Source organism: Mesoplodon bidens, assembly GCF_964165515.1.
Source record: "Mesoplodon bidens genome assembly, chromosome: 16".
Lineage (NCBI taxonomy): Eukaryota > Metazoa > Chordata > Mammalia > Artiodactyla > Ziphiidae > Mesoplodon > Mesoplodon bidens.
The window spans coordinates 37602170-37746348 of NC_138173.1; the positions used below are offsets into that span (position 1 = coordinate 37602170).

At 40.6% G+C, this 144179-nt stretch overlaps 1 protein-coding gene and 1 pseudogene across 2 annotated transcripts; one reads left to right on the forward strand and one right to left on the reverse strand.

Moving 5' to 3' along the window:
• Positions 1–26080: 26080 nt before the first annotated feature.
• CDH17 (cadherin 17) lies at positions 26081–120865 on the reverse strand (the record flags this gene model as incomplete). The annotated part of the gene is made up of 18 exons (XM_081258667.1): positions 120840–120865; positions 108851–108921; positions 103169–103267; positions 87110–87244; positions 86032–86170; positions 83708–83866; positions 83401–83600; positions 79247–79378; positions 78781–78931; positions 73608–73823; positions 69926–70002; positions 67337–67528; positions 42754–42998; positions 39565–39695; positions 37180–37419; positions 31525–31641; positions 31277–31390; positions 26081–26181 (listed from the first exon to the last, which is right to left on the reverse strand). The coding sequence occupies exons 2-18, from the start codon at positions 108899–108901 to the stop codon at positions 26081–26083; spliced, it is 2499 nt and encodes an 832-aa protein (XP_081114793.1). The 5' UTR covers positions 108902–108921; positions 120840–120865.
• LOC308604763 (formimidoyltransferase-cyclodeaminase-like) lies at positions 88233–96035 on the forward strand (annotated as a pseudogene). The gene is made up of 2 exons: positions 88233–88236; positions 95157–96035. The product of its transcript is annotated as a formimidoyltransferase-cyclodeaminase-like (transcript).
• Positions 120866–144179: the final 23314 nt, after the last annotated feature.

Below are 144179 nucleotides of genomic sequence, written 5' to 3' on the forward strand. Positions count from 1 at the left end.
GCTAACTAAATAGCTCAAAAGTTGGAGAACAGAGTTCAAAACAGGGTTTCTCTGACTCTGATGCCAAGGTCTAACCTGCTAACTAGTCTGAGAAGGGGCCATTCATGGAGGGGAGGGGAGCCAAGGAAACAATGATCCAGACCCTCGTGGGGGATGCAACATCATAAGGGAGGGAGTGTAATTCTTCTTTGAATATTCCTCATCAGATGGGGGAGGGATAAGAGGCCAGAGTGGCATAACACCCTAGCCTTTTAATGGGGGTGGGGTGGGGTGGGGGGTTGTGTAGAAGAGGACCCCGGAGGTCCCTTTAAAAGCATGAAATTCGTCCCTTGACCAATTTCACAGCATTAGAAATAATGTTTTCAGTGTACAAAGTGCTTTTCTGATACATGATTTTAGTTGATTTGATTCTTTTAAGGATACTATTGAGGCAATACATTCACCTCCAGAGGAAACTGAGGCTTTGTGAAGTTACAGGACTTGCCCAAATTCTTTCAGCCAAGCGGTGGAGCTGGGGCTTGAACCAAAGTCCATCTGATTCTAAATCCATGCTCTTTCATGTCACTGTGTTTGTCAGTATGACTCTTGTTCCTGAAGGTGACACACTCAAGACCATTTACTTTAAAAAAAATGTGGCAGCACTTTGGGAATGGTAGCTTGCATGGTTTTTGCAATGACTGTGTGATTTAGAGGGAGGTCTATACTCTCACCCTTCTAGAGAGCACAAAAGGAGCCAACTGCCTTGAGAGTTCACAAGAAAAATTCAGCCCTGGAGCCAAGAATCCTTATCGTCTGGAAACTGGAGAAGCACTTTAGGGCAGGTCTCATAGACAAACCTCCCACAGGATTAGAATTCTGCAGTGCTCAACCTTTAGATGAAAAGTTCTTTGCCTTCCACTAGTACCCTTCCGTCATGAGAGAAGACATTCCCAGTATCTCTCTTGGTACCTGGCAAAAGAGTCATGCTGAGAAAAGCTATATCATAAATCAGTGGAGAAATTCAAGCTATTGGCCTCCTAATGTTACTTGCTGAGGATTTTCTTTGGTTGTTTATAAAGATGATTATAAATTGGGTTTCCTCAAGCAAGCACACACCTACCCAGAACTATTCTGTTTTCCTTACCAGCAGCTGTGTGAACTGGGGGATTCTGTGTGGGCCCCCTCCCTGATGTTGCTATGAAACCACAGAAATGCAGCTCAGGGGCTTCAAGGAGCTCCAGTTCTTTATGTCTCAGTGCAGAAAGAATTCAGCAAGAAGCAAAGTGATAGAAAAGGAGTGATTTATTAGAATAGGACACTTGTGAGGTTTACAAGCAGGTGGGCAAGAGGGTGCCACCCCAAGGACTTAGTGGGCTACAGTTTTATAATCAGAGGAAAAGTGGGGGCAGGGGAGAAGACCACCTTCTTCCTCATTCTTGTGTAGACAAGCTTCCATTATCAGTTCCTCCTCCACATTGGGTGGGGGAGTTTTCTTGTCCCTACATGGTCAAACTGGGATTGTCATGGTGCAACTGACATGAGCAAAAAGGCAAGTAACATATACTAAAATATGGTAAACTATCTCAGGCTTCACTATAATGTCACCTTTTCCTTATATTTTTGTTTTTAGTGTGCATAGAGGAGTATGTCCTAGGAATCATTAACTTACTGACCTCATTGGGCACAATGTGCATCTCATTACACCATTGTTTAAATGTTTCAGGACATGTCTCATGCTTCTGTTGCATGGTTTTATTGCTAAGCAAGCCTGCTTGGTTTTGTTGTTAAGCAAGCCTGCTTTCTTGAGTGATCATTAACTTACAGGGGTCTCCCATACTTTTTTTTTTTTTACTTACTATCCCTTAGTGGGATTAACTATTTAATCACCTACTTTGTCCCTTTACTCTGTCCCTATCAGCTATGGGATAATCTACTTGTGATTCTAGTTTCTTAAAACATTTATTGAGCACTGACCTAGTACCAAACACTAAGCATACCTTTAATCCTAACAACACTGTGACAGCAGGTATTATTATTCCCACTGAATAGATGAAGAGACTCGGTTCCATGCTGACTTGTTCAAAGACCCCCAGCTAGAAAGTAGTAGAGAAGACACTGATTCTGTGATGATCAGCTTCCATTGCAGGTGCATGCACTAACTCCATGACTAGCCCATAGTGACCAGGATGGCAAGAGCAGATTTCATGGCAGTTCTTGTTTATGAACCAACTATGCATACATATTATGCTAGTACTTAGTGGAATAAGTGTTGCCAAAGACCCGCTCTTCCATGAGCTTTCAGTGTATTGGAAACAGCTGCTGTAAAACAGACTTCCAGATGAAATCCAAAATTCATTCTCCCCTTCTCCTAGGAAAGAGAATGTGTATGTGGGTGCATTATAACCAAGCTAAACACTGTATTTCCCAGCCTCCCTTGTAGCTAGGAATGGCACTATAACAAAGTTCTGGTCAATGGGATATAAGAAGAAGTGGTCTTCACAGTTTCTTAGTTGTGCCTTTAAAAAGAAGCGATGATGGCAAAGTAGAAAAACCCTGAGCTCACCTCCTCTCACAGGTACACGAAACTCACAACTATTTGCAGAGCAAGCATTGGTGTAAAAGGCCATAACCTACCAGAAAAATATCTCCTACAACTGAAGATAACTAAAGGAACCACAAGAGATGAGTAGGAGGGCGGAATCACTATGTAGTCAAGTCCCATACCCTTGGGTAGGCAACCCACAAATGGGAAAATAATTACAATTGCAGAGATTCTCTCCAAGGACTGAGAGGTCCAAGACCCATGTCAGGCTCTACAGCCTGGGGAGTCCTGTGCCAGGAAGATGAGCCCCCATAGCGTTTGGCTTTGAAGGCCAGTTGGGCTTGCTTTCAGAAGTCCCAGAGCTGGGGGAAATAGTGACGTCACTCTTAAAGGGCACATACTAAACCTCACACCCTCTGGGACACAGGACAGAAGCAGTAGTTTGTTAGGAGCCTGGGTCAGACCGATCTGCTGATCTTGGAGAGTCTTCTGGACATGCAGGAGGCAACTGCAGCTCATCCTGGGGACATAGACCCTGGAAGCTGTCATTCTGGGGAGCTCCTCTACCATGTGGACAATGGTGTTGGCAAATGTCATTTTGGAATCCTCCCTCTAGCTCATTAGTCCCAGGACCCAGCCCTGCCCTGGCCCAAAGGTCTGCAGGTGCCAGTGTTGGGATGCCTCAGACCAAGCAACTAATTGGGCATGGACACAACCCCACCCACCAGCAGACAGGCTGCCTGAAGACCTTCTGAGCCCACAGCTTCCTCTGGACATGACCCTGACCACCAAAGGGCTCAGGACCTGGCCACATGCACCAGTGCACAGGCGCCAGACATGAGACCAACCCCCCCACACCAGGGCCCTCCAGCCAGAGACCCCAGGATGGAGCTCTACCCACCAGTGGGCAGTCCTCAGCCCTAGATCCCCTGGGCCCTGGCCCCACCCTCCAGGGAACCTGCTCTAGCCTTGGGACAAGACTTATCAAGGGGCAGACACCAGCCACAAGAAAACTGCAGCCCTGCAGTCTATGGATCTGGCCCACTGACCAACAGGCCAGATCCTGCCCTGGGACCAGCTGGTCCCCAGCCCTACCCACTAGTGAACCTCTTCTAGCCTCAGGCCCAGGTTTACCCACCAGTGGACAGACACTACCTTTAAGAAACCCAACATCCCACAGCATGCTGACCCAGCCCACCCACTAGCAGGCCAGATCCTGCCCTGGGACCAACTGGGCCCTGGCCCAGCCCAGTAGCAGGGCAAAACAATCAACTTCAAAGAAACCCCTGCAAAAACACAAACACATGGAGTCTAAAAAGTATGCTACTAAATAACCAATGGATCACTGAAGAAATCAAAGAGAAAATTTAAAAATACCAGGAGACAAATGAAAACACAATGATCCAAAATCTATGGAATGCAAAAATGCAAAAGCATTTCTAAGAGGGAAGTGTATAGTGATATAGGCTTACCTCAGGAACTAAGAAAAATATCAAATAAACAATGTAACCTTACACCTAAAGGAGCTAGAAGAAGAAGAAACAAAACCCCAAATTAATAGAAGGAAAGATATCATGAAAAGCAGAACAGAAATAATAGAGACTAAAAAGCAATAAAAAAGATTAATGAAACTAAGGGCTGGTTCTTTGAAAAGATAAACAAAATTGATAAACCTTTAGCCAGAATCATCAAGAAAAAAAGAGACAGGACCTAAATCAATAAAATCAGAAATGAAAAAGTGGTTACAACCAACACCACAGAAATTCAAAGGATCATAAGAGACTACTACAAACAACTATTTGCCAATAAAATGGACAAACTAAAAGAAATTAACAAAGTCCTAGAAATGTACAGTCTCCCAAAACACAACCAGGAAGAAATACACAATATGACCAGACCAATTACCAGTACTGAAATTGAATCAGTAATAAAAAACCTCCCAACAACAGAAGTCCAGTACCAGATGGCTTCACAGGTTAATTCTACCAAACATTTAGAGAAGAGTTAACACCAATCTTTCTCAAACTATTCCAAAAAATTGCAGAAGAAGGAACACTTCCAAATGTTCATTCTACAAGGCCAGCATCACCCTGTTACCAAAACTGGACAAAAATATCACTAAAAAAAGAAAACTATGGGCCAATATCACTGATGAACATAGATGCAAAAATTCTCAACAAAATACTGGCAAACCAAATCCAATAATACAGCGATCCCCAACCTTTTTGGCCCCAGGGACCAGTTTCATGGAAGACAATTTTTCCACAGCCTGGGTTGGGGGGTGGTTTAGGCAGTAATGCTAGTGATGGGGAATACCAGATGAAGCTTCACACACTCACCCACAGCTCACCACCTGCTGTGTGGCCCAGTTCCTAACAGGCTGTGGACTGATAGCGGTCTGCAGCTCAGGGGTGGGGAAACCCCTGCAATAATATATGAAAAGGATCATACACCATGAATATGTGAATTTACTCCAGGGATGCAAGGATGTTTCAATATCTGCAAACTCAATCACTGTGATATAACCACATGAATAGATTGAAGAATAAAAACCGTATGATCATCTCAAATGATTCAGAAAAAGATTTTGATTAAAAACTTGCCAAAAAAATGGGCACAGAGGGGATGTACCTCAACATAATAAAAGCCATATACAACAAATCCACAACAAACATCATTCTCAATGGTGAAAAACTGAAAGCATTTCCTCTAAGATCAGGAACAAGACAAGGATGTCCATTCTCACCACTATTATTCAACAGTTTTGGAAGCCCTAGCCACAGCAATCAGAGAAGACAAAGAAATAAAAGTAATCCAAATTGGAAAGGAAGGAGTAAAATTGTTACTGTTTACAAATGACATGATACTATACATAGAATATCCTAAAGACACCATCAAAAAACTACTAGAGCTCATCAGTGAATTCAGTAAAGTTGCAGGATACAAAATTAACACACAGAAATCTGTTGCATTGCTATACATTAACAAAGAACTGTCAGAAAGAGAAATTAAGGAAAAAATCCCACTTACCATTGCATGGAAAAGAATAAAATACTTAGGAATAAACCTGGCTAACGAGGTAAAAGATGTGTACTCAGAAAACTATAAGAGGCTCATGAAAGAAATTGAAGAAAACATAAACAGATGGAAAGATATACCATGTTCATGGATTGGAAGAATTAATATTATAAAAATGCCCATAATCCCCAAGGCAATCTACAGATTCAATGCAGTCCCTATCAAAATACCAGTGGCATTTTTCACAGAACTAGAACAAATAGTTTTAAAATTTGTATGGAAACACAAAAGACATTGAATAGCCAAAGCCATCTTGAGAAAGAAGAACAGAGGTAGAGGTATCATGCTCCCTGACTTCAGACTATACTACAAAGCTATAGTGATCAAAACAGTATGGTACTGGCACAAAAACAGACACATAGATTAATGGAATAGAATAGAGAGCCCAGAAACAAACCCAGGCACTTATGGCCAATTAATCTATGACAAAGGAGGAAAGAAAATACAATGGAGAAGACAGTCTCTTCAATAAGTGGTTCTGAGAAAACTGAACAGCTACATGTAAAAGAATGAAATTAGAACATTTTCTCACACCATCTACAAAAATAAACCCAAAATGGATTAAAGACCAAAATGTTAGACCAAAACCATAAAACTCCTAGAGGGAAATATAGGCAGAACACTCTTTGATGTAACTCAAAGCAACCTTTTTTTGGATCTGTCTACTAAGGCAAAGGAAACAAAAGCAAAAATAAACAAATGATACTGAATCAAACTTCAAAGCTTTTACACAGAAAACACAAAACAAAAACACAACCTACTGAATGGGAAAAAATATTTAGTTGCAAATGATAAGACTGATAAGAGTTAATATCCAACATATATAAACAGTTCACACAACTCAACATCATAAAAACAAACAAACCAATTTTAAAATGGGCAGAAGACCTGAATAGACATTTTGCCAAAGAAGACATAGAGATGGTCAGCAGGCACATGAAGAGGTGCTCAACATTGTTAATCATCAGAGAAATGCAAATTAAAACCACAAAGAAATATCACCTCACAGCGTCAGAATGACTATCATCAAAAAGAATACAAATAACAAATGTTGGTGAGGATGTGGAGTGTACAACAACACTTGTACACTGTTGTTGATGGGAATGTAAATTGGTGCACGCACTGTGGAAAACAGTTTGGAGGTTTTTCAAAAAACTAAAAAGAGAACTACCATAAGATCCAGCAATTCCACTCTTGGGTGTATATCTGGAAAAAATAAAAACACTAACTCAAAAAGTGCACATGCAGTGATTAACATAAATAGCATTACAGGAATAATAAGAGCTACTGTTTACTGAGCACTTATGGTGGGTCAGGCACATCAAATGAGACACGCTTTAAATCAACATATGTCATTCAATCCTCACAGCAACTTTTGTGAGGCAGGTACTATTATTCATTTTTCACAGACAAGAAAACCGAGGGTAAGAGAGGCAAGTAGACTTGCCTACACCTACAACCACTCACTAGCAGCCTGGCTCCAGAGCTCACTCTAAACCATTATCTTATTGTTTCTCAAAATGTGTTCTGCATAAACCACCTGCATTAGAATCACTTCAGGTGCTTATAACAAACCGTTGCACCCCATGCTATCTTAGCTGAATCAGAATCTCTGGGAATTCAAGACATGGTCTCTGCCCTATAACACTTACAATTAAGAAGACTAAAGCACTTGAAAAAACTAGAGGACATTTAAACATGTTAAACTGTGGGATGCTGACTTTAAGAGTGAGTAGTAAATAGGAATCTTGAGACAAGTGACAGAACCAGGAAAGGTTTAACACCTTGTTTGGAGGGCTTCACTGTGACCAAGGACTGCTAATAGTAACATAAATGTAGTACTACAACTGCAGGCACACCTAGCGTTATTGCACTTAGCTTTATTGTGCTTCAAAGATATTGCTTTTTTTTTTTTTTTTTTTTTTTTTTACAAATTGAAGGTTTTTAGCAACCCTGTGTTGAGCAAGTCTGTCAGCACAAGTTTTCCAACAGCATTTGCTCATTTCATATCTCTGTGTCACATTTTGGTAATTCTTGCAATATTTTAAACATTTTCATTATTATTATTATACTTATTACGGTGATCTGTGATCTTTGATGTTACTATTGTAATTGTTTTGGAATTTTTAGCAATAAAATATTTTAAAATTAAAATAAAAAGACACATGCACCCCAATGTTCATAGCAGCATTGTTTATAATTGTCAGGATATGGAAGCAACCTAAGTGTCCATCAACAGATAAATGGCTAAAAAGAGATGATATGTATACACAATGGAATACTACTCAGCCATAAAAAAAGAAATTTTGCCATTTGCAACAGCATGGATATATCGTACAACACAGGAAATATAGCCAATATTGTATAACTATAAATGGAATATAACCTTTAAAAATTGTGAGTAACTGTGTGGTACACCTGAAACTTACCTAATATTGTACATCAACTATACCTCAATAAAATCAATAAATATAAAAAATAAATTTAAAAAAAGAAAAAGAAGCAATGTCCCCATTCTTTCCCCCTCCTTTTCCTTCCTGCTGCTTGGAATGCAGACATGATGGCAGGAGCAGGAGGTGCCATCTAGAATCATGATGTGGAAGCCACATATTCAAGATGGCAGAGCAGCAACATAGAAGGAGTTAGGACCGTGATGATTCTGTAGCTGCCATACCAGCCTTGGACTATCATCTCCCTGTACTTTTACCTGAGAGAGAAGTCAACTTATTATCATTTAAGTCACTGTTATTTAGGTCTCTTTGTTAAAGACACCAATTGATAGAAATGTGAACACAAATACCTGTAAATCAGTGCCCAATAACTGGGTAAGCCCCGTTTGCGTAATGGTGTCCCCACTTACTCCTGGGAGCCCCAGAAGGTGCTTTACAAGTGGCCCACAACTAGTTTGTTAATGTGCACACTTCTTCTATCCTTCCTTTTCTGCTCTCTGTCACCCACATTGCCTTCAGCCTGGCCTGCCTTGCCATAGTCACAGCCCATCACAAGATGGCCACTACCCAGGCCAAGAGACTATTTCCCCCACTTCCAACCTCTCCAGCCTTCTGGGTGAAAAGCGGTGCCAAAGTTCTTTACAAAAGTAAGTAGGGACTCTTTTGCAAATCTGGCCACCTTGAGTCTCCTGGGGCATCTGGGCAGCTCTACCCAGAACCCCTCCAGACACTGGTGTCAGCTTCAGGCTCTCCCCCTTCACCATGAGGCACACTCATTCCATAGGGCCAGACCTTGGGGAAGAGACCAAATCATCCTTTCTAATGTCCTCCTCCTCCTCTTCTCCCTGCCCCCACCAAGGCTCCTCCTCCTCTACCGCTCACCAACCAAAAGCTCAGACACATATGAACAAAGGGGAATAGACCCCAAGATGCAATCATGGTGTAGGCAGTCAAACTTAAACCATATATATAGCCAAAGCTGACTGAAGTGTGTGTGTGTGTGTGTGTGTGTGTTGAGTTTGAGGGTCCTGTATTAGCAGGGACAACCATGGAAGACTTCATGGAGGAAGCATTAGCTCCAGATCCTGGCCAGTTACAGGAAGCTCAGAGAGACTTACCATTTGCCATTCACTCCAAATTCTTAATAGATAGCCAGAGGACAGAGCTGATAGGAAAACTGATGGAGAAATTGAAGAGTCTATCTCTCCTTGATCCAATTGTTTTGGTTCATTTATCAAAAGTTCATAAAACAAAAGTACCTAGAGGGTCCACGAAGGAAATGTCAATGAGTGAAGTGGAAAACTGAGGACATGTGTCCTCCCCATGGTGACAGTGGATGCTCAGATCCTCTAAGTGTTGCCATATAGGAATAGGGACCCAGATCAGATTAAATCAGATTTGTCCAAAAAATGACCAAAACATATGAATATTGGATGCGAAATATCCCAATTTTAAAAAGCTGATTATTAAATCTTTTAAAGTAACTAAGTGGGAAAACTTAAATTAATCTTTGGGCCACATTCACACTTTGGGCCAGTATCCTGACATTTTGAGGCCATGTTTCTATCTGTGCTCATTGTTGCTAAATACTAGCTTTGAGCAGGGCACTGTATTAGTTCTAGGTTGTATGTGTATATATGTATGTGGAGAAAGAGATAAAAACAAAGGCACTGCACTCAAGGAATTAATAATCTAGAACAGATACGACATAGACACATGCAATTGCAGGAAGGAGGAAGTCACATCTCATTTGGGGAAATCAGGGATAGACAGCTACCCCAAGGAAGCACCTCTGTCAGGAAGAGGAGCCAGAAGAAGGAAGAGAATTTCAGGAAGGGTGTGGTGAGTAAACAGCACCAAATAGTACTGAGTGCCTAAGGAGGACAAAAACCAGGGAAAGGTTGTTGACGTTGACAAGTAGGAGGTCATGGGTCATCAAGGAGAGGGTATTTTTAAAGGGAGATAAGACTGAGGCAGTGGCAAAGCTGAAACTACAAGTGATGCCACTTGTTGGAGAGAACTGACCACTGTGGGAAGGAAGTAAGCAGACAGCAGAGGGGGCTAGTGTGTTAAAGGGACAATGAGACGGTGGGAAGTGGGGACACAGGAGAGGGAGCGATGGATGATGGTGGAAGAGAAGAGTAAGAGTGGACTCAAAGGGGAAGAAGGAGAGGAAAGAGCCAAGGGTGTGCACAGGAGGTTAACCTTGGTCAGAGGGCAAGACCTCTGGGAAAGGAAGGAGTCATCTCTCTGAGAATATTGCAAATCACAGGATAGTTCCCAAAGGTCCCATTTCTAAAATATATCAGAACAGAAAGCTGTGTTGGAGAGTTGTGAAAAAGAAAGAAGAAAAAAACCTTATTTCCATGAAGTTCATTAAGGAATAAATCTTTTTGATTGCAGAAAAAATCTTTGAGAAAATAGCTCAGTGAAGAGTTCTAAACTGGGTTGGAGGCGATACAAGTAAAGATGCATAAAATTCAGCTTGGCTAAAGATGAAATCAAGAGTGGATTAGCATTAAGAATATCTTGGGGAATGGAAAAAATGTTCTAAGAGTCCATATTAATAGAAGGGGTTGTCTGGGGAGCAGAAAGATAGCCAGTGACTCTTTAATTATGAAATAGAAAAACAAAAGGATTAGATCACTGTAGATTCTTTTGGAAAGAAGTGGGAATGTGTCTGTTGCAGGGTTACCCACTTTACATTCTCTTATAGCTCCCCTGCCATTGTGAGAATTCAGCATTTGTTTCTCTCCTAAGCTTGACTTTAGTTCTCCATTGACAATGGCTCTGTATCTGGTTTGTGCTGGCTGCTTCTCCCGAAAGGCGTCCAAGAAAACTATTACAACTACCTTACCCAGCATGTTCCTATCCCACTAACTTGGTTTTCAATGAAAAGATTCAGTGCTTTTATTTGTGGTACTTTCCCTACTCATGGCCTCCAATAGATTCCTATAATTGTTTCTAAGGTGACATCGTGGGCAAAAGGTGACCTAGAAATAACAACTAGCATTTATCATGGCACATACCTACTACGTGCCAGGCAGGGCTTTACATACATACATTATTGCATTCAGTCCTGACAGTCACCCTCTATCTAATCTCTGCCACTTACCAGCTATGTGACCTCAGGAAGGTTCTTACCCTTTCTTGAATTTTTTTCAACATAAAATACAATAATGATAATAGAGTCTACGTCATAGAGTTGTGAAGATTACAGGAGTTTAACATACTTAATGTGCTTAAAATAGTGTTCCTTATGAAGGAAACACTCAATAAATTTAATATTATTGTTATTATTATTGAGGGGCTATTATTATCCTTATTTTACATATGACAAAACTGAGACACAGGGCTTCCCTGGTGACTCAGTGGTTGGGAGTCTGCCTGCCAATGCCAGGGACGCGGGTTCGTGGCCCGGTCCGGGGAGATCCCACATGTCACGGAGTGGCTGGGCCCGTGAGCCATGGCCGCTGAGCCTGCGCGTCTGGAGTCTGTGCTCCACAATGGGAGAGGCCACAACACTGAGAGGCCCGTGTACCGCAAAAAAGAACAAAACAAAACAAAACTGAGACACAACTTGTTTATTTCCCCAGTATCAACACAGCCGGCTGGTAAGTGGTGGAGCTGGGTGATGTCAGAGCCCCTCTTTTTATACAAGAAACCAATTAGACTAGCAAGCTAACAGAGCTCCATGCTTCGAGAAAGAAAGGTAAGGCACCATGGTTGTGTGTATTCCAATCTTATTACCTTTCCTTTTCAACTGGAAGTGGCGCATGACTGCGGCTTGCTCTGTTTGCTTACATGCCCAGTTGGTTTGCATGGATTTCCCTGGGCAGTGGCAGTCTTCTGAAATTCCACGAGCCCTCCTTTCCTCCAGCTGGATAGAGCACAAGCCATTTATAGGCAAAAATCTTCTCTGAACCTTGACCACAAACATCTGCTAAACAAGGAGTTATTCTGGGGGAACCCTGGTGGCTTGTCATGTGAAAAGAAACACGGGTCATGGGATTTGCGGTGAATCACAGAGGCAAAGATTCCTTCATACGAAATATTGTCACAGGCTTCTGTTGGGGAAACACTGAATGTACTTAATTTACTTTTCCTGTTCTTCTTAGGAGTTGACTCCTTCTTAGTGTCAGTGCCTCCAAAAAATTTCAAGACTCTTCATATTCATACTAAAACCGATGCCTAGTGAAGTTTTATTATGCCACATGGAGAATCAGCCTAGATTTAGCAATTCTGATGTGTAAAAAATTCCTGTATTGACATACTGTCTTTCTTTCCAGTGGCCAAAAGGGATTCTGAAGCCTCTTATTTGTTCCCTCTCTCAGGACTGCTTTGACTAGATAGCTATTATTGTTGTTGTTATTATTTTTATTAATCTATTGGTGTCAAAACTCAGGTTCATTGATGCTAAGTAATGGTTCTAAGATTTTGTAGCCAGTCAAGGGAAGAGCTGAATGGTGGCTCCCTTTTGGCCTTAGTTGTTTCCTTCGTTATGGAGGTATATAAATGTGCCCTAGTCTTCTTTGGTTAAGACTGTGTTTAGTTGCAAGTAAATGAAAGCTCAACATCAACTGTTTAAATAAATATTTTTCTCACGTAACAACAAGAAAAAATCAATAAGAAGGCCATTATTTCCATTACTGATTCAACAGCTAAAAGATGTGAGGACGACTGTCTCTGCAATTTTCTCATTTGCAAGATGGCTGCTGAACTTTGTTTCCTTTTATCAAGGTGTTTCCCCCACCCTCTAGCAGACATCTGCATATAACTCTTGCCAGATTGGTGCATATGGCCACCTTTATTTAGCTGCAAGGGAGGCTTAGAAAATAAGCAAGGGGGAAGGGGAAAGACTGTTGAGTAAGCCAACCCACAGTGCCTTCACCTCTAAATCTTGAAGGTTAGGTTTATAAAACTCCTAAATAACTGACTCAAGTTGTTCAGCAACTCAGTGAAAAATATTTGATTTGTTTGGTGGTGCAGCCATCAATTGCACTGTATATTTTATTATTTAATGGGTTATTTGGCTTTATTTGGACACCCTAATCTTGTTCAAATCGTCTGTAATTTTGGTCCACTGATATATTTAGATAAAATCTGATCAAAACTAGTCATTTTCAAGAGCATTCAGTGAATCGGTGCTAGGTTGAGTCCATAAGTATCATCTACTTATTCCTGAGTCAGTTTTGGTAATTTGAGTCTTTCAAGAATTTGTCCATTTTGTCTAAATTTTTTAATTTGTTGGTATAAAGTTGCCCATAATATTACCTTATTATCATTTTAATGTCTATAAGATCTATAGTGATGTTCCTTCTTTCATTTCTGATATTGGTAATTTGTGTCTTTCTCTCTCTCTCTCTCTCTCTCTCTGATCAGTCCAGCTAAATGTTCATCAATTTCATTGATCTTTCAAAGAATCAGCTTTTACATAAATTGATTTTTGCTATTTCTTTCTATTTTCTAATTTATTATTTTCTGCTCTTTATTATTTTCTTCCTTCTGGTTACTTTAGGTTTAACTTACCCTTCTTTTTCTTGTTTTTTAAGGTGAAATTTTAGGTCATTGATTTTGGCCCTCCTCTTTTATAATATAAGCTTGTAGAGTTATAAAATTCCCTCTTAGGAACTGCTTTAGCTGAATCCTACACATTTTATATGTTGTGTTTTAATTTTCATTTAAATCTAAATGTTTTCTAAATTTTTTGTAGTGGTGTCTCATTGTTTTTTTAATTTGCAATTCCCTAATGACATATGATGTTGACTATATTTTCATGTACATTTTTTTCTGTATATCTTCTTTAGTGTGGTTTCTGTTTAGGTCTTTTGCCCATTTTTAAATCAGGTTCATTTTCTTATTGTTGAGTTTTATGGGTTATTCATGTATTTTGGATAACAATCCCTTTTCATATATGTCTTTTGCAAATATTTTTTCACAGTCTGTGACTTGTCTTTTCATTCTACTGAGTTGCTAATTTTTTACAGTCTTTTTTCTTTCTGCTTCGGTTTGTATAGATTCTATTGTTATGTCTTCAAATTCACTAATCTTTTCTTTGTAGTGGCTCATTGGCTATTAATATCATCCAGTGAACTTTTTAAAATTTCAGATATTGTGGTTTTTATCTCTAGAATTTCCATTTGAGTTCTTATTTATAGCTCTACTGATCTCAATATTTTGTCTTTAAATACTCAAACACAGCTGTTTTACCATCCTTGTCTGCTAGTTCCTTGTAATGTAAAATTTTACATTTTAAATATCATTCTGCAATACTGTGAAGTTGTCGTCCTTACCCAATCCCCAAGTTTCATCCCATCATCAACTTGTACCTGGAAATTAAGATCAACGTGACCTAGGATGGGGGAGGATCAGAGTAGAAATATTCACTAATTTATTGGGTATATCAGTTGATAATTAAAAAAAATAAACAGTAAGTTTTCATTCTGATGAAGCAACAGAATACTGTGATCAAAACAGTTATATCAGGCTTCCCTGGTGGCGCAGTGGTTGGGAGTCCGCCTGCCAATGCAGGGGGCACAGGTTCGTGCCCTGGTCTGGGAAGATCCCACATGCCGCGGAGCGGCTGGGCCCGTGAGCCATGGCCGCTGAGCCTGCCCGTACAGAGCCTGTGCTCCACAACGGGAGAGGCCACAACAGTGAGAGGCCTGCGTACCGCAAAACAAACAAACAAACAAAAAAACAAAAAAAACACCCCAGTTATATCAAAATACTGCCTATATCAAAATAACCACAACCAAATGGCTGTGTTAATCAATCTGTTAAAATGTTTTTCTTCAGGTATTTTTTTTCAAAAGAGAAAGTGACTTTAAAACACATCCCATTTTAAAATATCACAATTTCTGAAGTATTTTGTTTTGGCTCTTAGTTATCTATTTTGTCTATTTAGTCAAAACAGTTTGGAATTTTCTAAATGGACATTGAAGCAATAGGTGAAACCATGATTTGGGAGACTAAAGAGTAAATTGAATGTGAGAAGACATACATCTCCTTAGCTCAGTCATTTAGGAGGGATGTCTTCCATAGTTATCCTTAAACCCATAGGGCCACCACTCTTTGCTGTTAGGTGAGAGAATGGCTACCCTGTGATCTTCAGCAATAGCATAGCAGTACTTCTTGAGACCATTGAAAATAATCCATGTCTATTAATACATATTCCTAACAGAGTAAGTGACTGCAGAAATGTGCTTGGGTACATATGGCTGCTGGCAGGCCTCAGGTTCACCCTGGCTACTTGCCAGAAACATTAGGGGTTTTGTCATGTAACTCTCTCCTTAGGACAGCTCACAACGTGGCAGCTGGCTTCCCCAGAAAAAGCAAATCAGAGAGTGAGAATGAGAGGGCAGCCCAAGAGAGAAGCCACAGTCTTTCTGCTACCTAACACCAGAAGAGACATCCATAACTTCTGCCAGATTCTATTCACTAGGATTCTGTCACTAAATCCAGCCCACACTCCTGGTAGGGGATTATACAAGGGTGTGAATGCAGGAAGTTGGAGGTAGTGGTAAAGGCTGCCTACTTAATTTGGTTTTATATGCAAATTGCAACAATCATCACCCAGATTACCACTTTGTTATTAAATCCACTTGACACTTACCAGTCCAAGGCATCTCACTACATTTGATCTTCTCAACCACTTACTCCTTTTTATAATTTTCTTCTCTGATTTTTGTCAATGCTTTAGTCTGCAAGTTTTTGTCTTACTTTTTTGACCTCTGTTTTTATCCTCTTTCATAGGGCTATCTTACTCTGCCAAACTTTAGGAGTTTTCACCTTATTCTCTTCATCAGATGTTATTTATCCATGTGTTTATGTATCAGTGAAATGAACATTACTGAACATCTACCACGTATGAAGTGTCCTGACATTAACCCCTCTAATTGGCAGAACCATTTAAAGATTAAACTCCCTGGAATCAGTGGTCCAAGCTTATTCACATTATTGGGGCTGAGGGCAGACATACTGGGGATTTCTTTGTATTAAATCTGAAATCACCTGCATAAGCCAGTGGGGGAACAGACCTTTCTGCTTTATTGTTTTCCATCTTACTTTTGGAACATATGATGTAGTTTAAAAGCTTGGTAATGTTTGCTCTGAATTGGCTCATCTGAAAGTGATTTCAGTTGAGTAATTTAATAATTGGAACATTTCAGAGCTTTTTCCAAGGCACCAAAACTTTTAACATGGTTTATGAATTCTGCATCACTCTCTGGCTGACTGTTCCCAGCTGCTGGGCAGAATTTACCAAGTCTCTCTGTAATTCCATAGTTCTGCCCTCACAAAGGGATTTTACCTTGTATTTCCTTAAAATGTTTCCCAGTTGATCTTAGGATCAGGCTCTGATTGTGGTGAAATACCAGAGATAAGAACAGTCCAAAGTGGGTAAATATACTGCAAACATTTACTTAATAATCACTTGGTGGAAGAGTCCTTGAACCTGGAGTCTGGGAACATCCACAGTTCCTTATGAAGTCTTGACAGGGTTCTGTTGAATGAGAAGATTAATGGAGAGGAAACTGCATGAACAAAAGTTATAGGGGTTGTTACCACTGCTTCTGCCTGCTTCGTAGGAATAAAAAAGTAATAAATAGTCATTTGTGGATTAAGTGAATAATGCATGAATCTGAAGAAGATAATCCTTAGCTAAATTCAGAGTGTCCTAATTCAGGGAGCAAATGTCATGTCAATCATTGGGATGACTCTGGATAAGGCTCTCATTGACAGAGCAGTCTCATCATGCACTCTCAGGGTAAATGCTCACTCATCCTCAACAACTGCTTTTTTCCTCACTTTTCTCTCCTTTCCCTCACTCTGAGAATTTTTCCACGCTTCCTTTATATTCTAAACATGATTTTTATAAACAAACTATGAGCATTACTAATGTTAAGCTGTATTAAAGAGCTGGACATATGTCAAGAAGAAAACTATTCAGGGCACAGTTCCAGAAAACACATACCAAAATGACTTCATTCCTAGCTCCATTGCATGGTGTTGTCCTTGGCTGATAAGTGGCGATTAATATTCTCTACAAATTCTGAAATAACTAGATGCTTTTTAAAGGGTTGATGGCAAAGAGTTTTGCTTAAATTTTTAAATTGTTGTTCCATTATAGCAGAAAGTTATTTTAGTTCATTCTCTGTATTCTTGTTCAATAATGTTGAATCTTGGATAAGGCAAGGCTTCCCAAATTAAGTCACAGATCAATTAAAGCTAAAATGAGATTTTTGCTCTTTAATAGTCTTTGACAAGGAGGATGCGAATTTGGTTTATATGGTTAACAGGCAACAACCTTGGGCTCAGGTGAATTGAGGCAACTTTCTCCGCTAAAAAGAGAACTGAACTTCTGGAAGGTCTTGGAACTCTTCAATTTAATTCAAATTTACCAAGAAACTTTTGTTAAAGATGCTTTGCTGGCAGCAGAGTTACAATGATAATAAGACATGGTCTCCTGCCCTCAGGAGGTGGGGTGAGGAGAGGTAAACACATGAATAAATAATAAAAATAAGACTTAATACTCTATAGACAGACATCCTTCTAGACATGTAAGATAAATAAGGCAAAACATGTATAAAATGGTAACAAATCTTGACCTTCAAAATTTATGGTGTGGAAATCCATGAAATTCAAAGTTGTACAAGTACAACTATTAAGAGAGTGAATCAAATGATGTGCTCTATAGATTTGTGTGAGTGGGTGGAAGGGGGACAGGAATAGCTGACTGAAGACACTGTAATTGTTGAGCTATGTCTCTGCTTCTAAAATCCTTGAAAGGATTCTAAAATATGCCCATCTGAGGTCCTTTCTGGACATTGGGAATCACTTTGTTCATGATGCTCGAAGTGAGAACAGCATCCATAATGGTTTCCCCCAAACATTCTCATTCCTAGGCTGAGGAGCCATATGAGAGTTCAGTCTCAATGTTGTGTTTGGTCCCTGAAGGGAGTCCACCAAAGCACTCTGGGGAAAGAAGGCTGGACAACTGGCCGCCATGGCTTTCACCCATGTTACAGTAAGTTGAAGGAGAGCTCAGGAAGTAAGGAAAGTTAGGGTGATTCCAGATACTGAAAATAAAGGTGCTTCAAACCTGCAGGAAAGAGAAAACTATTTTTTGTCCTCCCACAGACTGCATTATCTCCCCCAGCTGGTTTTTCTCCAAGGCCATCCCTAAGTCTCTGAATTCTGTCCACCCTGTTCAATGATTGCATCTCCTTGACAGTTTCCACCCACATCAATCTCTCCATTCCTTTAGAAGTTCAGCAGCTATTTTCTGTATCATAGATGTACCTCTTGCCTCCATGATTAGATTCTAAGCTAAGCCATTCATCCATTCAAATAGGGAGTGTCTACTATATGCCAGCACCATGCTCAGTGCTGGGACACAACAGTGAACAAAATTTCTGCCCCCAAAGATGCAAACTAATAAAGGACATATTATACACTCTGAAAAGTGCTAGGAAGAAAATTAACAGGTAGGAAATAACTGGCAGGAGAGCTCGGAGGAGACCAACTTTACAGAGACCTAAAGCAAGAGAAAAGGCAAGCCATACAAAAGAGGCTGGAGCTGGGAGAATGTTCCAGGCAGGGCACGCATAAAGGAACGAAATGGAAAGCATTCAGCCTCCTCAAGGAAGTGCCGGATGGTCAGTGTGGCTAAAGCATGGTGAGCAAGAGGAAGGAGGCAGAAGACCAGGTCAGAGTGCCACACCAGGCAGGCCTGCGAAGGGATTCAATGCTATACTTCTTTCATTCAGCATTGGCTCTCAGGCCACGACTTCCTTCAGTAGTCCCCTTAATGCCCGGCACAGAACTTTGCTCAGGATGAGATTTCAGCAGATACTTGAGAGTTGAAATGACTGAGGTCCCAGTCTTGAGCAACACTTCCAGAACCTCCCACCCATCAGTCATTCTCTGCCCAACTTCAGAGTCAGGTCTCCCAGAGGTCTCTCTTCAATCCTTGTGTTTGACAATGTCCAGCCCTCACTCGTGCTTATCCCAGGAAATGGAGAGCTCAGTGAATGAGAATGACTTTGGTGAGCATGTCTCATCACTAACTCTCTTCTTTTTCTTTTTCTTTTTTTCAGTTTTATTGAGATGTATAGTAATTGACAAATAAAATTTGGTTGGCCAAAAAGTTCGTTCGAGTTTTTCTGTAAGATGTTACAAATGAACTTTTTGGCCAATCCAGTATTCAAAAGTGTACATGGTGATGATTTGAGTTACGTACACATTATGAAAGGATTCCTCCCATTGAACTATTTAAATTAACACAATCATCACCTCACATATTTACCTTTTGTGTGTGTGTGTGAGAACATTGAAGCTCTACTGTCTTCCAAATTTCAGTTATACAGTACAGTGTTATCAGACTAATTTACTTCTGAGAGGTGGTCCAGCAGTGTGGTTAAAGTCTGAAACTTGGGAGTCAGGCTTCCGGAGATCCTTATCCTGGTATATTTCCCTCTAGCTGTGCCCTGCGGGATGAATTGGTTCACCTCCTTAGCCTCAGGTTTCTTCCTGACAAGAGTGCTTTCTCATAGAGTTTCTGTGGGGATTAAATGGGATGATGCATAGAAAGCCCTTAGGCAGTGCCTGGCACACAGTGAGTGCTTAATGATTAGCTACTGTTAGCTATTGCTATCTTATCAGCATTAGCATTATCAACCATGGCCCTTAAAATGCCCCAGATATCCCATTTCATCCTCCCCTTCTGTATTTGGAGAAACGCTAAGGCACAGCTGGGTGTCACTTCTGTGATGGGTTCCCAGACCCTCAGGCAAAAGTGAAGGTCTCTCTTCTCTCATCACCGCAGCAATCTGTGTGCTCCACCTTGGTGATATCTGATGCTCACCTCATTGCATGATGACTGTTTAGGTTGTCTCTCCTGCGCAATTGTGCAGCCCATAAGAACAGAGACAGTGCCTCTGTGTAACAACTGTCAATTCAAGAATCACATTTTCTCACATTTTAACATCTCTGAAGTTGAGGATGCAATCATATAATGGTACGGCAAAGTTAACTGATAGTGCTCTTTTCTTTCTTAGTGTCACATAAAATAACAACACATCTTACAATATACGGTTCCATAGATTAGATGAAATACGGTAACTTTGGGCATGACCTTCAGAGTAAGACTTCTGGGATCCTTTATTTGTGACCTTGAGCAAGTTACATGCTTAAGCTTTCTCTATCACAGTTTCTGATCTGTACAATAGACATGATAATTGTATCTCATTCATACAGTTGTTGTAAGGATTCAATGACAATATTTTGTAAGGCATTTAGAATAGTTCAGGGCACATTATGAATGTTGTAGAATTATTAGCTACTGCTGTTTGTGTTCCTAGTGACCAACTCAGTATCTGGCCATGATGGGGGTTTGATAAATATCTGACAAATAAGCAAAAGAGTAAAACAGCAAACTAACTATGACAGCCATGGGAGGGCAGGCTCAGACCTTCCCTCAAGAGGCCCCCACTGCAGGAGCTGGCTGATTGCCATCTTCACCTTCAGGATCACACCCCTAGTCAGCGACCTGGCAGAGTAGGGGTCCTAAGATCAGTGGTTTCTGCCGAACATGGGCTCTCCTCCATCAGTTTTTGCTTCGGGGCTTGGCTCCTGCCCGGCCCAGGCTCTCTCAGAGCTGTATAATGGGCCTGAGCCTCTTCCCATCAACACCCCCCCTCCTTCTCTTCTTTAACACCCGTCAACCTTCCATCACGGCTCAAGGTCAAAATCCCTGTGCTAGGATTTCTGCGAGCATACACCAAGCCACGTTTGCTTACTCAGGGGAATCCCTCCCCCTCGTAGGCCCCAGGAAGGCTGTCTGAGACCCCACCACAAAAGGCAAAACTCAGCAGGGAAACTCAGCTGGGGCCTCTCCCCTCCTGCCCCACAGTGGACCTTTCCCTTGTTCTTTGTGTCCACCGCCAACCAAGGCCATGGCTGACTCTGGTTGTCCCAGAGCAGAGCCCCCGGAAACTCTGCCTCCGGGATCTCTTCTTGGCCAGGAGCCAAAGAGGCTCAGTTTAACTTCTGTTACTAAAAATATATTCTGTTTCCTCCCTGTCCTGTGCTTAATTCAAGAGACTAACTGAAATGCTGGGTACACACCGGGGCTATTTTTATTCCCACCTCCTTCTGCATACCCTCCTCCCCTTCCAAATGCAGCCCTCCAAATCCTGGACTTATCCTCAGCCCAAGTGCTGCAGTGGAAAAAATGAGAACTCTTTCTTTCAATCAGATGAACACTTGTTTCCATAACCGGCCATTCATCACACCCCTTCCTGTCCCACTGTGCACTCAGTCGGCCCTTCCAGGATAAGGATCACATGAAAAAAGGGTGTTTTGATTTCCATCCAAAGAAACCAATGACTGTTCGAGGCAAGTAACTTGTGGAGGCCTAAAGTGGGACTTGTGCTTTAACCATCGACATTGTTAGCCCAGGATTCCAGGGCAGCCCCTTATCCTTTAGAATTATCTACCATCTCAGGAGGCCGTCCTCCTTGTCTTAAGGGCCCAGATGGCTGACACACGACTAACACATAGCATATAGTTACTTTGAAATGTTGAATGGAGCCTGAACTATGCTAGGAGGTAAAAGTGGAAAACCAGTAAAATGGGAAATAATTGTGTTATAAAAAATGTTATTTATTTTTGTTAACACTGTCAGGAATTTCCCTTTAAATAGCCAGTTGTCCAAGCACAAGCACAAGAAGATCACTTTACAGAAATGTGTGTTTTCACAGTCATTTTTGCTCTGGTCTACAAAGGGGCTACTCTCCTGCAGGTGAAACCAGCTTCTTTCTTCTCAGCTTCATGGCTGGAGTTCATAGGCTCTGATGTGCTGGCAAGAGTGACCTGGGTCTGGACCCACCAGGCTTCTCTTTGCTGAAGGATCTCTACGGACCAAGGGATGGCTCTCTTGACAGCAGCCCCTCCTACCTTCCCTGAACTCTGGGGCATGGCCCATGTTTGCATCTGAGAAAGGGTCTAAGCAGGCCTGGTTAGGATTAAAGGTGCCCAGAAAGTTGAGAGGATTGGGAAGGTGACGTTCTGAAGAAAGACGCTGATTCAGACCCTACAAAAGATCATATTCCACACCAGACTCGTACTAACCCCTCTGGGGATTGTCTGGAATAAGGGATCTCAGCTGTGGTTGCACATTAGACTCACATGGGGATATTTTTTCAGAATATTAAAGCTAGGGCGCCCTGCCCAGAGATGCTGACTCCGTTGGGGATAGGGCTCTGGAATGAGTATTTTTGAAAAACTCCCCCAGGTGTTTCTAACCTGCATCCATTGAGCACTCCTGTGGTAGAGAGCTGGGCATCCAACACTTGACCACAGTCTTGGGACTCAGTCAGAATGAGAAAGGCTTTGGTGAGAAGAAATTTAGGAGCAATGAGTGGTGTTTGGAGAGCACACCTGCATTGTGTCTATGTTGTATGGATATCTTCACAGGTGTGTAAAATGTATATTTAAGTATATACAGTGTGTGACATATTTGAATGCAACAAAATCAAAAATAGCATTAGTCTTGAGACAGTCTCCTCATAAGATAACTTTTAGGTTTGAATGCTATTTTTTTCTCTCTTACTCTTTTAAAACCTGTTTTAAAACATTGATATTATGAACAAATATTGTATGATTCCATTTATACCTTGCACACTCAAATTCATGGAGACAGAAAGTTAGAATAGTGGTTACCAGGGACTGGAGGTAGGAAGGAATGTGGAGTTCTTATTTAATGAGTGGAGTTTCATTTAGGAAGATGAAAAGGTTCTGGAGGTGGATGATGGTGGTGATTGCCCAACAACGTGAAGGGACTTAATGCAACTGTATGTTTCAAAACAGTTTGAGTGAGTTTTTAAAACCAAATTGTAAGATATTGTATCTTTTCAGGTAACTTTTAAGGTTCCAAGTTTAACAGGTTCCCATGATGCATCCCATGATGCATATGGCATTATACAGAATCTTGGAAACAAATTATTTCCTTCTTGCCTTAGATACTTCAGAGGTAATCTCAGCTTCCTTCCTGTGAGTTATTTAGACCATAGACCAGCACCCTGAGATCTCTACTCTTAATTTACTGCTCTCCAGAAACCCCTGAGGCTTTCTATGTAGCTGCTCACAGGAGTTGCCCCTATACTTCCCACCCCCACCCTGAGACCCTGTCACTCTCCCTGCTACTTCTTAACCATCCAGAAATTCTTGAGGGCTTTGTCACTCACAGCCTCATTCACCACTGCATGCAGCTCTGAGGATGTTTGAACAGAGCATCAGAGTTTGTATGTAGGGAAACGGAGTGTAGTGAAGTGGGAGTTTAAGGCCTCTCTGAGGATGCTGTAACTAAAAACAGAGAGTGGATTAGTTTCAATTTTGTCAAGTGGGTGGCTCTAAGATGACAACAGCATAAGTGGCCTACATGAATCAGCTATTTCATGTATTCATTCTTCAAAAACGTATAGAGGAGCCACTATGAGCCAAGACTTGTCATAGAGACATTGAAAGGATTCCAAGAAGTCCCAGACTAGTTGGGGAGATCAAATGGGCTCTAACTGTAGAACATAAGGTCCATAAGCAAGGCACAAATATGCACTCTTGGTTGCAAGGGCAGAAATATATTGAGCTTTAGTAATAAGGAATGTACTGGCTCACAGAATAGGAAAGTCCAGGGCAAGTTTGCCTTCAGACACAGCTGGATCCAGGCACTCAACATCTTCAGAATCTTCTCTCAACTCTCTGTGGTCCTTGTTCTGGGGTAGGCTTACCTTTTGTGGTAACTAGAATGCTCTGAGTTTATTTTCTACTAGTTTAGCAAATTCCACTTAAAGAGAGCTATTTTCTAAGAGTTTCAACAAAATTCTAGAAGTGAGAGATGGGGAGATGGGGGAAAACAGGAAGTTGACTCTACTCGAACTATACAGACTAGGTGTGGAAGAGCCAGGTGAAGGGGAGGGGAAGATGTTTTCTGGTGGAAATGGAACCATCTTTACCAGAAGAGGGAATAGATTCTAGAATTTTCCTCACCACAGTATAGAAGTTTAGATGAGGTAGTAGCCTGGTCCCCTGTAGTTTCCTAAGAGAAGGCTTCCCAAAGGGACCAGTATATAAATTGGTCTTTAAGCCTTTAGGAATGGGTGGGATCTGGTCATGGAAGGAAGAGAAGGTTTAGAGGGAAGGCCCACCCAGAGGAAGAACAGTACAAGAAATGTGAATACTAATCAGTGATTTTAGACGAGAAGGTTATGTGTGATCAGTCTATTATTAGGTGAGACAAGTTGGTCCAGAGAGAACAACCCTGAACTGAGGCAGGAGGCATCCCTAAGCCCTCTGAGCAGACCTGCCTTGGGACTGCCTCAGTCTTTCGGGAATGATAAAGGGATTTCTGGAAAATAAGCAGGGCTAGCAATGATGCAATTTTAAGTGAACTAAATGTCATATCACAGTCACTCTTGGTCAAAAACACACAAGAAAATACCTATAGAAGTTGCTGAGAATGCTAAACCATTCCTTAGGTTGGGATATAATTTGCTGTTGGTGCTCTTAGATTTTTGTTTTCTTGTTTTATCTTTCAGCGTATGGTGAGACAAGAGAGAACCTCGCCCATTATGAGATTTCCGATGAGCCTTGTGTGGGAATAAAACAGGTAAAAGAGCTCAATATTATCCTGAAGCACAGGATAACATTATATCAATACAAGAAAGTAATACTGAGGTCTTAGAAATAGAGTTTGGATATTTTATTTTGTTTTACTTTTTTGCCTTTAAAAAATATAATAAAAGCCCACAAAGAGGATTATTTATGAAAAACAGAACTCCATGGCCTGCTTCAGCCGTCATTGTAGGAGCACCTTTTCAGATACAAGTTGTTTTCCCCAAAATTCTTGAAAATTCTGGGAGGCTGTGTAATGTTGAATGCTTTCAAGCCTCAAATTAGGAGCCAGAAAACAGCTCCAGGGCCTCAAAATGTTTCCAAATCTCTAAGGTTTTCTTATTTAAAATTTTAAAATTCCTAGTGTATCTGCCTTGAACACCCCAATCCACAGTCATGAGCACAGGGAATTTTTATTTCATTGTGGACCCCCTCTTTATGGGTTAATTCTACATGGGAGGCAATTTTGATAAATGATAGATAACCAGTTATCTAGTCCTTCCTTCAGCAAATGCAGAGAACCAGGAAGCAGAGACAAAGAGATCCAAGAAACAAAACCAAAGCCAATGTTTATTCTTGATTTTTGTCACTACATCTTTTGTGCTTCCTTATCTTCCTCAACTGTTAAATATATAATAACCGAACTTTATTAATATACACATAAAGAAAACATGTGCAGCATGTGAGCATGGTAGGTAGTGAGTAAACACGGTTAGTGGCTGGTGTTTGCACCACGGTTTATGAAGCAGGCCTCTGCATGGTCTGCAGTGGGCTCATGCTGTTCCCAAGTGCAAAATCCTCCAACAAAGAGCAACATAAGCCACGTGGGGCTAAAGGAGGCTAATAACAACAAAGAGTTTCTGTTCAAACTAAGGGACAGGTCTGCGCTTTAATTTTTTTCCTGAGACTTAGCTTTGTTCTTTCCTCCAACAAATGTTTTAAAATTAGTGAAATATCAAAGGAGATATGGAGGAAGGAGACATGGGATGGAATTAGAAAAAGCATAAATGGAATCCAGGATGTGCTGTGATGGATGACTGATAGATCTCTTGATGAAGAAAAAATGAACAGAGTATTTCATCAGCGCCTCTTTCCCTAAGTGGGAAAAGCACATACATTTTTGTGTTTGGATAAATAGCTAAGGCTTTTGCAGAGTGGAAAAGTGTCATGAGAAAATGGAAAATATCTCTAATGTCTACAGCACATGAAATATCTAAGAGTAATAAAATAGTAAAGGGCAAGAGGGTATATCGTAAAAAATTATAGTGTACATGTTGGATGAAAAGCAAAATTATGGGATTAAATGGTTGTGTTACTGAAATAGCACTTGGTACATAGACTCAAATATTCCTTTTCACATTCAGTTTCTCAGAGGCTTGACTTCAGATGCCTGAGCACTTTCAGCATTATTTTGGCCTTTATTCTTCTTTATCTGGAAAAACACAACTGCTAAAATTATACCTAAAAGAGAAAATTCAGAGTCAAATAGATAGAGTCTTAAAATGTACTGTCACATTCATTTATAAAGCAGCACGTGCATAGGAAAAAATGACTCATATAATTTCATTTTTGTTTGTGGTTCAACAAAGTTTCATTGTCCTGGTAATTAAGAGATTCTAGGCATGGGCTTTCTTGGATAAGTAAGCTTACCACTTATCTTGTTGTCAGTAAGTATGTAACAAGTCCCAAGTCATATCGAAGCTGGTGGCTATCACTGGGTCTCTATCAAGGAATATAGGACCTAATGCCTGCACTACCCTGAAGACTAAGTGTGTGAGCATCAGACAGAATTCCTGAGCTTCAGACACAGTCAATAAATGTTTTTTTTTTAATTTTTTAATTAGTTTCTGCTTTATAAAAAAGTGAATCAGTCATACATATACATCTGTTCCCACATCCCTTCCCTCATGCATCTCCCTCCCTCCCACCCTCCCCATCCCACCCCTCCAGGCGGTCACAAAGCACCAAGCTGATCTCCCTGTGCTCTGTGGCTGCTTCCCACTATCTATCTACCTTACGTTTGGTAGTGTATATATGTCCATGCCTCTCTTTCGCTTTGTCACAGCTTACCCTTCCCCCTCCCCATATCCTCAAGTCCATTCTCAAGTAGGTCTGTGTCTTTATTCCCGTTTTGCCCCTAGGTCCTTCATGACTTTTTTTTTTTTTTTTAAATTCCGTATATATGTGTTAGCATACGGTATTTGTCTTTCTCTTTCTGACTTACTTCACTCTGTATGACAGACTCTAGGTCTATCCACCTCATTACAAATAGCTCAGTTTCGTTTCTTTTTATGGCTGAGTAATATTCCATTGTATATATGTGCCACATCTTCTTTATCCATTCATCCGATGATGGACACTTAGGTTGTTTCCAGCTCCGGGCTATTGTGAATAGAGCTGCAATGAACATTTTGGTACATGTCTCTTTTGGAATTATGGTTTTCTCAGGGTATATGCCTAGTAGTGGGATTGCTGGGTCATATGGTAGTTCTATTTGTAGTTTTTTAAGGAACCTCCATAATGTTCTCCATAGTGGCTGTACCAATTCACATTCCCACCAGCAGTGCAAGAGTGTTCCCTTTTCTCCACACCCTCTCCAGCATTTATTGTTTCTAGATTTCTTGATGATGGCCATTCTGACTGGTGTGAGATGATATCTCATTGTAGTTTTGATTTGCATTTCTCTAATGATTAATGATGTTGAGCATTCTTTCATGTGTTTGTTGGCAGTCTGTATATCTTCTTTGGAGAAATGCCTATTTAAGTCTTCTGCCCATTTTTGGATTGGGTTGTTTGTTTTTTTGCTATTGAGCTGCATGAGCTGTTTATAAATTTTGGAGATTAATCCTTTGTCAGTTGCTTCATTAGCAAATATTTTCTCCCATTCTGAGGGTTGTCTTTTGGTCTTCTTTATGGTTTCCTTTGCTGTGCAAAAGCTTTGAAGTTTCATTAGGTCCCATTTGTTTATCTTTGTTTTTATTTCCATTTCTCTAGGAGGTGGGTCCAAAAGGATCTTGCTGTGATTTATGTCATAGAGTGTTCTACCTATGTTTTCCTCTAAGAGTTTGATAGTTTCTGGCCTTACATTTAAGTCTTTAATCCATTTTGAGCTTATTTTTGTGTATGGTGTTGGGGAATGATCTAATCTCAAACTTTTACATGTCCCTGTCCAGTTTTCCCAGCACCACTTATTGAAGAGGCTGTCCTTTCTCCACTGTACATTCCTGCCTCCTTTATCAAAGAGAAGTTGGCCATATGTGCGTGGGTTTATCTCTGGGCTTTCTATCCTGATCCACTGATCTATCTTTCTGTTTTTATGCCAGTACCACACTGTCTTGATTACTGTAGCTTTGTAGTATAGTCTGAAGTCAGGGAGCCTGATTCCTCCAGCTCCATTTTTCGTTCTCAAGATTGCTTTGGCTATTCGGGGTCTTTTGTTTTTCCAAACAAATTTTGAAATTTTTTGTTCTAGTTCTGTGAAAAATGCCAGTGGTAGTTTGATAGGGATTGCATTGAATCTGTAGATTGCTTTGGGTAGTAGAGTCATTTTCACAATATTGATTCTTCCAATCCAGGAGCATGGTATATCTCTCCATCTGTTTGTATCATCTTTAATTTCTTTCATCAGTGTCTTATAATTTTCTGCATACAGGTCTTTTGTCTCCTTAGGTAGGTTTATTCCTAGATATTTTATTCTTTTTGTTGCAATGGTAAATGGGAGTGTTTTCTTGATTTCATTTTCAGATTTTTCATCATTGGTGTACAGGAATGCCAGAGATTTCTGTACATTAATTTTGTATCCTGCTACTTTACCAAATTCATTGATTAGTTCTAGTAGTTTTTTGGTAGCATCTTTAGGATTCTCTATGTATAGTATCATGTCATCTGCAAAGAGTGAGTAAATGTTGATTCCAGTTCTTCTTCCTCTTCCCTAGAGGAAGTAGTCCAATCAGAAAAGCCAGAAAGCTGTTCTTAGACCAATTCACCTACCTAAAGCCTACTTTCACCACTTCCACATCAAGTATTACATTTTCTTTGCCGTGTTCCTCATCGCTCCAGCTTGAGTAGACTACCTAACCTCTCCGGTTTTCCCCATCTCTGACCTACTACAAAATTACATTGTACATTTTAGCACTAAATGTATACTATAAATCAGAGACTCACCTGGAAAAGTAAATTGTTTTTAAGAAATTAACCTGGCAGTAAGTTTACAAGAGGAAACATGGCAAAAAAGACTGGATGCTCAGAAGCCTGTTAAGAATCTTGCAATAATCCCAACCGTCCTATTTTGAAAAAAGTAAGGATATGAAACTACAAGATCCTATTACTTCTATCTTTAGATCACCAAACTCATCCAATCTTTAACCTGTGGTAAAATTATGAGAGTAAATGGTCATGTTAGAAAACCATGGCATAAAAACTCAAAAATCCTTTCAAAATGAGAGGACAAATAGAATAAGAAAAGGCATAGAGGTAGAGGGGAGTTTGATAAGTGAGTAAACCTCAAAAGCCAGCTCAATTAGTATAAAAGGGGTGCACCAAACTGTGGTTCTCAAAGAGAAATGATGGTCACCATGCAATATTAGGATGCATAATGGTCATGTCACAAAGGCCCTTCTATATCATAATAATGAGGAATTCGAATGGAAGGGTATAAGGAAATGAGATCCCTTTTAGAGCTGTGAATCAGAGTCCAATGTGGTAGACTGGATGGTGGCAGAAAAGGCCAGATGCCAAGAGAGCAATTAAGAAGACTTAGGATAATCCCAGCTCTTCCTTTAAAAGAGAAAGGATGTGGAACTGTATAAACTCCTTTACACAGGTGAATTGATGAAGTATCTACTTTTTTATTTTTAATACATCTTTTTTGGAGTATAATTGTTTCCCAATGCTGTGTTAGTTTCTGTTGTACAACAAAATGAATCAGCCATATGCATACATATATCCCCATATCCCCTCCCTCTTGAGCCTCCCTCCCACCCTCCCTATCCCATCCCTCTAGGTTGTCACAAAGCACCGAGCTGATCTCCCTGTGCTATGCTGCTGCTTCCCACTAGCTATCTATTTTACATTTGGTAGTGTACATATGTCGATGTTACTCTCACTTCACCCCAGCTTCCCCTTTCCCACCCTGTGTCCTCAAGCCCATCCTCTGTGTCTACGTCTTTATTCCTGCCCTGCCACTAGGTTCATAAGTACCATTTTCTTTTTTTTAGATTCCATATATATATACGTTAGCATACAGTGTTTGTTTTTCTCTTTCTGACTTACTTCACTCTGTACAACAGACTCTAGGTCCATCTACCTCACTACAAATAACTCAGTTTCGTTTCTTTTCATGGCTGAGTAATATTTCATTCTATATATGTGCCACATCTTCTTTATCCATTCATCTGTTGATGGATACTTAGGTTGATTCCATGTCCTGGCTATTGTAAATAGTGCTGCAATGAACATTGTGGTACATGTCTATTTTTGAATTATTGTTTTCTCAGGGTATATGCCCAGTAGTGGGATTGCTGGGTCATATGGTAGTTCTATTTTTAGTTTTTTAAGGAACCTCCATACTGTTCTCCATAGTGGTTGTATCAATTTACATTTCCACCAACAGTGCAGGAGGGTTCTCTTTTCACCACACCCTTTCCAGCATTTAATGTTTGTAGATTTTTTGATGATGGCCATTCTGACCCGTGTGAGGTGATACCTCATTGTAGCTTTGATTTGCATTTCTCTAATAATTAGTGATTTTGAGCATGTTTTCATGTGCCTCCTGGCCACCTATATGTCTTCTTTGGTGAAATACAAGTAGCTCATGGAGCTCAACAGCAAAAAACCAAACAACTCAATTAAAAAATGGGCAGAAGAAGTATCTACTTCTAATACTTAACTTGTGGTAAGGACACCAGTTGAAAGAGGGTAAGGACTACAGTAGGCACTGAGCTGTTTACAAAAAAGAAGACAGGGAACTCTGCTGTCTAGCCAGGCCAGGGGCCATGGCAGAGTGAGGCCTGTGATGCAGTGGAATTATTCTGAGATAATAAAGAATCAAGGCCCACAGTCACGAAACATAGAAAGGGGAGTTCTGCAACATTTCAGGTATGCCAGCATCTCCACTGGAAGGTTAGCTTCTACCTATTCCATCAATGGCAGACTAGACCATAAACTCTGTGAGTGAAGGATCTGTGTATGTCTGTCACTGTGTTCCCCACCAAGCACAGTGCCTGACACATAGCAGAGGCACAGCTACTGCATTTCTTTCTCCTTCATCATGAAACCTTGGTAACTAGGCATAAAATACAATAATGTATTCTTTAAAGCCTCTTATGTTGTATTTCCCAAACTAACCAGCAAGGCAGTGATAGGTAGAGGGTGGTACTAAAGCAGTAGCTCCCAATCAGGAAAGTTGGATATGGTTTACTGGTGATCTATATTCTTGGTTATTGCCTAGATTGCCATTTCAGCAGCCCCAGACCAGTCCATGAAGTCAGACCCTGATGTGAGCTAATGTTTCCAAGGCCCAGAACAGAAATCCTTGAATCTGAGAAATTATACTCACCAATGACCAAAAGTGTGGTAAGGAGTATACCAACTGTCATGCCCACAGTGGGTATCCCAGGCATGTGAGCTGCTGGCTGGAAACACCTATCTTCCACACACTTGCAGAAAGTAACTGAAAAAGAGAACAATATTTTGTAGATAAATTTTAGAGCGAACAATTGCAGAATCCTATCTCAAAGACAAGAATTCCTACCAACTACCATATTGACAGACATTATCCCAAGTTGCCTGCAGCAAAATATCTACCTGGTAAAGAGACAGTCCCTTCCAAGGGTGGCCAACCACCATCATTGATGCGGACTGGGATGTGGTAAACTCTCTCCTCAAAGTCCGTGTGCTTGGTGGAGAGGCTGGCATGAGTTCCTGTCAGAATAGGGAAAAAATGACTGACATGGAAACACAACTGCAGGTCCCTGGATGAGCAGGAATAAAGCTCATCTCTGTATCATATAATACTAAAGTTGACTAGGAAATGGTTAGATATAAGTATGAGTTAAACTACCAAAAGTATTACCACTCCGCAGGTACCCTTCATAATGTCAAAAAGGATGCTAAAGCATCCTTCAAGTTCTCAATTCATGACTTCTCTGTAGAAATGAATACTAAATATAGTAGGTTGTCATTACTCGTGGTAGTTATGTCCCATATAGTGGCCGCAAACACTGAATTAGAAAGAGAAAACATATTTGAAGAAATAACTGCTAACTTTTTTCCAAATTTGATGTAAAGTCTAAATCCTCAGATCCAAGAAGACAGACAAATCTTAGGAAAAAGAAAAATGAACAAAACTACACCAAGGCACATAATACTCAAATTACTTAAAACTAGTGAAAAAGAAAATCTTAAAGACATCCAGAGAAAAGAGACACATGACATTCAAAGGAATGAAGAAGAAACAATACAATCCAGAACACAATGGAGAAATATCTTTAAAGTACTGAAAGAAAAAAGTCTCAATAAGTTTAAAAGTATTCCAGTCAAATGTTCTCTGGTCACTACAGAATTAAATTAGAAATCAGTAACCAGGAATATGTGGGAAATCCCCACATATATGAGAACTAAATAGCCCACTTCTAAATAACCCATGTGTCACAGGAGAAATCTAAAGGGAAATTAGAACGTATTTTGAACTGAATGAAAATGAAAACATATCATACTTTATAGAATACAGCTAACATGACACTAAGAGATAAATTTATAGCACCAAATGCCTATGTTAACAAAGAAAAAGTTCTCAATTGCATCAGCTTCCATCTAAATAAAAACAGAACAAGAAGAACAAGCTAAATACAACATAAGAAGAATAAAGGAAATAACAAAGATCTGAACAATGAGATACAAAACAAAAAAATAGAGCAAAATCAATGAAACCAAAAGCTGGTTCACTGAGAATATATCAACAAAATTAATAACCTCTAGCCAGCTTGATCAGGACAAAATAGAGGCAAAAATTTCCAATATCAGAATGAGGTGATATCACTACATATCCTGCAGATATTAAAAGAATAATAAAATAACATTATGAATAACTTTGTGCCAATAAATTAGACAAATCAAATGAAATAGAGAAATTATTTGAAAGATACAAAATAACAAGCTCAACCAAAAATAAATCTATAACTTGAGTAGCCCTATATCTATTAAAGAAATTGAATTTGTAGTTAACGTTTGGTAAGGACACCAGTTGAAAGAGGGTAAGGACTACAGTAGGCACTGAGTCCTACTGTAGAAAATTTTGGGCCAGAAGCCTTCACTGATGAATTCTGTCAAACATTAAGGAAGAAATAAAAAACAATTTTACACAAACTTCCAGGTAATTGAAGAGATAGAACCCTTCCTAACTCATTCTATGAAGCCAGCACTACTCTGATACCAAAATCAGACAAAGACACTGCAAGAAGAGAAAAATACAGACCAATATCCCTTATGAATATAGATAGAAATATCCTTAAAATTTTAGCAGATCAAATCCAACCGCACATAAAAATGCTAATATTTCACCACCAAGTAAGCTTTATCCCAGGAAGAGAAGACTGAATTAACATCCAAAAGTTGATTGATATACTTCTCCAATTAACAGACAAAAACAACAGCAACCAGGGCTTCCCTGGTGGCTCAGTGGTTGAGAGTCCGCCTGCCGATGCAGGGGGCACAGGTTCGTGCCCTGGTCTGGGAAGATCCCACATGCCGCGGAGCGGCTAGGCCGGTGAGCCATGGCCGCTGAGCCTGCGCAGCTGGAGCCTGTGCTCCGCAATGGGAGAGGCCGCAACAGTGAGAGGCCTGTATACCTCTACCAAAAAAAACAAAAACAAAAAAACCCAAAAAAACCAAACAAAACCCCAAATCAACCATACAATCATCTCAATAGATGCAGAAAAAAACACCTGAAATTTTTAGCACCCATTCCTAATTTAAAAAACCCAAAAAACACCTCTCAGCAAGTTAAGAATAGAAGATAAAGTCCTTAGTCTGATAAAGGGCATCTACAAAAAACCTATAGCTAACTTTATACTTAATGGTGAAAGACTATGAATGCCTTCTCCCTAAAATTAGGAACAAGCCAAGTTGTTTCTGCTCTCACTACCTTCATTCAACATTGTCCTGAAGATTTTAGCTGCTAAGAAAGCAAGCTAAAGATATAAAAGCCATCCAGACTGGAAAGGAAATAAAACCTATAATTCACAGACAACATGACTGTCTATGTAGAAAATCTACGAAAACGTAAGAAAGAGAGGGAGAGAGAACTTACAAGTGAGGTCAGCAATGTTATAGGCTACAAGATCAATACACAAACATCATCAATTGTATTTCCACATCCTGGAATTACTTTAAAATTAAAAAGTTTTAAATATTTAAAATAACACAAACATATGAAATGCTTAGGGGAAATTCTATAAGAACTACACTTGAAAATTAAAACACATTGCTCAGAGAAAGTAACGAAGACCTAAATAAGTGGAGACATAATCATATTCATGGATTGAAAATTTCAGTTTTGTTAAAATGTAAATTCTCCCTCAAATTCAGCTATAGATTCACACAATCTCAATCACAATCTGCATAGGTTTTTGGGGTAGAAATAGACAAGTTCAATTCTAAAATTTATATAGAAATGCAAAATAAATGTTTTGAAAAATAACAAAGTGACGACATTTACACTACCTGATTTCAGGTCTTATTATTGAGCTGCAGTAATCAAAACATTAGAGTATTGCTATAAAGACAAAGAGATCAATGAAACAGAAAAGAAAGTCCAGAAATAGACTCATATATATGTGGTCACTTGATTTTTGACAAAGCTGCCAAGACAATTCAATGTGAAAATGATATTTTCAATAAATAGTGTTTATAGCTGTGACTGTAAAAGCTAAAACTATAAGACCTCTGGGAGAAAAAAAAATTAGAAAAATTTAGTGACCTTGGCAAAAATTTCTTAAACAATACACAAAATAGTCACAAATTATAGAAGAAAAAAATCAGTAAACCAGATGTCATCAAAAAAATTTACTTTGCTCTTCAAAAGGCACTGCTACAACATAAAAATGTAAGCCATGGCCTGGGAAAAAGTATTTATAAACATATATCTGACAAAGAACTTGAATCTAGACTATATAAAGAATGTTTATGACTCAACAACAGAAGCCAAACTGCTAAATATTTTAAGCAGGCACAATATTTGACCAGACACTACACCAGTGAAGATATATGGCTGGCAAATAAGCATATGAAAAGATGTTAAACACCATTAGTCATTAAGAAAATATAAATTAAAACCATAATGACCCAGCAATCCCACTCCTGGGCATATACCCTGAGAAAACCATACTTCAGAAAGCGTCATGTACCACAATGTTCATTGCAGCTCTATTTACAATAGCCAGGACATGGAAGCTACCTAAGTGTCCATTGACAGATGAATGCGTAAAGAAGATGTGCACATATATACAATGGAATATTACTCAGCCATAAAAAGAAACGAAACTGAGTTATTTGTAGTGAGGTGGATGGATCTAGAGTCTGTCATACAGAGTGAAGTAAGTCAGAAAGAGAAAAACAAATACCGTATGCTAACACATATATATGGAACCTAAGGGAAAAAAAGGTCATGAAGAACCTAGGGGCAAAATGGGAATAAAGACACAGGCCTACTAGAGAATGGACTTGAAGATATGGGGAGGGGGAAGGGTAAGCTGTGACAAAGTGAGAGAGTGGCATACAACCAAACGTAAAATAGATAGCTAGTGGGAAGCAGCCACATAGCACAGGGAGATCAGCTCGGTGCTTTGTGACCACCTAGAGGGGTGGGATAGGGAGGGTGGGAGAGAGGGAGACCCAAGAGGGAAGAGATATGGGAACATATGTATATGTATAACTGATTCACTTTGTTATAAAGCAGAAAATAACACATTGTAAAGCAGTTATACTCCAATAAAGATGTTTAAAAAAGAAAACCAAGTTAATAAATATGTTAACAACTCATATAACCATATTAAAAAAATAATGAAATACTACACTCCCACTACAATGGCTAAAATTAAAAAGACTGAGCATAGCAAGCATTGGGAAGAATACTAAGCAACTAGAATTCTCATTCACTGGTGGAAATGTAAAATGTTACAGACTATTCGGGAAGCAATTTGATATTCTCTTAAAAATTTGACTGTATGGCTACCATATGATGACTTGTAGGTATTTACCCAAGAAAAATGAAAGCATAGCTCCTACAAAGCACTTGTTCACAAATGTTCATAGCAGCTTTATTTGAAATAGCAAAAATTGGAAGCAATTTAAGTAATAATCAATATGTTAATGAATAATGAATCATGATATAGTCATACAATGGAATACTATTCTACAATATAAAGGAGTGAAGTGTTGATATATGCAACAACATGGTGAAATCCCCAAATATGTATACTAAGTGATATTCACCAAACAAAAAAAGAGTACATGTTGTTATTTTATTTAGATAAAATTCTTGAAAATGCAAACAAATCTATAGTGACAGGAAGCAGATCAGTGATTACCTGGGGGTGAGGGATAGGCAGTGTGGGGTGGAAAATAGGGACTGCAGCAGAGCATGAATAAAACTTTGGGGGTGGTGGAACTGTTCTTATCTGATTGTGCTGATGGCTTCAATGGTATATACATATATTGATTTTTATAAAATTGTATGCTTTAAATATGTGCTGTTAATTGTAAGTCAATTATAGTTCAATAAAGCTCTTTTTAAAAATCATGATGAGCGGGTTTCCCTACTGCGCAGTGGTTAAGAATCCACCTGCCAATTCAGGGGACACGGGTTCAAGCCCTGGTCCGGGAAGATCCCACATGCCGTGGAGCAACTAAGCCCATGCACCACACTACTGAGTTTGCACTCTAGAGCCCGTGCGCCACAACTACTGAGCCCGTGCGCCACAACTACTGAAGCCCTCATGCCTAGAACCCATGCTCAGCAACAAGAGAAGCCACCTCAATGAGAAGCCCGCGCACCGCACCCAAGAGCAGCCCCCCCTCGCCGCAACTAGGGAAAGCCCGCGCAGCAAGGAAGACCCAACACAGCCAAAAATAAAAATAAATAAAATAAATAAATTTATTTTTTAAAAAGTTATGATGAAACCTGTTTCTCAGCTGCCATTGGAAATTTTGCAATGTTGCTCTGATTGTCCAACTATTCATGTACCCTAAGAGAGATGTTGTGTATTAATAATCTTTCTTTCCTCCAAACCCCGGGGGCTTTCAACCCTCTGGAGAGCTTGCCTGTGCAAGTTTCCACAGCATGAACTTCCTTCCTGGAGCGTGGAAGAAAGCTCTGTGTCGAGTGCTGCATGCATACCAAGGCAAAGAAAAACTCATTCCATCGCCCATCAGTGTTTTTCTCGATGTTTTTTGACAACTCACCATTGATTTTGGAAACTTCCCAGTCTTTTTGTAAGCTTTCACTGCCAAGGGAAAATGTAAAGTGTCGACCCCGAAATGACTGCTGATCATCATCAGTGGCCTCGAAAATGAGGCTTCCGGGTGCTTTAGGGGGATAGCAGAAGAACAAGCCTGTGTATTCCTTGACCAGCCGTGGCGGGTTGTCGTTCACATCCATGAGGGTCAGGTGGAATTGCGCCGTGGAGCTCAAGGAGGATCCACCTAAGGAATTGAATCATTGAAATATGATATCTGCTTTCTCATTCTCCTCTCAATAAGAAAGGATATTTCCTTTTCTTTAAAAAAAAATTTACAATTCAGACCTAGTTTCATTTTCTGCTTAGAAAGTCTTGATAATAATAAGAAGTATGTGCTAATATTTTATATTCATTACTTCAGAACAACACTGGTGTACATTTACAGATGAGAAGACTGAGCTTCAGAGAAGTTGTGTGACTTGCCCAAGGTCACATAGCGGTAGAGAGACTTCCAACCCAGGGGATCTGACTCTAGAGCCCACACCTTTAATTGCTCAACACTGACTTAGGCATGTTCGTTAAGTTTTCTAAGGCTCATTTCTTCAGCTGTAAAACGTGACTTTATGAGGATCTGACATGTATTCTTAGAAAATTGTACAGAGCTGTACAAATGTTATTTGCTGTGTTATCGTGGAGAAAATTTTGACCTCTGTAGTGTGAACAATTGGTAACTGTGTGATCATGGGCAAGTTACTTCTCAGTACCTTGGTTTCTTCATACATCAAATACAGTCAATAATAGTACCTACCCCATAGTGTTGTATGAGGGGTAAGTGCTTAGAACAGGACGGTCAGTACAACGTAGACACTTACTGTTCTCATTCTCCCTGATGTTTCTACAATTTCTGACTCTGACCTGCTTCAATTCCAGCAAACCCTATTTGCCTGCTTTTCTTGTCGGCTGTCTCCTTAACCAAAGGAGGAAGTCATTTCATCAATGTGTATCATTTCAGGGCCAACAACTGCAAATAGAGCAGGGTTTTGAACCCTGGTTTTGATTCATGCAACTTCTAAAATGTGAGAGGCCTTTAGGACACATCCAAAGCAAAGTGCTGACCCCACATTACATTTTGGCGGAAGGCACAGCACAAAGGCTTAGCCAGAAACTTCCTGCTGATTGAATCAGGAACTTTTAAATTGAGAGTTAAATTTATGGAGTGTGATAGTGGTATGTGCTAGAAGCACATCAACTAGAAGTAAGAGAGAGAGCCAGTCCCCGACCTGCCTCAGCGAGGCCCGTCCACTCACACACCACCATTCCAAGTTCGACACACGCTTCTGCATGTTTACCCTCATTGGTTTAACATGACTGCAGTACTTTTGTTTTTCTTCATCTGTTCACAGACAGGGACCATTTTCATGATTCCCACCTATTGGAATGTTCCACATTCCAGCTCCCAACCCTGGGCTTCACATTTTGAAAGTTTCCTTCTTTGTTATAAAACTATATTTATTTAGTCATAATTTGTTCAATTCTAATTTTTTGGTAAGCCAGGCAGATATATTTATTGTCTAATTAGAGGCTCTGACCAGCATAAGATCAACAGAATCCCGACTCCAAGTTGGAAAATTCCATTTAAACATAAAGAAACTCAGTGTTTTAATCACGAGCCTTATCACTGGTAGGCATAATATTCCTGTGAGTTTATTTTTATAGCTATATAAGATTCAAACATCCTTGGCTTATCTTTATAATAAATCTTTCCTTTCAAAAGTTCACCTGGTTTCATCAAAACAGATATCCAGGGCCACCCAAATCTACCAAATCAGAATCTGCAAGGTGAATTCCTATCTGTATTGAACAAGCTCCCGGGTGATTCTGGCATATATAAAGTTGAGAACATTGAACAAAACATTTTATGTTTCAAAAGGATGAGACCTCGGTCACTGCAATTTAAGCCTGAAGGAGCAAGTAATAGTCTAGGTAGGCAGGTCAGTGGTTTGACCCTGCTCCCTGGGGAAACCCACAACCACTTTGGAGGAAGGGAGGTAGCTCAGTGGGGACACAGGAACCTTCCGAGAAGCTGTGGTCCCTTCAGGACACCACAGAGTGAGCAGCAGCCCTGAAGCCCAGCCAGCCTCCAGGTGCATCCCTGCCTGAAAGAGCCCTGCTACCGGGCACGGGGGTTCTCATCTTGAACAAAACCGAGAAGGTGTGAACACTTCTCTCCACTTTTGTACCCTTCTCATTTTTCCACTGTAAGATATTCTGACAATTTGACCCAGTTTCCCACCCACCTCACCCTCCTTCCCATTTCTACTGATGTAGCCCCTAATCATTTGTGTTACCTTTTATTTATTATTTTTTAAATTTATTTATTTAGGCTCACCTACTTCTGTTGCCACCACTTGTACCTGATACAGACTTTCAGCTTCCCTGTCCAGCGGAGCCACACTAAAGATCTCGCCGGTGACGGGGTCAATTTTTAGCCAACCTCTCTTGTCACCTCTTAATGAATAACTTTAGTAAGAGAAAAAAGCAAAAGGAAGCCCACATTACTCTGCATGAAAATGTAAAGATAGTTTATACATCACTATGCTATTATATCAGCACTATGCCTTGCATATTACTGACAACATATTTAAAGAAGCATGATCTAATATTATTACTGCTTTATTTGCATACCATCTGCCTTCAAAGGGAGGATTTGTTCATCCTTACAAAGTGGTTTTTGTACTTGTTTTAAAAGAAAAGGTATAGTCACAAACTCTAGCAGAAAAAAAGTTAAACTTTTCTGGCAATCAAAGAATTTCAATTAAAACAACCTGGAATTATCTTTTAAAATTGATTAGCAAACCGCCCCCTCTCAGAAAATTTGAACACTCATTGGTGGAAATGTGTGAATGGGTGGATACTCAGAGGCTACCGGTGGGTGGCGCAGTGAATTCCTCATTCAGCAGACATCTATTGAGGGCTTAGCAAATATCAGGCTGTGGACCAAGAGAGGAGATTACAAAAAGAGGTTCTAGGCCAGTGGAGGAGATAGACACTGAGACAGATAATTCCAGTAAAATGTGGTGAATACGAAGAGGCCATGTGGAATCCTAAATAAGTTAATGGGAATCAGAGAAGTCTTTCTGAAAGAGTAGATGTTAACTAAAGCAAGAAAAAGAAGGATGCTTTAAGCAGAAGGAATTGTATGAACTAAGGCTGAGAGGCCAAGGAGTAGCTTAGGGTGTGGAGGCATCAGACATTCCAGCAGTGGTGGGATAAAATATCAACAGGACGCAGTGGATGGCAAAAGATGAAGCCAGAGGTGTTGGAAAGAGCTGGATCATGAGAAGCAGTGGGCAGCCAGGGAATGGTGGTAAGCAGGACAGTGACCTAGTCATGTTTGTGTCTTCAATGGAACTCATTGGTAGGTGTATGAAAGGTGAATTTGAGAGAGACAAGCCTAGAACCACAGGAAAACCCATTTCTATAGCCTTTTGGGAACAACACATCAGAGCCATAGGATGTCTATATCTTTAGGTCAAAGAATCCCACCTCTGGAAATGTTCTCCAAGTAAAAAACAATTGAACAGAAGTTAAGAAAAAGAATTAGATACATACATTCAAAACTTTTCTAGAATTAAAAAAATATATACTGGAAGCAACCTACATGTCCAGTCGTAGGAGAATGATTAAGAAGTTATAATGTGTTAGTTCAAATTAATTTTTCCCCAGTGTTAGAATATTCTATATGCCAAGCACTGTGTTAGGTTATGTGTATGGTTGGTGAATTAAAAATTCCTATGTAGTCGGGATTTCTGAGTGAGATAGACACCCTTTGGAGGGTTTTCAGAGGAGTCACATGATCTGATTTACTTTTTTAAAGACCCACACTCTGATTGCAGTGAATGGACTCAGGGACGGGTGGAGGAGATGATTATGGTGACCTGGACCATTGCAGAAGTGGTGAGAAGCAGGTGGATTCTGGATATGTTTCAATGAAAGAATCTCTAATATTTACTGATACATTGGATTAGGAGCCATTGGGTGTTAATGGATTCTAAGTCTGTGGACCTGAAAGAAAGAAAAGAATTAAATTGCTCAGGCTTTGGCAGCTTTGGAGTCATCCTTAATTCTTAACTGACTCATTACTAGCATTTGAACTATTGATTATTCCTCATTCATGAAGTACTTTTTTCATTTGTCTCTTACAGGACACTACCTTTCTCAGTCCCCTTTCTCATCTCCTGATTTTAACTTAATAGTACATATGTTATATCTTTTCCTGGATCCATCTGAGGAATGATCTTAAATGCCTTTGTTCTCTCCACTCATAAACTCAAATTTTTACTCACTTGTCTCTGACTAATAACTTTCATAGCATTCTCATAAGGGAGATAGAATCATTTGTTAAACAACAAATGGTTGTTAAATTAGGAACATTTTGTGTCCCATCATAATTAGTGACATGTATGGAGCAGTATCTACACTATCCATACAGTACAACCCGTCTTCTTTCCTTTCTCATATTTGTCTTTATGAAAGTTGACAAGTGCTTGCAGAGCAAAACAGTAGGTGGGATCTTTACTCTGACAGACAATAAGAAAAAGGTCTTGGAACTGATTCCAATTGCCTAAATGATCACTCAATGGGAGGCAAAACTCCCCTTAAATGTTTAGAGGCACTTAAGGAATTGTCATTCATAACCACATGCATGGGTTTTAAGTCACGCTAAAATATTTGTCATGCCATGGACAGTAGGACTGATGTTATACAATAGAAGCAAAAGATCCGGGTTCAAGTCCTATCTGTGTGCTTATTAACTAGATGATCTTAAAAAGGTTATAGATATTGATACAGATATGGATACATACACATACATGTGTTAGCTTAGAAAAATTAATTATCATTGTACATATTTAAGGCAAATCTGTGTGGGTTCTATTGCACTGAAAAAAAAAAAGATTGAGAATTGCTAAGATAGAAAGAGTTATACATCTTGTTTAACCTTCTTAGCCCATGTACTCATCTCTCCAGGGCTGAGTTCTGGAATGAGTCTTGTTGCCCCAGACCTGCTCTCTGCAAAGCTGAGGATCCTATACAACCCCCTTTGAGAAGATTCCCTTCACCCTGTCAGGTGGCTGAGTCTGCCCAGTCAGGTTTTTGCTTTATTCTTCTGTTTAGAACCCCAGTTCACCTTAGGGGCTGGAACTCTTCCCCAGATCCTGGTCCCATGACTGGTCCAGACAGAGGGCCTAGCTGTGGGCAGCCCAGTCTCTAGACCCCACTTCCTGAACTCACCAGCTGTCAGCTGGGACCTGCAGTAGGCAGGTTGGGGTGGAATCTGACCCGCTTCCCGCTTGCCCGAGCCTGGATTCTCACTGATGCCCCCCAGGGTACTGGCACCTGCCAGAACCAAGGGCAGATTCACCAAGTGCACTGGGACATGGCCTCAAATTGCTGGCTGCTCCCTTAGGGGAGAGTCCTGGAGTCAGGCCAGCTTCTCTGCCCTTCCCAGCCCTTCCTCCTCCCCACCATCTGTGGTCACAGCGCACGGCTAGGCCTGCCCAGCACTGCTCTCCTCTACCTTATGTCCAGACCTTCCGGATCCTTGGCAGTCACGTTGCCCACTTTAGTGCCTTTAGCCACATCCTCTCTGACTTTTGCTTGGTATACTTGTTGGGAAAATTGCGGTGCTTCATTCACATCTGTCACAATAAGTCTGAATGTAGCAGAAGAGCTGGCATTGTACTGTACACCAGGCACCAGAGGCTCAGGATTTTCTGCTTGGAACACAATATTGTAAACGGCTACTGCTTCAAAATCAAGAGGCTGTGTAGGGAAAAAAAAAGAAGGAAAATTAATTGGGGGATAATTAGCTCTCTTAAGATTCATTCCCTATGTTCCTTGAAAAACGCTTACAGAGCAGCAGTTCTTAATTTAGTGTCAGCAAAAACTTACTTTTCAGGATACTAGAGCCGTGGAAAAGTTTTTGCTGCAGGACTTCTCGGGACTTTTAATATGCTAATGTGTGTTCCAACTCTCCTAGAAGAGGAAATCAGTGCAGCACTCCTCAAATTTATTAACCCTTGAGTAATTCATTCATTCAGCAGAAACTTATTGATTCTCTGAAGATGGTTCTCAGAAGTCATTGGGAAATGCTTATGCAGAGATTTTCACATTGGTGGAGGATGATTTCCCAGAAACCTGAGGACTTAAACCTCAAAATAAAAGACTTTAAACTCATGGAGGGTGGGAGAGTTTAGCAGACACAATCAAGAGATCGATGGTCTGCTCTGGTTCAAGCCATGTCGGACAGGACCAGGAATGAAAATCAAGAAACTAATTTTGGTTTAGTTTGAGGAAGAATTTAACAGTTAGGGCTACCCAAGACAGAAAGAGTTGCTTCAAAAAGCAAGTTCCTAACTCTGGAAGCTTTCAAGAATAAGCTTAAACAATACATGTCAGGCTAGCATAAAAGGACTTAAGTATCATTTAAGCAATTGGTTTTTTTAAAAATATCACCACCCAAACGATTGGTTTACATTCTTTTAAGGTTCCTCTCAAGGCAGAATCCATAATTCTATGGGGAAAAAGTCCTAATCCTAGAGACCTGCTGAGGAGTGAGACAACCCTAAAGTAGGGCTTCTAAAGGGGGAAGAAAGGGTTTCCTGGGATCCATGAACTTCTACAAACCAAAATCTAAATATTGTATTGTTAAAAAGAAACAGGAGGCCCCAAATGGGGTCACTTGTGCTAAACCCCATGTCAACAAACCAAAACTTAATACCTAACCTAATTACAGTCTCAACCCCTGCCCAGAAATGCAACCTTTAACCAATCAACCTGGAATTACTCCATCAGAACTAGTGAGGTAATCTGCCCAATAGGTCCTTTTGTTCCCTTTAGGAGGGCAACCTTGCCTGAAACAATGCATTCTTTGCTAATAATTTCCTTTTTCTGCCTCCTTTCTGCCTTTAATAACCTCTCCTTTTCTACAGCTTGGCGGAGGTTCTTTCTATTTGCTAGATTGCTAATGTCCAATCCATTAATTGTTTACTAAAGCCAACTGGATCCTTAAATTTCCTCAGTTGAATTTTTGTTAACAAATTTGGTGGCAGTGGTGGGATTGAAGGAGATTTACAACAGCTTTGAGGACAATGAGAAACACAGGTGTGGTACCCCTCAAAAACTCTAAGTTCACTGTCTTTTTTGCCATTTCCAAGAGCTGGGGGTAAACCCCTCTGAGCTCCACTGTCTTTGTGGTTAGCTTCTGATCCAGTTGGCTTTCCAGTCCAGGGCTCAGTGGGTCAACTTGAGCTGGCAGATGGTTCCATGCAGTATCTGAGTCCCTAGCCCTTGGTTCTGTCTGAAGTTCCCCTCGGTTGTATAGAATCCTTTTCCCTAGTTCCAGTCCACAGTCCCCACTTACTGGAGTCTGTTGACTTAATCCATGCTGGGAATTGCTGATGGTGTGCACAACCTTCTCGTGGTCAGTCTGCAGTAACATCTTTTGGTTACCTCTGGTGTGTTAAGGTGTACATGTTTGTTTGTCTTATTTTGTGTAGATAAGGGCTGTTGCTAGCAGAGATCTCAGAAGCCAAAAAAAAAAAAGCTGCAAAATTTGGTGGGTACAGATGGAGCATTTAAGGGCTGTTAGAGTGCTCACCACCTAACTCAGACTCCTGTATTAGGATAAGTTGGTCATAGCACAGGTTAGATTGATACAGACCACCTGCCAACCTAAAGAAAATTTCTGTGCAACAAGGTACAATACATGGTAAGACAACACACAATTCCCAAGTCAGTGGCACAGCCCTTTTAGGTATTAGTTCAGCATAGCTAATGGAATCCATAAACTCTAAATTTAGAGTTAAGTGCACCACCTTCCAGCATACCTGCTATTTTATGTCTAAAAACTATGTCTCAGGAGCTATAAATACCTACAAAAAAATGGCCAAAATTTTACTAAAGACAACCTAGAATTTTGTGCATAAGAACTTGGCTTGGTAACCATCAGACTGAGGTCCCAAATATGGCTGAACAGAAAGTAATGGAAGTTGAACTCCATTTGCTGCTAAGCGTCCTAGCAAACGTTCCAATTAGATAAAAGCATTTAAGAGCTGCACTTAGGGCTTCCCTGGTGGCACAGTGGTTGAGAGTCCGCCTGCCGATGCAGGGGACACGGGTTCGTGTCCCAGTCCGGGAAGATCCCACATGCTGCGGAGCGGCTGGGCCCGTGAGCCATGGTCGCTGAGCCTGCGCGTCCGGAGCCTGTGCTGTGCAACGGGAGAGGCCATAACAGTGAGAGGCTCGTGTACCGCAAAAAAAAAAAAAAAGAATTGCGCTTAAAATCAAGGAATACCTATTTTAATTGGCATGCAGAAGCCTCAAAAGACTTAAAAATTCCAAAATAGTGTCATTGAAAATTTCATTGCAAAAGGCTAATAAAAATTGAAAGCTATAAAAGGTACCCCAAAAAGACTATAGGACTGACATAATTCCTACTGCTCCCCTCCATCCTCCTTTATTTGAATATTCATTCTGGTAATCTTCTGTCTGAATTGCCTCTCCACTCTGAAGAAACTATTAATTAGTTACCTTTTATTAATAAAACAAGAGCTTGGCTTGGCTTTCTGCCTACCTAGGGCAAGCAGGCTGTCAGTTTTTTCCTTTTGCTATCTTTGGGAGTAACTCTGGATCCTAGAAAGGTAGTAACCTTTGCACCCTCTTTGAGGATACCTCTTGGGTCATGGAGTTCTTTAATACTGCCAGAAACATTTACCATTTAAATAGGCTGAAAACTGACAAGCTATTTATGATGTCATTTAGGTTTCAACCCAATTCCGTGAGGAATCAAGAGCAATTCTTTTCATCTTACAAATCTTTGCAAAACTAGATATGCAGCTCTAGGCAATTCAAAGTTCACCTATTCCTTTTACCAATCTCCAAACTGCCCCTATTTTATCTTAAAAGGCTTATAACTTGCATTCCTTCCCTGTGCCTCTGAGATGTAAATGTTAAAGTACAAACTTCAGGGAGGTAAGTTTTATCAGAAGAAAAACAAAAAGGGGAAAGGTCATTTGAAATTTAGGACCAAAAAAAGCAACTTAAATTCAACTCTTTTAATAACTAGTAAAACAGATGTGATAAGATCTCTGCATCCGTCTGTATGTTCATGTGTGTCTACATATACGTGTGTTGCAGATGTATGGTATTGCTAAAATTCATTTACAAAAGAGTTCTATTTAGCTGGCTTAAACAAACAAACATTTATATAAATTTAGTCTTCATAGAAAGTCTCAAAGATATAATAGAGGCTAATCCAAATGTTTTTCAGTTTTATATATTCTGGGAAAATATTTTATATCAAAGTTAATTTAGAGTTGCTGGTTTGATTAAAATAGAATGTGTCTAGAATTACACTGAATATAATACAGGCACACAAACTTTATTCTATATGGGTTTATTAGTCAAATAAGTCCACGTTATCTCTGTTACAAAATTTGTCAGCAAAAAATTTTAAAAAACAAAAAAAGCTTGGGGTGATGGCTGATTTGTCTAATGTCTCATGAAGTTTTCATGGGTAATCTAAACATAATAGTTGGGAGCATGTGATTTAGATAGATGTAAGTGGGATAAGAGTTTTTAGGTAAACTTTTTTCTGCAATAATTATATTTTACATTTTGCTAAATTAAATGATAGAAGTTCATTGAATATCTAGATCACTTCTAAATAATATAAAATACTAAAACATTAATTACTGAACATAGATTTTTACCTACTTTTGGTTTCCTTTTGCAGAGGAACTAAAGATATTTGGCTCTATTAGTATATATGGTTTGTACCACATTAAAAATTTTACTATGAAGAAGCATGTATTTCTAAAAATTATGAAATGTATTCACAAATTTGTTAATTTAAAGAATGCTAGTGTAATAGTCCACAACTGCTTACTAAATTTTCACTATAAATTAAGGTTTCTAAGGGTTAAGAATTCTAATATATGCAATTTGAAATAATAAGAAACAACTCTGTATGCAAGGAAAATTGGATATGTTTTTTGTTTTGGAGTTGGTTTTTTTTTTTTTGGGTTAAAAGAGTATGAAGTATGGAGATACATTTTGTTGAGGGAAATAAAAGTGATTTTGCTCTAAAGTAAAACTAGTTATTTCAAAATGGGAAGAAAAAAAAAGGACAAACTATGGACATAGGAAGTTAAGAAGAATGAAAGAAACAGAAAAAGAGAGGAAAAAAGGAAATCTTGTGTGGTCAAGTTGGCTAAAAATTAAATTGTTATTATAAGGGTTTTAAAATAAGCTTTAATACCAGTAATATACTTATGTAAAACTAAAGCTTAATTTTCTTTCCTCTGTTAAAAGGACAGTTTTATTAGATTTACTAATAAATGAGATATACTCTTAATAAGAAATTTAAACAAAGTTTTTTCTTTATCTTTAAAATAACCTGCCTGGAAAGCAAAGATTTTGTGTTTTATCAAAATAACTTTTTGTGTTTTATATCTTTATTATCAGGTCTTTGATTACTTAAGTAAATTGAGTCTTCCCAATATTAAAAGAGCAAAGTTTGGCTCAATTGTGTAACTTATTGCATTTGCTCTTGAAATCTTTTATTGTCACTTTGGATAATTAAGTGGATTATTAAGTATTGTTTCATAATGATCTGTGATCCTTTTTAGCCAAATGTCCAAAACCTTTTGAATTTTTTGGCAAACTTCCCCAAATCAAATTCTAAGTGAAGTCTTTTTGACCTGGAAATAACTTTGGGATTTTCCAGAGGGCCTTTGGAAACATCAGAAAAGATTTCTTCTTTCTCCTTATAAAAAGAGAGATGTTACACTAATTAGGCTTATTTGATATGTTAAATTACATGGGAAAAATCATCAAACAAGTAATACCGAGCCTTCTTTATGTTATATTTGTATAGGTACATGTTATAAGTGTTACAGAAATGGGATAAAATTCCTGGAAATCTATTATTTCCTGGTATGATGTTATCAGTCATAATTGTAATTATTATCTTAAATATTACATATTACAAAAATAACCAAATTTCCTTGTCAATTCCATTATAATGAATTCTCCTCAGATCTTTAATAATGGGCATTTTAAGGATTTTGTCATTTACAGATAGTTAATTTTTTTATTCTAATGCTTTTGCAAAAATGTTCCTACAAAATTGCTTCATCTTCAGAGAAATCCGTAAAAAGGACTCTGACAGGTATTCTAGAATACAGGTTTCTGGTCATTTTAAGATCATAAAAACTAAACTGAGTAAGAATTTCCAGAACTAGTGGAAAAACTAGATTCAAATAGAGCAAGTATTAATTACATTGGATTAAATAAACTGAGGAGGATGATTGATTATAATTTGTATGACTTTTAAAACACTGCTGTTTCCTTAATGCTTTGGTTTTCCAGATTTAAAGAAATCTTGTCTCTTAAGCAATCTATGACTTACAGCAACTGATACACTATACCTTTGTAAACAAAAATGACATTTTTTTCTACATGATCTCTCCAGAATTCAGAAACTCTTAATGTATTCTTTTCATGGCAACATAGGTAGTCATTCACATAAGTTCAATAAGAATCTGTTCTCCTGTAATGGAACACAACTGGAAACATTGACCATATTACCAAGGCTTGGACTGAATTGTCACATTTGAGAGAGATGTACATAGACTCAGAGAGTACCTTGCTTCCAAGGTTCCAGCAAAGCAACCTTAAAAAGAGCTTATATAGTCAATCACTATTCTTGCTGCACTTATGTAAATAATCAAGGCAAATTTAATGCAAACAAATTAAGTTTTAGTGGGATTATCCTTAAAAAGATTTTTTTTTAAAAAAACAGGAATAACTGCTTAAATTTATTAACTGCTTAATAAATTATGTTTGTACCTTTATCTATATTAGATTCTAATCCTGCTAATTGTCTTTAAGGATTTGTTATATACCTGTAAACTGGACTGGATCCTGAATTCTTCTACTTTCCTCAAACATCTGGCTACAACTTTCCAAACTAATGTTTCCAATTTTCTCCCACCCTTCTGAATTGGAATCACTAAGAACAAAGACTGCCCTTGAATCTCCTTGGAAGGGACTATACCAGGTCCTCCTCACTACCCAGATGGCAGCCAAACTTCAGGGTCTTAAACCTTGGATACACATCTCACAGCTGAAGAAGACTCCACCTGACATCTGGTCCTATACAAATGCTGGAAATCTCCAAATCAAATTGACTGGGAAGAGAAGTAGCTGACACTGAGGTAGATGCTTCCTTCCAAGACACCACATCAAGACTTCACACTTCAACTGAACAAGAAACTTTTTTTTTCTTTCCCTTTCTTTTACTCTGGCATTGGCCTGGAAAGGTAACACCACCATCTGTATCTTCCAGGCCATTGCTAAGGGAGGTAACCTCTGAAATTTAAAACAATTACTATTTCAGGCTAGGAGAAAACCTAACTGACATCTAGCTTGAACAGGCAAATGCAACTATCCCTGCAAGTGAATCTATTAACAGTGCCACCTTGGTGGAAGTGATTTGTGTCCCGACAGGATTTATCTTTGTCTGTGGTGGTTGTCATTCTTCTTATGTACCTAGACGGCTGGTACATATCAGGCAATGTCTCTTAGGTTACCTGACTGTTCCCCTAACTGTTCACAAACTGAGACACCTCATTGGTTGACTCCCCTGGATTTACATCATTGAGTTAGAAAGGAATTATCAAGAGGTATTCATGATTCAGGATTCACTTCCTTTAACAGGGCCATACTTCCCCGGTTAAGAGTATATGTAAATGAGAGAGAGAAAAAAAGAGTATATGTAAATGAGACTAGATCAGGAACCTTTCCTTAACTCTTGAAAATATTGAAACATATTGAAAAATTCTCTGTTAGAGCAATAGCTGTCCAACAAAAAAAATCTTTAGACTTTCTGGCCAAAGTTGTTCTTGATAATAATATAGCCCTTGATTCTCTTTTAGCTGAGCAAGGAGGTGTCTGCACTGTGGCCAACACCACCTGCTGCATCTGGAGTAACACTTCTGGGGAAGCTGAAATTCAGTTCCATAAGATCACTGAGCAAGCCACTCCTCTTAGCTTAAAAGGGTGACTCCTGCAATGGACTCTTTCTTTTACTTATTTGATTTGATTGGTTTGGGTCTTGGGGACCATGGCTCCAAAGTGCACTCCAAACATTGGGAATTATCCTGCTTGTTAGAATCAGAGTACTCTCCCTCATGTGCTGTATTCTCTCAAAAGCATTAAATGCAGGGTTTCCCTGGTGGCACAGTGGTTGAGAGTCCTCCTGCCAATGCAGGGGACACGGGTTTGTGCCCCGGTCCGGGAAGATCCCACATGCCGCGGAGCGGCCAGGCCCGTGAGCCACGGCCACTGAGCCTGCGCGTCCGGAGCCTGTGCTCCGCAACGGGAGAGGTCACAACAGTGAGAGACCCGCATACCGCAAAAAAAAAAAAAAAAAAAAAAAAGCATTAAGTGCATGCTCACAACTGCTAACTACAAAGTCTCCCTAAGACTAGAACATCAGAAGAGAGACAAAGAGAATGACCAACTTAAAAATTGTGAACCTGAAGCTGATGCCTGTGACTATCACAGAGATTAAGCAAAAAACAAAAACATTATGACTTGTGAGTACCACACAGAGGATCAACAGAAGCTGAGAGAACTACAGAGAGGTATGTGGTAGTGGCATTTAATGCCTTAAATTTTGATCACATCTCTCAGATAAGCTGAGAGTCTGATCAAAAGGGGAAAATTGTTAAAAAGAAACAGCAGGTCCAAAATGGAGTCACTTGTGCTAAAACCCATGTAAGCAAATCAAAACTTAATAACTAACCTATTGCAGTTTCAATCCCTGCTCCAGGAATGCAACCTTTAACCAGTCAGTCTTGAATTATCTGGTCAGCACTAGTGAGGTAATCCACCCCATAGGCCCTTTTGTTCCCCTTAGGGGGGGCAAGCTTGTCTGGAACAATACATTCTTTGCTAATAATTTCCTTTGTCTGCCCCCTTTCTACATTTAAGAAATATTTTCTTTTCTTCAGCTTTGTGGAGCTTCTTTCTATTTGCTAAATGGGATGACACTTGACTTATGAAGTAGTTAATAAAGCCAATTTGACCCTTAAATTTACTCCATTGAATTTTTGTTGTTTAACAATACATATGTTCATAGGTGAATCTTTTGGCAGGGAGAGGATATGTAGCTTTTGTCAGAGTCTCAAAGGCACCCATGACCTCAGAAAGATGAAGGAAGGCACCTTATAGATTATGGGAACTGCACTGTTTTATTCACTCTTCCTAGGCCTGGAGGACCCAGGATCTCCTGGTGAGCTGTCAGCTCTTTAACTTGAGTTTGTATCAGTTTCTCATCAGTGAAACAAAAATGGTAGTATCCTCTCATGAAGAGAAAAACTGACACACGGTTGCATTAGCTTGGCCTTCCCTTCCCCAACATCTGAAACAATTCTCCCCCTCAGTCAAACATTGGCTCAATGCTGTCCTCTCCATATTGGTTTCCCTGGACCTTCCTCTCTATCCCCACATGAGTGAGCTCCATGTCCTCTGTAATCTCATCATACTTCACTCAGGATTCTAATTGTTTGGTTATGTATTCTAGATCCTTATTGACCATGAGCTCTCTGAGAAGAGGAATTGTGTTATATTCTTCTTTGCTTCTCATCACTTCCCTGACATGCAGTGCCCATAGTATATCCATTAGGATAGATAAAAATGATAAGGGCTTGGTCCTTCTCAAGCCCTTGCAGACTCCAGTGGGAAAGAGATTCTGGAGAAAATCCCCACTCTCTAGAAACCCTCTCCTCCATGTACACACAAACACACACGACATCACAACTCAATTTCTAGTTCAAAAGAAAGTATAATAGAAAGTTTGCCCATATGGAAGAGAAAGAATTATGTATGAAGACTCAAGGTCACTTGAGATGGACAATAAGAATCAATGGACCTTTGTTAAAATACAGGATATAAAATTTTGTAAGCTAACTAAGATGTAAAAAAAGAGGTTTTTCATAGAGATAAGCACCCACTGCCTGCAGGGCACAACCCCATGATGACCTCTTGATCACTACCACACGGTCTGAAAGGGTCGCTCACCTGGGGGGTTGTGAGGAGGTGTGTGCAAGCTGGAGTGTCTGACTCCCAGGGACCCATTCATCATCTCAGGGGATAAGGGCAGGGGTGTCAAACTGAGAAGGTCTGGTTGATGGAGCAGGAAGGCAGCGGCCCCCAGAGCAAGCCTGCCGTGTAGATAAAGAACACAGCACTCTGTTCCTTGTGGGTCCAGCCACACCCAAGCTCAGACAGGCAGCATAGCATTCTACATGCTCAGGCAGAGGATGCACACCCCCCCATTCTTACCATCAGGTCCTAAGTCCCCTCCCTGGCTTTTCCATCCCTTCATGCGGTCACCAGAGGTGACGGGGTAAAGAAATGAGATGGTATATCTGCAGATGAGGAGCAGCCTGTGTTACCAGAACAGACCATGTGAAGCTGAGAGAAGAGAGAGATGACAGAGAAGATGCACATCAAGCTAAGAAGTTGGGACTTTATCTATGATGAGCAGAGAGAGGTGCTGAGCACAAGACTGACAAGGGGGGGGGGTGGATTTGTGTTGTAGAAAGTTAACTCTGGGAGCAGCCATGGGAGGGATGGATTTGAATTCATGTGACCTGGGCAGGGAGACCAGTGTCAGTCTCTTGGGAGTCACCCTCCTAGGAGAGGGTGTCAGTGCTCCTGAAACACTTACTGAATGGAAGAATCAGCCTGTCATCAATCAGTCTGCTTAACTTTCACACCAGGAAAAACACTGAACCAAATTTTCCAGGGATAAAATTAGAAATGGAAGATGCTAAATTTGCAAATGATAATCAAGGACAAGACTTGTCAAACCACGTATACTGTCTTTCATGACATGGCAGGCCTGCAAAGCCAAGTCAAGAGACCCTCACGGCCTCTTGGGATTACCTCGGGCCCATCTGGGCAACTTACTCATCAGGTAAGCTGAAAACACATGCTCATGCCACAATCGCTCTTCTGCATACAACTGCTCAAAAGGTCAAACCCCATGATTTAGATTCAACCTGGAAGCAGAGATAAAGTGCTGAAGGAAAGGAATTGAGACTGGGGATATTTAACATTTTCACCAGTCATCAGTGATGAGAAAAAAGTGCACATTTGTTTTCCAGATGATACTCTGGCTGGTTAAAAATAAGTCACGTACTAAGAATTAAAAAGGATCAGCCATAATGAAGTAGTGACAAAATTTGTATAAAAAAACCCATTAAAGCCAAAACAAACTCCTGAATTTCAAGAAAGGGGGTGCCAGGAGAGTTATTGATGAGCCAGGAAGGGTTCAAAGACATAGCCTTCCTGGCTCCTGACACCTGCTTGGTCCCAAGAGTATGATGATCTACCACACAACAGGCGAGAGCTTGGGGCAGCAAGCAGAGAGAGGACAGCACGTCTAAAACTTGCTTAATCCTAAGCATCACTAGGGGCAAGTGAAACGGTAAAAAATGTATATATTGGTCTCTGCCCCTGGTTCCTGACACTGAGCTCCTAAATCCCTTGGAATTTCCTGGATGATAGGAGTGCATTTTATCCTAATGAGGTGACTCTTGGTGGCTCCTTGGATGGTTTCAGGATGGGGGCTGGTTACCAGAAAGACCAAGCCATGATTAGAAGCTTGGAACTTTCAGCCCCCCACCCCCCCATCCCCGGAAGGTGAGAGGGGCTGGAGATTGAGTTCATGATCAATCATGTCTACATGATGAAGCCTCAGTAAAAATCCCCAAAGTCAGGCCTTCAGAGAGCTTGGGGGTTAGTGAACACATCCATGTGCTGGGAAAGTGATACACACCCTAACTCCATGGGACAGAAGCTCCTACCCTTGGGGCCCTCCCAGACCTCACCCTATGTATCTCCTCATCTGGCTGCTCATCTATATCCCTTATCATATCCTTTATTAAATAAGAATTAATAACTATGTTTCCCTGAGCTCTGTGAGCTGTTCTAGCAAATGATCCAACCCAAGGAGAGAGTCATGGGAACCTCTGATTTCTAGCCAGTCAGTCAGAAGTACAGGTGACAACCTAGGACTTGCAATTGACTTTTGAGGTGGGGTGGGGGAGTCTTGTGGGACTGAGCCCTCAACCTGTGGGGTCTGATGCTATCTCCAGGTAGACAGTGTCAGAACTGAGTTAAATTATAGGACATCAGGCTGGTGTTGGATAATGGCTTGATGTGTGGAAAACCCACAAACCTGGTGTCAAAAGTGAAGTGTGGTAGTAATGCAAGAGTAAAGGAGAAACACTTTGCAGGGCACTAAAATGACTGATTTCTAGGTCCTCCCACAGAGAGGCTGAGTCAGCAGTCCCCAGTGGGCACCATTTGGCTCTTGGATTAGACAAGTTTGCTCCCCTTGGCAAGAAGCGAAAACACATCTATCCACAGGCAGAATCCTGGCTTCTGCCCTCACTCTAATTAATTAGAATTAAGATAATGCTGGACATTTATTAAATTGACTGCTACCTGCTGGGGGCTGTGTTAAGAGCTCTACATGTATTTCCACACTGAATCCTCCAATGTCCTTATCAAGAAGGTGCTGCCATTTCACCAATGTTTCAGATCAGAAAAATGAGGTCTGAGGTTACAACATTTGGTCAAGGTCGCAGAGCTAGTAAATGGCAATGCCAGGCCCCAACAGGAATCATTTCCTGAAGGGAGTCAGAAGCCTGGGGTCAAGTTCCCAACTCTGCCATCCCTGGGGGACTGACTGTATCTTGCTGAACCTCATCTGTACAGCGGGGCTATTTCTGCCTCCCTCAGAGTCGGCGTGAGAAGAAAAGGAGCGTGTGCAGAAGTGCTTCATGAAGCACAAGGGGCTTCAGTTGTGGAGTGTGCACTCCTCAGTGAATTTCACCTGCTGTTAGCACATTTGTAATTCAGATGAACAGGTGCTGATAGAATTGTGATTAAGAAAATATCAGGGAGAGGGCCTTCAAGATGGCAGAGGAGTAAGCGAGGAGATCACCTTCCTCCCCACAGATACATCAGAAATTCATCTACACGTGGAACAACTCCTACAGAACACCTACTGAACGCTGGCAGAAGACCTCAGACCTCCCAAGAGGCAAGAAACTCCCCACGTACCTGGGTAGGGCAAAAGAAAAAAGAAAAAACAGAGACAAAAGAATAGGGACGGGACCTGCACCAGTGGGAGGGAGCCGTGAAGGAGGAAAGGTTTCCACACACTAGGAAGCCCCTTCACTGGTGGAGACGGAGGGTGGCGGAGGGCGGAAGCTTCGGAGCCACAGAGGAGAGCTCAGCAACAGAGGTGCGGAGGGCAAAGCAGAGAGATTCCCGCACAGAGGATCGGTGCTGACCGGCACTCAGCACCCCGAGAGGCTTGTCTGCTCACCCGCCGGGACGGGCGGGGGCTGGGAGCTGAGGCTCGGGCTTCGGTCGGAGCGCAGGGCGAGGACTGGGGTTGGCGGCGTGAACACAGCCTGAAGGGGTTAGTGCACCACGGCTAGCCTGGAGGGAGTCCGGGAAAAAGTCTGGACCTGCCTAAGAGGCAAGAGACCATTGTTTCGGGGTGCGCGAGGAGAGGGGATTCACAGCACCGTCTAAACAAGCTTCAGAGAAGGGCGCGAGCCGCGGCTATCAGCGCGGACCCCAGAGACGGGCATGAGACGCTAAGACTGCTGCTGCCACCACCAAGAAGCCTGTGTGCGAGCACAGGTCACTATCCACACCTCCCCTACCAGGACCCTATGCAGCCCGCCACTGCCAGGGTCCTGTGATCCAGGGACAACTTCCCCGGTAGAACGTACAGTGCACCTTGGGCTGTTGCTACGTCACACTGGCCTCTGCCACCGCAGGCTCTCCCTGCATTCCACACCTCTCCTTCCCCCTGGCCTGAGTGAGCCACAGCCCCCTATTCAGCAGCTCCTTTAACCCCCTCCTGTCTGGGCGAAGAACAGACACCAGAGGATGATCTACATGCAGAGGCGGGTCCAAATCCAAAGCTGAGCCCCAGGAGCTGTGCAAACAAAGAAGAGAAAGGGAAATTTTTCTGTGCAGCCTCAGGAGCAGCAGATTAAATCTCCATAATCAACTTGATGTACCCTGCATCTGTGGAATACCTGAATACACAATGAATCATCCCAAAATTGATTTGGGAGCAACTGTAGACTTCAGGTTTGTTGTATGCGACTGACTCATTTCTGATTTATATGGTTATCTTAGTTCAGTTTTTAGCATTGTTGTCATGGGTGGATTTGTTTATTGGTTTGGCTGCTCTCTTCTTTTTAAAATTTTTTTTATTTTAATAATTAAAAAACATTTTTAGTTTAATAATTTTAATAATTTTATTTATTTTTCTTTCTTTCTATTTTTTCTCCCTTTTCTTCTGAGCTGTGTGGCTGACAGGGTCTTGGTGCTCTGGCCAGGTGTTAGGCCTGAGCCTCTGAGGTGGGAGAGCTGAGTTCAGGACATTGGGCCACCAGAGACCTCCTGGCCCCACATAGTATCAATCAGCAAGAGCTCTCCCAGAGATCTCCATCTCAACGCTAATATCCAGCTCCACTCAATGACCAGCAAGCCCCAGTGCTGGATACCCCCTGCAGAACAACTAGCAAGACCGGAATACAACTCCACCCATTAGCAGAGAGTTTGCCTAAAATCATAATAAGTTCACAGACACCCCCAAATACACCACTGGACGTCCTGCCCAACAGAAAGACAAGATCCAGCCTCATCCACCACAACACAGGCACCAGTCCCCTCCACCAGGAAGCTTACACAACCCACTGAACTAATCTTACCCACTGGGGGCAGACACTAAAAACAACAGGAACTACAAACCTGCGGCCTGTGAAAAGGAGACCCCAAACACAGTAAGTTAAGCAAAATGAGAAGACAGAGAAATATGCAGCAAATGAAGGAGCAAGGTAAGAACCCACCAGACCAAACAAATGAAGAGGAAATAATAGGCAGTCTACCTGAAAAAGAATTCAGAGTAATGATAGCAAAGATGATCCAAAACCATGGAAACAGAATGCAGAAAATAAAGAAACCTTTAACAAGGACCTAGAAGAACTAAAGAGCAAACAATGATAAACACCACAATAAATGAAGTTAGAAATTCTCTAGAAGGAAACAATAGCAGAATAACTGAGGCAGAAGAATGGATAAGTGACCTGGAAGATAAAATAGTGGAAATAACTACTGCAGAGCAGAATAAAGAAAAAAGAATGAAAAGATTCGAGGACAGCCTCAGAGACCTCTGGGACAACATTAAATGCACCAACATTCAAATTATAGGGGATCCAGAAGAAGAAGAGAAAAAGAAAGGGAGTGAGAAAATATTTAAAGAGATTATAGTTGAAAAGTTCCCTAATATGGGAAAGGAAATAGTCAATCAAGTCCAGGAAGCGCAGAGAGTCCCATACAGGATAAATCCAAGGAGAAACATGACAAGACACATATTAATCAAACTATCAACAATTAAATACAAAGAAAAAGTATTAAAAGCAACAAATAACGTACAAGGGAATCCCCATAAGGTTAACAGTTGATATTTCAGCAGAAGCTCTGCAGCTAGCAGGGAGTGGCAGGACATATATAAAGTGATGAAAAGAAAAAACCTACAACCAAGATTACACTATCCAGCAAGAATCTCATTCAGATTCACTGAGAAATTAAAACACTTGCAGACAAGCAAAAGCTAAGAGAATTCAGCACCACCAAATCAGCCTTACAACAAATGCTAAAGAAACTTCTGTAGGCAGGAAACAAAAGAGAAGGAAAAGACCTACAATAACAAACCCAAAACAATTAAGAAAATGGTAATAGGAACATACATATCAATAATTACCTTAAACGTAATGGATTAAAAGCTCCAACCAAAAGACATAGACTGCTGAGTGGATATAAAAACAAGACCCATATATATGCTGTCTACAAGAGATTCACTTCAGACCTAGGGACACATACAGACTGAAAGTGAGGGGATGGAAAAAGATATTCCATGCAAATGGAAATGAGAAGAAAGCTGGAGTAGCAATTCTCATATCAGACAAAACAGACTTTAAAATAAAGACTATTACAAGAGACAAAGAAGGACACTACATAATGATCAAGGGATCAATCCAAGAAGATATAACAATTGTAAATATTTATGCACCCAACATAGGAGCACCTCAATACATAAAGAAAATGCTAACAGCCGTAAAAGGGGAAAGTGACAGTAACACAATACAAGTAGGAGAATTTAACATCTCACTTTCACCAATGGACAGATCATCCAAAATGAAAATAAATAAGGAAACACAAGCTTTAAATGATACATTAAACAAGATGGACTTAATTGATATTTATAGGATATTCCATCAAAAACAACAGAATACACTTTCGTCTCAAGTGGTCATGGAACATTCTCCAGGATAGATCACATCTTGGGTCACAAATCAAGCCTTGGTAAATTTAAGAAAATTGATATCATATCAACTATCTTTTCTGACCACAATGCTATGAGACTAGATATCAATTACAGGAAAAAAACTGTAAAAAATACAAACACATGGAAGCTAAACAACACACTACTAAATAACCAAGAGATCACTCAAGAAATCAAAGAGGAAATCAAAAAATACCTAGAAATAAATGACAATGAATACTCGATGGCCCAAAACCTATGGATGCAGCAAAAGCAGTTCTAAGAGGGAAGTTTATAGCACTACAATCCTACCTCAAGAAACAAGAAAAATCTCAAAGAAACAATGTAACCTTACATCTAAAGCAATTAGAGAAAGAAGAACAAAAAAACCCCTAAGTTAGCAGAAGGAAAGAAATCATAAAGTTCAGATCAGAAATACAGGAAAAAGAAATGAAGGAAATGATAGCAAAGACCAATAAAACTAAAAGCTGGTTCTTTGAGAAGATAAACAAAATTGATAAACCATTAGCCAGACTCATCAAGAAGAAAAGGAGAAGACTCAAATCAACAGACTTAGAAATGAAAAAGGAGAAGTAACAACTGACACTGCAGAAATACAAAGGATCATGAGAGGTTACTACAAGCAACTATATGCCAATAAAATGGACAAATTCTTAGAAAAGCACAACCTTCTGAGACTGAGACAGGAAGAAATTGAAAATATGAACAGACACATCACAAGCACTGAAATAGAAACTCTGATTAAACATCATCAAACAAAATCCCGGGACCAGATTGATTCACAGGCGAATTCTATCAAACATTTAGAGAAGAGCTAACACCTATCCTTCTCAAACTCTTCCAAAATATAGCAGAGGGAGAAATACTCCCAAACTCATTCTATGAGGCCACCATCATCCTGATACCAAAACAAGACAAAGATGTCACAAAGAAAGAAAACTACAGGCCAATATCACTGATGAACATAGATGAAAAAATCCTCAACAAAATACTAGCCAACAGAATCCAACAGCACATTAAAAGGATATACACCATGACCAAGTGAGATTTATCCCAGGAATTCAAGGATTCTTCAATATATGCAAATCAATCAGTGTGATACACCATCTTAACACATTGAAGGATGAAAACCATATGATCATCTCAATAGATGCAGAAAAAGCTTTCGACAAAATTCAACACCCATTTATGATAAAAACCCTCCAGAAAGTAGGCATAGAGGGAACTTACCTCCACATAATAAAGGCCATATATGACAAACCCACAGCCAACATCGTTTCAATGGTGAAAAAACGAAACCATTTCCACTAAGATCAGGAACAAGACAAGGTTGCCCATTCTCACCATTATTATTCAACATAGTTTTGGAAATTTTAGCCACAGCAATCAGAGAAGAAAAAGAAATAAAAGGAATACAAATTGGAAAAGAAGGAATAAAACTGTCACTCTTTGCAGATGACATGATACTATACATACAGAATCCTAAAGATGCTACCAAAAAACTACTAGAGCTAATCAATGAATTTGGTATAGTAGCAGGATACAAAATTAATGCACAGAAATCTCTTGCATTCTTATACACTAATGATGAAAAATCTGAAAGAGAAATTATGGAAACACTCCCATTTACCATTTCAACAAAAAGAATAAAATACCTAGGAATAAACCTACCTAAGGAGACAAAAGACCTGTATGCAGAAAATTATAAGACACTGATGAAAGAAATTAAAGATGATACAAATAGATGGAGAGATATACCATGCTCCTGGATTGGAAGAATCAATATTGTGAAAATGACTCTACTACCCAAAGCAATCTACAGATTCAATGCAATCCCTATCAAACTACCACTGGCATTTTTCACAGAACTAGAACAAAAAATTTCAAAATTTGTTTGGAAAAACAAAAGACCCCGAATAGCCAAAGCAATCTTGAGAACGAAAAACGGAGCTGGAGGAATCAGGCTCCCTGACTTCAGACTATACTACAAAGCTACAGTAATCAAGACAGTGTGGTACTGGCATAAAAACAGAAAGATAGATCAGTGGATCAGGATAGAAAGCCCAGAGATAAACCCACTCACATATGGCCAACTTATCTTTGATAAAGGAGGCAGGAATGTACAGTGGAGAAAAGACAGCCTCTTCAATAAGTGGTGCTGGGAAAACTGGACAGGGACATGTAAAAGTTTGAGATTAGATCATTCCCTAACACCATACACAAAAATAAGCTCAAAATGGATTAAAGACTTAAATGTAAGGCCAGAAACTATCAAACTCTTAGAGGAAAACATAGGTAGAACACTCTATGACATAAATCACAGCAAGATCCTTTTGGACCCACCTCCTAGAGAAATGGAAATAAAAACAAAGATAAACAAATGGGACCTAATGAAACTTCAAAGCTTTTGCACAGCAAAGGAAACCATAAAGAAGACCAAAAGACAACCCTCAGAATGGGAGAAAATATTTGCTAATGAAGCAACTGACAAAGGATTAATCTCCAAAATTTATAAATAGCTCATGCAGCTCAATAGCAAAAAAACAAACAACCCAATCCAAAAATGGGCAGAAGACTTAAATAGGCATTTCTCCAAAGAAGATATACAGACTGCCACCAAACACATGAAAGAATGCTCAACATCATTAATCATTAGAGAAATGCAAATCAAAACTACAATGAGATATCATCTCACACCAGTCAGAATGGCCATCATCAAGAAATCTAGAAACAATAAATGCTGGAGAGGGTGTGGAAAAAAGGGAACACTCTTGCACTGCTGGTGGGAATGTGAATTGGTACAGCCACTATGGAGAACAGTATGGAGGTTCCTTAAAAAACTAAAAATAGAACTACCATATGACCCAGCAATCCCACTACTAGGCATATACCCTGAGAAAACCATAATTCCAAAAGAGACATGTACCAAAATGTTCATTGCAGCTCTATTCACAATAGCCCGGAGCTGGAAACAACCTAAGTGTCCATCATCGGTTGAATGGATAAAGAAGATGTGGCACATATATACAATGGAATATTACTCAGCCATAAAAAGAAACGAAACTGAGCTATTTGTAATGAGGTGGATAGACCTAGAGTCTGTCATACAGAGTGAAGTAAGTCAGAAAGAGAAAGACAAATACCGTATGCTAACACATATATACGGAATTAAAAAAAAAAAAAAAGTCATGAAGGACCTAGTGGCAAAACGGGAATAAAGACACAGACCTACTTGAGAATGGACTTGAGGATATGGGGAGGGGGAAGGGTAAGCTGTGACAAAGCGAAAGAGAGGCATGGACATATATACACTACCAAACGTAAGGTAGATAGATAGTGGGAAGCAGCCACAGAGCACAGGGAGATCAGCTCGGTGCTCTGTGACCGCCTGGAGGGGTGGGATGGGGAGGGTGGGAGGGAGGGAGATGCATGAGGGAAGGGATGTGGGAACAGATATATATGTATGACTGATTCACTTTGTTATAAAGCAGAAACTAATTTAAAAAATTAAAAAAAAAAAACATAGTTTTGGAAATTTTAGCCACAGCAATCAGAGAAGAAAAAGAAATAAAAGGAATACAAATTGGAAAAGAAGGAATAAAACTGTCACTCTTTGCAGATGACATGATACTATACATACAGAATCCTAAAGATGCTACCAGAAAACTACTGGAGCTAATCAATGAATTTGGTATAGTAGCAGGATACAAAATTAATGCACAGAAATCTCTTGCATTCTTATACACTAATGATGAAAAATCTGAAAGAGAAATTATGGAAACACTCCCATTTACCATTTCAACAAAAAGAATAAAATACCTAGGAATAAACCTACCTAAGGAGTCAAAATACCTGTATGCAGAAAGCTATAAGACACTGATGAAAGAAATTAAAGACAACACAAACAGATGGAGAGATATACCATGTTCTTGGATTGGAAGAATAAACATCGTGAAAATGACTCTACTACCCAAAGCAATCTACGGATTCAATGCAATCCCTATCAAACTACCAATGGCATTTTTCACAGAACTAGAACAAAAAATTTCACAATTTGTATTGAAACACAAAAGGCCCCAAGTAGCAAAAGCAATCTTGTGAAAGAACAACAGAGCTGGAGGAATCAGGCTCCCCAACTACAGACTATACTACAAAGCTACAGTAATCAAGACAATATGGTACTGGCACAAAAACAGAACTATAGATCAATGAAACAGGATAGAAAGCCCAGAGATAAACCCATGTACATATGGTCTCCTTTTCTTTGATAAAGGAGGCAAGAATATACAACGGAGAAAAGACAGCCTCTTCAATAAGTGGTGCTGGGAAAACTGGACAGTTACATGTAAAAGAATGAAATTAGAACACTTCCTAACACCATACACACAAATAAACTCAAAATGGATTAAAGACCTAAATGTAAGGCCAGACACTATAAAACTCTTAGAGAAAAACATAGGCAGAACACTCTATGACATAAATCACAGAAAGATCCTTTTTGACCCACCTCCTAGAGAAAGGGAAATTTTTAAAAAAAATAAAGAAATGGGACCTAATGAAGCTTCAAAGCTTTTGCACAGCAAAGGAAACCATAAACAAGACAAAAAGACAACCCTCAGAATAGGAGAAAATATTTGCAAATGAAACTAGTGACAAAGGATTAATCTCCAAAATATACAAGCAGCTCATGCAGCTCAATATCAAAAAAACAAACAACCCAAACCCAAAATGGGCAGAAGATCTAAATAGACATTTCTCCAAAGAAGATATACAGATTGCCAACAAGCACATGAAAAGATGCTCAACATCACTAATCATTAGACAAATGCAAATCAAAACTACAATGAGGTATCACCTCACCTGGGTCAGAATGGCCATCATCAAAAAATCCACAAACAATAAATGCTGGAGATGGTGTGGAGAAAAGAGAACCCTCTTGCACTGTTGGTGGGAATGTAAATTGATACAGTCTCTATGGAGAACAGTATGGAGGTTCCTTAAGAAACTAAAAATAGAACTACCGTATGACCCAGCAATCCCATTACTGGGCATATACCCTGAGAAATCACAATTCAAAAAGAGACATGTACCACAATATTCATTGCAGCACTATTTACAATAGCCAGGACATGGGAGCCACCTAAATCCATTGACAGATGAATGGATAAATAAGATGTGGCACATGTATACAGTGGAATATTACTCAGCCATAAAAAGAAACGAAATTGAGTTATTTGTAGTGAGGTGGATGGACCTAGAGTCTGTCATACAGAGTGAAGTAAGTCAGAAAGAGAAAAACAAATGCCATATGCTAACACATATATATGGAATCTTAAAAAAAAAAACCAATAGTTCTGAAGAACGTAGGGGCAGGACAGGAATAAAGTTGCAGAAGTAGAGAATGGACTTGAGGACATGGGGAGGGGTAGGGTAAGCTGGGACAAAGTGAGAGAGTGGCATGGACATATATACACTACCAAATGTAAAATAGATAGCTACTGGGAAGCAGCTGCATAGCACAGGGAGATCAGCTCGGTGCTTTGTGACCACCTAGAGGGGTGGGTTAGCAAGGGTGGGAGGGAGATGCAAGAGGGAGGGTATATGGGGATATATGTATATGTACAGTTGATTCACTTTGTTATACAGCAGCGAATAACACAACAATGTAAAGCAATTATACTCCAATAAAGATGTTAAAAAAAAGAGGAAAACATTAGGAAATAAAACTAGTCTCCACTGGGATTTTAAGTTTTTTAAAAATGATCAACACAATGGTTCTGAAGCAATGGATGGCTTAATGGGGAGGGAATTAGAAGTAAGGCTAAGCTACACACGAAAAAACACATAATAGAGTCAAATTTATTTAAAATACTGAAAACTGTATGAATATATACATCTGTCAATGTGAGTACACACATCCTAGGGGCAGTTGGCTAACATCTAGTGTATCCTCATCAAGAATCCACACCTCTGGGCTGGCTGTCACTTAGCATTTGACAGATCCTAATCAGAGATCCACACTCTAGAGGCAGCTACTACAGGCTTTGAGCTCACACTGTCTCAAGCTGCACTAGGTTTGTTAATTAGCAAAGTGATCTTACAAAGAGGTTTTGTGATATTAGTCGTATTGAAGACATGAAGTTTGGTTAAAAATATAGTATATCTCTTGGTCATTAGATGAACAAGAGTGTAGCATCTGGCTAGTCTAGCAGCTTGTACCCTTCATAGTTCCAGGACGCCAGTTCTGTTATGTGTATCAACACCTTTTCTGTGGACAGTCAGATGAATCCTCTCACTAGAGTACTGTGCCCACAGTGCCTGAGGGACAGAGAGCTGGGACATCACAAGCCTAAAGCACAAGTTGGATGATGATTTTTGTCCCTGCTTGTTATTAATTGTACATGGCACAGAATTCAATTATTTATTCAATGCAACCAATGTTTATTGAACCTCCACTATGTGCCAGGCAATATTCTGGATGCTTGGAATATAACCACAAACAAAACAAGGATGTGACAAAGATTTTGGCCAGAGGCCTGCTGTACTGTAACAAACCTCCTCATGTCAAGAGCATGTGGGAGGATACTTACAGCCCTCACTTACTGCTAATCATCAAGGTTACCAATTTTTCCCTATAGGTGCCCTTTAGCCACAAATGGTCCAATTAACTTAAGTTGATTCACAACAAGCCACCATGAAAAATTACTGACATGTGGGACTCATTCATACTGAGATGGACAGGGCTTTATCTTCTCTTAGATGCCTAGAGAGCTCTGGGCCTGTGGAAGAATAGAAGCTATCTGTCCCTACCTCCTGCAAAAGATCACGTATGTTGCCTGGACCACCCACTGCAAACTCTGAAAATTGGCCTTTCCTTCTGGGTTCTTTGTCTCCATGTAGGCAGCCATGAATAGAGAGGGAAGATGTTATGGCACCTTTTCCAAATGTCAGACTCACACAAAATACTAGTGTCTTGAGTAGGTCCACACAAAAACCTCGCAGCTAAAACCCAGCGAGGCCCTTTGTCAGAAGTAGGTTATATAGTCATAATGGTATCAGACTTCTGAGATTCTGCCCCAGGGCTTCCTTCGGCATTAGCACTTTTCTCCCTGTGCTTCTATCCATTTTCTGTGAAATTATTCTATTTTGTCTTCATTTTAAGCCTCTACTTCAGCTTTCCTTTATTCTGGGTCAAAACTTTCCTCCAGAGCTTTCTTTTGCAGCCTCCAACACACTGCCCTACAAACCTTCAGCATTCAACCATATCTGCAAAGTCTCTATTGCTGTAACTCTGACCCCTTTTAATTCTAACTACATTGGATGACAAGTACTGCTTCCCATTGAGTCATCTGGCAAACGGTTTACATGCTCTAAAGCATGAATGAGGCAGCCATGGAGGAAAGGGTCAAACTTCAGCTGTACACAGTGGGGGATGGGAGTAGATTGAGGGAAGGATGGGAAGACCCTCTATTAAAAAGCAAGTATCGGGGGCTTCCCTGGTGGCGCAGTGGTTGAGAGTCCGCCTGCCGATGCAGGGGACACGGGTTCGTGCCCCGGTCTGGGAAGATCCCACATGCCGCAGAGCGGCTAGGCCCGTGAGCCATGGCTGCTGAGCCTGCGCGTCCGGAGCCTGTGCTCTGCAAGGGGAGAGGCCACAACAGTGAGAGGCCCGCCTACCGCAAAAAAAAAAAAAAAAAAAAAAAAAAAAAGCAAGTATCGGGCCTCCCTGGTGGCGCAGTGGTTGAGAGTCCGCCTGCCGATGCAGGGGATACGGGTTCGTGACCCGGTCTGGGAGGATCCCATATGCCGCGGAGCGGCTGGGCCCGTGAGCCATGGCCGCTGGGCCTGCGCGTCCGGAGCCTGTGCTCCGCAACGGGAGAGGCCACAACAGTGAGAGGCCCGCATACCGCAAAAAGAAAAAAAAAAAAAAAAAAAAAAAGCAAGTATCATGGTAATCAAGATTTTGGCTCTAGACTACCCAGTCCTTACAAAGGGAGAGATGAAGCAAGAGCCAGTGGACTCAGCAATACCATAAAAGATGAAAGTAAGGGGTAGGCAGGGAAGAAGCCATGAAAGAATAGACTTGTTTATTAAAACTTGTCTATTAAAGGAGATCAACCAATTTCCAGTCATTATTAAAGAGGAGCCAATGGCTGGCCCATTAGAATAAAAAGTCTACAGCCTAAAGGGCTCACAGGGTTCATCTAGTCTAATACCCCACATTTGCAAAGAGAGAAGTAAAGCCCGAAGCACCACCTTGCCCATGATTTAGCAAATAAAAATATAGAACAACTGGTTATATTGGAATTTCAGGTAAACAACAAGCAATTTTTTAGTATAAGTATTTCCCAAGTATTTCATGGGACATACTTATACTAAAAAATTTTCTATCTTGTAGTTTATATATTTTATATGTCAATCCTACCCCACTCTGCAAAGGCTACTTGGTCAGTTAGTGACAGACCCAGAACAAGAATCCCGCCTTCTGTCTTTTGGGAGGACAGGAATAACTGAGAGTGTTCCAGGAATCCATCACACACCTGAGAGGTCACTGCTAATATGTCACCTCTGCTTATAGGTCCTTGAATGGTCCTAAGTAAATTAACCTTTGAAAAAGACAAATTCCATTCAATGTGCTATTTACCTTTTTAACCTTCACATATCCAGTATTGGTTTCGGGATCTGTTTCAATCTCCAAACATCCCTCACTGTCTCCCTGTGTAATTCGGTACAGGATTTTAGAACTTCCCGTATATGGTTCATCAGCATCGGTGGCCTGGATGGTTAAGATGACAGTTCCAATGGCTATATCTTCAGGGAGAGTTAGGTTTCCATACTAAGAAGGAAACGGGAAGGAAACAATGAGAATGTCCATTGTCATCGAGTACAATTGTCAAAGGGCAAACTTGTCTCCTTGGTTTCAGAATGGACACAAGTCACAGTTTGCATCCATACTTACCAAGAATGTTTTTTTCTATCAATGAGTGGGTTACATTTGATTTTGACATCAGTCATACTTGTAGACTGACATCCATTGCACCAGGAAACACAACATCTCAGAGATCTACTGATAGGATTCTAAAACATATCCCTCCACTCACAACCAATATGTTTAATAACTGTAATTATCATTATAGTTGAGACAAATAGATAGCTACTATGTATTGCGTACCTACAATGTGGCAGGCACTTTACATTTTTTAATTAATTCTTAAATCAATCAGGGAATAGTGGTTAAGAGCCTGAACTTCAGAGTCAAATGGTCTGGGTATGAATCCTAGGCTTGTCACTTATGACCTGGGTGAACTGAAATAAGTTATCTAATTTTTTAAAGTCTCAGGTTCATCATCTGTCCTTGGAGATGATGATGATAATAATAATAATAACAGAACCTACTTCATGTGTGCTGTGGAGAGACGATGTATATAAAATCCCTGAATGCCTGGCACATAATAAGTGCTCAATAAAGATAAGCAACGAAACAAAGCACCTGGGCTTCCCTGGTGGTGCAGTGGTTGAGAGTCGCCTGCCGATGCAGGGGACACGGGTTCGTGCCCCAGTCCGGGAAGATCCCACATGCCGTGGAGCAACGAAGCCCGTGAGCCATGGCCGCTGAGCCTGCGCGTCCAGAGCCTGTGCTCCCCAATGGGAGAGGCCACAACAGTGAGAGGCCCGCGTACCACAAAAAAAAAACCACAAAAAACCAAAAAAAACAAAGCACCCTACTGAGTAGCTATATTATCATCTCCATTTGACAGAGGAGCAAAAAACTGGAGAGGTAAAACCCACCCAAGCCCACACAGCTAGCTGGTCACAGAATTGGGATTCAAACCAATGTTTGTCCAACTCCAAAGCAGGTGCTCTTAATTAACACTGACCTAGACCATCTCTCACTCCTCTGCTGAAAATCCCCCAGATCATGTCTCTTGGCATGATGATCATGAAGATGGTAACAGGTAGGGTCCGGGAAAGGACCACGACAATGAAAGAAGTGGACTCACCTTTCTAAGGCCCAGTTTGCCTTTCCAAGCTCTGAGATTCCCAAAGCAGGACTCTTACCCTCAATCTAAAAACACTGTCTAGATGTAATGCAAGGAAACTACAACACACAGAAAGGATCAAACGTCCAAGAGGATGGAGGCAGAGTAGAAATGGGCCCTTAGTCTCACAGTTGCTTAACCTCAGTGCCTACTATACAAGTTATATTGTCACACTTTTTGCCTCCTCAAACCCTCCCATAAATCAATTCCCGTTCTTTGTCACTGCCTTATCCCTATTGTGATTTATGAACATCATCACAAGGCTCTGGGCCGCCTCATAAACTGACTTCAAACATAACAATCTAGACTTGCCGGGTGGCGCAGTGGTTGAGAGTCCGCCTGCCGATGCAGGGGACACAGGTTCGTGCCCCGGTCCGCGAAGATCCCACGTGCCATGGAGCAGCTGGGCCTGTGAGCCATGACCGCTGAGCCTGCGCGTCCGGAGCCTGTGCTCCGCAACGGGAGAGGCCACGACAGTGAGAGGGCCGCGTACCGCAAAAAAAAACACAACATAACAATCTAGCCCAAAGAGCTTCTCACTTCTCCAGAATAAATAAATAGAGGCATCCATTTTAAGGGAAGCAACGATCAAATTGCCCCCACATTAATAATAAGTTAACTTGAATTCTTCTTGATATACTCAACTGATCTTTTTTCTCCTGCTCTTTTTTTCCCAATTCTAATTCTTGCAGATGTCTTGGGCACATTTTTGGGCATAAACCAGAGATTAGTTTTTTCTTCCCCTTTTCTCTTATCCAATAATTACAAAATGAGTTTAAATTGCCAATATCCAAAATTTTAAATTCTGACTACACTTGCTTGTTTGAGACCTAGCAGTAATCTATTTATTGTCCTGCTACACACAAAATATATAATGACAAACTGCAAGCAGCCACTCAACTCCTTTCAATTGGACAAAGATTGTGGTTGTAGCTTCCAAGCAGTCCTTGAAATAAATGAGCTGTTGGCAAAAGTTTTTAATAAAAAAACCAGATGCTCCCAGATACTATAACAGTGAATGTTACTGTTCCCTGGAGATTTCCACTGAAGATGATGTTTGAGTTTGGTACCAGTGCATTGACTAAGATATTAAGTCTGGCATTTTCCCTAACTACTGTTTGTGTCTTTATTCCAGAAGTAGGCATCAGGTAATATGAACAAAGTAAAGAAAAAGCAAGCTGAAAACTACTCACGTCTGATTTTTCAAAGATGGGGATCTGATTATTGATATCAATAATGTTGATCTGCACAAAGCAGAGGGTCTTGAAATCTGAAAATCAAAGTCATATCACAAAAATTTTCACTGAAAATCATACATTAAAATTAGAAATCTGCAAGAAAAACAGTTGGCAAGTAAAGTGACGGCCATAGCCACAATTTTACTATTGACATGCGATTTGTGTGGTGAGGGGATTCTCTGCTCCCCACCTGCACCCATGAGCAGGTCACCAAGTGCTGCAGAAAACCCCATGAGAGGCTCCCCTGGGCTTCCCACTCCCTCTACCTGCCCCCTCCTCAGTAAGACTTGCCCCTGAGCAAGATGGCTTCTTGTCTGTGAAGCAGCCTCTCTTTTCTGGCTAGTGAAATTTATGTAGCCTTCAAAGCCCAGTACAAAACTATCCTTCTAGAAAGACTTCTTTGAGCATCCCAGAGGGTTGTCTTTCCTACCCTGAACACTTCCAGCACTTACTGTCCTGTTTCCCTTCTGCCCCCCACCAAAGGGAAGGCCCAAGTGAGGGAGGAAAGGTACAATTAGCCCCCTTCAAAAAGCCTGGCTGTCCAGCCTACAGAAGCAGAGGTAGCTCATAGAACTCCGGGAGATGGCATAGGCTTTGAGGGGTGGGTTTGACAATTCAGAGACCTAGTCAGAGACAGAAGGTTCAACCTAGGTCCAAGATGAGCATGGAGTACAGGTGGGGATGGGGTCCCCAGGGAAATATCCACAGTGAGAACCAACATGATAGGTTTTCTGTTGGGGTTTCCATTGTTCTAGCTATGAAGTAGTGTATTATACAAGGGCTAAGACTCTGGGCTTTGGAACCTCACTGTTCAAATTCTGTCTCTGCTACTTACCAGACATGTGAGAGCTTGGGAATGCCACTCAAAATCTCTGTGTAGTAGTCAGTTTATCTAGAAAATGTAGATTGCAACAGAGCCAAGGTTCTCGTCCTAACTGACATTGTTAGCACTCTCTATGTACCAGGCACCATATTAAGTGCTTTGCTTGCATGACTCATTTCATCTTCATTCTAACTCCGTGATGTAGGTACAATTATCATTCTCATTGAGTTCACAAATGAGGAAGCCAAGGGATAGAGAAGTTGGTGACTTGACCAAGGTCATACAACTAACTAGTGGTCAAGCCAGAATTCAAATCCATGCGTTCCTTTTCCCTCTCTGTCCACTCTCCACCCTTCACCCTGCTTTGTGCCCCAGAGGTTGACCTTAGGAACTGCATCAGTGGGCATCCTGGCCCTCTGGGTAGAAGTTGGTTTCCACCAGTGGGAGCACTGGCAGGAGATCTAAGGAAGGGCAGGAGGAACAGGGTCAGGGTCTAGTTCCGCACTGCCAGCAGCCTCTTCTATAGTCATGGGAACAGGCCTTGCTCCTTCAGGTAATGTTACCTTCCCTCATCCCTTCTCACCTTCCGGTAAGAAAGGCTGTCATTGTGCTTCACACCCCCTGTTGGTTTCCCATAACCCCTACCCCCAGCCTTTACAAATAATCCCCTCTCTAAACACTTTTTTGTTACTTCTTTTGAGGGGGCTGTCTGTTTCCTGCTGGGATCCTGACAACTATACTCACACAGCCTAGCTCTAAAGCTTGTGCTCGATGCACTGGACACAAAGCCAGGCATGTAATCTAATAATAACAGTGTTACAAATAAGTGGATGTTAACTCAAGTTGGGTCCAGTCCCCAGAATATTTGTAGACAGCAAGAATGGCTGAAGATTTCAGGAGGTCCCAGGGCCTGAGCTCACTGGCTCCCTGCTCTGCACAAGCCTTATTTGGGCCAGCAGTGGACCTCCTGGTTAACAGACCTTCCCTGATTTTAGGTAAAACTATGTTAATTACAGCCTACCAGTCTAATTTTCTATAGTATGCAACTGGATGTTTAACTCCATCAATAGACATACATAGTTATATATAAATATACTGTATAATCTAGTCCATATAGTCTACAGATGTACTCAGGTACATAGAGAATTTGTAATCTGATGCTCTTGCAGCCTCAAACTGCTTCAGGTCATGCATTTTCACATGGGCTTTCTTCTCCTCTGTAAGCCTTTACACTGTTTTGTAACTTGCCATATTCATCCATCAAAGTTCAGATCAATGACACCTCTTCCAGAAAGCTTTATCAGCTCTCTACCTCTCCACTGAGTCACTCATTGCCTTCATGGGCTACCTTGTACATATTTCTTACAATTTATTTATTCACATGTCCATCTCCTCTACCACAAATGCTCCTTGAGGACAGACACTGGGTCTTATTCATTTGTGTATCCCCAGTAACTTGAATGGTGCCTCAATCACGGTAAATGCTCAATAACTGCTGAAAGAATGGCTGCCTAATGGTGTGAGATTGTTGGCTCATCATGGACAGGGATGATTTATTATACCCACTTCTGTTGTACCTCTTAGCATAATGCTAGACATTATGTTAGGCCCTCAATATTTGCCTAATCACTATGTCTCAAACATTCTGCTTCGGGGGCCTGCTAAACCCCAGCTCTCTTCAGTATCTCAGCAACTGTGTAATGAAAAACAAAATGTCAAGCACAGTATGAAATGGTGCTCTTTACTTCAGCACACCTGTGTAATCTCTCTCTTGTAGCATAACAATTACTGAACTATTTGGTAATCTAAGATTCAGTGCCAGTTAAAGAAAGATTCTTAACCTAGGAGTATTAATGATCTTCAACTAAGCCTGTCCATGAGTTCATGTAAGTTTGTGTGTCTGTGCAATTTGTTGATAATGTGTACATTTGTTGAGGAATTCATAGTTTCCATCAGATTCTCAAAGGGTCTCATGACTTAACAAAGATTAAAAACCACTTGTTTTGAAATTGTATAAGGCGTTAAGGAAGAATATCTCCAGATATCGTCAAATGGCCACCTAGAAGCTAATATAAGAAGACAAGACTTCCCAAATGATACATTTTTCCTTCACTGTCATACAGTAGAATCCTTTGAGTCTGAAAGGGAGACTTGAGAAATACAACAAATTTTCTTGTTTGTGACCATGGTGGCCATGACAACGTGCCTTGCCAACCCCCAACACCAGGGATCTTAATTGACAACATGCCGCCTTGCTCTGAAACCCATCACCGCATTTGCACCAAGGCCTTGCTTCCCATTGGCTGCCCCAAGCCAGTGACAGAGTAAGGCCGGCAGGCTAAGGTAGGCCTGTTTGGGGGATCACAGACTCCTTCCACGGCCAACTTTGGACCCCTAATGACCTTGCTGAGCTTCCCTTTGACTGCTTAGTGGTCTATGGTACTCCCACCACTGTCCTTCCTTCTCTCCTTCACTCAGCGTCCAGCTTTTATTGAGGTCTGATGGCTCTCCCAGCCTTCTCTGTATCCCTCTCCATTTTTTCTCATAGGCAATTCCCCTACTAAAATCCTTATGTATTTAATCCCCTCTTGGGCACCTTCTTCTCAGGGAACCAACATAATAACGTTGCCTAAGCTGCAGCTCTGGCCGTTACCTTGTTGGACCTGCTGCCTCTGTGCTGTGTGTTACATAGGAAGCAAGAACTCTTGAACAGCATCCTTCTGTAATACACCCAGGCATTAGAGCAGCCTAACAAATCACAACTAGAAAGAAAACACGTGTTACCGCTCTTGACACAGTGAAGGTGATACTAACCTTTGTCAAACACCTCTACCGTCAAGTTGTACTGCGGAGTGTCTCGCTTCCGCAAGGACTGCACAGCTAACTGGAACATTCCTGAGTAGCTTTGGACCAGGAAGAGTCCATCTCTAGGAACTTTGGGGGTTTGATCCACAATTCTGTATCCTAAAGCACTGTTGATAGTGTTTTCTTCATCCATATCATGAGCAATAAGTGTTCCAATACTGTTCCCTGTAGAGAAGAAAAGAAGGAAACCCATCCATTATAGGCTCTTTTTACTCTATTAAAAAATGGTTTCACTGAAGAATCAGGTTCCTAGAAAGCACTGGAAGTAACTTTGAGTAGCAGACTAAAGTTCTTAGATCGATGTTGGTTCTTCTAACCCTTTCAGTAGTGCAGTGTGTGGAGAAGTGTCGTAGTCTGCTGGGGCACCATAACAAAGTACCACAAACTGGATGGCTTTAACAACAGAAACTTACTTTCTCACAGTTTCTGGACACTAGAGGTCTGAGATCAAGGTGTCATCAGGGTTGATTTCTTCTGAGACCTTTCTCTTTGGCTTGTAGATAGCTGTCTGGTGTATGTGTTTTCACATGGTCTTCCCCCGTACTTGTATCTGTCCAGATTTTTTCTTCTTAGAAGGACACCAGTCATATTGGCTTAAGACCCACACTAATGACATCATTTTAACTTAATTACCTCTTTAAAGACCCTATCTCTAAATAATAGTCACCCTTTGAGGTGCTGGAGGTTAGGACTTCACCATTGAATTTTGGGAGGACACAATTCAGGATCTTGAGATGAAATCATCCTGGATTTGCTTTTTTTTTTAATTTACTTTTGGCTATGTTGGGTCTTCTTGTTGTGCACGGGCTTCCTCTAGTTGTGGCAAGGGGGGGCTACTCTTCGTTGCAGCGTGTGGGCTTCTCATTGCAGTGGCTTCACTTGTTGCAGAGCACAGGTTCTAGGCACACGGGCTTCAATAGTTATGGCACACAGGCTCAGTAGTTGTGGTTCGTGGGCTCTAGAGCACAAGCTCAGTAGTTGTGGCACTCAGCTTAATTGCTCCGCGGCATGTGGGATCTCCCCGGACCAGGGATCGAACCTGTGTCCCCTGCATTGGCAGGCGGATTCTTAACCACTACACCACCAGGCAAGTCCCTCATCCTGGATTTGGAGTGGGCCTTAAATCCAGTGACGGGGTTTCTTATAAGAGGAAGAGAAGCCACAGACGCCCACGGAGGAGGAGGAGGCAATGTGAAGAGAGCACAGAGACTGCAGCAATGCTGCCACAAGCAGCCAAGGATCCACAAGAAGCCAGAAGAGGCAAGGAAGAATTCCCCCCTAGCTGGCACCTTGATTTCAGACTTCTAGTCTCCAGAACTCTTAGCAAATAAATTTCTGTTGTTTTAAGTCACCAAGTCTGTGGTAATTTGTTACGGCCACCCTCAGACACTAATACATAACGCAAATGGTAAAACTAAACAAGGACAAGCCAACCATGGTTACTTCTTAGTAACTTTCTGGAAAAATGGCAGAGACTGACTCCACCCCAAAGATAAACACAGGCACGGGACAGAGAGCAGGGACCGTCTCTGCCTTGCTGCAGTTTATGGTTCTAAGTTTTATTTCTGTTGACGTCTCAGTCCAGGGAGTTCCAGAAGTCCGGCTCTGACTCAGTGCTCCACCCAGGTCTGGGTGAGTTCTGATAGGTGCTGGGTCATCTTGCTCTGTGAAATGGGAATTGTGGGTTTCTCTACACACAGCCAGAATCCCATGTGAGGGCTAAAACTTGAATATGTATTCCCCACTTGTGGAGGTCGGTTTCATCCCCTCCCCCATGTTACTTTGCATCTACTGATTTACAGGGAGATTTGGAGGGTCTGTGAGGGGAGGAATGGAATTACCTATGTTATGTCTATAATGGAGCTGGCACGTGCAGATGTGTCTCATGGGCTGGGGAGGAGGGGCAACATGGGTAGCAGAAGAGAACACGTATCTAGTGTTGCAGCTGCTGCCATTTCTGCTTTCACAAACAACCGAGTCACCTTTGGAACATGCATCTGCCCTTGTAAGAAAAGCATCTGTGTGTTGGAATGAAACAGTGTCTTGCTAACTTCTGTGACTGTTTGGTGTCTGAGCAGCCCTGCTCTGGACCTTTCCCCCGGCAAGCGAGCATACCACACAGGACACTGTCCTTATCTCACCATGGAGGAAACCTCCAGCTGTCAGAGGCACCGTGAAGACTGTTGACATCAGTGACAGGGAAATTCCAGTAGGAGACGCCACTCAGTGGGAGCAGAGAACTTATGAATGAGCCAGGAGTCAAAGAAGTGCCAATTCCCTGAGTGACAATGGCCAGGAACAAGTGGCAGCCCAAATTGATTCAGAGGTTCATACAGCAACTCTTGGGGCACTCAGAAATACTTTAGGGAGGTGGGGCTTTTACGAGAGGATAAAGTTCCTGTATGAACACAAAGGTCTTGGTAGCAGGTGGGATTTCAGAATTAATGTTGTCATTGCTGAGACTTGGGGACATGAGTCCCACAAGATTCTGGCCAATATAAGACACCAAACAGGAGAATATAAATATACTAAGGAATAATTGAGTATTTTATTGAGCTAGACAGTAAGCCCCCAAAAGGCAGGGACATTTTTTGTACCCCTTTGGGCTACATATAGAGAATAGACTCAATCTGTGTTGATTTATAAGAATTCCTGGTCCATTAAGTCCACAATTCAAGACTTTATGAAATATTGTTACAAAATGAATTCTCACTTTTGGAGATGCAAAGAGCATGCTGCATCCCTGAACAATTTGTTTTACCAACAATGACATCCTCAGCAGCTTCAGAAATCTAGTACCGTCCTCCTCCCAAATAAGGCAGGCAGCCTCTACGGTGGCTCCCAGCAATCCCCCCAACCCCCAAGATATTGATGTCTTGGTGCAACCTCCTCCTTTTGAGTGCGAACTGGGCCTAGTGACTCATTTCTAAGAATATGGCAAAAGTTATGGAATGTTACTTCCAAGATTAGTTATAAGAAGACTGACTTTCATCTTACTTGTCATTTTTTGAGCTCTCTCCCTTTCTCTTTCTCTCTCTATCTGAATCAACAGCACTCACCTCACATCCACATTCTGAATCAAAGGCATGCACTCCATATCCAGATTCCTGGCTCACAGAAACTGTGAGATAATAAATGTTTGCTGCTTTAAGCTGCTAAATTTTGGGACAATTTGTTATGCAATATAGATGACTAATACACTAAATGTTAGGCCCTGTGCAAAGAGACTTGAGGTATCATCTACAAAGGTCTTCAAAGGTCTTCTGCCTTCATTCAGCATCACAGACCATCCCATATTTTCAAAAAGGGTGATGCCATAAGTGTTTCTTGGCTATTGTCACACATTTCATTGTTACTCCACTGTCACCTTAGAAGATTCCTCCTTAAAATTAACTGAAATCCTTCAAACTGTCATTTAATACTTCCTGTTGTAAGAATAACTGGAATAAATGAAAAAGAGAAGACCTAAGCAGAACACACTGACAATAGATAGCCTACATATGACTCTTGACAGCAAGAAGGAAAAAAAGTGAGCATTGAGCAAGCAAGCCATGTGAGCAGTGTCCACCAAGCCACCAAGACAGCACCCACTGTGTGGAAAGTGTGTGGCAAGAAGAGTAAAGAGATCAAAAGAAAATGATGAGAATGCCCATGAGGCAGGTGAGGATCTGCCTACAAGGGCAGCCAAGCCCTGGGAATGCTAGTCATGAGAGCCTGCTAACCCTGTAAGCCCTGAAACTTACACAAAACAGACAAAAACATTTCAAGCAATGCCAGCCTCCTCAGTCAATGGGCTCAACACAAAGGGGTAATAGACAATAGGTGTCCCAAATCCAGCAAAGTCATAAAACTCCCAGAAATCACAGTGCTCGAATAGTAATCGTCCCTGTACAAAACTAAAGCTATCCTGGCACAGTACAAGGAAACAAAACAGGTCAAGAACAAAAAGACAAAAACAGATAGGATTTGAACTTCATCTTCCAGCCTCATGAGCTATTATCAGCTTCTTAGAGAGGGACAGTCAAGGGTCAATTGCAGAATATCTGACATTGGGTGTGAATGTTTGTTTAAATTATTTAGCAAGTTCGATGGGATTTTACCCGTCACTGAGTTTGTTGAAGGCAAAAAAGAATCTATGGAGAAACCTTGCAGGGGCTTCCCTGGTGGCGCAGTGGTTAAGAATCCGCCTGCCAATGCGGGAGACGCAGTTTCGGGCCCTGGTCCAGGAGGATCCCACGTGCCACGGAGCTACTGAGCCCCTGTGCCACGACTGCTGAGCCCGCGTGCCACAACTACTGAAGCCTGTGAGCCTGGAGCCCGTGCTCCGCAACAAGAGAAGCCACCACAATAGGCATGCGCACCACAACGAAGAGTGGCCCAAGCTCTCCACAACTGGAAAGGGCACGCACACACCAACGGAGACCCAACGCAGCCAAAAATAAATAAAATAGATGAATTATTAAAAAAAAAAAAAAGAATCCACCTGCCAATGCAGGGGACACGGGTTCGAGCCCTGGTCCGGGAAAATTCCACATGCCGTGGAGCAACTAAGGCCGTGTGCCACAACTACTAAGCCTGCACCCTTGAGCCCATGAGCCACAACAACTACTGAAGCCTGCGTGCAACAACTACTGAAGCCTGCGTGCCTAGAGTCTGTGCTCCACAACAAGAGAAGCCACTGCAATGAAAAGCCCTCGCAGCGCAACGAAGACTAGCCCCTGCTCGCAGCCAATAAATAAATAAGTAAGTAAGTAAATAAATAAATAAATAAATGAAAATCTAAAAAATAAAAATCTTGCAAAGAGATAACCTAATACATGTATACAGGATACTGGTGTAAATGGTTGGTAAGGGTGATAGTAGTAGTAGTAATAGTAGTGGCAATAACAGTGCTAGGAGTAGGGGTAGCAGTTGTAAAATCTCCAATTGTAAAACACTTCCCAGATATTGCTTGAAATTTAGTACTGTACCTACGTGAGTCCCAAAGTCTATTCTACCTCTATGCTGTGCTGGGCATGGACCACTGATCCCCAATCAGGTTTACCTGCCCACCTTTTACCTGACAAAGAAGAGAAAGGGATTACGGAGTTAACATAGGGAGGACAGATACATGGTTTCTTACCTATTTGTTCATTCTCCTGGACCTCAAGTACAGTCACTGTAGATGGACATGTAGGTGGATTATCATTAATGTCTTTAACTTTCACTTTAATTTGCAATGGAAGTGCGAGTGGTTTTCCATCCTCATCCCTTGCAGCCGCATAAAAAACATACTACAATGAGATCAGAGTTAAGACATGAATCCTTCATCATCCCTTTTAAAAGGCAGAGAAAACAACTATTTCAATGTTATTTCATTTATCCCCTTATCATCAATTCGCTTAGAACTGGGAAATGAGAATATATAAAATGGGCTGAATTTGTGAGGGTATTATCATGTCTCTGAGAGCAATAATGCACTGAGGTTCAGAACACAGTTTGGGGGATATTGGTGGGGGGGCTGGGTGTTAAGTAAAATTGTTTCTGCTCTCAGATTTCCATGGGCCCAGGATCTCATCACCTGTGAAACTCCTCCTAATTTTACTCACTGCGTCCTTTTCTTCTCGGTCCAAGGGCTGAGTCACATAGATATCTCCTTCCTGGTTGATTGAAAATGGGAATTTTGATGACTTCTCCTTTTCCACTAATGAATATAGTGCACCTGGATCATTCCACCGCACCTACAGGGCCCAAAGTGAATTGTTAGGAAAGGTACATCCAGACAGAGAGAACTGGAAAGGAAATAAACAATTTTCTGGTTCTCGATTTGAAATTTCTGACAACCTTGCTTAGATGTCTGTGGTTTCTTATAACTACTAAATTACATTTTTCGTTTTCAGCTTAAAATAATCCCTCCCCTTTTTTCTCCTTTTTACTAAGTTACATTACTCCAAATAAGCACATAGGGGTATTTTTCTTCTCTAAAGCAATTCTTTGTGAACCCTCTAAAGAGTTTGTGGGTTGTTCTTTTGGAAGTCCGAATGTGAAGACTTCATGTCATGAAACACCAATTTAAGAAACAAAATGTACTTAGTAGCGACATTATCTGAGCACTAAGCCACGATGGACAACAAGCTCCCAGCTCCCAGAACTCACCAGTGAAGACGATGAGACACTTTCAGTTCTTCACCATGCTATTATTTAAGCAAGACAAATGACACATAAATAAAGAACATTCCTCCCTTAAATCTTTAGTCTTAAAGACTTCAGGGATAAGAATATTTGCCAACGGACTTCCCTGGTGGCGCAGTGGTTAAGAATCCGCCTGCCAATGCAGGTGACACGGGTCCGATCCCTGATGGAAGATCCCACATGCTGCAGAGCAACTAAGTTCACACACCACAACTACTGAGCCTGCACTCTAGAGCCCATGAGCCACAACTACGGAAGCCCGCGTGCCTAGAGCCCATGCTCCTCAACAAGAGAAGCCACCGCAACGTGAAGCCCACGCACCGCAACGAAGAGCAGCCCCCGCTCACTAGAGAAAAGCCCGTGTGCAGCAACAAAGACCCAACACAGCCAAAAAGAAATAAATTAACTAATTAATTACTTTTTTAAAACAAAGAATATTTGCCAACTCCTAGAGTTGTTTTGTAAACAACTTGGCAAAAAAAATCAATAAACTAGTGCTGGGAAAACTGGACAACTACACGTAAAAGAATTAAATTAGAACACTTCCTAACACCATACACAAAAATAAACCAGAAGTGGATTAAAGACCTAAATGTAAGGCCAGACACTATAAAACTCTTAGAGGAAAACATAGGCAGAATACTCTATGACATAAATCACAGCAAAATCCTTTTTGACCCACCTCCTAGAGAAATGGAAATAAAAACAAAAATAAACAAATGGGAAAGGAAACCATAAACAAGACAAAAAGACAACCCTCAGAATGGGAGAAAACATTGCAAACCAAGCAACTGACAAAGGATTGATCTCCAAAATATACAAGCAGCTCATGCAGCTCAATATCAAAAAAAAAAAAAACAACCCAATCCAAAAATGGGCAGAAGACCTAAATAGACATTTCTCCAAAGAAGACATACAGATTGCCAACAAACACATGAAAGGATGCTCAACATCACTAATCAGTAGAGAAATGCAAATCAAAACCACAATGATGTATCACATCACACCGGTCAGAATGGTCATCATCAAAAAATCTAGAAACAATAAATGCTGGAAAGGGTGTGGTGAAAAGGGAGCCCTCCTGCATTGTTGGTGGGAATGCAAATTGATACAGCCACTATGGAGAACAGTATGTAGGTTCCTTAAAAAACTAAAAATAGAACTACCATATGACCCAGCAATCCCACTCCTGGGCATATACCCTGAGAAAATCATAATTCAAAAAGAGTCATGTACCACAGTGTTCACTGCAGCTCTATTTACAATAGCCAGGACATGGAAGCAGCCCAAGTGTCCATTGATAGATGAATGGATAAATAAGATGTGGCACATATATACAATGGAATATTACTCAGCCATAAAAAGAAATGAAATTGAGTTATTTGTAGAGAGGTGGATGGACCTAGAGTCTGTCATACAGAGTGAAATAAGTCAGAAAGAGAAAAACAAATCCCATATGCTAACACATGTATATGGAATCTAAGAAAAAAATGGTTCTGATGAACCTAGGGGCAGGACAGGAATAAAGACACAGACATAGAGAATGGACTTGAGGACATGGGGAGGGGGAAGGGTAAGCTGGGACGAAGTGAGAGAGTAGCATGGACATATACACACTACCAAACGTAAAATAGATAGCTAGTGGGAAGCAGCTGCATAGCACAGGGAGATCAGCTTGGTGCTCTGTGACCAGGTAGAAGGGTGGGATAGGGAGGGTGGGAGGGAGGTATAAGAGGGAGAGGATAGGGGGATATAAGTGAATATAACTGATCCACTTTGTTATACAGCAGAAACTACCACGACATTGTAAAGCAATTATACTCCAATAAAGATATTTGAAAAAAAAAATCAGTAAACTCAATAGTAAGACCTGTCTACTTGCTACAGACAGAGCCTGGCCTATCTGATAGTCTACTACTAACAACAACACGTTTTGAGGGTTTTACCCCATTCCAGACATAATTCTAAACACTTTTATATGTTATCTCATTAAATCCTCAAACAGCCCCATGAGGTAGAGACTATTGCTATCCCCACCTTATAAATGGGGAAACTAGGGCACAAAAATGTAAGTGACTTGCTTATAGTCTTACAGCCTTTTGAAATTTCCACACTAAACTATTCTCTCAAACCAGCTTGTGAAGGGTATCCCTTTCTAGTTAGTTAAGCACACCCTCTGTCCAAGCCAAAGACCATGTTCTTAGTTGTAAATGAGCTCCTTTTATGCCCTAAAAATTCAGCCTAAGTTCTTCTCTCTTGAGCTGTCCCCCTCCACTCTTTTTCACTTTCAAGCCACACAAAGTACCTTCCCCAGGCCTAGGTATTGGGTGTGGCTCTTTAGATTTTCTTTTCTTTGACAGCCCTAAGTGAAAACAAGTGTATGTGTTCTTTTTAGCGTTTACAAATCCTTATGAAGGTAACCTAAACAATAAACAGGAAGACTTTAGTAAAGGAACCCAATCTGAAATTCTCACGGTAAAGAGTCCTGACATAGTTTCTTAGCTGGTAAAGCAGAATATTTCTTACTTTCATTCTTTTTTTTTTCCTCTGAAGGTGAAATTCATTAATTCAACGTTTAATAAATAAAAATCCTTTTAAGTTAGACAATAGATATGGTGGGAGAGGCCATTCCAGGACCCCTTAACAACAACAGTGTCATCTAAAAAAAATTAGGGCTACGACAGACTACAACTCTTTCACAACATTAATACCTTTTATTCACTTCCACAGATACTAATTAATTTCCACAACAACCCAAAGATCTGTTATTATCCCCATCTTATTGGTGAGAAGTTGGGGCTCGTAACAGTTTATCTGTTTCCAAATCCAGTGCTCTCCCACTAACTCACAGCTTTTGTGTCAAGAAACTTCCTGATCTTCCAGAAAAGATCAGATCTGGGTGAACCCCAGAGTAGATTTCCAGGAGCTAAAGAAAGAGGAGGGGGCTCAGGATGAACACCAGCCATAGAGGTGGGACCGGGGGAAGGTTTGAATGGAGGGGAGAGGTACCCACAGGAGATGGAGTTGGCAGGGGTGGGCTCCAAGGGTAAAGGGTCTCTACTCAGCTTTTACACTTGACCAGTCTTATCTCTGTTCCTCAGCCTGTGATGGGTTGAGTCTTTCGCATAGAGGTTTTTCCCAAAGGAATAAGAAACAGCCTTTCAAAAATAATTTGCAGCCCCAAATTTGAATCATGCCCATGTACCATATACAACCCACTCTAGGGCAGCCATATCCTACACTATTGACAGGGAACAACAGTATTATCTATTTGGAAGGTGAAGGTGAGTGAAGTTCTCTTTTAAAACTCATATATACATATATACATATATATATATATATATATATATATATATATATATATATATATATATATAATCTGAATCCAAGTTGTAAAGTCCAGAATTTACCCATGATGACAAACTCCAGAGACTTAGGGCCAGAGACCTTGTCTATTTAGTTTGCTTCATAATGATGCTATGCAAAAATGTCAGTGAAGACCATGAGGGTGGCCCCCTACAATGTGAGTGCTGATTGACTGGCTAGGCTCTAGGCATTCCTTGGGCACTACCTGAGTGATTTTAGTGGGGTGAGGATTAGTTGAATTTTCTTCAATCTCCACTGGTTCTGGTGTTTTCCAAATATTCCCCTTCACCGTAATATCCACAGATGTGCTGTCACTAAAGGAATGCTCATTCTGGCCTCCCATATCCTTCACTGAGACCACCAGATTGTAGGAAGGATTCTTCAAAGGATCCAGTTCCTGGGATCCTATGGGAAGTGGGAGAGAAAAGAAAAGGAAATGTCTCTGAAGGAGATACAGATCTAGGTCCTTTTTACTGCCTCAGAGAGTCATATGAGGGCATCACTTAACTTACCTTTTAGAGTAAGTGAAATTGCCCCCGTTGTGTTGTTGATCTGAAAGTACATGACATTGTTGACCTTGGGAAGCTGCATGATAATTTGATAACTAAGCTGGCCATTGAGTGTGGCTGGATCATCCAAGTCTGTAGCATTGACATACATAAAGGGCTTTCCTGTTTAACAAAATGTACCCAGAAAAAAAAGATATTAATTGAAACCCAAACCAACCACAGACACATTTGCCTTCTAAGAGGCAGAAATAGAATGGAGGAAGGTGCCATAATTCATATCAGTGGTGGAATAATTCTTTATTCTGCCCCTTTCCTCTAGGATGAGGTTTCTTAAAGTATGGTCCAGGGACCTCTAGAGGTCTTTGAGACTGTTTTTAGGGTCATACATGTGTAAAAGACCCTTTCAAATCACAACATAATTGGATGGATTTTAGCATAAAGGAGTATCCCAAAAAAGGCGTTAATATGGTTTCAGATTCTACGTTGCAACTAGCATTTAAGAAACCACCACTTGTTGAGTTTTGGTCTAGTATCAAAGAATATCCACAGTTATCTGGAGCGTTATTACACTATTAACACTGTGTAAGGAGAGTTTTCCTTTAAATGTTTCAACCAAAACAACATATGGCAACAAAATCCATGCAGAAACAGAAATGAGAATCCAACTGTTCTCAATTAATCCAGACATTAAAGAGATGTGCAAAGATTAAAACAATGCCATTCTTCTTAACATTCCTTTTGTCTTTGAAAATAGTTATTTTTATTAAAATATGCTTATTACTTTAAATCAATCACTAAATAAATATTTTTTAATTTCTCAGTTTTAATTTCAAATACAATAAACATTGATAGATGTAAGCAGTGACGTATTGGAGTCAACTCGTGAGACATAGTTGAATTTTCAGAAATTTTGTGAGCCAATGTAGCTTAGGTTATGGTGAGAGTACTTATACCACAGAAATTGACAAATTCTACAAATCAGGGTTTTTTTCTCCCCAGAGAGAAAAAAGCTATTAAAAAAGCTATTAAAATTTACTAGCAGGGCTTCCCTGGTGGCACAGTGGTTGAGAGTCTGCCTGCTGATGCAGGGGACACGGGTTTGTGCCCCAGTCCGGGAGGATCCCACATGCTGCAGAGCGGCTGGACCCATGAGCCATGGCCACTGAGCCTGCGCATCCGGAGCCTGTGCTCTGCAATGGGAGAGGCCACAACAGTGAGAGGCCCACGTGCCGCAAAAAAAAAAAAAAAAAAAATTTACTAGCACACCACTGGATATAACCAAAAGTTTCTTGGAGTCCACAATAGTTTTTATGAGAATACAAGGGCCCTGAGACCAAAAAGTTTGAGAATCACTGCATTAGAAAACCCTATTGGTAAAGAATAAGACCTGGAAGATTATTACTTGGCAGAGTTTAGTGGTGAGCCTTTGGTATGCAACCTCAGGGGCAGAGACACGTGCAATTGCTCCACATAATAAAGTGGAAGGAATATTCTTCCTGAGTTATTGGAAGTGGGCATTGAAGAGTGAGAGATAGTGATTAAGTGACACAGAGGGAAGCTTGACAGTGAGTTGATGGAAATGGCCAAAAGTCTTTCTGAGAACTCACAGTCTAATATTCATGTTTATTTTGTGCACTGTTATGACATGATGCTCCTTCATTCATCTAAATCTTCAGTAAAGCCTGCCACACACACCTATGCTTTGATGAGGGGCTTTTGTAGAAATGAAAAGGAAAAGAGTGAAAGGATGAGCCATAGCTAGGAGCTGAAGTCAGAGAAGAAAAAGAACTGGAAGCCAGCAGTGACCATGAGAATGTAGATTTCTGGGAGGATGTGGGAGAGTAAGCTTACCTTTCCAGAGTGTTCTAGAGTGTTCTAAAGCTGTAAGGTGTTCTAAATTCTCACCCTAAAATGGTGATTCTTAACTAGGGGTGATTTTGCCCCCCAGGGGACATTTGGCGATGTCTAAAGACATCTCTGCTGTCACAATTTGGAAGGGAAGTGTTGCTCCTGGCATCTGGTGCCTTGATAGATGTCAGGGATGCTGCCTAACATCCTATAATGCACAGAACAGCCCTTAACAAAAAAAGAATTATCAGTCCCAAGAGGTCAATAGTGCCAACATTGAGAAGTTGTGTCCTAGAGCAATGGGAATAATAAAACAACTCCCAGAGGATTGCTGTGAAGTTTAAATAAGATAAATAGAATTTAAATAAGATGGCAAGTACTTAATGAATGATAGTTACACATCTTAGCCACACAAATCTGCCCCTCTGCCTGTTACACTTCCATCTTTCCACAGATATCTCCAGGCTCCTGCCTATTACCTGGGCGAGAATTCTGCCTTACTGAGCCTTCATACTTTGGCTGGAGAAACACAGGTCGATTGTCGTTGATGTCCTTCACTTCTATGGTGATGGGGACTGGGCCCTCCACTGTATTGCCATGAACATCCAGGGCTGAGACCTGATGTTGACAGGAAAAGGAAACCTCCTTGGTGAGTCTGGACCTCATATCACACACTCAAAAGTCACTTGAAAGAAATTAGAGCCCAAATAACCAATAACCTGGTCACTACAGGAGAGAAAGACACCCATAAGAGCCCAAATTGGGAGCTGCTAAAATAGAGGCCCTATCAGTTAAACCAATCTAATCATGACTGTGTTTTTCCAGCAGTGGGGTTTGCTGGACACTGGACATGCTTTTTTTCTAAATAGCTGGAATCAGTAAAATAAGAACACTTTGACCCTTGAGGTATGAAAATATGTCCTGTTACAGAGGCATTTTAGTGGTTGATCTGCAGAGCCAGTAGTAAAATTTAAACAGAAAGTTTTGGCTTGCTCTTTTCCCCACAATTAGCTCTCTATCATTCAGATAGAGATACAAACCATGAAAACTAAGGGGGAAAGAGAGAGAGAAGGGTCTCTCTAGGCAGCCTCTGACTTTGGTCATTGATTACTTCTGCTTCTTGCAAGGCCCAAAGGAGCTCCATCTAGTACTGCCTTCTTTGTGGGTCCAGAGCCCTCCCAACGGCCATAGGCAGACACCAGTGAAATATCAGAGAAGTACTGGCTAGTTTTGATCCAGGTGCCATCATTTTGATCCAGGTGCCATCCAGGTTTCCACTCATTTTGATGAGTAATGCCATCTAAGAGCCTTAGCAATATAAATTGGGTTACTCTGGTCAAAAAGCCTAAAAAAGAGGATACCTTTGCCACATGCCTCTCTAGTTGTTAAAAAATAAAATAAAATAAAAAAAGACAAATGAGATTTGCAAGCATGTCATTAGTGTCAGGAGAGCTGAAACAGGATTCTGTGCTAGGGAAGAAGGTGCCACTGATACTTCCAGGACAAAGAGTGCTCAGAGAGATTAGAGTTAGTGTCCTTTGTCTGGTCTCAGTTCACCTGGAGTTTGTGAACAGCTCTTCTTTCTCTGTCCAGGGCTTTGTTGTGATACAGAAGTCCATCTGGTTGTATCTGAAATATGTCATCTGTCTCCCCAGTTAGATTGAAAGTCACAGCAAGAGGACTGGCCTTAAACTGGGAAAAAGCAAACATTAGATTAGGTTGTAAGGAAAAACAATGTTGTAGAATTTGTAGTAAGTCACCAATTTCAGGTAACATTTTCATTTGTACAATCACTAAAATAAGAAATTCTAAGCTTTTAAAGTGATACATTCTAAAAGTCTGCTTGAACGTTAGCTATGTACATTCAAAATACATTTTCCTCAAGAAACGATGTGTGACATAATTCAGTATATTGACAAAAGCCAATAGATGCTTTAAATTGTAGCTAAAGTTAGATGAGATTTTTCTGGGAATATCCGAAAGCTATATAATACTACTAGCTTTTAAGTAACATTAAAAAGGGTAGCTTCATTGCTAGGATAAAAAAGATGTCATTTAGTACTTCTAAAAATTGTGACAAAGATTAAAAGACATTTTAATATTAAGTAAAACAACTTAAAAGTGGCTTTAATTGATAAAGTTCTATATGACAATCTCACTTACTTTTTCAGAAGTAAAGAAAATACCAATGATTATTCATGGGATAGCTATAATACTTTTAAGACAACAAGAATAGAAAATTCACATAAAATAAAGCAGATGTAAAAGTTGTTCAACCTCATTAATAATTTTTAATATATTTTTATATATTTAAAAAATAAAAACTAATAGTCAATGTTGTAAAGGATGTAAATAAACACACATATTATTGATGAAAATATAAATTAGCATAATCCTTTTGGAAATAACTTGAGGTATAAAATGTTTGTAGCCTTTGATAGCAAATATTACTAAGCAGAATTTATTCTAAGGAAATGTTTTTTAAACAATAAACTGCATGCTTGTAGTATAGTAGCCTACAATACTGGTAAAGTTGAAAACTCCTAAATGGTCAAAAAAAGAAAGGTATAAAATTATATAACACATAAACTTAATGAATTTTAAGCATTAAAATGTTCATTCTATAAATTATGAATCAGCAAAAGAACAATGGTATGGTGTAAAGTAACAAAAGGAGAACATGAGTAAATCTAGACTATGTAACAGTACCAAGTGTATTCATGTCAGTTGGCAAGAAATGGAATTTAAAAAACAAAACAGCTGATGTGTTACATGGGTAGAATTGTGGGTGAAGAGCTTTTTATGAGTGTTTGCCTGTTGATATTATGTTGCTTATATAATAAATGAAAGTGTTACTGTTTTGCATTTTAATTAAAAAGCCTGGAAATCAGTGGAAAGGTGGAATAAGGATCTACAAAAACTCCCCCTCCATAAAAGTAATGAGAAATTGGCAAAAGTTGTAAATATCAACTTTTTCAGAACCTTGGAAATTAACCAAATGCTTGCAAAATCCAAGGACTGTTTATTTAAGAAAATCACTGACTATCAGTTAGAACCAAGCTTTGTAGTTGCTTTGACTTGCCCTACTTCCACCATCCTTTTTCAGGATATGCAGTGGCCTTGAAAACCAACAGCCTCACAACCATGGTACTATGTAGGGGGTAGAAGGAGTTTGGAATTTGGAGTTTCCCAGAAGTCCTGTCCCCAAAGAACTGATATTATCTAACCTATCTGGAAGCTCCCTGGAAACACCTACTCATGCAGCTTGTCTTTATTTGACCCAACTCACAGCTCACTCACTGCAAACAATTTTCCTCCTGGGGAATTTGTTGAAAATAATCATCAGCAGTTGCTTAACACTGCAGCTGCCTGAGACAGTGATAACAGTTGATGCAAACGAGACTCTAACGAAAACACTTAAAAGATAAAGCTTGAGAATGAGATGTCCCTTGCAGGGACCAGGGGAGCATCAAAAATCTCCAATAGGGCTTCCCTGGTGGTGCAGTGGTTGAGAGTCCACCTGCCGATGCAGGGGACATGCGTTCGTGCCCCGATCTGGGAAGATCCCACATGCCGTGGAGCAGCTAGGCCCATGAGCCCTGGCCGCTGAGTCTGCACATCCAGAGCCTGTGCTCTGCAACGGGAGAGGCCACAACAGTGAGAGGCCCACTTACCGCAAAAAAAAAAAAAAAAAGAAAAAGAAAAAAAAATCTCCAATAGATTTCTGGGAGTCTGAAAGGCCACATTGATAAGTAGAGCTGTGCACATGCCCAGGAAAAACCTTAGAAGGCCCTAATCTCTCACCTCTGATTGACCTTGAGGCTCTGTGCAAGCAGGAAGTAAAGGCTAAGGCAGAGTTGTAAACTGTTTGCCACATCTTTGAAGATGTGCCCAACAAGTACACAGAGCCTATTGGCAAAGGTTGGAAGACTTATTGATTCTAGGCTTGTAAGGAAATCTTAATTCAATCATTAGCTGAACACTAAGCTAACCAAACAGACTTCAGTGGCTCTGAAGAATGGCAAAGAATATAGACTTTACAGAATTAATTCAGGAAAGTCATTAAACAAACAAACAGTAACAACAACAAATCCTGGGAAGACAATGGGATATGATTTCCTGCATTGCCACATAATATTATTTATAAAGTCCAGTTTTCAACAAATGATTGTGAGACATGCAAATAAAAGAAAAGTAAGGCCCATATATAGGAAAAATAGCAGTCAACAGAAACTGTCCCCAAGGAAGTCTAGATGTTAGACTTACTAAATAGGATTTTAAATTAACTATTTTAAACAGGTTCAAAAACAAAAGGAAGCTATCTCTAAAGAATTAAAGTATGATAACAATGTCTCACCAAATAGAGAATATAAATATAGACATGGAAATTATTTTAAAAAGAAAACAAATAAGAATTCTAGAGTTGAAAAGCATAATAACTGAAATGAAAAATTCATTTGAAAAGGCCCAACAGTAAGTCTCAGCTAGCAGGAGAAGAATTCGTGAATTTGATAATAGATCAATTGAGGTTATTCATCCTGACAGAAAGAAAGAAGAAATATTAACAGAACCCTAGAGACAAATGGAACATCATCAAGCAAACATGCATAATGAGAGTCATAGAAGAAAAGGAAAGAGTGAAAGGGGCAGAAAGATTATTTGAAGAAAGACTAATCAAAAACTTCCCAAATTTGAGAAAAACATTAATCTATGCTTCCAAGAAGTTCACTGAACTTGAAATACAATAAACTCAAAGAGACTCAAACTTAGACTCATCATAATAAAACACAAAACAAACAAACAGGGACTTTTCTAGTGGTGCAGTGGTTAAGAATCCACCTGCTGATGCAGGGGACATGGGTTCGATCCTTGGTCCAGGAAGGTCCCATGTGCCGTGGAGCAACTAAGCCCATGTGCCACAACTACTGAGCCTGTGCTCTAGAGACTGTGAGCCACAACTACTGAGCTGCGTGACACAATTACTGAAGCCCGTGCACCTAGAGCCCACGCTCCACAACAAGAGAAGCCACTGCAATGAGAAGCCCTCACACTGCAACGAAGAGTAGCCCCCACTCACCACAACTAGAGGAAGCCTGTGTGCAGCAACAGAGACCCAATGCAACCAAAAATAAATTAATAAAAATAAACTAATTAATTAAAGAAAAAACAAGAAGAATTTGGAAGTGCAGAGACTCATCACATACAAAGGATCCTCAATAAACTGAACAGCTGATTTCTCATGGAGGTCAGAAGGCAGTGAAATGACATATTCAAAGTGCTGAAAGAAAAAGACTGCCAACTAAGAATTGTATATGCAACAAAACTATGCTTCAATATGAGGGTGAAATTAAGCTATACTACTATTAGAACAAACAAACTTTAAGATAAAACTTATTAGTAGAGAAAAAAAGGATATTCTATACTGATACACGGGTCAATCCATCAAGATTCTATAACAGTTATAAACATATATGCACCTACCAACAGACCCCAAAATACATGAAGCAAAAACTGACAGAAGGGCTTCCCTGGTGGCGCAGTGGTTGAGAGTCCGCCTGCCGATGCAGGGGACACGGGTTCGTGCCCCGGTCCGGGAAGATCCCACATGCCGCGGAGCGGCTGGGCCCGTGAGCCATGGCCGCTGAGCCTGCGCATCCGGAGCCTGTGCTCCACAACGGGAGAGGCCACAACAGTGAGAGGCCTGCATACCGCAAAAAAAAAAAAAAAAAAAAAACTGACAGAATTGAAGATAAAATATACAATTCAACAATAATAGTTGGTGACTTGAAAACTTCACTTTCAATAATGAATATAACAAACAGACAGAAGATCAACAAGAAAATAGAAGACTTGAACAACACTTTAAACCAACTAGAAGCTAACAGACATCTATGGAACACTACATCCAACAAAATCCTAACACACTTCTTCTTAAATATACATTAAACATTCTCCAGGCTAGATCATATGATAGTTCACAAAACAAGACTCAATAAATTTAAAGCATTGAAATCATGCAAAATATGTTCTCTAACCACAATGGAGAAACTAAAACAAAATAGCAGGAAATGTGGGAAAACCACAAATATATGGAAATAACAATACACTCTAATAACCAATAGGTCAAAGAGGAAATTAAAAGGGAAATTAGAATATACTTTTAGATGAATGAAAATGAAAACACAGCATACCAAAGTTTATGGTATACAGATTAAGCAGTACATGGAGGCAAATCTATAGCTGTAAATGCCTATAAAAGAAGAAAATCTCAAATCAATAATCTTCTACCTTAAGAGACTAGAAGAAGATGAATAAACTAACCCAAAGCAAGGGGAAGGAAATAAAGATTAGAGTGGGAATTAATAAAATGGAGAATACAAAAGCAAAGGAGAAAATCAGCAAAACCAAAAGTTGGTCTTTTGAAAAGATCAACAAAATGGACAAATCTTCAATTGGACTTACCAAGAAAAAAATAGACACAAAAGTGACTTTCCTGGTGGTCCAGTGGGTAAGACTTCCTACTCCCATTGCAGAGGACCTGGATTTGATCCCTGGTCAGGGAACTAGATCTCGCATGCATACCACTACTAAGAAGTCCACATGCCGGAACTTAGAAGCCCGCACACAGCAACTAAAAAAAAAAAAAAGATCCTACGTGCCAAAACTAAGACCCAGCACAGCCAAAATGAATAAATAAACAAATAAATATTTTTTAAAAAAACACAAGAATCAAACAACTAAAATCAGGAATGTAAGAGGGGACAGTACTACCAAACTTACAGAGATAAAAAGGATGAAATAGAATACTATAAGAAATTGTTTTCCCACAAATCAGACAACCTAAGTGAAATGGATGAATTCTTAGATAAAAACTACCAAAATTGACCAAAGAATAAGTAGAAAGTCTGAAGAGAACTATAATAAGTAAAGAGCTTGAGTTATTCATCAAAAAAATTCCCACAAAGGAAAGCCCAGGACCAGGTAACTTCACTGGTGAATTCTACCTAACAAGTATGGGAGAATTAACATCAAACCTTCACAAATGCTTCCAAAAAGTAGAAGAGTATGGAATACTTCCCAACTTATTCTATGAGGCCAGTGTCATCCTTATATGCAAAACAGAAAAAAAAATAACACAATAAAACTACAGAGCAATATCTCATAAATATAGATGCAAAAGTTTTCAACAGAATACTAGCAAACTGAATCCAGCAACATATAAAAAGAATGACCATGTGGAATTTATCTCAGAATACAAGGCTGGTTCAACATATGAAAATCAATTAATTTAATACCCCATATTAATAGAATAAAGGACAAAACCAGATGAGTATCTCTATAGAGGCAAAAAATCATTTGACAAAATCCAGCATCCTTTCATGATAAAAAAATACACAACAAAGTAGGAATAGAAGGTAACTTCCTCAACCTGATAAAGGGCATCTAAGAAAAACCCACAGCTAATATTATACATAATGGTGAAAGACTGAAAGCTTTCCCTATATGATCAGGAACAAGATAATGATGCCCAATCTTGTCACTTCTATGTAACATTGTACTTGAAATCCTAGGCAAGAGAAAGAGATAGAAGTCATCCAGATTGGAAAGAAATGAGTAAAAGTATCTCTATTCACAGATGACATGATCTTACATATGGAAAATCCTAAGGAATCTTAAAAAAAACGTTTTACAGCAAATAAACAAGTCCAGTAAGGTTGCAAGATAAAAGATCAATATACAAAAAAAATCAACTGTATTTCTATACACTAGCAAAAAGAAATCTGAAAATGATGTTAAGAAAACAATTCCATTTACAATAGGATTAAAAGGAATAACATACTTCAGAATACATTTAACCAAAGAAATACAAGATTTGTAAACTGAAAACTACGAAACATTGTTGAAAGAAATTAAAGATAATGGAAAAACATCCCATGCTCAGAACTTGAAAAACTTAATATTGTTAAGATAGTACTATTCTCCAAGTTGAGATACTAATTCAACACAATCCCTATCAAAACTACTTTTGTCTTGTTTGAAGAATTGACACGATGATCCTAAAATCTGTATAAAAATGTATAAGGCCCAGAATAACCAAAACAATCTTGAAAAAGAAGAACAAAGTTGGGAGACTTAACACTGCCTGATTTCAAAATTTTCTACAAAGCTACAGTATTCTAGAGAGTGTGGCACTGGCATAAGGACAGACATATAGATCAATGGATTCAAAATCCAGAGTACAGAAATAAAACTTTTATATTTATGGTCAAATTAATTTCTGACAAAGGTGCTAAGATAATTCAATGGGGAAAAAATAGTGTTTTCAACAAATGGTGCTGGAACAACTGGATATACACATGCAAAAGAATGAAGTTAGATCCCTACCTCTCATATCATGCAAAAAATTAACTAAAAATAGACCAAAGGCCTAAATGTTAAGAGTTAAAACTATAAAACTGAGAAGAAAACACAGGCATAAATCTTTGTGACTCTGGATGAGGCAATAGTTTTTTAGATGTTATAGCAAAAGCACAAACAAAAAGGAAAATAAATTGAACTTCATCAAAATTAAAAGCTTTTGTGCTTCAAATGAACTATCAAGAAAGTGAAAAGTAACCTATAGAATGTGAGAAAATATTTGCAAATCATGTGTATGATAAGGAACTTTATGCAGAATATATAAAGAGCTCTTACAACAATAAAAAGACAAATAATTCAATTTAAAAAGAGGTAAAGGATTTGAACAGACAGTTCTCCAAAGAAGATATACAAATAGCCAATAAGCACATTAAAAGATATTAACATTAGTCATTAGGGAAATGCAAACCCAAACCACAGAGAAATATCACTTTACTCCACTAGGATAGCTATCAATACAATAAAGAAACAGATAAGTAACAAGTGTTGGCAAGGCTGTGGAGAAATCAGAACACTTATACAATGCTGGTGGGAATGTTAAACGGTTCAGTTGTTTTGCAGAACAGTTTTGCAGTTATTTAAAAAGTTAAAAATTGAATTAACTATGTCCCAGAAATTTTACTCCTAGGTATATATCCTAGAGAATGGAAAATATATATCCTCACAAAAATTGTACATGAATGTCCATAATAGCATTATTTATAATAGCCATAAATGTCCATCAAATGATAACTGGATATTCAAAATGTATTATATTCATACAATGGGATATTAATCCGCCATAAAGAAAAGGAACGAGGTACTAATACCTGCTACAATATGGATGAACCTTGAAAACATTATGCTAAGTAAAAGAAATTATACACAAAAGGTCACATGTTACATGATTCCATTTATATGAAACGTCTATAAAGGAAATCTCTAGAGACTGCAAGTCGATTCGTGTTTGCCAGGGGCTGGGAGGAGAGGAGAATAGCGAGTGACTGTTAGTTGGTACAGGGTTTCTTTGAGGCTGGTGAAAGTGTTCTGGTATCAGATAGTGGTGATGGCTGTACATTTTTGTGATATATTAAAAAGCACTGAACTGGACATTTTAAAAGGGTAGATCTTAGGACATATAAGCTATATCTCACACATTACAAAGAAAAAAGAGGCCGTCCTACAGCGACGTCCTCCGCCCCCGCAGGTGGGTCCCCCGAAAACGCGGAGCTGCCGGCGTGGTCGCAGGCTGGAGGAGGGCCCGGGGCAGCGCCACCGCCGGCCGCCTCTCGCTCCGGGACCCGCCGCCCGCGGACGCTGATCCCCCTGCTGGAGTCTCCCGGGGCCCTCAGCGAGTCCCTCTGGTTACCCTTCGGCCCACGTGGGTCTGGGCCACTCCACACCAGAACCTGGACGGGACCGCGCAGGGGGTCCCAGCGCCGGTGTCTGCCCAGACCTCGCACTACGACCTCCTCAGAGAGCCTCTGCCGCCCTAAAAGTGCCAACGGTGGTGCGTGCGCAGGACACAGACTGGGGCTCCGTTTGGCTGCCTGTTTATGAAACATTTCAGAAGCCAGAAGAAAATACATTTTTGAGAACGCAGCGAAAGCAGCTTTTCTTGAAAAAAAATGGACAGAAACATCCTGAGGTATCAGTGCTCAATATATATTCTGATCAAGAGTGTAACAGATCAGTCATTACAATAGCAGCTTCTCTTGCTGAGTTAGGCAATTCCATTCTGACTGCCTGCCTGGAGGCCTTCCAGTCAATTGATATGGAGGTTCAGGAGGGGATCCATCCTTGCCTGGGAGCAGTGGACCTGATTCCCATTTACCCTCTCTCTGGTGTTGAAGTGGAAGAGTGTGGAGCTGTGGCTAGAAGCCTTGCTGAGAATCTGGTCCAAAGTGTTCCTGGCTGCAGTGTGTTTCTCTTTGGTGAGGCTGACCTGCCTGAGAAGCGCACTCTTGTCCAGAGAAAGAAGCAACTGGGCTGGTTCACGAGGAGGGATTTCAGTGTTCTTAAACCTGACCTGGGAGCTGCACCTGACCGAAGATGTGGTTTAACAGCTTGCTTCAGGGCGTTGTGATAGCTGCGTTGGAATAAAATTGGAATTTCAGCTTTGCAGTGAGGAGATTCATACTGCCGCTAGAGCAGCCAAGAGCCAATCTGCAGGAGGCAGGAGCTGAGCGAAACCGCAAACTGAGAAACAGACTTTCACATCAGGCACCGTAGCTAGCCCGTATGTGATGAACTGCAATGTTACCAAAGATGATCTCAAGACTTGGCTCTGGGAAAAGAGATCGCTAGTGCCATTCGGGGCTCAAATGTGAATGGACTGAAGGGTGTCCAAACGATGGCTTTTGCTCACGAAGCGAAAATGGAGATAGCTTGCAATGTAGAGAGTTTTGAAGATCAAGAAGCTATAGAAACCTCAGAAGGCTCTCAATACATGGCTTACAGTGTCCTTGGGGACCATTTTTATAATGTATCTCCTCATTACATAGAAGCTCAAGTTAAAACATTGACAAGTGATCGGGGAATTGGTACTACAGGGGGAGCATTAATTGGATTTACACCCCAAGAGTGCAAGAACTGTGCTGAATATGTTATTAAGGAAGGTATTGGGGAGTTCTGGAAGATACGCAGAGGCATTTTCATGTGATCCAATCTAAGGCTTCATTGAAATTGTAAGGAAAAAATATCAGCCATTACAAAGTTTTCTTTTGACCAGGGAAGACGAGTGGAAGATCCGAGAGCTTGGTTCCAGCTGTGAATTGGAAAACTGGAAGCCTTCTCTGTCCAGTGACAACAACAGGTGTTTATAGATTGTCCATAGTCATCTTATGATATTTCTAGTCATCATTGAAACTTCGTGAAATCCTCCGCTGTATCAAGTGCATGCACTTGCATGTGCTAGAAGCCCTCCTGAATGAGCTGCGTAAAATGGCCATCGTTGCTGAATCATCTTTAATTATCATGAATAAAACTAAAAAAGGACTCAATTTATTTGGTATTCCTGACCTCTTTATTCCAAAGTCCTGTATTCAACTCTCATTTTTTTAATGTGCACTTTTAAAAATCAAGTACTAAGTAACTAATAAATGGGGAGAATTATAAAATAAAATTACTCCTTTGAAGCAAAAAAAAAAAAGAAGAAGAAGAAGAAAAATAATTACCTATCTGAGATATGTATCATACTATCCTTAGATCTGGAAGCCCCTGAGAGTACAGAGCTGGGGATAGTTGAAAATCCTCAGTGAGAGAAGTCTGTAGGTGTTTGGTTCTTTTTTCTTTCTTTCCTTCCTTCTTTCTTTCTTTCTGTCTTTTTTTTCTTTTTGGAGGACACGTTAATAACCCAAGGATCAACCTCAGGGGGCAAAAAGCTTGCTTTGTTCCTCCCTGACTTCAGGTAAGAATATTTCAAGTGATACAGATGAGGGAACTGGGACAACTCCTTCCCACCACTGTAATAAAGAGCTCAAAGTACATCTTACCAAGGCTGGGTTCTCCACATCATTTCCACATAAGAAGATGGAGAGAGCATGGTATGCTATTTTTTTTTTTGTATATGCCAGATTTCACTTTATTTTTTTGCTATGTAACCTACTTTTTATTTTGGCCTTTTTAAAAATTGAAGTATAGTTGATGTACAATACTACATAAATTATAGGTGTACAACATAGTGATTCACAATGTTTAAAGGTTATATTCCACTAATAGTTACTACAAAATACTGGCTGTATTCCCTGTGTTGTACAAGACATCATTGTAGCTTATTTATTTTATACATAATGGTTTGTACCTCTTAATCCCCTACTCCTATCTTATTCCTCTCGCCTGCACTCCCCCCACTGGTAACAACTAATTTGTTTTCTGTATCTGTCTTTTCTTTTTTGTTATATTCACTAGTTTGTTTTATTTTTTAGATTCCACATGTGATATCATACAGTATTTATCTTTCTCTGTCTGACTTATTTCACTAAGCATAATATCCTCCAAGTCCATCCATGTTGTTGCAAATGGTAAAATTTCATTCTTTTTTATGCTGAGTAGTAGTATTTCATTGTGTGTGTGCACATAGATAGATAGATAGATTACATCTTCTTTATCCATTCATTCATTGATGGACACTTAGGTTGCTTCCATATCTTGGCAACTGTAAATAATACTACTATGAATATTGGGGTGAATGTATCTTTTCAAATTAGTATTTTCATTTTTTTCAGATCTATAGCCCAGGAGTGGAATTGCTGGGTCATATGGTAGTTCTATTTCCAGTTTTTTGAGAAAGCTCCACACTGTTTTCCTTGGCTGCACCAATTTACACTCCCACCAACAGTGTACTAGGATTCCCTAGTACAGTGTATGAGGGTTCCCTTTTCTCCACATCCTCACCAACATTTGTTATTTGTGTTCTTTTTAGTGATAGCCATTTGACAGGTGTGAGGTGATATCTCACTGTGGTTTTAACTTGCATTTCTCTGATGATTAACAATGTTGAACATCTTTTCATGTGCCTGTTGGCCTTTTACATGTCCTCTTTGGAAAAATGTCTCTTCAGGTCTTCTACCCATTGTTTAATTAGGTTGTTCGCTTTTTGATGTTGAGTTGTATGAGCTCTTTCTATATTTTTGATATTAACCTCTTATCAGTCATATCATTTGCAAACATTTTCCCCCATTCAGTAGTTTGTCTTTTCATTTTGTCAATGGTTTCCTTTGCTGTGCAAAAGCTTTTGAGTTTAATTAGTTTCCATTTGTTTATTTTTGCTTTTATTTCCTTTGCTTTAGGAGACAGATCCAAAAAATATTCCTACGATTTATATCAAAGAGTGTTCTGCTTATGTGTTCTTCTAGGAGTTTTATGGTTTCGGTCTTACATTTGGGTCTTTAATCCATTTTGAGTTAATTTTTGTATATAGTGTTAAGTAGCATGATACACTTGACTAGAACATAAGAATATCAGTGTTCTAATATCAGTTATGCTATTAACTTATTTAAGCCTCAGTTTCCCTATCTGTAAAACAAGCAATTGGTACAAAAAGTCTCTAAGGTCTTTTTTAGAACAAAGACTCTGAGATTCTAGAAGGAAATCCCCTTCATTGCCTACACTCCTCCACTCCAACACACACACCCATAAACAAGAAGCATTCAGCCACGGCAGTTGGGCTATCATTTTCTGTCAAGAAGAGACAAGCTTTGTCGTGTGGCTAATGGAAAAAGAACAGAAAAACAAGTGGAGCAACCCAAGGAATGATCTTACTGGCTGGGCTCCTGAGAGACTGCGGAAGGATCCTATGAAGCAGTTTCCAGGTGTGTAACGTTTGTTAGCTGGACATTGCCTCTAGGTACAGTTCTGATTCTGTTCAGTGGCACGTGAACTTGTACTCAGAACACCTACTCCATTCTGCTCAAGAGACTCCTCAAACAGAGGTTGCAGAAGTAACCACAGACTCTCTGGCCCACAAATACATTTTACTTAGATTATAAGATGACTTTTTTACTGTGCCAATATTCTTAGATCAGGAAATTTTACATAAATATAAAAATTTCTGACTTTTGTGGAAAAACCATAGAATCCAGTAATACTGTACACAAATTCTGACTTGTGAAATTGTCTGGAATTGAATTAAGGCTGTACCCTTTGATGTACCCTCAGTTTGTCACAGTCCCCACTATTCCCTGTGTCCCACATGCTGGAGCCATGTATCAGAAGACTTTTAATTTCACGTTTGCACAGTTGGGGGTTTTTCTACATCTGTTTTTTGCCACTGCTTGTCTTATCCCAAGATAGCATCATTCATCATTTACCTGGCCCTTGTGGGCCATTGAGGTACTCACTACAGATGGACTTTCACACCCAAGCACTGGGTTAGCACCTGTGTGAGGAAGGCTCCCCAGTCTGTATCTCCAGACCCACCATGGCCACTGTCTCCTCAACATCTCCACCTAGCTAACCCCACATATTACCTTAAATTCAATAAGCCTAACACTTATTTACTGACTTTCCCATAAATCTTCCCTCCCCTCCCCTCCTTCTCTCTCTCTCCTTCCCTCTCTCTCTCTCTCTCTCTCTGAATGACACCACTAACCAGCCAGTCAAGCAAGCCAGAGGCCTCAGAGTTACCCTAAACACCTCCTCTCGCCCACTGCACTCATTCAGCAACCAATCCCAGAAGGTGTGACTTCCTTGCATTGCTCCTACCCCTCTCCTTCCCTCCACTCCCCCTTTATACTTACTTAAACCAGGCCTCCACCACCTCCCACTGGTCTATGGCAAACTGTCCCAAGAGGCTTCCCACCTCTAGGCTCACCGCCTTCATCCCACACTTACAGTGACCACAGAGTAGGTCTGTGCAAGCACAGTCTAATTCCTTCACACCTTCTTTAACCCTCCACAGGTGCCCTGCAGCCTACCACAGGTTAAAGGACCGGTCTGGACACCCACACCCACCACCTGACCTCAGCAGCCTCGCCTATGCACACCCTAAACCACCTGTTATCTTTCATTTTCTTGCTGAGTTGCACACCCCCGTGCTTTTTCCCATACTGTATTCATGGCCTGCTTTCCGTCTGTGAGTTGCCCGTTCAACTTTAAATACTCAGCTGAGGGGTTAGTGAAACCTTTTCTGTTCAACCACTACCGCCCACACTTAAAATCCAGCTCTCGGGCTTCCCTGGTGGCGCAGTGGTTGGGGGTCTGCCTGCCGATGCAGGGAACACGGGTTCGTGCCCCGGTCTGGGAATATCTTGCGTGTCGTGGAGCGGCTGGGCCCGTGAGCCATGGCCACTGAGCCTGCACGTCCGGAGCCTGTGCTCCACAATGGGAGAGGCCACAACAGTGAGAGGCCCGCTTACCGCAAAAAAAAAAAAAAAAAAAAAAATCGAGCACTCTTTCTCCACCTGCGCTTGGTTCCCTCTGCAGCCCACCAGACTCCGATCAGAACCCTTCACTACATTGTTTGCTTACTTGTTAGCCTCCTTCTACTTCCCTATGAGCTCACCGGGGGCAGGGATGGTGTTGGGGTCATTTTGTATCCTCAGTACCCAGCATAGGGCCTTATAACAATGGGCGCCATCAGGAACGAAATTGGGTCATTTGTTGAGATGTGGATGGACCTAGAGTCTGTCATACAGAGTGAAGTAAGTCAGAAGGAGAAAAATAGAGATTGTATCTTAACGCATATATGTGCAATTTAGAAAAACGGTACAGATGAACCTATTTGCAACACAAGAATAGAGACACAGACACAGAGAACTGACATGTGGACACGGGGCAGGGGCGTAGGGGGGTGGGATGAATTGGGAGATTGGGAATGACATATATACACTACCATGTGTAAAACAGAGAGCTAGCGGGAACCTGCTGTATAGCGCAGGGAGCTCAGCTTGGTGCTCTGTTGTGACCTAGATGGGTGGGATGGGAGGGGGAGGTCCAAGAGGGAGGGGATATATGTATACGTATAGCTGATTCACTCTGTTGTACAGCAGAAACTAATGCAATATTGTAAAGCAACTGTACCCCAATAAAAATAAATAAATAAACACAAATATATCAAATTCAAAAAAAAAAAGATGAACGTGTGCCTAGCTCACAGCATTCTTACCAGCTTATGAAGCATAAAAATACACAAATAAACAGAATGGTTTTTTATTGGAGTATAGTTGTTCTACAATGCTGTGTTAGTTTCTACTGTACAGCAAAGTGGAGTTCCCTATGCTCTACAGTAGGTTCTCATCAGTTATCTATGTTATACATATCAGTGTATATATGTCGATCCCAATCTCTCAATTCATCCCACCCCCCCTTTCCCCCCTTGGTGTCCATATGTTTGTTCTCTACATCTTGAACAGAATTTAAAAAATGTAAATGAGATATCTATAACTAAGTGCTCCCTGGCAAGGGAGGGAAAGTTAGTTAACGAGATCACCTCTTGTGTGAGCCCTGCCATAGACTCCCAGCCAGTTCCTTTGCAACCTCTTCCGTTTCCCGCTCCCCTCCAGTTTGTAGGCCTGAATGGAAACTGGATTCAGGCCCGCTGCTTTGGGGAGAAAATCTAAGAGCCTTAGAAGTCAGGGCCCTTCCTGTCTCTGCAGCCTCCTCTCCTACCTGCTTCTTTAGGCTCTCTGCTGGCCTTCTGCCAAAACTCGGGGCGTTCCCTGCCCTCTCCCAGCACAGGGCAGGTGTCCAAGCTGTGCCTTTGCTGGAACACTCTTCTCTTATTAGCCTCCAGCTCTCAAAGCATTTGCTCCTCGCTCAGTGCCGGCTTCCCTGACTGGAGAGGTCAAAGCCTCTAAGATACCCACAGCAGGGCACAGAGATACACGTGCACCCCCAACAGCTCATATTTTGGAGCCCCTTTACACTAATTTGGTACCAAATGAGAGAAGGTGGGATGAGACAGCTTTCAGTCTCTCCTCTGGGGACGGGGACTGCTGAAACAAATGCTTGGACAGTTAACAGAAGGCATCCACCTTAGATGGTAGTTTAGCAATCCTCTGTTGCTCCCCCAGTGCATGGGATGGGAGATCATGGGCACACCCAGAGGCTCATCAAAGCATCCGCAGCCACTCCAAGGCCAAGCAGGCTTCCCCAGGGGATTTCTGGTCAATGCAGTAGTATGTTTTTCTCCCTCTCTCCGTTACATTTCCAGGATTATTTCAGTGCCCTTAAAGCTGAAGTCTCTTGCAGTCCACCCCTCAATCTGATGCTTTTCTCAGTTAACTAACTAAATGAGATGACTGCCTCCCACCATGCCTTGCCCAACCCATGGGTGAGGGCCCAGGGATGGGCTCAGAGGAGGCGGTGAGGAAAGCAGGCCATTCCAGCACTAATCCAGAGCACCCGCATCTTCAAGTGCTTCAAGCAGCCAGCTCATTGAACTGACAGATACTCAGATGGCCATGTCACTCCAGAGACAGGGTCCCTTCCCACCCTGGGGGAAGAGGCGGAGTCTACAGGCACCAAGGTCCCCACCCCAGAGATGGGAGTACTTGCCCCAGACACCACTGAAGAAGTCCGAATGAGGAAGTCAGGTACAACGTCTTGCAACACTGAAGCTATTCATCTCTGTGTTTAACTTAGCTTCTGAAATCATTCTTGATAATGAGATCTACTATGCCTATATTTTATTTCTGGGTGTACAGTAGATAAAGGAGAAAAAAGTCCACTGAGAGAGCCTGTAAAATCAAGATGACAATGATCAAGAGTAGCCATTACCTGGAATATGATTTGACCCGATCCTTGGCCTTCAAAAATAGAAAAGTTCATGGGCTTCAGGGGTCCACTAAACTTTCCCTCTTGGCCATATCCAGTTGTCTGTTAAAAAAAGAAAGAAAAAGAAAATTAGCATCACCATCTACTATGAATGTATATGTGTCACTTGCTGATTTTCTTATGGTTGCAGGACTGATATATGAAACCTAAGATTCCAACCTGGCTCAAAACAATGTGAAATCTAGTCAAAACGGGCAGGAAGGGGTCTAATATTTATTGAGGCTCTACTATGTCAAAATGGTTTGCTTAGAGCCTAACTCTGCTTTTCTCATTTAACCATTCAAGCAATCACCCTGTGGGGAGAAATTAACACTCCCGTTTTATAAATGAAGCTCACAGAGGTTAGCTACTTGCCCAGAGTAAAACCCATAAGCAGTTGACATGGCACACACACTGGGTTCTAACTGAAGGAAAGCTCATGATCTTCCCACAATGCCACTATGCTGTTAAATTCTACATGGTTTTACATAAGCTTCCTTTTTTTTTAAATTTTTTTACTTTTGGCTGCATTGGGTCTTCATTGCTGCACACAGGCTTTCACTAGTTGCGGCGGGCAGGGGCTATTCTTCGTTGTGGTGCCAGGGCTTCTCACTGCGGTGGCTCTCTTGTTGTGGAGTAGGGCTCTAGGCACATGGGCTTCAGTAGTTGCAGCACATGGGCTCAGTAGTTGTGGCTCGCGGGCTCTAGAGCGCAGGCTCAGTAGTTGTGGCGCACAGGCTTAGCTGCTCCGTGACATGTGGAATCTTCCTGGACCAGGGCTTGAACCCCTACCCCCTGTATTGGCTGGTGGATTCTTAACCACTGCACCACCAGGGAAGCCCCTACACCAGCTTCTTAAAACCCCTCTATTCCACTCCTGTTAGTTTATAAGGAAATCCATGGCAGATTCCCAGCACACTAGAGTTCAGGCACCTCAAAGACAATTGAATTTTTAAGGGGAAAAAATATGTAGATGTGTTTAGTACAATGCTTGCCTGGCACCCAACAAGAAGAGTTCACACTTGCTAAATTAGTATACGCTGAGCTTTGTCCTAAACACATGGAATCCTGACAACGACCCTACAGGGTAGATTATTACTGCCAGCCCTGTTTCACCGGTGATTAGACTGAGACACAGAGAGGTTAAGTAATTTGCCCAGGTAGTTCAGGAAGCAGGATTCGAACCTGCAACTTCAGACCCGGCCCTCTTAGCCACTACCCCCACTACACAACAGCAAAAGCAGTCGAGACAGCCTGGGGTGGGGGGAGGGGGGTGGGAAGCTGGCAGCATGGGGATGTGCAGGAGGGTGCATTCAGCAGCAGTTCCTGCCATCCCTTCGTCTCCCACCAGGACTGGTCACTAATGGGAGTCGCGAGGCGGAGCGGAGCAGGCGGAACGCAGGAAGGGGCAGCCAGCCATAAACCCGCCACAGAGAGCACCCTCTGCAATGCAGGATCTAACACCCGCACTGATGCCAGTGCCCCCTCCTTCCCAAGTGGTTCTTCAGGTCTCCTACTTGTTATGGGAATCAGGGCTGGGATGGGTTAGAATTAGAAGTATGACACGGAAAGTTAATGGTTTGGGGAACTGGACAGGTAAAACCAAAAAAGAAAGAAGAACTGGCGAGAAGAGAATTTATTTTCCATTTCTTTATGAGGAGCAAGTACACTCTTATCGTATAGAAACACTGGGAATAACCCAAAAACAATTAGGATGAAATCATGGGGAAAAAGGTCTTGTACTATATCCCTTGGTTCACTGAATCTTGATTAAGTTGATCTCGGTTGTCCAACAAAAAAATAGTAACAAACAAAAACACAGAGGGCTTTGGAATTTGGTCTCCTCTCCCTCAGAGTTGTGTCAGGCCCTTGGGTTAGCTGCCCCCAGCCATCGCCAGCCTCTCTCCCTTGGGAAGACAAGTGATCTCTTTCCCAGACTCCCTTGCAGCTAGGAGGGTGACCAAGTGACCCAGTTCTGGTTTGTGAAACAAAAGGTGGAGTCTGCTGTGCCTGAGTGGAGGTGGGGGAATGGTTCTGGTCAAGATTTTGTATTCCTGATTAAGAAAGACAGATGTGGCTGGCATCTGCCCTGTTCGTCTTGCTCAAGCAATGGACCTCATGTCTGTAGCTGTGGCAGCCATCATGAAACCACAAGGGGACAAACCAGCTCAAACAATGGTGGAGCAAAGAGAAAGAAGCCCAGATCTCTGATAACATCACAGAACTGCTAAACCTGCCTGGGACTGCCCATGACAGGCTTCTCCTTGTCTGAGAAAAATAAATCCCTATTGACTGGAGACACTCTAAAGTTGCTTGTAGCTAAAAGCATTCTTAACTGACACAATAATTATATAGACTTCTAGCTCATCAGTTCCTCTCCAAGTGTATTTTCCTCTGGGGGCTCTTCCTCCCTTCCACTCCTTTCCACATCTTCTCCAGCTCCAGCAGTTCCTCTGGAAGGCAGGACACAAGAAGTAGGTGCCATTGTTGGTACAGGATGAGGGCAGTGCTTTTTTGAGGGGCTACTACTTAACAGCAAACGGCTTCATCAACTTTCTGCTCACATCAGCAAGCAGTCCATCTTTCAGCTGATCACACCAGTGATGGCATCTATAAGGAAACTACGTTAGTCAGGCAAACCTCACAAATAAGCCTGCATTTTTCCCAGGTAGACGAGCTGGCTCACCTATGAGAAATAAAGGATAAGTCTCAGTTGCAATGTTCAAAGTTGGGTTGGGTTCTCATATCAGGGCAACAAATCTCTCTTCCTGCCCACTAACCTGGCTATCTGAGCTATAAAGATTTCAAAATGCATGGGCATATCATGAGTCATCAAGCCATACATCCATAACTGGGAAGAATGCTATGGTGGAAATTTGTGAAAAGAGTTGGAAGAATAAAACCCACCATCTTGCATAAAGAGGTGAAAGGTAGGAAGAGAATGGAACGGATATTTTTGAGTGTTTCCTGTATGGCAGCTATGGAACTGGAACCTCCACACATGCCATTTCTTCTGATCCTCAACAATACCAGGGAAGCTCTGGAGAAGTCCCACAGCAGAGGCACATATAACTGGTGCTGCTGTGGGATGGTGCCAGCTCTGTTGGACCACCAAGCCCCAACTCCGCACCACGTTGCTCCACTGCCTTCCAGGCCAGCAAAGGACACATGCTGTTATCAGATCTGCCTGCCTAGTAGCCACCGTCATTGTACTTTCCAGCAAGAGTTCTCTGCATTGTTTATATAGTATGTATGTCAGCTCTTCTTCCTTCCGGAAGAAGCATAGTCCCAGGCAAAACTCCAAAATAGTTGGCTTCTCCTTGATTTCCCTGCCTCCCTACTCAGCACTGTTTCCCAAACCCTCTCTTCAGTGCCCTTACAATATATTCATGCAGTGTTTCTAACCCCCTATGAGAACCAGTTCTCAGGAAAGAACAGGAGAGCCACTCATAGCATAGAATAAATGACTGGCAATCGCTTTAAATGGCTACCTCTGCTGAATAAAGCCTTATGCTGAAGGAAAGAAGCTCCAGCTGAACTTCCAGCCTTCACAGGAGAGGGTCTGGGCATAGGGGTCAGCGAAGGCAGAAGAGAAATGGCTCCGTCCCAATGCCCCTGAAATCCCAGCACACAGGCCTCAGCCTCCCTCCTTCACCCAGAGACAGCTGTGCACATGGCTGTCTCCTGGGCAAGGCTCTTGCTGCCAGCAGTAGTTTGGGCAGTATTTCTTACTCCAGGTAAAAATTCCACTGGGGTGAGAGTAGGGAAAAAGGAAAACTTACTTTCATCCTTTATCTAGGAAGAAAAATGCATGTCCCCTTCTCAGACAAGAAGCTGATGAGCCTGCTAATGTCAAATTATCGTGACAGATCTTCTCTCTTTCTTAGGTTTCACTGTTGTTTCTTAATGTTTCCTAATATAAATCCGTAATTATGTATTTAAGTTCTAAGTTGTTCCGGGCACTGTGCTATGTGCTGAGGCTGCAAAGATGACTAAAACACAGTCCTCCTCATGGAGGTCAGAGTCCATCTGAGTGTAGACGCTGAATTTTTTTTTTTTTTTAAGATGTTGGGGGTAGGAGTTTATTAATTAATTTATTTATTTTTGCTGTGTTGGGTCTTCGTTTCTGTGCAAGGGCTTTCTCTACTTGTGGCAAGCGGGGGCCACTCTTCATAGCAGTGCGCGGGCCTCTCACTATCGCGGCCTCTCTTGTTGCGGAGCACAGGCTCCAGACGCGCAGGCTCAGTAGTTGTAGCTCACGGGCCTAGTTGCTCCGCGGCATGTGGGATCCTCCCAGCCCAGGGCTCGAAACAGTGTCTCCTGCATTAGCAGGCAGATTCTCAACCACTGCGCCACCAGGGAAGCCCCGACGCTGAATATTTAAAATGTGGTAGTAATAACAATTGCTAATATTTATCAAGTCCTTAGACAGTGCCAGTCATTGATCCAAGGGCTTTATAAATGCATTATCTCATTTAATTGCCACATAAGGCAAGTACTATTATGAGACCCATTTCACAGGGCAGAAAACTGAGGTTCAGAGCTTAGTAACTCACCCAAGTTCTTACCACCAATCAATAGCAGTGCCAAGTTTGAACTAGGCACTGACTACACCACCATTCTGAGATAATATAGATAGCAAAGGACATCTGAGAGGGTAGGAAGAGGAGAGAAGTCAAGTGGGGATGTTAAACCCAGTCCTTAGGCAGTCTTAGCTACAAGCTTCAAGCCCAGGTCTGTGAGGATGCACCTTGCTCGTAAGGTTTGAACTGCAGATTTTCCCCCCAAGGGGAAAGCTCTGGTAGGTTTACAAATTTGGCTGTATTTCACTCTAAATATTTTGAACTGTGTGGGCTCTCAGGGGCTCTCTGGAACTTGAAATTCAATATGGTATATTTGGGTTTTAGAAGAAAGGAACCAAGATTAGAGGTATGAGGATCTAGTAGCTTCCTTCTAAGGAGAAAACAAATGCCTCCCCATAATCTTGCTTCATAATACAACAGATGTGGCAAGTGTATAACCTTTATGAGCTTCATAAGTAAAGTGAAGACGACATCCCTGTCTCTACCCGAGGTTAAGGTCTGGTCTCCCCAGGTTCCATCCAGCTCCAACTTCTAGAAGCCCGAGACGATAGGGTTAGCTCAGCAAGTGACTAAGCACAAATTTGGTCAGAAAACTCCAAGCCATATACGGGAAGAAAAGTACAGAGCAGAGCGGGGTCAAAAATGGAGAAAATGCTTTTCTTAATTTCGGTGGTAATTTCTCATGGTCAAAGTTAAAAAAAAAAAAAGTCAAGATTAAGGGACATAGACTAACACATGTATCAGTATACTTTTCTTTCCAGATTCCCTGAGCTGTATGCAATGGTCTAAAGCTAAGTAGATGGATTTGTTTAAACCTTGCCTGTGAAGTGGCATTGGCTTTTAAGAGCTGAGGAGAAAGCACATCTCTGGTAAAAGGTTGGACATATTACTTGTAGCTATTTCAACAAAAATAGTCCATCGGAGCAAAGTGTCCTTTGCTCACAATGAGTTAATTTTGATAGACTATATTTTAAATGATGATAGCCGTTGCTTCCTTGGTACGGAGTAGAAGGATGACTGGAAATATTCTACTAAATAAATAAAGAACATTCTCTTCTCTTACCAAGTAAAGTGTAAAGAGACACAAGCAGTGCAGTTGGGCTTGCATCATCATGGTTTTCTTTATTCAAACTCCTGTGAATAAACCGGAGATAAGTTGATTAGTTGCCATCCTGTTAAAACCATGTTTCTCCAAGCATAAAGGATCATTGGATGATATTCATTTATAAACCTAGTAGAAGGCATCCCTGAAGCTCAGCCTCTCCTCTGTGGAACAGCCTGGCCTTCCAGAAGCTTCCTGATACCTTGTCCACAGCAACCACAAGTCAACATCCGGAAACAAGCGTGTGCTAATTCCATCTTTACTAACCGTTTCACTTTAGTAGTCTTCTTCATTTAAGAGTCTTAAATGGTAGGCAATAAGTATAATTTTCACTCATTAGATGTGTGGGGGATATATGCTTTGGCAAATGCCACAATAACTAGATACTAAAATTTTAGTGGTGCTGATTCAAAGCTACAAATAGATGAGCTTCTTCAAGCAGGAAGAACCCAAGAATGTTCACAACCCTTCATTCAAAGACCTCACCAGCTGCCTCTTTGCTCTTCTAAACCTTGCTGTTAACTATGTAATACATCTAAGGAAAAAATGTACTTCTTATTACTTCAAAAACAACCCAATAAAAATCCAAACTCTGCCCCTCTTCTATTCTGTTCAAAGTTATTTTTCCTTTTTCCTTGTGCTTTGCATTTCACGGAAATTATAACTTTCACCCTAAGACACATCATGACTAACTGATTTTAAGATCTGAGATAAATTTTCCATATGGCCTGTAAAGCAGGGTTGTTGCCTATCATAATATTGGACTGCTAAAACAAAACAAAACAAAAAACAGGGGAAATGAAGAATGCATTCACTTCACTAAAATTCCAATTATTTTATTGCCTCTAGGGATTGTGGATGATCTTGGTTTATTTCTTTATCTTTTTCTTTATTTTTTAAAGTTTTCTACATTGAACTTATATCATCAATATAATCAGCATGGGAAAATGGTTATAAAATTCTAACTACTCTAAAAATTTAGACCCTGAAATTGTTTAATTCCTTACTTTTGGATAGTTTATATTTGAATTTTTAAAAGGTCAAAGTACTATCCCATTTTAGCTTCACAAATGCCCTGGGAGATAAAGATAGAAATGAGCCTTTTTATTAAGCATCATTCTATAGGGTAGATTAGTGGAGGGACCTTTACAAACAGGATGACAGAGGTGCCAAAGGTAAACTCTGAGTCAGCCTGGACCGGAAACCCAGCTTGGCCTTTCATTAGCTGTGTGGCCGTGGGTGTACTACTTAATCTCTCGGTGCCTCAGTTTCCTCAAATGGAAAATACATAGCAATTGCTCAGTAATAAAGGAGTGCTCTTATGAGTTTCTCACAGACATAATGAATTAGGAAATGTTACTCTTATTTTGTACATGAGGAAATTGAGGTTCAAAGTTAAGCCATTTACCTAAAGACACATAACTAGGAAGTGATATTGCTGTGTTTCCAACCAGATCTGTCAGATGCCAAAGTCCAAAGAGTCTTTCGAGTCTTTCTGCTATACCCTACACAGTGTGATAGCTGAAGAGACGTAGCTGTAGGTGTAGAGATGTAGAGGCGTATAAAATGTACATATTGCTTGTACATGCTATATAAATGAAGCAACTTGTCCCAAGGATCTACAGCTATTTTAAGGAAGAGCTAGGACTATAACCCTTCAGTGCAATTAGATCTGTAAATTTTGTGAATGTTTAGAAATGAGCTTTTGCTACAGAATTAGTCTGGTCTATGTGTCCAAACATCATTTTAGAATTGGCTCCTTGTCAACACAAGCAAGACATTTTTCTGCTGCTTTAGACTGCTCACGGGGTTTGGAAACACACTGAAACAAATAACAATCGCAGGTTCTAGCATACTGCAATATGAAATGTATCTAAATGAATAAATTGGTATTCTTTTTTTGTTGTTGTTGTTCTTTTATTTTTTTTAATTTTTATGTTATAATGGAGTATAGATGAGTTACAATGTTGTATTAGTTTCAGGTGTATAGCAAAGTGATTCAGTTATACATATACATGTATCTATTCTTTTTCTAGCTTGTTCTTTTTTTTATTATTATTATTTTTTATTTTCTGCTTTATAACAAAGTGAATCAGTCATACATATACATCTGTTCCCGCATCCCTTCCCTCATGCATCTCTCTCCCTCCCACCCTCCCCATCCCACCCCTCCAGGTGGTCACAAAGCACCGAGCTGATCTCCCTGTGCTCTGCGGCTGCTTCCCACTATCTATCTACCTTACGTTTGGTAGTGTATATATGTCCATGCCTCTCTTTCGCTTTGTCACAGCTTACCCTTCCCCCTCCCCATATCCACAAGTCCATTCTCAAGTAGGTCTGTGTCTTTATTCCCGTTTTACCCCTAGGTTCTTCATGACATATTTTTTTAATAAATTGGTATTCTTAAGTCTAACTAGTCTTTTTTTATATTAGCCAAATAAACATGATCAGCTATCAACCAATATTTGCTTAAGAGAAGTAAAAATACAGACAATAATGACACATTTGAGGATCTTTCTCCTCAAACCCCTCAGTGTTCAAGAACTTTATTTATTTTTATTTTTTTGGCTGCGTTGGGTCTTCGCTGGCACATGGGACTTCTCTAGCTGTGGTGAGCTGGGGCTACTCTTCACTGAGGCACGTGGGCTTCTCACTGCTGTGACCCCCCCACCCCCATTGCGGAGCACGGGCTCCGGGCGCACAGGCCTCAGCAGTTGTGGCTCGTGGGCTCTAGAGCGCAGGCTCAGTAGTGGTGGCGCACAGGCTTAGTTGCTCCGCGGCACATGGGACCCTCCCGGACCAGGGCTCGAAACCGTGTCCCCTACATTGGCAGGCAGGTTCCCAACCACTGCACTACCAGGGAAGTCCCTCAAGATCCTTTAAATGCTGCTCCCACTTTACTCTTCTGGCCTTATCTCCCACACCCACCACACCCAGTAATGCTGAGCACCCCACGGACTTTGCACCGAGCTTCCCTGTCTCCACGCTTTGTCACTGGTTGTTCTCCCCACCCGGCACAGGGCCCCACCCAGAGTAAATGACAATTGATACTTTCTGAATCAAGCTGGATTGAGATTATCCTTTCTCACTTCTACTTTTACTTCTCACACCCTACCATCTAAGACCAACTTATTCATTTATTTTAAAATCACTGAATTTAATAATTCTATTATGTGCCAGATACTGTGCTAAGAACGGGGATGACAAAATAAGGGGTACAGGGTCTGCTTCATGGAGCTAGAACCTATGTCCTTCATGAAATCTCCCTGATTTCCAGCCAGAAGCATCTTCCTCTCAAGGCCTCTCCTGCCTGCGTTTTATTTTTTATCATGTATTTACACGTCTGTGTTGCTGCCTCTACTAGAATACAAAATCCTTCAAGAAAGAGGCCTCATTTTAAAATTATATTTTTTTAAACCTCTCATGGCTCTTCATAGTATGGCGTGCACATACTAAGCTCTCAACAGATGTTTGTTAAATTCTAAAACACTGTGATTGTCTAACATTGGTATTCTATCAGTTTGTCCAATCTATAAGAGCTTTCAGAATAAACAGAAAATGTTATAGGAAACTAATTTGAGATCTAAAGATTTATTTTGATGCAAAGTAATAAATTTTTATTGTTGATGAAGAGGATTATTTCTCTTTTAAATACATGAACAGATTTCTGTTCAGTAAATAGGTTAAGAACTGGTTGATATATATACCATCTCCACTTGAAATGATTTTTTTAGCACTTTCAATCTTCCAAAGACATGTAAGTTGAATGATAAAAAGCAAATAAAAATAAAATAAATGCCCTATTTTAGTCAGACGCTCAAACAGGCCACCGTCCGGGGTGTTTTAATGGAACCTAAAAAGTAAACGTAGCATTAGACTTATCCTTTCTTTTGTCATTTACATTTAGTTTCATCCTTCACGGAGGGTTTCTGGTGGGAAACAAAAGTAATTGCTTTCTGCTCCCATGCCTAGGGTCTCGTGATTTCTTTGTGGACAAATCTATCATACCATGTGGTTGTTAGATTGTCTGGTTTGGATCCTGGCTCCTTCACTGACTCATGTCTACTCATCTGTAAAGCAAGGATAATAATAGTATCTACTTTTGAGAGTTATGGGACTCAATAAGTTAATATTTTGAACAGTGTTTGTCAAATAAAAATTCCTTCTGCCACCCAAGTTTGCTTAGTCAGAAATTAAATATTGTCCCACAGGACAGCTCCTATCACCATTCCCAGCTTTCAATGGCCCTGGCCATAAGGATACTCAAGGAGCACCCTTCACAGCAACACCCTCACAGCCAAATGAAGTGGCCAGGCAAAGCCTTCGTCTGAATGATCCAAGGCAAACTACACCACTGCTAGGATTATTCCAGAAGAGGACTTCAGCCTCTCAAACAAGTCTTGCCTATATCTCCTCTTTTTACAGACATAATTTCACTAATGAATATCACGTCCTGGATCATAATGATGCTGGAGGGAAACCATGGTTTATAACTGAAATTGCCTAAAATCACCAAGCCATACACACTTGATAGATTATTTCACAAACCCTACTTGGCAAAGGATTGGAGTAGATTTCCACATAATTCAGTGACATTTCGTCTGAACTACCTGAAATAGTTGATCCAACCATCTGCTGGGAATTTCTGCTATTTGTCAGGGTTTCCTCAGGTACAAAGACTAAATTCAGACAGTTTCTATGGCAACTATCTGAGACGGCAAGTACATCCTTAGCAACAGAGGTCAGAGGTTTAGGGGGAGTTTTGAAAAGCCACCACCACTTGCTTTAATCTTGGACCATTTACAAATGCAGAATCAGGGCTGCTGGACTTGCAGATGAGGGCTGAAGCCTTCGTTTAATTCACCGTAGCCCAGAAAACACTGAAACCCTCCATATCCTGAATCTGTGTCCAGACAGGATAACAACACAAAAGCAGCTAACATCTACTAGAAGCCCTTTGTCTCAGCACATGCTGAGAGATTTATATGAATTATCTTATTGATTTTTCGTAAGAACCCTATGAAGCAGGTACTGTTCAAATTTCTCTCTCAAAGATCAAAAATCAAGAGGTGAGGATCAAAAAAGTTACCAGACTTGTCCAAGATCACACTGCCTGGCTAATTTCACACCTCTACTCTTATTCATATATTAGTCTCTCTACGAAAGCACAAGCATCCTGATAAATAAGACATCCAGCAGCACTGAATCTATTACACATCTTTCCAAAAATTCAAAAAGGTTTTTTTTCACTCCATAGCTGCTCTTCTTCTTCAGATGCTGACATGAGTCTGCCTTCTCAGAGGGCCGTCAGTCTAGGAGATTTGGCTCCTACAGCACAGCTATTTCTGATTTGTACCCTCTCTCCTTCTCATTTCCTTCTGACCTTCACCTCAGCAGTCTCTTATTTTTTAACCAAGCCAAGGGTTATGGGTTGAATGGTGTCCCCTGCCTCAAAATTCATGTTGGAGGGCTTCCCTGGTGGCGCAGTGGTTGAGAGTCCGCCTGCCGATGCAGGGGACGCGGGTTCGTGCCCCGGTCCGGGAAGATCCCACATGCCGCAGAGCGGCTGGGCCCATGGGCCATGGCCGCTGAGCCCGCACGTCCGGAGCCTGTGCTCCGCAACGGGAGAGGCCACAACAGTGAGAGGCCCACGTACGGCAAAAAAAAAAAAAAAAAAAAAAAAAATTCATGTTGGAGTCTAACCCCCAAGTACCTCAGAATGTGATCTTTTGGAGACAGGGTCTTTACAGAGGTAATAAAGTTAGAACTAAGTCATTAGGGTGGGCCCTAATCCAATCTGACTGGTGTCCTCATCAAAAGGGAAAACTTGGATGTGGAGACACACACAGAGGAAAGACAACATGAAGATACATGGGGAAGACAGCTGTCTGAGAGGCAAGGAGAAAGGCCTCAAACCAATTCTTATGGCCCTCAGAAGGAACCAGCCCTGCAGACACTTTCATTTTGGACTTCGAGCCTCCACAAATTTATTGTGACACAATAAATTTCTATTGCTTAAGCCACTCCGTCTGTGGTACTTTGTTACAGCAGCCCTAGCAAACTAATATATCAAAGAACTCTAGTTTTGACTGATAAAGGCACTGCCGTCCCAGGATAGGGTGGCCTCAGATGGGGCTTTATCCAGTTATTATACATGCAGTGCCCACGGCATCCCAGGGGGTCCATTCCAAGCTTGATTGAATCTCCTGCTGGGATCCAGAGACTCCGAGAGGCATTTTTAGACACTCCAGTCATTTCCCCATTTATCTGAGTAAGGACAGGAAATTTCTAAGTCCCAGTTCTCAAAATCTGCAAGTAAATCGATACATAAGCATTGATTTTCCCCCCCTCTTACGAAAGCTAAGTGATAGGCAAACCTTAAATCGAGTCAGTCATGGCTCATCCTTTTTGTTAAAAAAAAAAAGTTAAGGGCTTTGAATTAAAACACGTCACCATGCTCTAAGGCTAAACCACACATTTCCAAAGAACAAAGAAGGTACAAAGGAGAGGACCGCAAAATTTGTTTTCAGATATCATAGGTGATGTAGACAGGAAAGAATGTGACTAGAATTCATAACATCACCAGAACCAAACAGCACCAAATACCCTGTGTGCCATTTAGTTTACCTCTGCATTGTGTATTGCTAAGAGCAGCATAAATTATACAGCAAGGCCAGATATGAATAAAGATCAGATAAAAAGCTTGCTCACACCATTGTTCATCAAGTAATGTTCAGATCAATCATGCCCATCTTTGTGTTCTCACTCACAAATCTCTGGCACCAATTACATCACTTAAGGTTTAGAAAAAAATCCCAGGAGGATCTGACCGATTTGCACTCTTGGCAAATTAAGGACCCAATGAAAGTGACCATTAATAAGCTAGAAACAAACAGGCAGGCATAAAATCTGGGCTGCTGCCTTGCAGGGCAGCAAGGAGGGAGGAAGGAAGGAACAAGGAAGGGAAAGGAAGGGTAGATGGCTCCCTCCCCACCCAACATACACATAGATGTAAGCACTTGGTTCTCTCACTAAACTTTGCAATAAGTATGCCAACCTTTCAGCATATGAAAATCTGGATTTACACATATGCAAAATTGAGGGTGATTTCTTACTTAATCAACAGGTTCATGATCAGGTAAATAGTCTTATGAGAGGATAGATGGCTCCTCTTAAAATATTTTAAATTTCTATGATTGACTTAAATACAAATGACAAGCATAATTATTAAAGAAAATAATAATGAATTCTAAGGGATATCACTCTTACTCCCAGCCGGCTATTGTCCCACCTGGCACTCCCCCAGCATGAGCAAGAGAAGGGGCAGGAGGGGTGAGGAGGTCAGAGGGAAGGGAGGCCCCCCACATGGGGACACAGATGGCGACCCTCCCACCCCGTGATGCTTCTCTGATGTCTTAAGCAGGTTGGCGGTAAGGATGTCAGTGTTGAGTTCTCTGAGGTGCACAGGTTTCCACCCCAGAAACTCTACAAGGGAGACAGAGAGAGGACTTTCTTTCTTCCATATCTAGCAGGACAACATCACAAGGGTCTTTTCTGGCCTAAAAAGGAGGGTAGAAATCACTACTTCTCAAAAAAGTGGCTTAATAATTTGTGACAAAGTGTTGCTTCATGCATTATACAACACTTCTTTGTGTATTATAAAGTGCACAGATAAGTATTTTGTCCAGATAATAAAACTACACATTCTGGCCTTAGAAATTCAGTACGAGGTAAATCTCAATTAGATCCCATCCCATATGGTTTAAACACTGAGATTTAAAACAAAACAAAAGACTTGCTATAATACTAGCTCATTTATGAGGTGACCTTGAGGCAAGGACTCTAATGACAAAAATGCACAGTCATGCTCGAGTGTAGTAGGCTAACTTTCTGATTTCTGTAATTAAATCATAATTGACAACTGGGATGGGCAAGAGAGTAAGGCGGAAATAAGTTTAGTTTTGTCTTCATAAAGGATGCCATACCACTATGAAATCTCACTCAGTAGCTAGTTTTTTTAATAATTGAAAGTTTAAAAAACTAGCATTTAATGAGCATTTACTAAGCTAAGTACTTTGGAAGACTTATTTCATTTAAGTTTCACAACAATCCTATAGGCAGGTCCTGTTGTCATCCCACAGGGCAGGAAACAGCTCAGCAAGGTTGAGGAAAGGGTGTCAGTCTGACTGCAGAGACCAAGCACAGACCCTCTGTGTGAGGAAGATGTGCTCATCCTTAGTTTGAATATTCTTTAAGGGCATAACTCTACCTTTCTGATTTCTCTTTATCTCTTACTCAGAAACACAAGTCCTAACGTTTTAAAATAATTAACATACGGTAAGAAATCATTGATTCAGAATATCATGGATGAGAGCACTCAGTGTCAGTCTTACAGAATATTTTAAGAGAAATTAAGTTTTCTTTGTGTCACATACACAATAACCAAGGATAGCTTCGTCTGTCATACATGCATAAGTGAAAAAATCATCTCGAGTATGGTTAAAACCTCAAGCACTAGGTGAATGTCTGCTTTTATTAAGTTAATATTTCTTATACCTAAATAAACATTCATGTTTGTTCTCACAAGTAACAAATAGATAGATAGGTATTCCCCTAACAAAAGTCAGTACTCTTTCCTTGTTTAATCACTGGGGAGACCACAGAACAACTAGCCCCTTCTAAATTCAACACCAGAGGTTTCTGAAGGAATACAATTTTATGCCAACAAATAAATATGCATATTTCTATCTGTGTAAACTAACAGCCATAAAAGCACTTATTTGTCAGCCTTTGGAGAAAGGGACATAGTGGTGCTCAGCTTTCCTTCTCAGAGTCATCTCTCTTGACCTGGAAGAAAAGCAAGAGCACACTCTCCAGAGAGTTCCTTTGACAAAGGAATAGGAAGTCGAGTTGCTGCCAGGATATATTTTGCCTTTCATAAAAGAATGGAGGAGGTACCAGAAATGCAATCTTCACCTTGAGTGACAGTGACTTTTCCCAGGGGACATCTTAGCAAGTTTCAAAGGATGCCACGCCCACACCTCAACAGAAGGCTTATAGTGAAACATCAGAGGGGCTTTAAAATGTCTCATTAATGTTGTCCCAGATGTCTCTGAGACTGTCCTCAATTTTTTTCATTCTTTTTTCTTTATTCTCCTCTGCAGTAGTTATTTCCACTATTTTATCTTCCAGGTCACTTATCTGTTCTTCAGCCTCAGTTATTCTGCTATTGATCCCTTCTAGAAATTTTTTAATTTCATTTATTGTGTTGTTCATCACTGTTTGTTTGCTCTTTAGTTCTTCTAGGTCCTTGTTAACTGTTTCTTGTATTTTCTCCATTGTAGTTCCAAGATTTTGGATCATCTTTACTATCAGTATTCTGAATTCTTTTTCAGATAGACTGCCTATTTCCCCTTCATTTGTTTGGTCTGGTGGGGTTTTGCCTTGCTCCTTCATCTGCTGTGTGTTTCTCTGTCTTCTCATTTTGCTTAACTTACTGTGTTAGGGGTCTCCTTTTCGCAGGCTGCAGGTTTTGTAGTTCCCATTGTTTTTGGTGTCTGCCCCCAGTGGTTCAGTGGGTTGTGTAGGATTCCTGGTAGAGGGGACTAGTGCCTGTGTTCTGGTGGATGAGGCTGGATCTTGTCTTTCTGGTGGGCAGGTCCAATACTGGAGAGGGTGTGGAGAAAAGGGAACCCTCTTGCACTGTTGGTGGGAATGTAAATTGATACAGCCACTATGGAGAACAGTATAGAGGTTCCTTAAAAAACTAAAAATAGAACTACCATATGACCCAGCAATCCCACTACTGGGCATATACCCTGAGAAAACCATAATTCAAAAAGAGTCATGTACCATAATGTTCATTGCAGCTCTATTTACAATAGTCAGGACATGGAAGCAACCTAAGTGTTCATCGACAGATGAATGGATAAAGAAGATGTGGCACATATATACAATGGAATATTACTCAGCCACAAAAAGAAATGAAATTGAATTATTTGTAGTGAGGTGGATGGACCTAGAGTCTGTCATACAGAGTGAAGTAAGTCAGAAAGAGAAAAACAAATACCGTATGCTAACACATATATATGAAATCTAAAAAAAAAAAAAAAAAATGGCGAAGAACCTAGGGGCAAGATGGGAATAAAGACACAGACCTACTAGAGAATGGACTTGAGGACACGGGGAAGGGGAAGCTGGGACAAAGTGAGAGAGTGGCATGGACATATATACACTGCCAAACGTAAAATAGATAGCTAGTGGGAAGCAGCCGCATAGCACAGGGAGATCAGCTCGGTGCTTTGTGACCACCTAGAGGGGTGGGAAAGGGAGGGTGGGAGGGAGGGAGACACAAGAGGGAAGAGATACGGGGACATATGTATATGTATAGCTGATTCACTTTGTTATAAAGCAGAAACTAACACACCATTATAAAGCAATTATACTCCAATAAAGATGTTAAAAAAACCCTCAAAAATAAATAAATAAAATAAAATGCCTCATTTAAAAAAAAAAAAGCAAAACTCAAGTGTTTTCTCATCCTCTCATATTATTCGACCCCACTTCTTTGGCATAGAATTAGTTTCTTCCTTGCACAATGAGTGATGTAGTTATTGCAGCATTACTGGGTTTTTCCTCTAGAGAATGAAGCAGCAACTTCTCAGTTTGACCTGCATCACCTGCTTGAACTTTCTCATGGAAAGAAGGGTTAATATTCATTGAACGTCTGTTGGGTCAGACAAGGTACTGAGTTCTTTACACGCTGATCTAATTGACTATCACAATCACTTGGTTAGGCAAATATCTCCATTTTGTAGATGAGAAAATTAAGGTACAGTGAGCTTAAGCAATCTGTTCAGTGCTTGCTGGCTGGTAAATGATGAAACTGGCCTAATCCATCTGCCCAACCCTGAAGACTCATAAACTATATACCCAACAGTCCATGACAAACCCTCACTCAGTAAGACTCATTTGTTTCCTGGTGAGAGCTGAATGCCATCCATTCTCCATGTCACCTAAACATATGCTTTCTTCTTCTTTCAAATTATTCCTCTCTTGCTATCTAAGTTTTTGAAGAAAAATAAAGACAAGAAAACATTAGAGAATACATTGCTCTTCCAATCTCCTGTTTGGCATCCCCCATCACAGAGGGCATCTGTTCCCAGAAAGTCACTCACAATGAAGAAAAAACTGAGACAGAGGCAGGGGCTGGACCTTTGAAGACACCAATAAGCTGTACACGTTTTGACATCTCAAAATAATCACACATTAGTTGATGTTACATCTGCCAATGTGGCCGAAAGAATGCACGGGATCTGACCAACATACACACCAGCCTTGCTTTCACAATTGGGAAGGCAGATCTGTCTGTTTTCAAATCTTATTCCACTTCTTTTAAGAAAGGGCTTTTTTCCTCCTATGACTTTCCCCTTCCCTGCTGTGTCCTGGGTAGTCAGTCCTAAGAATCCTAAATTGAATCTCACTCTCTGAGAAGTAAAGAGAATGCTCAGTTTTTGAAGACCACATCTGAGAGATGACACTTTGTGAAAATGAGATTCCAGCCCTGATTTGTAGAGCATAAGAGCCCCAGGGCATCTCAGGGCTAGGAACTTTTTAAATATTTTAATGACAAAGAATGGGTGTAATCCACATTTAAACATCCAAAAGTTTATTCTTTTCTTTCATGTCACTACCAAGCTAGATTCAAGCCAAACCACTTCATCAAATGAATTTATAAAATATATAGACTAATAAAAAGAAACCACGAAAGAAATTATGCTCGGTAAGCAAAACTTATCACACAAGGAATAAACTTTCCTTCTCAGCAAATGATACATAGCACCCCTCAAGGAATAAATTTGTCCAGCAAGTTAAGTAATCCCTCCACCCTCTATTCTGTCATTCTTAAAGAAGTACTCTATCGACATAGTTAAGACATGTCAACGCTTACCTTTCTGTAAGTAACAAAATGGTTGTTAAGTTATTTTCTTCCATTCAACTGTTGAGACTCTTGCTGGGACTTGAGTATCTTCCCCAGAGGACACTCCCCTGCTCTGCTCTGCTTCCCCAGCCTCTCCCTTCACCTTCAGTCAAACATTAACCATCCACTGGCTTTATTGATTTTCGGGAACCATCAGGTGTCATAAAAGGTATTGTACTCCAGGAAAAAAATGCGTTTGTACCAAAAGAAGTTAATTCACATCTAATACATCTGAAAACAGGTTTCTGAATTTTGGAATGTTGGTTTAATAAATTAGAAGACAAGAAGAAGTTAAAGTGGAAAAACTGCGTATTCAACTATCTGTAGAGTGCGAGGTCCATGACATCCAAGAGTTTCATCCATATTTTGCTCCCCCACCACTTAGCACAGAAGACTCAGCTGACATATATTTGTGTAGATTCCGTCTTAAACACAGACAAGCACAGGGTGCCATGTCTGAGCAGTGACTCAGTTCATGATAACCAGCCACGAGAGACATGGGAAATGACTTGGAAGGTACAGCCAATGATGTGAACGGGATGCACCTGCTTCTGAAGCCCAGGGGTCCTCTTCAAAGTCTGCATGAAACAACCAGCAGTAGCCTTCCCCCAAACACAAACCAAGTCCTTTTTCTCACCACTCTGAGAATGGATTTGCCTGAGAGCAAATTACTACTTTTTTCACTCAGAGTGAGGTTTCTGATTAAACAACATGGCCCCAGATTTCTTAAGTCAAGGGCTCTTTTACACAGATTCCTGATTCCCACACCTCAGTCACTCTTGGAATCTACACTAAAGATGAGAATCAAGGTCACCTTTGTGTCAACTTTGATATCCATTCTGATATTCATTTCTGGGTTTCTCCTGAGCTGTGTTGTGTTTTCCATCTGCCTCTAGGTGTGCATCTAGCACAATGAAAGCACAAGAGCACAGCCCACTGTCTAGATGGACTTCTTGCTTCCCAGATCCCCTTGAGAAGACTTAGTGATTGCTCTAAGCCTCGTTTATCTTGGGGACCGTGAAGTGAAACCACTTAGTTGCATGCCAGTGGTTAGCATACTCAGTGGACCAGCAAGCCCAGGAAAGATCCTTCTTCCTCTGTCTCACAGCCAAGATAAGTACATTTAGGGAAATGAGGTCAGTGAGGCTAAGCAGCTCTCACATTCTTAACACATGTGCCCTCCCCTGAGCTGAATGAAATGACCTTGTTCCACAAAATCAAATAGCTTCCTCTTGTATGTTTCACCTCCCAAATTAATGACAAGAATCTCATGGCATTGCTCTGAAAGGAGTTTGCTTCTTCTCTGGAAATTTTTGGTACTTTTTAATAAGATATGCAAAAAGTACGTTTAAATCTATAAAGTTTTCTGTAAAAGAATGTATATATATGTATCACTTTTAATCCTTGTTTCTTAGCAATATTATACAGCTATGTTCATAGCATATGTTAAAAAAGATGTTTTCTTGTTTAGTCTTTACAACATGGCCTGAAGTGGATTCCATCTTATAAACAGAAAACAAAGGCACAGAGGGGTTTTACCTCTTGCCCAAGTCACACAGCCTGTGATTACAGAATCACGACTCCAGCCCTCGTCTGTCTGAGTCAAAGCCCAACCTATTCACCACAAGTGTTGAACTTGCCAGATTATTTTCCCTCTGGTTCCAAGTAATAGAAAATCTACAGGAAGAAATCTCTCTGTGTGAGGCCGTTACTAATGGGAGATGGCCAAGTTCCTGAACTGGGCTTTCCTATATATATATATATTGGTTTTGAGTAAGTTTTATTTATTTTTTATTAGTTTCTGCTTTATAACAAAGTGAATCAGTTACACATATACATATATTCCCATATCTCTTCCCTCTTGTGTCTCCCTCCCTCCCACCCTCCCTATCCCACCCCTCCAGGTGGTCACAAAGCACCAAGCTGATCTCCCTGTGCTATGTGGCTGCTTCCCACTAGCTATCTACCTTACGTTTGGTAGTGTATACATGTCCATGCCTCTCTCGCACTTTGTCCCAGCTTACCCTTCCCCCTCCCCTTATCCTCAAGTCCATTCTCAAGTAGGTCTGTGCCTTTATTCCTGTTTTACCCCTAGGTTCTTCATGACATTTTTTTCTTAAATTCCATATATATGTGTCAGCATACACTATTTGTCTTTCTCTTTCTGATTTACTTCACTCTGTATGACAGACTCTAGGTCTATCCACCTCATTACAAATAGCTCAATTTTATTTCTTTTTATGGCTGAGTAATATTCCATTGTATGTATGTGCCACATCTTCTTTATCCATTCATCAGATGATGGACATTTAGGTTGTTTCCATCTCTGGGCTATTGTAAATAGAGCTGCAATGAACATTTTGGTACATGACTCTTTTTGAATTATGGTTTTCTCAGGGTATATGCCCAGTAGTGGATTGGTACAGCCACTATGGAGAACAGTATGGAGGTTCCTTAAAAAACTACAAATAGAACTACCATATGACCCAGCATTTCCTATATATTTTATGCTACCTCTAGGCTGTAGCTTCCAAGTCAGAGAATCAGATTGATTAAACTCTAAAAAAGCCATCGAGAAATTAACAGGTGATTGCATCTTTGAATTATAAAGGCTTTTTCTGTGCTCTCCATGATAACAGGTTAGCATGATTCTCAGAGCTGTGTGTTTCATCATTTATGTATTAAATTATACATTTATAATTTATAAAATTATCTGGATTTTATAATTCTAGATTAAATCCAAAGATTAAGAGCATGCATGTTTTGCCCTGTGTTTCGGAGTGAACACCATTGCATTTTAGGAACCCGTTTTCACACAAAAATGAGGCATTTCTAGTTCAGTAGTTTAATACTGACACAGTAATACTAGGAATAATAAGGAAAATCTAATTTATGAAGATTACTAATTCCCTGTATCAGAGCGAAGTAGACATAAATTATGTATATGATGGAAACAAGCGAACAATTGGAGAGATTTGGGCAAATACTTCTGACTAACAGCTTCATGGTATTAAAACATATTAGCACTTCTGTCTATAATAATGTTTTAACCATTCCTCAAACATTAGCCCTAGAAAATATGTAAGTAATATTTAATTTATGGACAGTGCTAGTCAGCAATGAATAAAGTTTGGCTGGCCTCCCAGATAAAAACTTTATGAAATTTGGAAAGATTCTTAAAATTCAAAGTATGTTACATTTTTAATATTCCTATTACTTAAAACTCATGGTGAACAAAGTCTACGAATGCTAAACTTTTCCATTTTTCATGCACTTGCACTTTTACACGGACTTTGTTTGCATTACATATCATGTGTCTTGAGAACATTTTATCATGGGCCTATCAACATACAGCCTCACCTGACAGAAGCTGTATAATACATACATACGTAACAATAATTTTTTTTTTCTTTGCGGTACGCGGGCCTCTCACTGTTGTGGCCTCTCCCGTTGCGAAGCACAGGCTCCGGACACGCAGGCTCAGCGGCCATGGCTCACGGGCCCAGCCGCTCCGCGGCATGTGGGATCCTCCCGAACCAGGGCACGAACCCGTGTCCCCTGCATCAGCACTCAACCACTGTGCCACCAGGGAAGCCCAACAATAATATTTTTAAATTACTCGATATCTGTCTCTTAAGGTTAACTTAATGATGGCAGAAACTTTGTCTTCCATTAGCACTCAGTAAATACTTTTTAGAATTGAACTCCTTTCAGTTGTTTAATTCCATAATTCCAAATAGGATTGCAGGCAGGCTCAACCAAGGCTGATGGGAACCCAGACAAGTGAATGATTTTGTACCCCCTCAAACCAATATTTTACATCTTTTGTTCCATATTTATTTAGTGGGATGAGGTGAAACTAATTTTCTGCTAGTGAATGTCTGAGGCTGAAGCAGAATTTTCCCTAATTCCTTTCACTGGCCAGGACAGTGTCCATTTAAATATAAGCAATACACCCCCTACTTTTACAGCTCTTATCTTTGTCTGTGGGTTTGTTTGAGTTTGGGATTCTTTTGATGTTGTTTTGGGCAATTTTCCAAACCAGGACACTTTAAGGAATTATTAAATGATTTAAGACTTAGATAAGAAAATAAATCACTAATGCCAAGAAACACCAAACCATACATAATGCAGTTGCAACATCTTAGCCAAGAGTCACCTGTGTTCAACCTAAAAATATTCAAAAAAGACAGTTTGAGGCTAATAAAGAGGTTTTTTCCCCTGCTCTCTATTTTGACAGAAGTAGCTCCGGTTTGCAGTTGTTTATTTCAGGAATATTTTTACTCCATCTATAGATGGTTGCTCCAGGCAATTAGACAAGGTACTTGATCGGGCACTAGTTACCCATGTCAGGAAACTTCTAGAGAATCCTATGACTGGAATGGTTAGTAAATATCCACATCAGCCATACATTGGACAAATTCCTTCTAGAGCTTTCTAAATCTGGAGAGCTTATTAAAATTGGGCCTTATATCATGAGATCTTGGTTCAGTAGGTCTGGGGTGCATCCCAGGGATCAACATTTTTAAAGCCCTCTGGATTCCTTATGTAATTCCTGTCATGGGTACAAATAGGAGACTGGCAATGGATATGCCTGGAAATCACCAACCTTGTCTAGGAGGACTCTGTGACTTGGATATTGGGGGCTCAGTAAACATTGGTTTCCCTTCTCTGCTTATGAGTCTCTCACTAGACAACAAAACATTGGGACTGCCTCTGAAAATGTTGTCCTTAAGAAGTATTTCCTGGGGAAAAAAAATAGCCTTTTCAACAAATGGTGTTGAAACAACTGCATATCCACATGCAAAGGAATGAAGTCAAACTCCTACCTCACACCATCCAGAAAAATTAACTCAGAATGGATTAAAGACTTAAGTGTAAGAACTCTGTAAAACCCTTAGAAGAAAACAATGGTAAATCTGTATGTCCTTGGATTTGGCAATGGTTTCTTAGATATAACAGCAAACGCACAAACAATAGAAAAAACAAATTGGACTTCATCAAAATTAAGAATCTGTGCTTCAAAGAATACTACTGAAAAAGTGAAAAGACAACCCACAGGATGGGAGAAAATATTGCACATCACATATCTGAGAAGGGAATTGTAGCTAGAAGACATTAAAAAACTCTTACAATTCAAAAATAAATACATAAAAACCTAATAAAAAAATAGACAGGGTAAGAATAGACATTATTAAAGAAGGTATACAAATAGCTAACAAATATATGAAAAGATGGTCCACATGATTAGGCATAAGCAAATTGTAAATCAAAACCACAATAAGATACTACTTTATAACCATTAAGATAGCTATAATAAAAAGGACACACGTAATAACAAGTATTGGAGAGGATGTAGAGAAATCAGAATCCTCATACACTTCTGGTGAGAATGTAAAATGATACAGACACTTTGGAAAAAAACCTGGAAGTTTCCTCAAAAACTTAAACCATTGGACCTAGCAATTTCATTCTTAGGTATGTATCTAAGAAAAATGAAAACATATGTTCAAACAAAAACTTGTACATGAATGTTCCTGGCAGCATTATTCATAATAACCAAAAGTAAAAACAGCCAAATGTCCATTCATCTGACAAATGGATAAACAAAATGTGGTATATCCACATAATAGGATATTTTTCAGCCATAAAAAGGAATGAAACACTGGCATATGCTACAACATGGATGAAGCAAAAGTAGCCAGACAAAAAAAAAGGCCAAGTACTGTATGATTCTATTCATGTGAAATGTCCAGAACAGGCAAGTTCATAGAGCTAGAAAGTAGATTAATGGTTGTCTGAGGTCAGGGAGTAGGGGGTTGGGGTGGAGGATTATAGTTAAAGGATATGGGGTTTCTTTCTGTGCTGGTGAAAATGTTCTAAAATTCGTTGTGATGATGGTTGCACAATTCTGTAAATATACTAAAAACTATTGAATTCTATACTTTAAATGGGTGCATTTTATGTGCATTAATTTTATCTCAATAAAGCTGTTCACAAAAAAAGGAAGAGGTAAGTCCTGCAGCCAAACCCACCTTGATATGAAATAAAAGACACAGGCTAAACATTTGCAGGTACCTCAGACCAGGCATTTCAGAACAAATTCACTGTGTTCTATTATCATAGATGTTTTGAGGGGTTTTAATCATTTTATTTTCACTTAAATATACCTGTTTTACTTATTTTACTTATTATTTGATCTCCTCTTTTATGTTTTACTTTTAAAAATGTGAATAAGAACATTTCAGTACTTGAAGATTATCTTTGCCCTGAGCAAAGAAGGAGGGAGAAGACAGTGTGACCACAGGCCCTTTAGTCTCTCTCCTAGTGTTTCAGGTCAGGCAGCTCAACACTAGAGAAACCCTTTAAATTCACTGCCCACCCAAAAGGGAAGACAATTTTCTTTCTACATGACCACACCTAGCAACTCGGAAGAAAAAGGAGAATTTTTTTTCTCCCTTTGGTCTTTCCACTCAGGGTAATATTAAGCCTAGTGTCAGTAACAACCCAGGAGAATTTCTGGAAAACCTCTGTTATCTTAAGCCTGAAATTTTCCAGTTGCTACATGAGAAAATCCAGGAACTGAAACCTCACATCTGCGATCCACTGAGTTCCCCTGCCTCTGCCAGTCCTCGGGAGCTTCTCACAGTGCAGAGGAAGGAGGGGGGGAGGAGGGGGGCCACGGGGGAGAGATTCTCGGGGGTCACCAATGAACGCTCAGGAAATGCCAGGTCTCCCTCACAAAGCATGGGGGAGGCCCTGCAGAGCATCTTTAATTAAACTGCTAGAATCCCACTCACCCCCATGCCCCTAATTTAAACCTGATGAGCTTGACTAGTGTGTCACAGAGGCAGGGCTCCAGCGGGGCTATTTTTACTCCCATATCCTCCCTAAACATGAGAAACAAAGGGGGTTGCCTAGAACCAGGACTATATCCAAACAGACTTACAAGACAGAGGTGGCTATACCGTCTCTAAGTTACACATACAAAAGAAAACTAATAACAGTGAACAACACAGGACTTGACTAAAAGTTAACCAAAACCCACCACTCTTTTCTAACCCCTGAAAGAGTTTTCTGAAGACAAATAATAAATTTTCAGGGCTGAGGTTCTTAGCCCTGGCTGCATGGAATCATAGGGATTCTGATAGGATTGGTGTTTGATGACCTGACAGCAACCACCTCTAGGTTCTCCTTGGTACCAAAGGCACAGCTCAGGTTGAGACCCATAGATCTAATGCCTGCCTTTGCCGGGCACTTTCCTAATTGGCCTCAGCATAGTATCTCATTTAATCCTCACAACAAAACTGTGAGGTCATTATTTTTATTACTTTACAAATAAGGAAACTGAGGAACAAAGAAGATAAAAATGGACCCTCCAAGGCTTGAATCCAGGTGTGAATTAAAAAAAAAAAAAATCAAAGCACTTTACAGCTGCCCTGGGCTGAGCTCCTGTAGAATGCGTCTCCTACGCAGCTCTACTTACCTACCCGGCACGACAATCAGATGCGCAGCTCAGTCCACTAGGCAGATGCATCAGCTCACAGAGCCACAGCCAAAACATCAACACTTCCACCCCAGCAGCATTCTCACCAGCCGTCCCTCCACTCCACCTTTTCTGAGAGTTACTTTGCTGGGAATCCTGCCCCGGCTGTGAAACCCACCCGGGTGTCATTTCCATTCACTGCTAACACCAACCAATTTATCCCATAGACCGTTTTCTACCCAGATCTCTTCCCCAGCTGTATCCTCTTAGATGTCCCCCTGACCTCCCTTGTCATGGAGCAAGAGCATCACCTGGCTGACTTGGATCCAGTCTCACTCTCAGCTGGTCTGGAGGAAGGTCACCCTCTCTCAGAGCTAATGAGGAAGTGGTTAGCTTTCCTGGAGCTCAGTTCAGACCAGGCCTAGCAGTCAATATTGTTCAAAGAATTAGGCTTCCCTGGTGGCGCAGTGGTTGGGAGTCCGCCTGCTGATGCAGAGAACACAGGTTCGTGCCCCGGTCCGGGAAGATTCCACATGCCATGGAGCTGCTGGGCCCATGAGCCATGGCCGCTGAGCCTGCATGTCCGGAGCCTGTGCTCCGCAACGGGAGAGGCCACAACAGTGAGAGGCCCGCGTACCGCAAAAATAAAAAAAAAAAGAATTAAACGTGACGCCAGGTGCACCTTGCCCCCAGCAGTAACTCAATTACCACTCACTCAGTGAGCTTTCTACATGAACCCTCCCCTCAGTGACTGAACATTCTCTCCATTACTGGGGTATCATGTGGCTTCCGGTGCAGCAATGCCAACGTGCTGACCTTCCTTCTGGAATTTAACAGGAACCTTGGACTTTGAAAATTAATTTTCTTCTGTCTTTAGAATACAGGACTCTTTGGTCCTTTTTTTTGTTGACCATGAGGGAAAGAATGAAGGGAAAATTACCAGGGAGCCAGTCCCAGGGGGTCTCAGTGTCAATGACATATTTCATGAGACTGACACAGGCAATGAGACCTTATTTCTCCCCTTATTTATTTAGCTCCCTAATAAACAAGTCTACTATTCTTTGAGTCAGAGTGTTTAAGACAACAGATTTGGGGTACTGGCAAATTAGGATCTGAATCCCAATTCCAATGCTATTCTTTGACTTCTATATTTATCACCAACATGGATTTGGAAATCTTAGATTAGACCCTCCATACCTCAGCCCCTAGTCTGTTTGTGCTCATAACTGCAGTGGCCCAAGGGGGTGAAAAACTAAGATGCATTAAGGGTGTTTGTAAGGAGCTCTGAACTCTGTCTAAAAATGGTACTAAGATATTTAAGAATATATCGTCCGTAGAAAGAGGAAATCCCAACATCTTCCATTAATTACTTTTCTAAACAGCCTTTCAACTCTATTCCACCTGCCTTGAGAGTGTTTTTGCCATCTGCCTCCCAAGCCCAGACCAGAAACCAACAGCAACTAGCCTCATCTGTCACAAGCCTAGGAGGCTTGATCACCCTATCTTGTTGTGTAACTAAAATTGGTGTCGTTAACATAGCAAACCAAATACAAAGGAAGCCACAGAAAGTTAAGTTCAAATCCTCGTATAAGTTTCTATTTAAAAAGTTAAAATGCAGCAAACATCAGTGAGAAAGCTTGAAATGAGTCATTAGACATCACAGTGAACACAATTTGGACATGTTTCTCACCAAATGACTTCTGGAATTGCGGTGGGAACTCTGATTTCTATTGGTAGCTGACTAGAGAGTTGCCCTGACTTTATAACCCTGCAGCATATTCTTTATATTCTGCAGCATATTCTTTATAACCCTATCTTCATATTCTGTGGACCCTGCAACTCTCCCCAGCAGGAACCTTGCACAGTTTTCAAATGTAGCCCATCCGATTGCTCCAAAAGTTGTTTTGCCACTTAAAGTGTTCATCTACTGAATTTAGGGATGGTCCCCAGTTCCTACTTAACTGTTTAGTCTGATCATTAAGCAGTTACTTTGTTTCTCTTCCATTTATTTATTTATGCCTTCTCTTTTTTTCCTCCAAACTCCCAGTCCATCCCTCCCCCACCCCACATCCCCCTTGGCAATCACAAGTCTGTTCTCTATGTCTGTGAGCCTGTTTCTGTTTCATAGATAAGTTCATTTGTGACATATTTTAGATTCTACATATAAGTGATATCATATGGTATTTGTCTTTCTCTTTCTGAATTACTTCTAAACAGTTACTTTGATGATGTCTATTTAGCAAGTGTCTATTCTGTGCCAGGCACTGGGCAAAGTGCTTGGCTTATGTTATCTCTAATGTACACAAGTCTGAAAGTTAGGTCACGATCTCCAACCCCACTTACAGTCGAGGAAAGTGAGGTTCAGAGAAGTCAAATACCTTGCTAAAGGACACATAGCTGGTAGGTTACAGAGCTAGGATTTGAAGTCAGATGTACTGACTCAAGATCTTTGTCACTGTGAACATTGCTCCTGATTTATAGAGATGTCCTAGTCACAGCTTCTACCCTGGACACTGTGACCCCACCCTTTCTCTCATCACTTGGCCTTGAGTGACTCCACCAATCAGAAGAGGCCTTAGTATACAACCAACTTTATTTTACATAGTCTTAAAAAAAGTTCTAGAGAATTTATGTCAAAACTAAAATTGCTGCTTTGAATAAACTCACTAACATTCAAGTAGGCAATATTAAACAAGCTCTATTAATTCATCCACTTCTGTAGTCCCTCCTGGACATATTTATATGAATTCATCCAGACTGCTCTGTCCAAATGCCATGCTCTCCACTTCAGAAGCCTCCTGGGCTCACTAAGGCTCTCCTGAGGATGAGGAAGGTGGTAACTTCTCTTTTCCTCTTGTACTGGTTAGGTCCTTGGAGGCTTTTTCCAAGTCTATTTGTGCTCAAGTCTGAAGAGGCACCATGCAAGTTATTCTTAACATCACCCATTTGTTGTAGACAATTTGAGGAATTTTGCTCTCAATCACAGAAGTTGGTGAGTTCTGCCTCTTAACTAGGAGTTCATGAGTTCTGACTTTGAACACAGAAGTTCATGAGTTGAACAAATGATCTATAGCTGCCTCCAATCAACAACTTAGAATAACTGACTTCCAGGCTCTAACCAGCTTCTAACCAGCTGAGTCTTGCCTGGCTGCTACTACTCAGTTCTGATCAAAAACCTGAATCAATATGGGAAAGATTGAATGCTCACACACCAGGATGCTCACACCAGGATAAATTTCAAGTAGACCACAGATTGAATTTTTTAAAGGAAACATACAAGTACCAAAAGAAAACATGGCTGAATTCCTCTACAATCAGGAAATGGAAAAACTTTCCTAACTCAAAATCCAGAAGCAACAATGAAAAGATTACTAAACCTAATAATATTAATTTTTAAAATTTTGCATGGAAATGAACACTAAGAACAAAGTATCAAGATTTGATAAACTAGGGAAAAAACATGTGCAACATATAACAGAGAAAGACTTGAAATATATAATGTATAAGAGCTTCTAAAAATAGAAACAAAAAAGACCCAAAAGAGTAGACAAATGGACAAGCAATATGAACACTAGTTTACAGGAAAGAAATGTGAATAGCCCTAAAATATATGAGAAAAACACTGTACCTCGCTAAAAAATTTTTTTAAATGTAAGTTAAAGACTATTTCTTAACTATCAGATTAATAAAAACCTAAAATACAAGTCCTGGTGGAGAGGCTATGGAGAAAGAACTACTCTTATACACTGCTAGTGGGAGGAGCGGGAATGCGAAATGGTATTACAATGCTGTGGATGGGAATTTGGCAATATTAGCAAAATTACATTTACCCTTTGTCTTAGAAATCTCACTTCTAGGAATATATCCCATAGATACACTGGAAAAATTATCCAAACATGTAGGTACAATGTTATTTATTTCAGCACTAGTTATTACCAAAAGCCAAAAAAAACTAGAAGCAACCAAAATATCCACAATTATGTTCTTGTTGAATAAAATGTGGTGCACCCACTCAATGAACAGTTTGCAGTTAAAAGGAACAAGGGGGGCTCCCCTGGTGGCGCGCAGTGGTTGAGAGTCCGCCTGCCGATGCAGGGGACACGGGTTCGTGCCCCGGTCCGGGAAGATCCCACATGCCACGGAGCGGCTGGGCCCGTGAGCCATGGCCACTGAGCCTGCGCATCCAGAGCCTGTGCTCCGCAATGGGAGAGGTCACAGCAGTGAGAGGCCTGCGTACCACAAAAAAAAAAAAAAAAAAAAGAACAAGGATGATTTCTATATACCATTATGGAGCAATCTCTAGGATAACTATTAAGTGAAAAAAGCAAGATTGAAAAAAGTATATATAGTATGATACCATTTATCTAATAATGAAGAAGAGGAAGATACATATTTATATATTTGTATGTATATAAAATTATGTACATATATAAACACATGTAAGTGTGCATTTGCTTATACTTCAGAAAATAGAAGGATAAACCATATTTGTTTAATAGTTACCTTAGGGGAAGCAAGGGATCAAAGTGGAGAGAATAAGAACAGAAGCTAGAACTTCTCTGAATATAACTGACTGTATAGATTTGACATTGGAACCATGTAAATTCTTTACATAACTACAAAACAACATTAAATCAAAATGAAAAGAAGCTATTCCTAAAAATAGAAAGCAAATTAAACAAATGAACTTTGCTGCGTATTGAGTCGGAAGCATAACCTGAGAGGAACTAATCCAAGTAATTTAAAAACAGTAATATCAGGCTTCCTGGTGGCACAGTGGTTAGGAGTCTGCCTGCCAATGCATGCGACATGGGTTCAAACCCTGGTCTGAGAGGATCTCCCATGCTGCGGAGCGGCTAGGCCCATGCGCCACAACTACTAAGCCTGGGCTCTAGCGCCTGCAAGCCACAACTGCTGAGCCCGCATGCCACCACTCTGAAGCCCGTGCTCCTGGCGTCTGTGCTCCGCAATAGGAGAGGACACTGCAATGAGAAGCCCACACACTGCAGCAATGAGTGGCCCAAGCTTGCTGCAACTGGAGAAAGCCTGAGCACAGCCCAACACAACCAAGAGTAAATTAAAATAAAATAAAATTTTAAAAAAGAAAGAAAAAAACCAAACAGTAATATTTCTGTGAACCCTAGTGGGTTAGAACCTAAGGACAAAAATCACTTTAAAAATCTTGAACTGTTTTCAGAAATCATTCTGCTAGCAATTATATTAATATCATCATTCTGAAACATAGATAGTAAAGTCAAAAGTAATTATGTTAACATTGTTTGGAACCAAGATTTTAGGCAGAAGAGTGGAAATATACAAATACAAAATCAAAGAAGTTACAGTCCTGCAGTACTAAGTTCAAATTCAAAATATTAGCAGGAACTCATGATGTATTTTCTCCTAAATATTTTTTATCATTCTGTCCACTGAAACAGCCTAGAAACAATGACCAGTTCATAAGCAGTGAGCAGCCCTAAAGCCAGCTTGTGATCTTTAAATATTGTTTTTCACAGAAGGAACTAAGCCTCTTTGGAGAAATTGCTGATTCTAGGTCTGGAACAGGAAATGTACAAAATGTACCTAGAACATTTGTCATAACGGACAGCAAGAAGTTATCAAAAAATACTGGGGTTGTATCAAAGGATTCAGAAGCAAACAGAAAGAGGTTCTCAGAGGCAAAAGGTGGAAATTTTTGAAAACCAACAAGAATAATGACTGCAATGAACTGAAACACATCAAATATGTTAAAATCCATGAGGTTGTAATTATACTTTACAACAAAAACTCATTGATCACCTTTGGAGGATGCCTGAGAACAAATTCATTATTCTGAACACATGTAAGAATCAAGGATTTAACCTGCCCTTGCCATACAAACTGTATCTCAGGGTAACCAAATAGTTTTAAGGAAAAGTTTCTCTTTCTAGAAGTCTTCCAGTGAATAAATGAAGGAATGATAGAATTAGAATATTACCGTTTTGCAATCCCTACTGGAAAATCAGATCTAATCAAAGGTGATGAACTACAACAAACAGACAACTGGTCGCCCAGTTTGCCTCCTGAAAGAAGTATGCAATACCACTTATGAAGAATTCTTGATGGAAAATTATACTTAAATCAGATCAAACCTTCCAATCTAGCCTGTAGGTCTAAAGAACTACTCTATAGAAAATGTTGGTCAGAGGGACAAGTTACAGATGAAATGACACTCAGGACTGCAAAATACAAAATGTGAGAAACTACAGGACAGATGACTCTGTTTCTTCCATGTATAAATTGAAAAGGAAAAAAAGATTAAAAGATTATAGATTAAAAGAAATTTAAGAGAAGGTGTGGACCTTATTTGGACCTGATTGAAACAAACCAATTCTTTCTTTTTTTTTTTTTTGGCCACACTCTGAGGTTTGTGGGATTTTAGTTCACCAACCAGGGATCAAACCCAGGGCCTCGGCAGTGAGAGCACAGAGTCCTAACCACTGGACTGCCAGGAAATTCCCCAAACCAATTCTTTTTTTAGAAAATATATATAAATAGGGAAGTTCTTTTGTTGTCCATTTTTAGGTGTGAAAATGGTTATGTGGTTTCAGTTCTTAAAAGGTTCTCATTTAGCAATACACATAAAAAGAGTTATGGATGAAGTGGTTTGCTATCTTGTATTTGCTTCAAAAGAATCTATTCCAGCTGTCGGGGAGGGTAGTATGGTAGAGGGTAGCAGAAATGAAACAAGACTAGGCGTGAGCTGATAATTGCCAAAGCAACTGGGCAATGATGGTACATGGGAGTTTATTACATTATTCTCTCTACTTTTGTTTATTTTGACATGTTCTATTAGAAACTTTAAAACAAAAAAATTTGTTACACACACACACACACACACACACACACACCCTGACTTTCCCTACCTTCTTGATCATGTTTTGAGCAAAGGATCTGGATCAATAATGGGTGAGTGGTGATTTTTTTTGTTCAAACAATCAAGACATTTATTTCTTTAGAGACAGTGATGAGCACATTCTCATTGGAAAGCTGCCGGAGAAGAGACGGTTCCACCGTAACCCCATGTGCTGTTCCTCTAATTTCACATTCTGAATCTGGCCTTTCAGAAAAAGTAAATGAAGATTCCTGAACTGGAAGGTAAATTTGGAGGTCAAAGTACCACAATATTAGTATTGAAACAGAAGAACTGTTCTCCTTTGTTAGCGTCTAAACAGAAGTAGCGCTTGTAGACAGAGGAGCTGGTGACCTGGAAGCAAAGGGGGTGTAGGGGGAAGGAGCAGACTGTCCACTTGTTAAGCCTCAGGAATTTGCAGACATCTTGGGGATGTCTTTAGCCTTTCACAGCGTGATTTGAGATTCTGTGTCTCCAGTGGTCAGGGAAATCTGAGCTGATGGCGGGTTTACAAACAATTAGACTCACTGCCGTTCATGAATTATCATTCCAGACCACGTACTAAGCATTTTGTATTAATTACCTCATTAAATCTTCACAGTCCTTCCCCTCCCCCATGGCACAGGAATTATCACCCCAATTTTACAGATAAGAGAAAGGAGGTTCAGAGAGTTCGAATTATCCTCTCAGGGTCACACAGCCAACAAATGACTTCATTTGTCCTCGAACCTAGGGAAGTCTGCCTGCAAAACCCTTCCTCCACTGTCTGGGTTTGGTAGGCCTTGGGCAGCACTTTGTGGACACCAGTGATTGGTGTCACTGCAGGCATCATGCACAGAGCATTTCCTGGGTGAAAATCCTACCCCTTGAAATAAGGGCAACAGCACCATCAGGGAAAGGATGAATACCTGTTACAGAAGTTAAGTGAGTTCAGAAGACAATGTATGCCTCTGTCGCCTATCCGGGCAGCAAATCCAGGACAAAAACATCCAGAAAGCCCGACAGGTGCTGGTGGGCAGTGAGTAAGGAGAAAGTATATTTCACAGCTCCTTTTTCCCATTACCTTATAGCACTTTTAAATAGACCTCAAATGATATTTTTATAGACAAACACAGCCTCTTTTCCCCTGTGGCAAGTAATGCAATAAAGGCTCATTTATTTAGCATCCTATTGATTAGAAAGTAGTGATGCACATTAGAGAAATGCAAATCAAAACTACAATGAGGTATCACCTCACACGGGTCAGAATGGCCATCATCAAAAAATCTACAAACAATAAATGCTAGAGAGGGTATGGAGAAAAGGGAACCCTCTTGCACTGTTAGTGGGAATGTAAATTGATACAGCCACTATGGAGAACAGTATGGAGGTCCCTTAAAAAACTAAGAATAGAACTACTATATGACCCAGCAATCCTACTACTGGGCATATACCCTGAGAAAACCATAATTCAAAAAGAGTCATGTACCACAATGTTCATTGCAGGTCTATTTACAATAGCCAGGACATGGAAACCACCTAAGTGTCCATTGACAGATGAATGGATAAATAAGATGTGGCACATATATACAGTGGAATATTACTCAGCCACAAAAAGAAATGAAATTGAGTTATTTGTAGTGAGGTGGGTGGACCTAGAGTCTGTCATACAGAGTGAAGTGAGTCAGAAAGAGAAAAACAAATACCATATGCTAACGCATATATATGGAATCTAAAAAAAATGGTTCTGAAGAACCTAGAGACAGGACAGGAATAAAGATGTAGACGTAGAGAATGGACTTTAGGACATGGGGAGGGGGAAGGGTAAGCTGGGATGAAGTGAGAGGGTGGCATTGACATATATAGTCTACCAAATGTAAAATAGATAGCTAGTGGGAAGCAGCCACATAGCACAGGGAGATCAGCTCGGTGTTTTGTGACCACCTAGAGGGGTGGGATAAGGAGGGTGGGAGGAAGACACAAAAGGGAGGAGATATGGGGATGTATGTGTACATATAGCTGATTCACTTTGTTATACAGCAGAAACTAACACAGCATTATAAAGGAATTATACTCCAATAAAGATGTCAAAAAAAAAGAGCATAAAAAAATCAAAGAGACGATTTAAAGCATGTTTAAACAGAGGTTATTCTTCTTTGGCACTTATTCTAGAACAGGGCAGTATGCTAAGAGCTTTAAATGTATCCTGTTATTTCAATATTCTATAGCATTCCTATGTGGTAGCTTCTATTTTCATCCCCAATCACAGAAAAGCAAACTAACATTTAGGGGAGTTCAGTGATTTACTCAGCATTCCACAGCTTGTAAGTAACAGAGCCAGGATTCAAAACCAGGTCTCTCTGGACGAAGAGACTGCATGAATCTTTGTTCTTGTTTTTTGTTTAAAACAGTTTAGACATGAAGGATGTTAAGTTATATATTAAACTCCCATGTTACTATTGTCCAGCTTATGACATAAAACATAGGAATAAAGTTTATACCCCTGCAAAAAAAAAAAAAGTAGTGGTACAATACAGTGAGACTTGATGACTGTGAAGATGACCCAAAGGTGGTGAGATATCCTAAAGAGGTTTATGACCCATCAAAATGCAATTACATTCCAGAGGCAGAACATTAAATATATTTTATTGAATTAAATTTATCTGACAACTGTTCAGCTGCATATGGTTATGTGAAATCTATATAACCAGAATACTTGATTACCCAGAATAAACATATTCCCTGATGATGCTGGCTTTTCTGTCATTGGATCTAGGTAAACAAAACCTCCACCGTACATATTTACTCTACCACATGAAGAGTTGGAGATAGATAAAACTAAACTGGAAAGAATCTGGTAGAAAATCATCTGGAGATAGCCCTTTCAAAATGTATCATTCTTGGGGCTTCCCTGGTGGTGCAGTGGTTGAGAGTCTGCCTGCCAATGCAGGGGACACGGGTTTGAGCCCTGGTCCGGGAGGATCCCACATGCCGCGGAGCAACTGGGCCCGTGAGCCACGGCTACTGAGCCTGCGCGTCTGGAGCCTGTGCTCCTCAACAAGACAGGCCACGACAGTGAGAGGCCCGCGCACCGCGATGAAGAGTGGCCCCCGCTTGCCACAACTAGAGAGAGCCCTCGCACAGAAACGAAGACCCAACACAGCCATAAATAAATGAATAAAAAAAAAAAAAAAAAAAAAAAATGTATCATTCCTAGGGAGATATTAAACACTACAATTTGGTAGCCTGCAGTGATTCCCTGGTACATTTGGGGAAGCTGTCCAACTCTATTATCGTGTTTAAGGAAATAATATATGTAAAGTCCTGTATATGGCCAATAATTGGTAAGGGCTCCTAAGTGGCAGCTATTGTTATTACTATCATATTATAATTATTAAAATGATCCTTGCCTTGTAGTTCCTTATAATAGAACTACGTTGATGGAAACTGGCTTATATTGTCTTTTTTTTTTTTTTTTTTTTGCGGTAGGCGGGCCTCTCACTGTTGTGGCCTCTCCCGTTGCGGAGCACAGGCTCCAGACGCGCAGGCCCAGCGGCCATGGCTCACAGGCCCAGCCGCTCCGCGGCATGTGGGATTCCCCCGGACCGGGGCACGAACCCGTATCCCCTGCATCGGCAGGCAGACTCTCAACCACTACGCTACCAGGGAAGCCCTATATTGTCTTTTATTTTGTCGTCAGAAGAGGAGTGGCTGTGTGTCTTTGGTCTTAGTTTGAATTAAGATTCCCTTGAACATAGTACAATCTAATAATGACCATATTATTCCCTGTTTTATGCTTTTAATTTATCCCAAGTAAGGAAATACTGAAAAGCAGGCACGAGACAAAAAGACTACAGTATTTCTAAAATGCAGAATCTTTGTGAAAAAAGTGCTATGAGCAGGGTTGTCAAGTGAAGTCCCTCAGCTGATACAAGGCAGCAGAGAACAATGATACTCTTATTGTCTCACCAGAATTAGTCAGGGTTCTCCAGGGAAGCAGAACCAACAGCAAGAGATTTCTTTTAAGGAATTGGCTCATGCAATTATGGAGGCTGGCAAATCCAAAATCTGCAGGGTGGGCCAGCAGGCTGGAGAACCAAGAAGAGCAGTTCAAGTCCAAAGGCCATCGACTGACAGAATTCTTGCCCAGGGGAAAATCAGTCTTGTTCTGTTCAGGCCTTCAACTTATTGGGTAAGGCTCATCACACTAGTGAGAATATCTGCTTTACTTGAGCACACCAATTTAAATTTTAATCACATTCAAAAACACTCTCTCAGAAACACATATGTTTGACAACATATCTGGGCAGCATGGCCCAGCTAAGTTGTCCCTTAACTGTCACAATCTCTCTCTCTCTTTTACACACACACACACACACACACTTGATCAAGATTCATCACAAAGTGAGGAAGGAAGTATCTACATCATAATGCCAAGCACCAGGGGTCTTCTGGAGCCCTTCAAAGAGGTCACTTGCCTGATGAGAGCATCATCATATCAATTTCAAGGTACGATTATTTTATTTCTTCTTTTTTTTTCACTTGCATAACTTATTTTTCTTTTTTTTATTTATTCATTTTTTATACAGCAGGTTCTTATTAGTTATCTATTTTATACATATTAGTGTATATATGTCAATCCCAATTTCCCAATTCATCCCACCACCATCACCCCGCACCCTGCTTTTCCCCTTTGATGTTCATACATTTGTTCTCTATATCTGTGTCTCTATTTCTGCCTTGCAAACTGGTTCATCTGTACCATTTTTCTAGATTCCTCATATATGCGTTAATATATGATATTTGCTTTTCTCTTTCTGACTTACTTCACTCTGTATGACAGTCTCTAGGTCCATCCACGTCTCAACAAATGACTCAGTTTCGTTCCTTTTTAGGGCTGAGTAATATTCCATTGTATATATGTACCACATCTTCTTTATCCATTTGTTGTCGATGGGCATTTAGGTTGCTTCCATGACCTTGCTATTGTAAATAGTGCTGCAATGAACATTGGGGTGCATGTGTCTTTTTGAATTATGGTTTTCTCTGGGTATATGCCCAGTAGTGGGATTGCTGGGTCATATAGTAATTCTATTTTTAGTTTTTTAAGGAACCTCCATACTGTTTTCCATAGTGGCTGTATCAATTTACATTCCCACCAACAGTGCAAGAGGGTTCCCTTTTTCTCCACACCCACTCCAGCATTTGTTGTTTGTAGATTTTCTGATGATGCCCATTCTAACTGGTGTGAGATGATACCTCATTGTAGTTTTGATTTGCATTTCTCTAATAATTAGTGATCTTTTCATGTGCCTCTTGGCCATCTGTATGTCTTCTTTGGAGAAATGTCTATTTAGGTCTTCTGCTCATTTTTGAATTGGGTTGTTCGTTTTTTTAATATTGAGCTACATGAGCTGTTTATATATTTTGGAGATTAATCCTTTGTCTGTTGTTTCTTTTGCAAATTTTTCTCGCATTCTGAGGGTTGTCTTTTCGTCTTGTTTATGGTTTCCTTTGCTGTGCAAAAGCTTTGAAGTTTCATTAGGTCCCATTTGTTTATTTTTGTTTTTATTTCCATTACTCTAGGAGGTGGATCAAAAAAGATCTTGCTGTGATTTATGTCAAAGAGTGTTCTTCCTATGTTTTCCTCTATGTTTTATAGTGTCTGGTCTTACATTTAGGTCTCTAATCTATTTTGAGTTTATTTTTGTGTATGGTGTTAGGGAGTTTTCTAATTTCATTACTTTACATGTAGCTGTCCAGTTTTCCCAGCACCACTTATTGAAGAGACTGTCTTTTCTCCATTGTATATCCTTGCCTCCTTTGTCATAGAATAGTTGACCATAGGTGCATGGGTTTATCTCTGGGCTTTCTATCTTGTTCCATTGATCTATGTTTCTGTTTTTTTGCCAGTACCATATTGTCTTGATTACTGTAGCTTTGTAGTATAGTCTGAAGTCAAGGAGTCTGATTCCTTCAGCTCCGTTTTTTTTCCCTCAAGACTGCTTTGGCTACTCAGGGTCTTTTGTGTTTCCATACAAATTTTAAGATGATTTGTTCTAGTTCCATAAAAAATGCCATTGGTAATGTGATAGGGATTGCATTGAATCTGTAGATTGTTTTGGGTAGTATAGTCATTTTCACAATATTGATTCTTCTAATCCAAGAACATGGTCTATCTCTCCATCTGTTGGTATCATCTTTAATTTCTTTCATCAGTGTCTTATAGTTTTCTGCATATAGGTCTTTTGTCTCCCTAGGTGGGTTTATTCCTAGGTAGTTTATTCTTTTTGTTGCAATGGTAAATGGGAGTGTTTCCATAATTTCTCTTTCAGATTTTTCATCATTATTATATAGGAATGCAAGAGATTTCTGTGCATTAATTTTGTATCCTGCAACTTTACCAAATTCATTGATTAGCTCTAGTAGTTTTCTGGTGGCATTTTTAGGATTCTCTATGTATAGTATCATGTCATCTGCAAACAGTGACCATTTTACTTCTTCTTTTCCAATTTGTATTCCTTTTATTTCTTTTTCTTCTCTGATTGCTGTGGCTAGGACTTACAAAACTATGTTGAATAATAGTGGTGAGAGTGGACATCCTTCTCTCATTCCTGATCTTAGAGGAAATGCTTTCAGTTTTTCACCATTGAGAATGATGTTTGTTGTGGGTTTGTTGTATATGGCCTTTATTATATTGAGGTAGGTTCCCTCTATGCCCACTTTCTGGAGAGTTTTTATCATAAAAGGGTGTTGAATTTTGTCAAAAGCTTTTTCTGCATCTATTGAAAAAAAATGCTTTCTTGAGGAAAAAACTGTGCCACCTGATTTCTCTTTCAAATTCCAAAAGAACAGGCTCAATTTTACTTCCCCAGGTTTCTGGGGGGTGGGGGGGTAGAAGGGAGAGGACAGTGAATCTCATTATTCCCCCCATCTTTTCAGTTTGCACATCTCACAAATACACTCTCCAGTCTGGAAGGACCCCCAGCTGCAGCTCCCCCCGACCCTGGCAAAGAATGTAATCCTTACAGCAGCGGCCAAGCTCTGCTGCAGGAGATCAGGCAGGTCAGATAAAAATTAATTGAATGTGAAGCACTGCCTTTTCATGCTAATTGCAAACCCAGCTTGGAGCCTTACATTTGTAAGAAGCTTTTATCATAATTAATCATGTATTTTATAGGAGGGCGGCTCTGGCGACAGCTTGGTTCGGGTCCCTGGGTTTCTGGGTACGCCTTTGAGTGACTCACAGAGCATGCCTCATGCCCATCTCCATGGAGGCCATGACCTTTGTCCATTAGCATCTGTCATGCAACGGTGACTTCACCGGCTGTCAGAGCCCTCTCTCCTAGGGCCCTGCAGCTTGCAGATTCATCTCTAGGCTGTTCTTCTTACTCCACTTGAGCTGCTGGTTACCTTAAATGTCCCTCTGAAGCCTCTGCACATCCCACACACTTCCTTTTGCTAATGAATGAGTCTAAGCTTATCATGGCTGCTTACATGATAATTAAAATCCAGGGCCTGGAGGGTCAGCTATCAATTGGCAATTAGTTCTCCAATTACCAGCCACCCACCATAAGGATCCATCCAGCCTTCACTCACATCCAGTTAACTGCTCCTTACTTTGAACCCTAAAGTCAGGAAAATCACAGGGTGGCAGTAAGGGGAGAGGGGACAATGGGGCACACTGGAAAATCAGAATTCAAATCTAGTTCTGCTGCTTCATAGCTGTGTCTGCTTAGACAAGACACTTGACCCCCATGCAGTGGGAAGGATGACACATCTCACAGAGCGGTCGTGATAATGTGTGTGAAAAGACAGTGTTCAAGGGCTGCCATGAGTAGGCATCGTTTATAGACTCACAGAATGCAGGAGCGTCAGGAGACCTTGGAAAGCATTATCACAAGAGCATGCATCACGCTTTATTTAATGTCACATCCCTCTAGCACACAGCCTGGTGCATCATCAAAGCTCAGTAAACATTTACTTTTGAATTAATAGATTTAGCCCAACGCTCCTTACTTTCTAGAGGAAAATATCCTTAAGCATAGAGGTGACGAGACATTTGTGGAAGAGCTGAGGCTTGTCCCAGGCCTCCAGTGTCCTGCCTCCTGGTTCACATTCTAGAAAACACCATCCTCATTACCAGGAATATTCCCACTGCCCATTCTCATTGATCCCAGCTTATTTCACGCGGCATGCGGGTCATTCATCCTCAAACCTGACCCTCTGAGAAGCAAGGCTGATCCAAGCCTTGAGAGCTCCCAGCAAAGCCCTGATTGCTGCCTTCTGAAACCCATCCTCGGAGGGCACTGAATCACCCACCACCTGGCCTTAAGTTTTGGAATTAACAAACATCATTCCTGGTCATGTAAAAGGAATGAAATTACATGTAAAAGAATGAAATTAGAACACTCCCTAACACTATACACAAAAATAAACTCAAAATGCATTAAAGACATAATGTAAGACCAGACACTATGTAACTGTTAGAGGAAAATATAGGAAGAACACTCTTTGACATAAATCACAGCAAGATCTTTTTTGATCCACCTCCTAGAGTAATGGAAATAAAAACAAAAATAAACAAATGGGACCTAATGAAACTTCAAAGCTTTTGCACAGCAACGGAAACCATAAACAAGACAAAAAGACAACCCTCAGGATGGGAGAAAATATTTGCAAAAGAATCAACAGACAAAGGATTTATCTCCAAAATATATAAACAGCTTACGTAGCTCAATATTAAAGAAACAAACAACCCAGTCCAAAAATGGGCAGAACACCTAAATAGACATCTCTCCAAAGAAGACATATAGATGGCCAAGAAGCACATGAAAAACTGCTCAACATCACTAATTATTAGAGAATGCAAATCAAAACTACAATGAGGTATCATCTCACACCAGTTAGAATGGGCATCATCAGAAAATCTACAAACAACAAATGCTGGAGTGGG